Source organism: Oryx dammah, unplaced genomic scaffold, assembly GCF_014754425.2.
Source record: "Oryx dammah isolate SB20612 unplaced genomic scaffold, SCBI_Odam_1.1 HiC_scaffold_18, whole genome shotgun sequence".
Taxonomy (NCBI): domain Eukaryota; kingdom Metazoa; phylum Chordata; class Mammalia; order Artiodactyla; family Bovidae; genus Oryx; species Oryx dammah.
The window spans coordinates 114,916,838-115,060,418 of NW_024070202.1; the positions used below are offsets into that span (position 1 = coordinate 114,916,838).

Sequence of the window (143,581 nt, forward strand, 5' to 3'; positions counted from 1 at the left end):
CCAAAAGCCATCTAGCTACACACTATATGACGTAGGAGTTATATTTCAAGAAAGCCATTTAAAAAAATTCTGTAAGATTGTGACTTTAGAGAAACAAGAGTTATGAACGGACTAAGAGGGTATCGGAGAAGACTCTTGAGAGTCCCTTGGACTGCAAGGAGATCCAACCAGTCTATTCTAAAGGACATCAGTCCTGGGTGTTCTTTGGAAGGAATGATGCTAAAGCTGAAGCTCCAATACTTTGGCCACCTCATGCGAAGAGTTGACTCATTGGAAAATACTTTAATGCTGGGAGGGATTGGGGGCAGGAGGAGAAGGGGACGACCGAGGATGAGATGGCTGGATGGCATCACGGACTCAATGGACATGAGTTTGAGTGAACTCCTGGAGTTGGTGGTGGACAGGGAGGCCTGGCGTGCTGCGATTCATGGGGTCGCAAAGAGTCGGACACAACCGAGCGACTGAACTGAAGAGGATATTATCTTCCCTCTTCTTTTTTTAATTTGTTTGGCTGCACCGCTCTTAGTTGTGGCATGCAGGATCTAGTTCTCTGACTAGGGATCAGAGAGTCTTAACCACTGGACCACTAGGAACTCCCTTATTAACCTCTTTTTTTTTTTAAAGTAACATTTTAATTACTTTGACACAGAATTCTGTACACTTCAACTCATACCAGAAGAAATTTTTATTTCTCAGGAAAAGATTTTTACTCATGTATGTGTCTTTTCTGTGTTGTATAGGATGGGGCTTCCAATCCCCTTTAACAATTTCCTTTTCATTTATATTTATAGGTATATATGAATGAGTTGTTATAATAAAAACCTATGATAGATGAGGATGGAAATAGTGGATAGAATTTTCCCATCTTTGTGAGCTAAAAAATTATTCAAAGGGAGAGCTAAGATAACTAGACTGAATTTGAATAATCATTTTAGTATAACAGCTCTCAGAATTTTGGGGCTGAGGAACTCTTTACCTTCTTAAAAATTAAGGATCCCAGAGAGCTCTTGATTATGTGAATTATATATGTTGATATTTACTGTATTAAAAATTAAATTGAAGAAAGTTTTGAATGTGTATTTATTCAACCTGTTACATGTCAACATATTTTATTAAAAAAAAACTATTTTCTAAAATAAAAAATTAGAGAGGAGAATAGCATTGGTCCACATTTTTGCAAATCTCTATAATGGTTGGCTTAATCAAATGAGAGGTAGAATCTCATACTTGCTTCTTTTAAAAAATATCTATTTATTTGGTTGTCTCAGGTCTTAGTTTCCGACACGGGATCTTTCATTGTGGCACACAGACTCTCTAGTTGCTGTACTTGGGCTCAGTTGCTACACAGCACATAGGATCTTAGTTTCCTAACCAGGGATCAAACCCACATCCCCTGCATTGCAAGACAGATTCTTAACCACTGGACCACCAGGGCATTTCGCATACCTGCTTCTGGATTCAACCTGTTGTGATGTGAGCACAGTACCAGTACTGACGCCGCAGAAAAGGAAAATGTCGTTTTCAGTCCTTTTATGAACTAGTTTTGATCTCATGAACCCCTGGAAGATCTTGGGGCTCCCCAGGGCACTTAGATCATACTGTGAGCATCGGGGTTTTAGCCCTCACTAAATTCCTGATAGCAGTTCCTCTGACTAGGTTTCATATTTCATTTTAATAGGTTCATTACTTAATAATTACCTTTCAAAATATGTGCACAGATGCCCAGGTATATGTACAAAGATTAGGTAATAAAGCTTGTGCTTTAAAACTAAACATTTATTTCGCTCTATGAAAACATGGAAACCATTTTAATCGTGGAGGAGGGATGGCTGGCAGAAAAAGAAAACCAGTCTCAGTGACCTGATGGTTTGCAGTCAACAGCTCCAAACGCAAGGCTTGCTGCATTTCTATTCCACTTTGGGTATGCTTTCTGGGAAAAGCTCAGAAGGAGGCTAGATCCAGTGGTTTTGTGTAACCAATCCTTGGGTGACAGGTTGAAAACACAGCAGGGAAGAAGCAGATTTCAGTCCAGGCTAGTTCAGATGTTAGTAATATTGGAGCAGGAACGGCAGCAACATTCATTCCAGTATTTCAGGGACAAGATAGCAGGGACTGAATGAGTCGATTCTGCCAGAGCACGTGCTATGCTGTGTGTAGACCCTGGGCACTAAATAAAGGGAACTAATGCATGGGTAAGAAATGGACCTCATGAAGTCACTGAGAATGAAGCATATAAAATCCACGATTCAAATGAGGAAATCAGGGAGTACACTGTGCTCTAAAAAATCACCTATATTAAAAGAGAGGTGTGGCTCTGTACTCTTTGCTCAAAACTTACACACTTGTTGAGGATATAAACATTCTGGTAGAGAAGTGGTGGAAAGCATTTGGGAAAGCAGAATTGAGGAAGAGGGTGCAGGAGGCTTGCTGTAGGGAGACCACCAGACCACATAGAGAAAATGAGTCATGTTTTCCAAAATGGATGTAAAACCAGTGCAAGAAGCAGAGAGGATTGAATTGTCTCTTCACTGATGAAAATCTCACTCTGTTCGAAGCTGAATATCAGATATGTCCTTAACTGTTCAGATTTAAATGTTAAATGAGATGAACTGCCATATAGATCTTCGTTCTGACCATGTGGGAAGGCAGTAGTGGAAAATAACCACATTATCTCAGAGGGAATATTGGGTCCAGCCAGATATGTCCTAAACCTAAGAAGAGTACAATTTTCAAGGAGACAAAAAGCTATAACCCTGTGGGTAGACAATTTGAAAGAAAATAAGACCAAAGGAAGATGTCTCCAAAAATGAGTCCCTTATAATGAAATTATATCACAGAATCATCATAGACATAATACATTTTGATTAAACCAAGCATTTAGTGATTTGTGAATTAAATAGAGAAATGAAAATTGAGTGATGAAACAGGTTCACTCCTATCAAATCTTTATTTCTGAAAGGTTAAGAGGAGTGTGAACAATACCCCTAGACCTATTAATTCCCCTGTAAGAATCTGTCCTTGAAAATACCAGCTAAAGGACTTCCCTAGTGGTCCAGTGGCTAAGACTCTGCATTCTCATTGCTGGGGACCGGGGTTTGATCCCTGGTCAGGGAACTAGATCTCACGGGCTGCAACTATTAATAGATGGTAGTTGCTGCCAAATAAATAGGTTTTTTTAAACAACAACTTTTTTGAGTTTTCCTTTTTTATGTATTATTTTTTTACTTTTTGTTGTGTTATGTCTCCGTTGCTGAGTGAGCTTTTCTTCACTTGCAGCAAGCTGGGGCCACTCTTTGTTGGGGTGCATGATTTCTCACTGCCGTGGCCTCTCATTTCGGAGCCCAGGCTGCAGGTGCACAGGCCTCAGCAGTTGTGGCACGTGGGCTTAGTTGCTCCAAAACACATGGAATCTTCCTTGACCAGGGACTGAACCATGTCCCCTGCATTGGCAGGTGTATTCCTATCCACTGTACCATGAGGGAAGTCCTAAAAATCTTCTAAAAATAAAAATAAACAGCTAAGGTGCATCAATATTTGCAAAAATAAGTCCTAGAGCTTTGCTTGTGATAGGGGAAAGTAAAATAATACCAATGTCTGAAAACAGGTGGTTAGTTTAATAAATTATGGCTATTTCACTCACAGTGGTGGCCCTATGTATCGTTATGAAAAAGATATGAACACCATATTGTCCAGGAGAAAAGCAAGAGGCCAAGCATGGTGTGGTCAGAGGCGCTGAGCTCTGCAAGGGCAGCGGCTGTAACTGCAAAGGGAAAGCCTAGCAAGGAGGTGGAGGTGGAGCCTGGGGCAGACCCAGACCTGCTCAAGTAGAGAGAAACAGAGGAAGGGGGACTCTGGGTGGAATTATTTGAAGCACAGCAATCAGCTCACCTGATTCTAGACCTCAACGTTCCGTGACATAAACCAAACCGATTTAAGTTTGCTTTTCTTTTACTTGCGGATGGTTGGATGGCATTGTTGACTCTATGGACATGAGTTTGAGCAAATTCCGGGAGACAGTGAAGGATGTGGAAGCCTGGCGCGCTACAGTCCATGGGGCTGCAAAGAGTCAGACACAACTCAACGACTGAACATCCTCCCCCCTGACAAAAAAAAATTAACACGTACACATGCACACGCTACATTGGCTATGCCCCTTTTATTTGAGGGCTTCCCTTGTGGCTCCGCTGCTAAAGAATTCGCCTGCAGTGCAGGAGACCTGGGTTCAATCCCTGGGTTGGGAAGATCCCCTGGAGAAGGGAAAGGCTACCCACACCAGTATTCTGGCCTGGAGAATCCCATGGACTGCATAGTCCACAGGGTCACAAAGAGCTGGACATGACTGAGTGATAATGTAACCTCTTCTTTTAAATGTTTTAGTATGGCTGAAAGGGAGAGAAAGGATATGAGTTCTCAAGGGGCTTTAAGTCTTTGATTTTCATGTTCAGCTATGTGAAGTTAGGCCTTAGGAATAGTGCGTGTTTTTTTTTTTTTTTTTTTAAGTTTTTGGCCACACCACGGGGTATGTGGGATCTCAGTTTCCAGACCAGGGATTGAACCCGTACCTCCAGCAGCAGGAGCATGGAATGGTAGCCATTGGACCGCCAGGGAAGGCCTGAACCAGTGATTTCTTTGAAAGCCCATAGCCAGGGACACAGCTGGAGATCAGCACCCTCCTGTTCTATTCATGCATGGTGCACTGTTCTTCATTTACTGCGTCCGTGAAAACCTAGATTAAGGTTTCAAAACGCGTGTGTGACCTCCTGTTACGGCTCCTATTTCTCAAGTTCTTTTAAGTCGCCACTCTATCCTGACGACAAGAAAAATGCTGAGTAAATTGAAAACTGGTAACTTCTTCTAGATTCATGAAAGAACTAGAATATCAGGGGGAGGGATTTCTCTGGTGGTCCCGTGCAGGGGCCCTGTGACCCATTCCTGCTCAGGGAACTGGATCCCACATGCCACAACTGAGTTCACAGGCCGCGACTAAGACCTGGTGCAGCCAAATAAATCAATGGTAAAATATATGTATAACCCAATGTCCTCAAAGATTAAAAAAATAATAATAATTGGTGAAAGATGGGGCCAGATACACAGGAACTCTGTACTGTCTTCCCAATTTTTCTGTAAATGTGAAGTTTCTTAAAAAAAAAATCTATTAAAAAATGAATGTATACAAAAATGAGAAGTTCATGGATCAAAAGATGCTATTAAAGTGGCAATTAGGCAGTTTTATTACCTTTTAATTAAAACAGAAAATCACAATATTTACTAGTGGTATTAAAAAAATCCCCAATAACTCTCATGTTAAAAGACTAAAACGTTTGATATAAATGATAAGTTCTTCATAATGTAAAAATCTATTTTTAACTATTGGGGGCAAAGGAATTGCCTTGTTTAGATGAAGAATAAGGGGACTGGGAAGCTCATTTCTACCAACTTAAGACTCAAAAGTATTTTGTTCCTGCCAGTCTCCCAAAAGCTCCTGTTAAGCTGAAATATAGAACATTTTTTTCAGTTTTGATCTTAGCATTTGTAAGGGATAAATAATTGATCAGCACAGGAATTCTGGGAATATATTCAGCTTAGGCTCAGCACTAAACTGTTTTCAAATGTCCTTAGGCATCAACCCAAAATGTACATCAAAATGATGTCAATTGGAATTGGGAAGCGAAGTGACATTGTGGATTAGAATTACGAAACGTGAAATGCAACAAGAGGAAAGGCAGTTGTCAGTTTCACTGCTAGTTAAACAGTCAGTGTACCTTGCTTTTTTTTTTTTTTTAACTGTGTCTCTGGTAAGACTAAAGCCTCTTTGAGAATAGAATCTTCTCTTCTAATTTCAAAACAAATCTGGCTGAGAACAGAAACTTAAAAATGAATTGAAAAAGTAGAATTTAAAAAAATTATTTTTAAATTTTATTATGGTAGTGAGATTAACAGTGAGATCAAAGAACAAACAAATGTTGTGTACAAGGCAGTATTATTAGCTATAGGGACAATGCTGCCCAGCAGGTCTCTAGAATTTATTCATTTTGCAAACTCCGATTGTATATAACCATACACTCTTTCCCCCTTCCTATAGCTTCTGGCAACCACCATTCTATTCTCTGGTTCTATGAGTTCGACTATTTTGGATAGTGTAATGGGAGTGGAATCAGGCAGTTTGCCCTGTGACTGGCTTCTTACACTTAGCAGAACATCCTCAAGCTTTACCCTCCTTGTCACACTTCCAGAATTTTCATCTCTTTGAAGGCTGAATAATATTCCATTATATCATTCATTTTTGTTCATCACGGATATTCGGGTTGTTTACACATCTCGGCTGTTGAGAATGCCTCGATTCCGAATCTCTATAACGCCTGCACTACTCAGTTATTGGAGTCCTGGTATCTCTTCAAGGTCTTGCTTTCAATTCTTTTGGATAAATACCCAGAAGTAGATTTACTGGATCAGACCGTAGTTCTATTTTTAATTTTTTTGTAGCTCCTCCACAATGTTTTCCAGAGTGACTGCACCGTTTTGCATTCCCACTGACAGTGTACTAGAATTCCCTTCCTCCAACATTCATCTCTTTTCTTCTTTTTATTTTTGATAAAGGCCACTCTAACAGATGTGAGGTAATATCTCATTTTGGTTTCAATTTGCATTTTCCTGATGATGAGTGATATTGAGCATCTTTTCATCTACTTATCGGCCACTTGTTTGTCTTTAGAAATCGTCTACTCAACTCTTTAGCTTAATTTTTTTTTAAAGCCGTACAACATTAGTCTTGGCGATGCTTTATTGACGTGATAGCAAAGCACAGGCAACAAAGTGAAAATAGACCAATGGGATTCCATCAAACGAGAAAACTTCTTCACAGCAAAGGAAACAATCAATAAAAGGATAAGTCAATCTACAGGATGGGAGAAAATATTTGCAAGCCATGTATCAGATAAGGGATACATTTCCAAAGTATGTAAGGAATCCTACAACTCAATAGCATGAAAACTAATAACCTAATTAAAAAGGATAATCTTTAAAACTTGAATTTCTGTACCCTTATGAAAGAGTAATCTCTATCTGAAAATTTTTCATTCATAAAATTCATATTTTTTAGCCAGTGCGAAAGGTCCCAGGCCCCATTCAGGGTGCAACTGAAGCCACACCACAGACAGGAAGAGCCTCAGTTCCCACAAGCTTCAGAGATAATTCAGCACCTGTATCTCCCCAGCCCCACTCGCTCCCCAGGGAATCTCTAGGACCCAACAGGGTTGGGTTATGTCCTTCTGCTCGACTTTCTTCTGAGGGGTCTTGCCCTGGCCTTTGCTATTGGTGCTCTTGTGTTTTTTATCGTTATGTGCTTTGTATGTTTATTTAAAAATAATATAAATCAAACCCAGGACCAAACCTGGGCCCCCATGCATTGGGAGCGTGGAGTCTTAGCCACTGGAACACCAAGGAAACCCTGGTACCCTTGTTTTTGAGCATAGAGTTTGACTGAGTTCTGCAGTCCTCTGCAGCCGGCCACACCGAGTCCTCGGAGGATCAAGCGTGCAGACCACAGAGGGCGGGCCTCCCAGCTGGCTCAGTCCATCAGCTGCTCCTCAGAGGATCACAGCTCTCAATCAGAGCCTTTTGGGGAGCACATCTCTTCCTCTTTGGGGTCTAACCCTTAGTCAACAGTGATGAAGTGAAGTGAAGTCACTCAGTCATGTCCAACTCTTTGCAACCCCGTGGACTGTAGCCCACCAGGCTCCTCCATCCATGGGATTCTCCAGGCAAGAATACTGGAGTGGGTTGCCACTTCCTTCTCCAGGGGATCTTCCCAACCCAGGGATTGAACCCGGGTCTCCCCCATTGCAGGCAGACGCTTTAACCTCTGAGCTACCAAGGAAGCCCAGTGAGGGAGGGGTATAAATCAGGAGGTCAGGACTGACATAGACACACTAATATAAATAACACAGATTACTGGTAGGAACCCACTGAAGCCATGAAACTAAAAGATGCTTACTCCTTGGAAGGAAAACTATTGCAAACCTAGACAGTGTATTGAAAAGCAGAGACATTACCTTGCTGACAAAGGCCCATTAGTCAAAGTTATGATTTTTCCAGTAGTCAGGTACGGATTTGAGAGTTGGACCATAAAGAGTGCTGAGTGCTGAGGACTTGATACTTTTCAATTGTGGTGCTGGAGAAGACTCTTGAGAGTTTCTTGGACTGCAAGGAGATCCAGCCAGTCCATCCTAAAGGAAATCAGCCCCGAATATTCATTGTAAGGACTGATGCTGAAGCTGAAGTTCCAATATTTTGGCCACCTAACGTGAAGAGCCAACTCATTGGAAAAGACTCTGATGCTGGAAAAGACTAAAAACAAAAGAAGGAGGGGGAAGCAGAGGATTAGATGGTTAGCATCATTGACTCAATGGACATGAATTTGAGCAAACTCCAGGAGACAGTGAAGGACAGGGAAGCCTGGCGTGTTGCAGTCCATGGGGTCACAAAGAGTTGGACACAACTTAGCGTCTGAACAATAACACAGGGAACTCTACTCAAGACTCTGCATTGACCTATATGGCAAAAGAATCTAAAAAAAGAGTATACATACATATATGTATGACTGATTCACTTTGCTGTACACCTGAAACTGTCACAACATTGTAAATCAATTATATCCAATAAAAATAAACAAATATTGATGGGGACTTGTGCCTAGCCATCCTTACTATTTATCCTCCTCCTCTCCAATTCTCCCCAGCCTTCATCTCCCACTAGCCCAGGACCAAGGCCTCTGTTCATACCAATTCATGCCAATATGGCACTTGCAGGAATTCCCAGATGACTACTTCCATACTCTGAGCTCTAGCTTGAGCTTAGCTGGGACCTACCATGCATTCCTAAAACAAGTCTTACTTTCTATTTACGCTGGAGGAAGGGAGCCTAGATTAGCTCATATCAGTGACCTACACTCACCAGTCACGGAGTCTGTGCTGAGCCCGCCATATGTAGGATTTCACTGCAGGCACAGGGATGGGTATGAAGCGGGGAGGTCCCCGCACAAGGCTTTCACAGCTCTGTTTATCTCCTCAGTCTTCCAGTTCCTTCCTCAGGAGTTAGCCAATGCCCTGGGAGAACGGTAGGCCTGAAGGTGGATGCTCTACCCCGGGTTCAAGTCTTGTCTAGATCTCAGCCCCTAAGTACGGACTTAATTACTGTGAGGTAGCCGCCGCCTCTCATGACTTTAAGCCAAGTATTCATATATTTGGTGCAGCTTTTTAAAATGTTCTCAGCGAAAGAGTTGTTTCCCATGATCTATCTAGTCTGCCCTTTTCAGAAGATATCCAAATCAACCCTGAGTAAAATTTTATTCTTCTCGTATAACCTAATAGTAAAAAACAAGCAAGCCTTTTCTTTTTTTTTGAGTGTCGACTTCTGTTTCTTTCTAGTGCTTCTTCATTCCTCTGGCTGTGCTGAGACTTAGCTGCAGCACACAGGACCTCCGTGTACCGTGCAGGCTATTTCGTTGTGGTGCGTGGGCGCTCTGCTTGTGGCTTGCCGGCTCAGGAGTTGTGGTGCTCAGGCTTAGTCGCTCTGCAGCATGTGGGATTTTAATTCCCACACGAGGGATTGAACCCTCGTCACCCCCTGCATCTCAAGGTAGATTCTTAACCACTGGACCACCAAGGAAGTCCCCATTTTCTGTCTCTTTACTCATGGGTAGAGATGCTATTAAAGCACTTTCTGAATAACTGAGAAGCAGAAGGCAGATGGCCAAACAAGATAAAGGGCAAGATCTGCTCATCACAGACTGTAGAGTTCGCCTGAACAATGGAGATAGAAAGAAAGGGTCCCCCCATGAGGCTGAACAGACATCCTCCTTTTTCAAAAGCAAGCTCATTTTCAGTGTTTATGTGTAATTTTTTTCCCTTGAAGCAAATTTCTGTTTAGGCAAAGGAAAAAGGAATCAGGTACTTCGTCAAGAGGGACCAAACTTGTTTTTCACTTCCTTGATGACCTGAGGTTGTGCAACAACATATATTGCACACGGCATCAGGCTGAAGGTGCAAGCCAGGCAGGTGACCTCATCAGAAAGACTGTGGCCAAGTCAGGGATCAGCACGAAATCCATCGGACCAACAGGGCCAGGGCCAGCCCATCAGAGTGGACGTGAGCTAGGGATGCTCAGTGGCCTTGGCAGTCAGCAGGGCCCAAGGGGAAGCCAGCAGACCTGGAGCAGGCCGTGGCAGCTGGAAGGATCCGCTGAGACCTTTTAACTGGGGCAGCGGGTTTCATTTCCTCCTTGTCCAGACCCAGCCTCGTTCTCAACAGGACCAGCCCCCAGAGGAGGGCAGGGAAGAGAATTTCACACTGGTGTCTGCAGGCAGAGAGGGAAGTGGAATTGTATCCCTCTCCTGACAGAGGCAATTACAGCCTCCAGAGGCAAAGCCCAGGTGGCCTCTCCCCAGAGTTGATCCTATTTCTCTCCCTGGGTTGACAACTACCTCAGGACAGGGATAATGGTTGTTGATAATATCTGCCACTGTGCTGATTTGAAACTAAAAGAGGGATTAAATGTTTAAGCAAAAAGCCATAAGGAAAAAATCAACACGGGCTTGCAGGCTCCTGTCTGCCTCTCACAACCACCGCTGAGTCTGGGCTGTTGGGCATCCGAGAGCCTCACACCCCTTCCCTCCTGGAACCTGGAAGGAAATGGGGTCGATCAGGGCTCCCCGCTTTCCCTGGTTCCCGCTCCCTGCCTCATCGACCTCATTCATAGCGTCCATAAATTCAAAGGCGCAGCACTGATTCTGACATGAGCTGGGCCTTACCCTAAGCAGGAATTCCTTTTTTTTTTTTTTAATTTTTTTAATTTTATTTTTACTTTATTTTACTTTACAATACTGTATTGGTTTTGCCATACATTGACATGAATCCACCACGGGTGTATACGCGCTCGCAATCCTGAATCCCCCTCCCACCTCCCACTCCATATCATCTCTCTGGATCATCCCCAGGCACCAGCCCCAGGCATCCTGTATCCTATATTGAACATAGACTGGCACTTTGTTTCTTACATGATAGTATACATGTTTCAATGCCATTCTCCCAAATCATCCCACCCTCTCCCTCTCCCTCAGAGTCCAAAAGTCCGTTCTATACATCTGTGTCTCTTTTGCTGTCTCGCATACAGGGTCATCATTACCATCTTTCTAAATTCCATATATATGTGTCAGTATACTGTATTGGTGTTTTTCTTTCTGGCAAGCCAGAAAGAGTGGAGTGAAGGAATTCCTTTTAAAGCGTTCTCATCATCTCATTGACACGACTTAGCTTAAGCACCATCAGTGTCAGAAGAACTATTGTGTTAATGTCAGAAACACTATTAAACTGTGCTAAAACACATTCCAGGATTCCCTGGCTGTCCAGTGGTTAGGAGTCTGCATTTTCACTGCCGGGGCTGCTGCTGCTGGTAAGTCGCTTCAGTCATGTCTGACTCTGTGCGACCCCGTAGATGGCCACCGATCGGGAACTAAGATCCCGCAAGCCACGCAGCGCAGCTAAAACAAATAGCAACACAAACACGCGCAAACAAAAGCGTTTGCAGAGCAGGTAACTCTCCACCCTCCCTCAGTCTCCTCCCTGTGGAACTGTTGCTGTCTTGTCCCAGGAGGGCTTTGTACGTGTGTTCACACGCATGCAGCACCCTTCCTTCAACCAGCACCACCACGCCTTTATTTTTTTATGCAAATGACAACGTAATTCTATATTAAGTTGCATTTTTGAGCACTGTAATTGACAGCAAGTTGTACCTAAAATTGAAGAGGAATTTCTGCAGATTTCAAATGGTCAAGTCCTTGCCTGGATTTCTAGGACTTGAAAAAAAAAAAAAATGAAGTCGCTCAGTCGTGTCCGACTCTTTGAGACCCCATGGACGTTCCTCTGTCCATGGGATTTTCCAGGCAAGAGTACTGGAGTGGGCTGCCATTTCCTTCTCCAGAGGATCTTCCTGAACCAGGGATCGAACCCGGGTTTCCCGCATTGCAGGCAGACTCTTTACCGCCTGAGCCACCAGGGAAAACCTAGGACTTTAAAGGATGAGCTGAACTCTTGCACGAAGGATGGTTCTGCAAGAATTTCAAGACAGCGAAATTCTCTTATTTATCTTCTCAAACCCTCTGTAAGCAGCTCCTTTGCCCCTTTTCTGTTTGTTTATCTCTGCTGTTTTCCTTAGACCTTCATCATAAAGATGAGATCATTAGGCAACATTTAACTTAGCTCCTGGTGTCAGCTTTTCCGCATTGCATGCTATGCTGAGTCGCTTCAGTCATGTCCAACTCTTCGCAAACCTATGGATCATAGCCCACCAGGCTCCTCTGTCCATAGGATTCCCCAGGCAAGAACACTAGTGTGGGTTGCCATTTCCTTCTCCAGGGGATCTTCCCGACCCAGGGATCAAACTCGAGCCTCTTGCGGCTCCTGCATTGGCAGGCGGGTTCTTTACCACTAGCGCCACGACTCATACAGAACACCTTACCTAACCTGTTGATTCCTTTCCTGGATTAGAAGGAATAAGAATAAAGAATCCAGTAGTTAAAGAATGACTGACTCTCAACCCCTAGATTTCCCTTAGGAAATTTGCAGGCAGACCACGTGGACACAGATGGACCACGTGGGCAAAGAACAGCCAGTCACAGGTGGGCCAGGCAGGCTAGAGAGATTCCCAAGGAACATCAAGAGAAGTGAGCAGGCCTGCACGCAGTGGAAAAATGATGAAGAATCTGGCCTCCAGCCTTAACGACTAACTGAGATTCTTTTCCTTTGAAAGACTATCATGGCTGGGACTTCCCTGGCAGCCCAGTGATTAAGATTCCACGCTTCCAATGCAGGATCGACCCCTGGTCAGGGAACTAAGATCTCACAAGCCGTGTGGTGTGGCCGGAAAACAACACAGCAACAATAACACCTGGAAAATTGGCCCAGCTGAGCAGAATCTTAGGAGTTGGCCTCTGGACGTAAGTCCGCCTTCTCCCCAGATCGCTGGCTTTTCCGAATAAAGCACCTTTCTTCTCTAACGAAGCTTGCCTCTTGACGTATTGGTTGTGGAGTGGCGAGCTGAGGAACCTGTGTTTGGTTACACTTCTGCCTTTCCCCTCAACCGCCCCTTTACCGCCTGATTCATCTCAGATCACAGTATTTTGAGTTTCTTTAGTCCTCATGGGGCATTGTAGAACTAAAATAACTGTATACATTTCGTGCCAGAGAAAAACTTTCAGAGAAGTAAGCTTGCTCGAAGTTACATAAAATGAGTTAATCACTTTTGTGGAAGATTTCTATCTTAACTTTTTTCTATCATAACTTTATTGTGCCATTACATTGCATGTATTATAATATAATGTATGCTCAGTTGTTCAGTCGTGTCTGACTCTGCGAGCCCATGGACTGTAGCCCACCAGGCTCCCCTGCCCATACGATTATCCAGGCAAGAATACTGGATTGGGTTGCCATGCCCTCCTCCAAGGGATCTTCCTGATCCAGGGATTGAACTGGAGTCTCTTAAGTTTCCTACATTGGCAGGTGGGTTCTTTACCACTAGGCCACTTTATAGATACTATCAAGTTTTCTTATTGAAATGCCAATAAATGGATTCAATTGAAAAACAATTTAAAGCCCCAGCTATATAAAATCTCTATGAACTGGAAATCATTTAACTGCAGGAACTAATTCAACTTTCTTCCTTACAATTTTGAAAAACGAGCTTCAACAGGATCTATATTTATGAAAGAATGTGTGCTTTGACATAAAGATCAAAACACAAGATTGCAGGAGATATTTTAGGACTTTCCCAAATTCTTAAAATGTGTGAGCAGGGAAGAAAAACACTGGATCTGAGTCAGAAGACTTTGGTTTGTGTCCCAGGTTTACCTCTTGTTAGTTTTTTTTTTTTTTTCAATCTATTTGAGCTGCAGTTTCCTCACAATACAATGATCTGTATTGTATCATTATAGCTTAGTATTTAGTGAGCACTTAGGATACGCCAGCCCTGTACTAAGTGCCTTACACAGAAGATCTAGGTAATCTACACATCAACATTGTGAGGATCATATCTTATTAACCTGTGCTACAAATGAGCAACACGCTCAGAGGGGTTAATTAGCTTGCCCAAGGTCACACAGCCCAAAGTGAGGAAATGGGCAAATAGTCTGAGCTGTATTTGGGAGGTAATTTTTTTAAAGTGCTTTCTTGCTTGTATTTCCTTCATTCTATTTTACGCATCCTCCTATAAGACAGTTATTAAATCATTATTTAAAAAAAAATCAGGCTGTGCTGGGTCTTAATTATGGCATGCGGTATGTGGTTCCCTGACCAGGGAAGAAACCTGGGTCCCCGGCATCGGGAGCATGGAGTCTCAACCATATCGGAGAAGTCCCTCAAATTGTTCTTTTCTGAAAATCTCAGCTGGCCCTTGATCCGCATCGTTAAACTCTGTATTTCTAACCTGGCGTTCGGCATCTTCATGATAGCGCTCCCACCCATCTCTAGGGGCTTCCCAGGTGGCTCAGGGGTAGAGAGCCTGCCTGCCGGTGCAGGAGGCTCAGTTTCCACCCTTGGGTCGGGAAGATCCCTTGGAGAAGAAAATGGCAACCCACTCCCGTGTTCTTGCCTGGAGAATCCCGTGGACAGAGGAGCCTGGTGGGCTGCCGTCCACGGGGTCGCCAAGAGTCGGTCAGGACTGAGCCCCTGAACCCGCGCGCGCCCGCCTCTCTAGACTGTTTCTCTGAGACGCTCCCAGGCGCTGTCCTTGGGCCTGAGCTGTGCTTCATCTGCTGCTCTTTCCTCTGACCCAGAGGCCTTTCTTCCTCAAGGGCCAAGCCTTTGCGAAACCAGATGATTCCTGTCTGGAGGGATTTCTTGCTACTTCATCTGGAAATTGTGCGGTAAGGACTGTGTAATTTATATTATTTCCTTAAAGACGCTATCATGTATAGTTATTTGTGTACAGGAGTTATCGCCTGATAGGAAAATATCCTGGAAGATGGACGAAAGCAGTGCACGGCTCTTTCTATACCCCACCTGGGAACTTGATGAGTGTTCCCACGAGAGGTCTTGCGGGCTTTTTCGGGAAGTGGGACCGGGAGGGATCTGTGGTCCCAGTGGGGGTGAATGAACAGCCTTGGAAGTATCACTTTCAGTTTTTTTTTTTCTTTTTAATTCATTTTTTTATTGAAGGATAATTGCTTTACAGAATTTTGTTGTTTTCTGTCAAACCTCAACATGAATCAACCATAGGTATACATGTAGCCCCTCCCTTTGGGGCTTCTCTCCCATCTCCCATCATTTCTATTTAATTTTGCCAACAAAGATGTTTAGCCTCAGGCCATGAGAATCATGAAGCCCTTCCAAGTTTACCCGTGGGGGGTGGGGGTGGGGTAGAAAGCCTGTGCCCTTCGGCCGGTGGCTCAGATGGTAGAGTCTGCCTGCGGTCCAGGAGACCTGGGTTCCATCTCTGGGTCGGGCAGATCCCTGGAGAAAGAAATGGCAGCCCACTCCAGGACTCTTGCCTGGAGAACCCCATGGACAGGGGAGCAGGGCAGGCTACAGTCCATGAGGTCGCAAAGAGTCGGGCAGGACTGCACAGCTCACTTTCACTTTCTTCAGTTCCAGAATCTCTTTCAGCCTGTCTTGAAATCAGCAGTTGACCCTGTGGCTTTTGGTTGAACTGTTTACATAGTGGAGTAAACAACAGCACCTGGCCCGCAAAGATGTCTTTGCATTTGTGCTTTTTGGCAGAGTCCCTCATAAAGCTAATATATTTAAACCACTGTGAAGTAGACAACTGAATGTCCGTCCACAATAAGGGTTCAAAATCCTTTAGCAAGTGGAACCTGAGACGGGGGAAAAAAAAAAAAAAAATCCCTTGAAATGTGGCCTCACACGACAACTAGACGACACTGCCTCCTAGTGTCTAACATAGGTACTGCTTCACATCCGAGAACAGAACCGTGGTGACCCGGAGACGGAGGTTTTGGGGTTGGTTTGAGTATGTACTTACCCATACTTTAATCACAAACTGGATCTCAAACAAGGAACTTTTGAATGTTCACAACCAAGATTCAGACCAGGTCTTCAAATTCACATCCCTTCCTGAGCCTGGCAGGTAGGGTTCACAGAGCTGTGGCGCATTCCCTTTTCTCAGCGTTTACAGTACCATTCGTGTGTGTGTGTGTGTGTGTGTGTGCGTGCATGCGTGCTCAGCCCTGTCTAACTGTTTTGAACCCTATGGAATGTAGCCCACCAGGCTCCTCTGTCCATGGTATTTTCCAGGCAAGAATACCGGAGCGGGTTGCCGTTTCCTCCTCCAGGGGATAACCCAGAAATGGAACCTGCGGCTCCTGTGTTGCAGGCAGATTCTTTACCGATGAGCCCCCTGAGAAGCCCTTAAAGTATCAGGGGACCCTCTGCGCCCCCTCCCCCGCCCTCAAACACTTCAGAGGCCCACCTCAGACACTGAGCCACCTGTCTGCACTCGAAGGATTCTGTAAGATGCGATGGAACAACCCCAAAGAATATTTTGGTCAACCCATCCATGGGAGAAAAGGTTGGAGTTTCTTTTTTTAAGAGTTTCCTGGAGCCAGTGAACCGAGCTCCAGGGTTTGCAAATACAGGCTACTTGTTTACCCAGTCCCCAGGTACCGCAGACATATGGCAGGGTGGTCTTGTAAAGAGGATGACGGCTGGTACCCACAGGGCTCCATGCTGAGGATGGTCCCACGCTGGGTTCAACATGCTGATGCTAGCTTGAACTTCTTAACACTTTCTGAACCATGGTCCCCACCTTTTCGTTTTGCACTGAGACCTGCAAATCATGTACTTGGTTCTGCTTTTAATAGAATTTGCTACCTTTCTCTTTTCTCCCCACTTCCTGCCTTGACTCTCTGTTCTCAGCACCGTGCTGTGCCCTAAGCCTAGCCTGGAAAAAGAGAAGAGTCTCGGTGATAATAGCCTGGACCCATCTTTTACTCCCCAACCCCAACCTCTAAGACGAGGAGTGTGTGTTTTCCTCTGAAGTGTACCTGCCACGGTCACATGACGACACAGACACGGTTTGGACCCATCGTCTCTTACTGGACCCCGTCTGGCTACCATGTTTATTCTTGCTCCCCGACTGTATCTTTAAACAGTCAGTGACCCTGCTGGCAAACCTAGGTATTAGGTAAAGAAGCATATGCGGTTGAACACCCTTCAGCTCAGGCTACTATTCTAACATATCTGCTTTTTTTTTTTTTTTTGTATTTTATTGAAGTATAATTGACTTTCAATGTTGTGTTAAGTACTGCTGTACAGCAAAGTTGATTTCTTTAGACATATTCTTTCTCATATTCTTTTCTATTACAGTTTACCACAGGATAGAATTCCCTGTGGTATGCAATAGGGCCTGGTTTATCCATCCTGTATGTAATAGTTGCATCTGTGCGTCCCAAAATGCTAGTCCATTCCTTCCCCTTGCCTTGACCCCTTAGGAACCCTGTCTGTTTTCCACGGACATATCTCCTGTTTTCCCCACATCTCCTTTTGATCACAGACTTCCTTGTACCACTTGTCACCTCCTCTCTCCCTGCCCATGTCTGGCAGGTTTCTGCTCTCCTACATGACCATCTACTTACCTACCAACCACTTCTGTCTTCCTCCTACCTACCTGCCCGTCAGATCACATACTGAACACCACCTATATGCCAGACACTATTAATAGGTTACACACATACCCTTCATATTCAAGATCAGTAGGTTTTTTCCTTCACTTTCCTCTTGAGAAAACTGAAGCTTAGAGAGGTTAGCTAACTTGATGGGGTTGGAAACTGACCTCAAATCCTTCTAAACGTAAAGCTTCTGCTTCTTCCTGTACACTAGTGGTTTTCAAAGTGTGGTCCCCAGATCAGCACCCGGAAACTGGTTAGAAATGTAATTTTTAGACCCACCACCCCAGACCTGTTGAATCTGAAACTCTGGGAGGTGGGCCCAGCAATCCCTCAGAACACACCCTTGGGGTGATTCTGATGGGTGCTCAGGTTTGAGCCACTGCTTCCCGCCACGTTTTATCCCGTTGCTGGCTGCCTTCTCTGCATCCAGGAATTGGTAGCCCAGGTTTTGGGCCCTCGCCACTCCTGCCCCCCGCCCGCTCCGAGTCTGAGCATCGCAGCAGTGGGCAGGTTGCATTCTGGCTCTAGGTCCTTGCCTTTCCGTCTTCTCTCTTCCTGGGTGTCTGCACCTTTTCAGACAGCATTTCCAGAAACCCAAGTCATCTTTTCCCCTCCTCAGAATGCCTCCTCCCTCGCTTCTTCATTTTGGTTTCTGATTTCACTTCTTTCCCATATACTCAAACTGAAATTTGAAGTTCTTAATTTTTTATTGCTTTTCCTACTCTATCTACGGGGGCTTCCGCAGTGACTTAGTAGGTAAAGAGTCCTCGTGCAGTGCAGGAGAGTCAGGTTCGAGCTCCAGGTCAGGAAGATCCCCTGGAGAAGGAAATGGTTACCCACTCCACTCTTCTTGCCTGGAGAATCCCGTGGACAGAGGAGCCTGGCAGGCTACAGCCCATGGGGTTGCAAAAAGTTGGACACGACTAAATGACTAAACCACCACCCCCTACCTATATCATCTTATAAAATCTCTTCCAGCCCTCATACCAATTTTCTCAGTCTTATGTCATCTAGCCTTTTGACTCTTCCCCTTGTCCCTATTTCAGCTTGTCTTACGAGTGTCTGTGAGAGCTGTTGTGAAGAGCAGGTCCTGACCCACCATTCAGAGATGAAGAGTCTCGATCCTCAGGTCTCACCTCCCCACAGCCCTTTATATGCCTTTTAGGGCACCTCGCTTGAATTGCAATAATGTGTGTGCTTGTCTGATGCAATGGCACAGTAAGAAAAGGAGACAGGTTTCCAGAAACCATTCAATATAATCAGCTTTAGTGTTTTTTTTTTTTTAATGTCATCACATCAACTGGCTGATTAGACACCAGCCATTTAAAGAGAATTTGGTGGACATCACCAACATTTTTACAGAGCCATAACGAACATTCCCAGTGACCCAGAACAAACTCCCAGTAACCCAGAATTTTCAGGGACTGCAATAAGAAAAGCTCTACCCCTGAAAGCAGAAAGCTTTTTAAATGACCACAGAATCACCTTTGGAAGAGTGGCCTTAGGGCCGATAGGAGAGGTAGACAGATTCCTAATATTAGTGCTCTAATGACACAATTACCACCACCCTCCTCATTTAGCCTGATTCATTAAGCCCTTGGTTTCCATTAGCTAAATCCAGTCCTTTTGTTGCCGGTGGAGGTAATAAATAGTGAATGGCACCTTTCTCCAGCCACCCATCTGATTAGCTTAAAATGACCTCATGCTAGTTTCACACACTAGCGTGACTCACACTGATGTCATCAAATCCTGTTAAACGATTGTTGATTCCCCACGGCCATCAGCACCTTCCCAAAGGCTTCCACAGGGACGATTACTGAAAGCCTTTTGTACTAACTTTTTTTTTTTTGATGTTGTACAATAAGCTTTACCCGTGAGTTAATTGTCTCTGTTGACATATTAAGTCTTTACTTTTGAGTGCCTTGCATGCAAACAACTTGTTGAGAATGAGCCACCCTTACATTTCCAGGTTTTAGTGAAGGCCATGTTGTAATAAGACTAAATGGAATTAAAAAAAAAAAAAATCCAAGACCAGTTTTCTCTGGTTAGAGAATATTAGAGTTTCTGTTCATGAATTATTCATCAGAGCACCTGACGTTTGTGTTACTCTTCTCATTTCATCCAAACGTCTATGTATTATCTCGCTTGCCCTCCCAATCATCCCTTCAGGTAGACAGGGAGACAGTTAGCCCCCTCTGCTGATAGCAAGGATGTGTGAATTGACCCGGGTCGCTGAAATCCTGCAAGGTCAAGTAAGTAGCAGAAGAGCCCCAGCCTTCTGTCTGCTTCTGGTAGAGGCTGATGCTAAAATTCTCTCTTAATTATCGTAAGCAATTGCTTAAAAAAAATTCTTTTTTACATTGGACCCTAAGAACTAGAGGTAATAGGAGGTAAGGACAGGAAGAATGAGGTGCAGAGGAAAGATGACAAGGGAAGAGGAAGAAATTTTCTTTGAATGGACATCAAATCTCAAGCAGTTTCGAATTTACAGCTTCTTCTTTTTACGGAAAAATTTGGTTTAAATATTACCATAGAGGAGAGCTAGAATTTTAATGGTGATTGGCTTTAAAAAGTTAAGAACTGGGAAATCAAAGAAGCAAAAGCCTTGATATAAGAAAAAATCTCTCTGGTCAACAGCTAGAGTCAAGCTGACCTTAATGGAAAAAGATTCCACTGCTAAATGAGGTCCCTCCCATGGCCCCTACATGACTGCCAGTTGCTCCTGTCTCTTCTCTACTGATGTTAGCTGCTATCAGTGGAAAGAATAGCCTTCCACCCACACTTCAGCAGCAGCTTGTTTCTCTCTGACTTAATCCTGCCCATTTTGGCCCATGACCCAGTTGAATAGATGCATCTTGTGTTTGACTCTCCTGTGAAGACTCGTTGCAAGGTTGACTTGGAAATTTAAACAAAATCGGCAACTTGGTACTGGTGTTGACAGTAAAATGTTTAAAAGTAAGTTGTACTGAATTTGTGTCTTGCTAGGGCTTCCTGAAGCAGCTTGGCTGGCTGGCCAGTAATAACCAATCCATTATTCAACTGTTGATTGAGCACTGATTTTGTTTTCTGCACAGTGATAGGCACCAGTTACAAAAGCTTAAAATTTGACAAGTGCATCACTGGTTTCTAAAGCATGTTCATGGCTGCCGGGAGGGAGGGGGAGATAAATTAGGAGTTTGGGATTAATATATATACTATATTATATATATATTATTATATATATTATACATTATATTATTATAGAATATATATTATGTATATATAAAGAATCAGACATGACTGAAGTGATTTATCACACACTACCTGCACTTAAGTTTTCTATTCAGTTAGAAGGTATCATTTACAAGTTTTATTTATTTACTTGGCTGGTCTGGGTCTTAGTTGTAGCATGGGGTATCTAGTTCCCTGAGCAGAAATTGAACCTGGTTCCCCTGCATTGGGAGGGCAGAGTCCTAGCCACTGGACCACCAGGGAAGTCCCCAGGTATCATTTTTTTCACTCATTAAATTTCCTAAACACTTAATTTAAAGCAGAAATTGATGGTGCCTCTTCAATTAAGGAAACACTGTGCTATTTTAGTTGAATTTTACTTATACCCTTGTAAGTAAAGGAGTCATGTTAACGAATCAAATCTTCTAATTTTCCACGTATCCACCTAAGACATTGACCGGCAGGAGAGTGATATCAATGGCTGACAGCAATCAATCAATCAATTATAAAGCAGGATCATGAGAAGAAGACTTGTCAGTCCTTTTTAACTTTCTTCTCCAATGGAGTGACTGTTTTAATTGCTAGATGTAGTGAAGAAAAAGACATGCAATATTTTGATTTTCATGAAGCATTTAAGTTTTATATTTTGAGTAACATAGTCATCACCAGATATGAATATAAAATATATAAAATTCTAATACATATAGTATATATATTTGTGTATTATATATATGTACATATATGTAACGCCTCTGGGTACGTATCTGTTCTAGATGTCACAGCAACATAAGGTAAGGGGAGGGGGGGATAAATGACCCCTACATGGTTACACATCTTGATTAAGGCTTTTCCTTTCTCTTCTTCTGAAGAGCCAGTGGGGTGAGAGTTTAAAATCATTAAGATTTTCATTTGAAGGGGACCTGAGAAAATACAGTGAAAATAATGGATAATTAACCTAGTTCATCCTGCTGCCTTCTAATATTTGTGAGACCAGATTGTTGTAACAAATGGTCAGTTAAAATACATGGGTCTCCCCCTTCCTGGGTCAGGAAGATCCCCTGGAAAAGGGGGTGGCAACCCACTCCAGTATTCTTGCCTGGAGAATCCCGTGGACAGAGGAGCCTGAAAGGCTACAGTCCATGGGCTTGCAAAGAGTAGGACATGACTTCGTGACTAAACAATAACAAATATAGCTTTATATACTTTATATCTGCCTTAAGATAACTTAAAAAAATTAAGTAGGCTGGTCTATAATCTCTAGACATACTTTGCCCTCATTTTCTATACACAGGCAGTATATTTATCAGCTCCAGCTCGCCCCGTTTTTGATTCCTAATAACTAATGTCTTCAGCATCTTAACATTCTCCAAGTTTCTAGCATGACATTAATGCAAACTGCCTTCAGAAATTCAATATGTCAACAGCAATCTCACTCAGATGGAGCAAAACCAACCTGAAGTAACTGTGGACAGAGATAAACAAGAAGTATCTTATCCTCTTCTTCTGGACGAAGCTGTCCCATAATTTCTGCTTTCATTACTGCCTGCCAATAGTGAGCCAAGGAATAGCAGGTCTTGGCTCAAACGTTCCCTTCTACCAGGATTGTGTTCAGACATGTACAACCTTAACGCTCACTTTCATTATGAACAAGGGATGGGGGCGTGTGTGCGTGGAAAGACGCTCAGTCGAGTCCCACTCTTTTCGACCCCCATTCAATATGTGGACTAGAGCCCGCCAGGCTCCTCTGTCCATGGGGATTCTCCAGGCAAGAATACTGGAGTGGGTTGCCACACCCTTCTCCAGGGGATCTTCCCGACCCAGGAATTAAACCTGTGTCTCTTGCGTCTTCTGCGTTAGCAGGCGCATTCTTGACCGTTATGCCACCTGGGAAGCCTCAGTCTACTTAGTTCTAATTCTGAAAATGTTCAGAAAGCCAGAGGCAAAGATCTCAAATGCTGATTTTGTAAAAGACACTCTTTGTCAGGCCAACTTGAATTTTCTTCGACAATAGAGGTTAACTACGAGAAGAGCTTAGAACGAGTATGGGGCATTTCAATTTTAGTGAGTTTTTGGCCTTTAAATTCTGAATAATGCAAGTGGGTCCTGGTAGCTTGAGGAACATTTGGGTTTTACTAATAGGTTGATTTACATCACACCCACACACACAATGATTACATAGGGGTTAGTAAGAGTGAGGACACACCTTGGGGCTGGATCCCCTGGGGCAGTTCTGAAGTTCAAAAGGGCTCTGAAAACAGAAGGGCTTTTGTTTGGTATGTGGCAAAATTTTTGGCCGTAAAACCCTACCTGAACCAATGTGAAACTATTTTTAGTCTGTATCCTACTTAGAGTGAGCACTCCTGTGTTTTGCTGCAGAAGCGCTAACGCGACTGATTACAGTGCTGCTCTGGCCCCTGCTGCTGTTACCGATGGGCTACACTCGCGCCGTTTCCTTTCTAAAACCCCAAATCCTAAGTTCTGAAAGGCAGCTGGGACTAAAGTCAGTGGATAAAAGATTGTAGAAAAGTATTAAATAGTTTCTCTTAGCTTAAAAAAAAAAAAAGGATTAAGAAGATGCAAATAAAATGTATGAAAGATACTACATTCCCAGAGATAATTTGCATTGGACTCTTTTTTAAAAACTTAAAAAAAAATTTATTTGATCTTATCTGTTGCATGCAGGATCTTTTTTGTTTGTTTGTTTTTTTAAGTTGTGGCATTCGGTATCTCTTTTAGTTACAGCATGTGAACTCTTAGTTGCCTGCATGTGGGATCTAGTTCCCTGACCAGGGTTGGAACCCTGGGACCCTGGAGTCTTTGCCACTGGACCACCAGGGAAGTCCTTGGCCTCGTTTTTCATTTCATACAATTAAGATTTTTTTGAGAAGATCACCTGGTCTAATCCCTTCATCTCACTAATGAGGTAGTGATCTCTGGAGGCTATGTGCTTTGCTTAAGGTCCCATATTTCAAAAACCAAGAGAGGACATTGAAAATGATTTTCTCCATCACTTATTACTGCAAAGTGAAAGTGAAATTTGCTCAGTTGTGTCCGACTCTTTGTGACCCCACGGACTCCATGGAATTCTCCAGGCCAGAATACTGGAGTGGGTAGCCATTCCCTTCTCCAGGGGATCTTCCCAACCCAGGGATCACACCCAGGTCTCCAGCATTGCAGGCAGATTCTTTACCAGCTGAGCCACCAGGGAAGCCCCACTACTGCAAGGCACTCCCTATAAAATGGCCAGGTCCAACTGCAGAATCAAACATCTGTAGCCTTTTAGTTTGGTTCTGTGCTACCCCTGAGTTAATGAGAAAACAACACAAAGCAAAATAAAACATCACTGGGATCCCCTCTTCCTCAGTGGGTGGGGCGAGGGCTTGGCTTAGTTGCCATCACACCTGCAACCTGGGGCCAGGGGCGGAGACCTGGGGCTCTGCGGTCAGGGCTTGGGGTTTGGCACCTGCTCAGGGGCACCTGCTGGGTGACAAGCCCGAGGCTTGGTGCAGGGGCCCTTCGCAGCGCATGGAGGGCTTGTCACCTCCCTGGAGCTCGGACAGCCAAGCTGGGTATATGTAAGAAAGTTCATGAGGCTGCAGGGAAAGCAGAATTCTGATCGGATCTGTTAACATTTTATATAAAAAGACGCAAGCAAAGCTTTGCTCATATCTGAGAGCCTGGTGGACACAGGTCAGCACTGCAGCTGCTCATGACCACCCCAAGGTGCTGACACAGCCTCCTCGTGGCTCCTTGCTCTCGGCACTGGGTGAAGACGGCAGGTTACCTGCACGGGCTTAAGTGGCTTCATACATTGTATTATTGTTTTACAATTTATTAACATTTTAATCATTTTTTATTGAGGTATGGTTAATGTTCAATGTCGTGTTAGTTTCAAGTGTACAGCAAAGGGACTCAGTTATACACACCCACACACATAAAAATTCTTTTTCATAGACTTTTACATTACAGTTTATTATACGAGGTTGAGTACCCTTCCCTGTGCTATACTGCACGTCTTTGTTCATCTGTTTTATGTCCCGTCACGTGTATACGTTAATCCCAAACTCTTAGTTTATCTCTCTCTCTACCCTTTGCTCTCCCCTCTGGTAACCATGTTTATCTCCTATGTCTGTGAGTCTATCTCTCTTTTGTAAATAAGTTTAGTTGTATCATTAAAAAATTTTTTTTCACAAATAAGTGATATCATATAATATTTGTCTTTATCTGTTTGGCTTTTTTCACTTAGTATGAAAATCTCTAGCTCCATCCAGTTTGCTGTAAATGACATTATTTTTGTTGGTTTTTTTTTAATAACTGAGTAATATCTCATTACATATATATATATATAATGCACATACACACACACACCATGTATTATCTTAAGTTGTTCGATCTTCACAGAAGTTTTGTAATGAGATGGGGAATGACCCTTAAATGTATTGTACCACACTTCATTTCATTGGTTATTTCATCCCAGAGTACTTCAAAGAATCCTTGAGTTTAAAGAGCGGCTAGCTGTTCAGGGGAATTCCCTGGTGGTCCAGGGTGAGGACTTGGCTTTTCACAAGGGTCCAGGGACCCCTGCTGGGGGAACTAAGATCCTGCAAGCCATGTGGCTTGGAAATCACTGCCCCCCACCCATACACACACCAGCAAATAAAGAGGAGCTATTCATTTCTCAGCTTTCGTGAAGTATCTTTTTCAGCAAGAGAGGCAAGGTTTAGTAGTGAAATGAACACAGAAGGAAACCAAATGTGATAACAGACTTTGAATGACTGCATTAGTGTCAGATCAAGATCTTGTGAAATCCAGAATCACAAAGCATAGTCACAAAGTAAAGTGTGTTTTGTTCCATTAATAGATGAATGAGAATTCTTTAAAAATATGACTTATTTTATTCATTTATGTTTGAGAATAATATTAATGCAGTAGCATATACACAGAACTATGTGTATGTGCGTGTATACACACGCACACACAGAAACACATATACACAGGGAAAGCCCAGCTTCCTCAGAGCAGCGTATAACCGAGCATTTGGAGACCAGTTCCCCTGGACTGGCTTCTGCTCTGTACCCTCAGCTGACTCTGAGTCTCTATAGCTGGAGTTAACCTTTCCTTATTAATGCCAAATACCAATCTGGAAAAAATGCAAAAATACATTTGCTAAGATGTACCAGGCTTGTGCAGAGTGTGATGGGAGGGACCTCTTCAAATTCCTACTGTGTTGTTCGCCAGCCTTGTGCTCTTGGACAAATTCGTTTTCTTTTTTAAATTGTGGAAGTATGAAAACACATTGACAGGAAACTAGGAAGATACAGAACAAAGTTACATATAGTTCCACTATATATTACAATTACATTTTAAGTAGATAAAGATTTTTAACTGGAGTTTCAGTATCAAAGCCTCAAAAGTCAATAGAATGGAAATACAGAGTTGTAGAACGATAAAGTAGAACTGAAAAGCACTATGAACCAATTCAACATAATTAAGATTAATACAGTTTTCACACAGTAGTAGGACAGAAATTCTATTCAAGTTCCCATAAACTATAGACTAGGAGGCACTGGAACATATCCAGGGACACAAAGCAAGGGCAAAAACGTCATGGTCTAAAGGTTTTGAAACCGTACCAAATCTGTTCTCTTATCACTGCAGAATTACGTTAGAAATCAGTAGATATTTGAAAGTGACTTGAAAATAATCCATGTACTTTCAATTGCAACATAACATTTACCAAGAGAGATCTTGATTTAGCCACTGAAAGCTTCAATGAAGTTAGAAGACTGAAAAACAAAAACAAAAACAAAACACAGAGGGTGATAGCAGAGAAGAAAGCATTTAAATGAGAGACTAATAGCAAAATGAGAAAATTAGCATCAAAGGTCCTGCAGAAACCTCAGGTATTTGAAAATTAAACGGCTCTTAGACAGCTTCTTTCCCCCTCTGGAACTTGGCTCCCTCCTCGGTAAAGTGATGACAATGCATCTTCAGAGGGCTCTTGAAGTTTAGGTTCAAACAAGGTAGACTTGAAGCGTCTCCAGCATCGTTAACACTCTCACATCTCTCCATTGATCCCACTCCTGAGAAACGTCCTTCCCCAGTTTTCTTTAGGGGAGACTAATAAACTCTCTGCCGAAGGGTCCTGTTGCTTTCCGTTCATCGCCCCGTCCCTGGAGCCCAGTGCGTCTGTGCGGAGGAACAGTGGAAGGAGCTATTAAATGCTGGCTGGCCATGTAACTTTTCCATCTGTGTAAAGAGGGCATTTCCATATTCCAAAGTTGCAGACGAGGAAACTGAAACCAGAAGTTAAGGAATTTGTCCAAGACAGCAGAGCTGGTCAGTGGTGGAGCAGGGCTTGTCAACTGAGCGATTTAGGACGGGCACACACAAGCACGGGCTTCCCTGGTGGCTCAGCTGGGAAAGAGTCCGCCTACAGTGTAGGAGACCACCTGCAATACAGAAGACCCAGGTTCAACCCCTGGGTCGCGAAGATCCCCTGGAGAAGGAAATGGCAACCCACTCCAGTGTTCTTGCCCGATATATCCCATGGACAGAGGAGCCTGGGCAACTAAACCACGTGCGTAACCATAAAAATCCATGGAAAGGTCTCTGGAATATCTTGTTATCTTTTGTGTTTCCTCCCTTATTTTCCAGGGCCTTCTATCCCATGGACAAAATAGCAAAGGCATGAGACTTTCCTGGCAGTTCAGTGGTTAAGACTCTGCTTCCACTGTAGCGGGGAATGGGTTCAATCCCTGGTGGGGGAACTAAGATCTTGCATGCCCCCTGGCGGTCAAAATAGCAAATGCAACTACAAGACTTTTTTTTTTTTTTTTTTTTTAAACCTTCTGATGGATCTCAGCCCAACCAATTGAGCTTGAGAATTTACATCAGTTTTCTCTCCTGTCAACTGTAGGGTTACGAATAAAACTGCATCGCTATGAGGGTGGCTACTGCTATGCGATCACGCACAGTTGTGTTCAACGTTTTGTGACCCCCATGGACTGTAGCCCACCAGGCCCCACTGTCCATGGGATTTCCCAGGCAAGAATAGTGGAGTGGGTTTCCATTTCCTCCTCCAGGGGATCTTCCTGACCCAAGGATTGAACCCGCGTCTCCCACATCTCCTGCATTGCAAGTGGATTTTTTTTTTCAAACCAGTGAGAAACCAGAGAAGTTAGTAAAGACTGTGTAAAAATGCTTCTGATCTTTTGTCTGCTTGTATATTACTTGGTGGAGGAGGGGGTTCTAAGAACCAGGAGGCATGAGCTGACTCCAGCTTCAGTGAAACCCTTGCAGTTTCTTCGTAGATGCTGCGTGTTTGCAGGTACCGCCGCGCTTACACACCTCCCGCCAAAGCAGGGGTGCCGTCAGCCTTTCCTGAGTGCTTACGAAGTTCCAGGTCCTGTCTCGCCAGCTGATTAAGCCTTCCCACTGTCTCTGTACGGCTGACTTGTTCCCCCCTGTTTTATAGATGGAGGCATTAAGTTTCAGAGAGAATGCGAAACTTGTCCAGTGTAACTCAGATTGTAAGGGGCAGAATCTGAACTTGATCCCAAGTCCACTTGGCTCAAGATCTCCGTCTTTAATTGCTCCTCACACAGCCTCCTGTGAAGATAATGCCCAGAACTGCCCTGGTGATGGACAAGTTTTTCTCCTTTCCGGAATGAAAGCCAGTGACGGTCACTGACCACTAGTGTCTTGCTTGAGGAGCACGTGGTTTTGGAGTCTGATTGCTGCCTCTGAACCCTGGCTCTACCACTTAGTTCTAAGCCTGCTTTCCTGCCTATAAAATGAGCTAATAACAATAACACCAACCTCCTGGACCTATCCTAGAGATTAAATAAAATTACCCATGTAAAGCATTTAGCACAGTGACTAGTAAGTTTTAAAAAAATGTCAGCTATTTTTCAATATTGAATGCCCTGTGATAAAATATAATGGAAAAGAATGTGAAAAGGAAAGCATATATGTGTGTGTGTGTGCATGTATGTATGTAACTGAATCACTTTGCTGTACATTATAAATTAACACAATATTGAAAATGAATTATACTTCAATGAAATACAATTTAAAAATACTAGCTATTTTATTTATTAGGCAACTCCCAGTGTCAACGTGGATGGAGTTCCCAAAGTGCATCTCACATTCAGTTGTTTGGACTCAGGACATATAAAGAACAGTAGATCTTCTGTTTGTGTGTGTGCGCGCTCAGTCCCTCAGGTGTGTCTGACTCTTTTCGACCCCCTGGACTGTAGCCCACCAGGCTCCTCTGTCCATGGAATTCTCCAGGCAAGAATACTGGAGTGGGTTGCCATTTCCTCCTCCAGGGGATCTTCCTGACCCAGGGACTGAACCTGCATCTCTTACATTGGCAGGTGGATTCTTTACCACTGCCCCATCTGGGAAACCCAGAGGTTCTATTTGATTCCCCTGTAAAGTGCTATTATTGTGTTGCTGGCAATGTATGCTCTTAGATTTGCATCCCAGAGTGGAGGCTTTGCAGATGAGGACGGAGCCTGGCACAATCTGCTCTACTGCGGGGTTGTTCTCCCTGGGTCAGGGGGCGGGGAGGGTAGGGGGACAAGTCCAAGAGCTCTCAGGCTGCCTTAAGCCCTTGCTCCACAGTTCTGTGAGGTTTTCTGCTTCAGTACTACTCTCTTCCTGCGGTAGTCATGAACTAGTCAGCGCCTCTGGCAGCTGTCCAAACCTTAAAAAAACCAACAGTCCTCTTCCCCTCTGCACCCTTGCCTTCTGCACCCTGTGTCGAATATCCCATTTCCTCAATAGCTGGCTCAGGAAAACAGCCACTAATTTATGATGATCTGTGAGCCCTTAACCTTCCCAGAGCTGTTTACCGTTTTGAAGAAATGGAATCTAGATTTTCAGGCAATGAGTCAGAGAGCATTGCAAGCACTGAGATATTAATGATGCCCTTCTTACAACGCCGTTTTGAGAATGACGGGGCTGATTGGTGCCCCATCTGATTTCCTACCTAATACTTTTATGACGGAAGATACTTTGAGGCAGGCCAACTTCATTTGGAAGTTTGACCTGGGATCGTCCCGATGCTGAAGCTGAAGCTCCAATACCGTGGCCACCTGATGCAAAGAGCCAACTGATTGGAAAAGACCCTGGTGCTGGGAAAGACTGAAGGCAGGAGGAGAAGGGGACAACAGAGGACGAGATGGTTGGATGGCATCACTGACGCGATGGACATGAGTTCGAGCAAACTCTGCGAGATAGTGGAGGACTGGAAGCCTGGCATGCTGCAGTCCATGGGGTTGCAGAGTCGGACACAACTGAGGGGCTGAACGACAACATCTCTCTTAAACTGATCTTGTTGTCTTCATCACCTCTTCCTTCTTCCATTCCTTAAGCCAGTTTTTTTTTTTTTTCTAAGAGCCCCTGGATTAAAAAAAAAAAGATAGTTGTAAGGTAGACTGACTCTGGTAAAAACTGGGACCTCTGATAAGGTATGTGCTTGTTCAGTGACCAAGTCAGGGATTGTTGATGTATTTGTGTGGAACACAAGCAATACACGCAGGCCAGTGACAGGGTGTGTGGGTGACGGACCACTGATGACTCAAGTTCTCACCTTGTCCAAGCCAAAATTCAGGACACGTGATCTGACAAGTACAAATAAATTTATGAGACAATGGAACCAAAGACTTGAAACTGGGATGCGTGCCAGAGATATGACAGTGAAAGAGCCAGACAGATAGCCAGAGAGAGGAGGCTTGCGGGGCAGCAGGAAGAGTCTTGACATTTCTATTTCTATATTCCTGTGTCATGGGCAGAGACCAAGATGAATAGCCCAACGACCCATGGCGCCCCTTCCAAACAGAACAGGGAATTAGTGATGCCCTTTCTACAGTACTGGAGCAAAAAAGACTGCATACCCGCTCCGCTCCGCTCCCGACCAGCACTTCTAACTGCTTCTCGAGCATCTTTTCCTGGATGTCAGGAAGTGCCTCAAAGGGAACTTTGAGCTTTGGTCTCAGTTCACGGCTTCATGATGCACAGAACCATCCAAACTAAATATAGTGATTTTTTTGTCTTCCTCTTCCTCACTGAAAAATCCAGCTGGCCCCTGAGGGCTTTTGTTTCTACCACCGCAATGTCTTTTCTATCCCTACTGCCGTCATGATCCTGTTTTAATTGCTTCGTTGGTTCCCTAGTTGATATCCTTGCATTCCATCTCCTCCTCCCTATTTTTCCCAGACACGTACACCAGACACACACACACACACACACACACACACACACTGTCCTCCCAAAACACTTTGCATATTATATTGTCTAGAATAAACTACAATGCCCCGTAATAGTGCTGAAGGTTTTCCTCAGTTTAATTTCAAACTCTTCTTTCCAGCTTCATCTCAGTCCCTGCATCCCGCATTGACTCATACTGGACTAGTCATTTCCTGAAATAAGCCTCTGTGCCTTTGCAAATGCTGTTCCTCCTTTCCCTCTTTTCTCTGTTTCATTGTTAAATGTCTCTTTCTCGGTGGAGCTTGTACTGGCTCTCCTGATCAGAATGCATCATTCTCTCCTGGGTGCTCCCTACATTGTACCCACTCGATTCTAGCATGTTCAAAGACTAACATGTCTACACCCCCTCCTCACAGGTGTTCATCTTTAGACCCCAATCACTTAGCCCGCTGTCAGCATCTAAAAGGTACAAGTACAAGTGTTAGTTGCTCAGTTGTGTCCAACTCTTTGAGACGCCATGCACTGTAGGCCGCCAGGCTCCTCTGTCCATGGGATCCTCCAGGCAAGAATACTGGGGTGGGTTGCCATGCCCTCCTCCAGGGGATCTTCCCCACCCAGGGATCAAACCCAGGTCTCCTACACTGCGGGCGGGTTCTTTACTGACTGAACCACCAGGAACTTGCTAATAAATGCATAAAATCAGAGCTGAAATCCACACTGAGGGAGTTTGGCTTCAAAGTCTGTACTTCTCACCATTGAAGACTATTTAGCTTTGAATCATAAAATCTTTAGCACCATGACAATGAAGTGTCCTTGGTCACAAGGGAGAGCTGTTAGGAGACATGAATGAGTCAACAAAGCTCATCTCCACTAATGGACAATGTCTCAAATCTTAAGCATTACTGAGGGCAGGTCAGTCCTTTTTATCCCTTAGTTATAGCCCAAATAGCTGGACTGGAGCTGTGTGATGTGGCCACAAGAGTCTAAGTTTAAGAGAATTACTAATCAAGGGAAAGAAGCCTCTGAGAATCAGGAGAGGAATGATACTGAACACTTTCCATGTTATAATGCCTGGTATTTTTATAAGCTAACTTGAAAACTCAGAAAAACCCCTCCTTACAGATAGGGCAATGAAAGCTTAGAGACATTAAGTAACCTGTGCAGAAACATATTTAAGTTCCTGAGATGAGATTTAGACACAGTTCTGAAAGACCTCAAAATTTAGACTCTTTACATACGTCAATAAACAAGCAAAATTAATTTTATACATTTTCTGTTGGCACAAACTATTACAACCAAAAATATCTGGATTAAGAATATGATGTAATTTTTATTTTAACTGATAGCTATTTGTTATCAGTTATAATTACTGGGAACACAGAGAGCAAATGTTTTTCTGCAAACTACTCCTGCCTTGAATTCATCTTGCAGCTTGATAAGTAAGAAGCACAAAAACCAGTGAGATAAGACTGGAAACACTGTGATGCTGTGTCCAGTTTTCAGGTACACATTGTGCAACCAGAGTTTCGGCCAGATGAAAAGACAAATTCAGCAGGCACGTGTTCTCACTTTGCACCTTCTTATCTGTTACTGCTCAGATAGAAACTCTTTTTGTTTAAAATTTATTTTTAGGCTTCCCTGCATGAGGGATCTTAGTTCCCTGACCAGGGATTGAACCCGTGCCTCCTGCAATGGAAGCATGGATTCTTTTTAAATTTTTAAAAAATTAGTTTATTTTTGTTTATTTATTTTGGCTGCACTGAGTCATTATCACTTTGTGCGGACTTTCTCTAGTTGCACCAAGCAGGACCTATTCTCCAGTTTTGGTGTTTGGGCTTCTCTTTATGGTGGCTTCCCTTGTGCAGCACAGGCTCTAGGAGAATGGGCTCAGCAGTGGCGGTGCACGGGCTTAGTTGTTCCCTGGCATGTGGAATCATCCCGGACCAGGGATCAAACCCAGGAAGCATGGATTCTTAACCACTGGACTGCCGGCTCAGTGCCAAAGAATCGGTGCTTTTGAACTGTGGAGTTGGAGAAGGACTCTTGAGAGTCCCTTGGACTGCAAGGAGATCCAACCAGTCCATCCTAAAGGAGATCAGTCCTGAATATTTGTTGGAAGGACTGATGCTGAAGCTGAAACTCCAATAGTTTGGCCACCTGATATGAAGAGCTGACTTATTTGAAAAGATCCTGATGCTCAGAAAGATTGAAGGCAGGGGAGAAGGGGACAACAGAGGCCGAGACAGCTGGATGGCATCACCAACTCAATGGACAGGAGTTTGAGCAAGCTCTGGGAGTTGGTGATGGACACGGAGGCCTGTGGTGCTGCAGTCCATGGGGTCACAAAGAGTTGGACACGACCAAGCGACTGAACTGGACTGGACTGGACTGGGCTGCCAGGGAAGCCCCTCAGGTGGAAATTCTATAAGTTTCCCTGCACATCTTCTCCTGCCCAAAGGGACCAAGTCAATATCCAGTGAAGATAAGTTGAAATGGTACAGTCTTGCTGCCTTTATTCTCTTATATTAATAAGTGTGTGCTGTGATGCTTCTAAAAACTGTGTGTGTGCTGTGATGCTTCTAAAATATCTTCTAGAATGAACATCAGTAAGGAAAGGGGAGGCCCTGGGAAGGCAACTCCTCCAAAACCTGTTGCTTGTGAGATTGCACAATGGCAAGAAGCATTTGGGCCAAGCTCTTGGCAGAACGTCCTGTCCAGATTGCCTGGCGTCCAGTTCTACTACTCAGCAGTTTCATTCCCATTGGCAGAAGAATTCGATTTTTATTGGATGCTACTCAGGCTCGAGAACATATAGTGATTGCCTAATGGGAGTCCTTGGGCATTTGTTACTGGAAATAGAAGACCTTCAAGGTGAAGAGCTCAAAAAATTTCAAAATGGATTTGAAATTCTCAAAGAACAGAGTTGTTCTGAAGGACTGAATGTTGAGATTCCTTCTGGCTCTAACATACACTGAACCTCCGCTTACCAGATGCTGGCTTTGAACACTTTAGCATCTCCCTATTTTCTCGAGAGGGCCTAAAGAAAGTGCCCAGAACAAAATTAAACTTTTACTGGCTTCTCTGGTGGCTCAGTTGGTAAAGAATCTGCCTGCAATGCAGGAGACCTGGATTTGATCCCTGGGTCGGGAAGATTCCCTGGAGGAGGGCATGGCAACCCACTCCAGTATTCTTGCCTGGAGAATCCCCATGAACAGAGGAGCCTAGTGGGCTACACTCAATGGGGTCGCAAAGAGTTGGACAGGACTGAGTGACTAAGCACATATCTTAATTGAAAAGTACAAGCCTTGGTTTCCTTATTTGATTAAGAGAGGTTTTCATAATACCTCCCTCTTGGGATTATGACTGAAAATGCTTTTGTGAGCTATTGCAGTCATCCAGTCTTCTCCCTAAGAAGTAGCTGGGAAATAGTTCCAGATAAAACCATAATACTGTTTGGCAGAACAGAAGACCTCATTAGAGTGCATCTCTCCAGACCTCAGCTGTAGAGGCTGACAGAATAGGTGCTTGATTCTGATGAGAGGCACGAAGATGCACCTGTCCTGAATGAGAAGATAAAGTGGATTTGCGCTGAAATTGGAAGGATGAGTGAGCTCTGAACAGAATCAGCAAGGGTGGAGAGCATGGGGTAGGCAAAGAAGAATGTTCTAGACTGCAGAGCCTGCGTGAAGACCAGACGATAGAGAGGGTTTGGTCTGTCGTCCGTTGCGCCCAGATGTGTCAAGGATGTCTCGTGAGATGAGACTAGAAAGGTGACTTGGGGGACTTCTCTGCTGGCCCATTGGCTAAGACTCCCAGTGACAGCGGCCTGGGTTCAATTCCTGGTCAGGAAACTAGATCCCACATGCTGCAGCTAAGAGTTCGAATGCTACAACTCAAAGATCCTGCCTGACGTCACAGAGATCCCCAGTGCCACAGCTAAGACCGTGCAGCCAAGCTGAAAAAAACAAAGCAGGTGACTTGGGAGCAGATCATGGAGGACCTCGAATGCCACCTGAGGGCTGGGATCAGCGTCTCCAATAAGAGGGAGTCGCGGAAGATTGTGGGGAAAGGAGACAGACGTGAGGGACAGAGGTCCTGGGTTTCACCAGGTTGCTTCTCCTAGCAGCACAACTCACCTCAGAGATGTCTTGGCTGGGGAAAGCATGGAGATAGGTTGGCCAGTGGGTAGCTACGGAGTAGTTTAGCAAGAGTGATACAGGAGAAAAGCAGAGGGGTAGGTATCAGGGGTGTGAAGAGACTGAATGGACAGTGCAAGAGAGGAGGCGGTGGAGGACCAGTCTTCCGGTCGAAGTCACTGCCATGGGTGCAGGCAGAAGCGGCAGAAGTGATCTGAATAGAGTCAGTGTTAGTCGCTCAGTTGTGTCCGAATCTTTGCGACCTCATGGGCTATAACCCACCAGGCTCCTCTGTCCATGGGATTCTCCAGGCAAAAACACAGCAGTAGGTTGCCATGCCCTTCTCCAGGGGCTCTTCCCAACCCAGGGATCAAACCAGAGTCTCCTGCATCGCAGGCAGATTCTTTACCATTGGAGCCTCCAGGGAAGCTCCTGGTGATTTCCTTCCCAGTCTTGTGGTTTTAGGTCGGTTATCAACTCAGCGCACTCCCGCCAATCAGCTCCAGCTTGGACCATTTTCTCCCACTGTTGCCAAGCCCTCTGGGAGGTCCATTGAGTGCAATGACAGGCCCTTCCTCTTAAAGGAGGGTGCCAGCTACTTTCAAAGGAGTGGGCCCTACTTTTGGGGCACTCCTTTCTCTATTTGCATCCTCATGGCAACAGAGAACACACTGATCGCTTCTGCCCACAGCTTTGCAACTTAAGATTCACAGAGCCACTGGCTGGGCAGCTTTTCAGGATAGCCTTTCGTTTTTGTGTTCTTTTTCCTTCTTGGCCCAGCAAGACTAGTTAAATGCAGGAAATGAAGATCACATTGTCTGAGTGTGCCCTGACTAAATTCCATTAGATTGACAAGCTCTGTTAGTCCTAATTATTTTAAGTTGTCTTCGTATGCATAAAAATGCATTGTAACCAGCATCAAACATGTTTATTAAAGATTCATTGGAGAGTGATGCTGGCTTATCCAGACCTCAGGAGAGTAGTTACGAGACAGTCTTGTCGTCTGCCATGGGAGAGATGCTGAATTCTATACAGGAAGACTTCCTGTTCCCACGTTTCTGGCCCTTTAGGAGTTGGGGGATGGAGGAGTAGGAGGTCATTGTTGGGTAGAAACATAGTAAAGAGAAGCCTCTTTCTGCCATGGAAAGTCAACTAAAAAGTCCTCTCACTATAAGGAGAGAGTAGAATTTTGCAAAGTATATTGGAAGGAGCAAACCTTAGCAAACCTGCAATTAACAGAGATTGTACTTGAAGTGCCTCTTATAGAATGGGAGGTTTGTTTCTCTGTGGGTGTTTCGGCCTTTGTCAAAAGGGATGCTTTCTGTCTCTGATCCACAGGAGTTTATGACCTCAGAAGAATAACAGAGAATATGCTTTGATATATAGAAAAAAACAGTGAAAACACTAACACAGAAATCACATGGAAGATTCGCTTTTATTTGCTTTTGATGATGACAAGAAAGCAAGTAAAAACAAATGTTATGTGTAATTGAGACGCTTAACAACTGCTGATGACTTCCATTTATTTAAGAACCTTTCACTGAGTGGCCACAAAATGTCAGGAGTGCCTGATAACCCAAAGACATAAAATGATCGGAGACATACTTCTACTCTCAGACTGGTGTACCAGGGTCGATGGAAGCACAACCGTTGTGATGCCATCAGATAAGCGAACACGTGGATGGATGTAGGAGGCTCTCAGTCCAAAGGAGAGTGCGACGATTCTTTCTGGAAGCCGAGGGAGAGCTTCAGAGATGGGGCAGAGCTCCAGCTGGATCAGCAAGGAAGAGGCTAGAGGAGTGAAAAGACACGGAATGAGCAGCCATATGTGGTTTTATCAGGAGAATTACGAGTGAGGCGGAAACCGTTGTCATTCCCCACGTGCGGGCTAAGAGTTGCTTCAGTTGCGTCCGACCCTTTGTGGACTACTCTACTGTAGACCTGGAGAAGGAAACTGCAACCCACTCCAGTACTCTTGCCTGGAGAATCCCATGGACAGAGGAGCCTGGTGGGCTATAGTCCGTGGGGTCGCAAAGAGTCGGACGTGACTGAGTGACTAACACTTTCACTACTGTAGACTGTAGCCCACCAGGCTCCTCTGTTCACGGGATGCTTCAGGCAAGAATAATGAAGTCGGTTGCCATGCCCCCTTCCAGGGGATCTTCCCGACCCACAGATCGAATCTGCATCTCTTTTGTCTCTTGCATTAGCAGGTGGGTTCTTTACCACTAGCGCCACCTGGAAAGTCATTCCCCTTATGCTTGTCAAACCCCATTCGTCTCAGGTATGGGTACCAGATGCTTCTGAAGACATGATGAGGCTCCTCACCAGCCCAGGGTGTGGTTTTAATTGTCTAAGCCAATCAAATGCATCAATCCCCCTCACCAGTGACTGCTTTTGGTATAAGCTGGTGTTATTACGAGCTAAACTGTCTCCCTCAAAGACATGCTGGAGTAGTTACCCCAGTACCTGTAAAAGGGATCTTATTTGAAAACAAGGCCTTTGCAGATGAGATCAAGGTAAGATGAGGTCATTAGGGCAGGTCTTAATCCAATGTGACTGGTCCTTATAAGAAGAGAACACCAGGGACTTTCCTGGTGGTGCACTGGTTAAGATTCTACGCTCCCAGTGCCGGGGGCCCTGGTTCGATTCCTCATCAGGGAGCTAGATCTCGCACGCAGGGACTAAGCCTCTGTGCAGCCAAACGCATGCGCGCTGTCACCTCTGACTCCCCGCCACCCTACGGACTAGAGCCCACAAGCCTCCTCGGAATTACCCAGGCAAGAATAGTGGAGGGGGTTGCCATTGCCTCCTCTGGGGGATTTTCCTGACCCAGGAACCGAACCCGCATCTCCCGCATCTTCTGGATTGGGGGGTGGATTCTTTACCACTGAGCCACCTGGGAAGCCTGGCGCAGCCACATGAATAAATATTAAAAAGGAAGAGAACGCCACGTGATGGGGCAGAAGCAGAGGGAGAGCGTGGCGTTGAGACAGAGGCAGAGACTGGAGTGATGCATAAGCCGAGAGCACCAGGGATTTATGGGAACACCAGGGCTCCTCCTCGAGGCTTCGGCGAGGACTGGTCCTGCTGACATCTCGATTTTGACCTTCTGTCCTATCGTGAGACAATAAATATCTGTTGTTTTAGGCCATCGAGTTTCTAGTACTTTCACAGTGATGTCATCCAACGGTTGAATTACCCTGGAATTTCTGGATTTTCTTTATATAGAATAATAAAAGTTGCTCCTCTGCCCCCTTAAGAGAGAGATCTCTGTTCCCCACATGCGAAAACACCTTCACTCAAAAGTCAAGGGTTAGTGGGGTCGAGAGGACACATTTGAAGTCAGGAAGTCTTTTGCTTGCTACGAGCTGCTGGTCTTGGTCGCCATTTCCAGAAGTCCTTTGCAAAAGGGACACTCCCTGAAAAGGGACCGCCTTTATTACTAGCCAGTTCCAAATCCCACTAAGGCTTCTTCCCCGGTGAAGGTGACAGGGTCGTCTATGAGTCTTGAGGTCCTCTGGCCTCCTTGTCCCAGAAACCCTCTCCCGCCCCACCCTCTCCACCATCGAGTGTTTCTCTATCCACCCTCTGGGTTTCAGCTTAGGCACCGTTGCTCTGAGAAGGCTTCACTGACTCCTAAGACAGGTGTAGGTGCCCTGTTTGGCTTTAAAAAAAAAATTATTTATTTTTGGCCACGCCGTGCTTTCTTTGCTGTGAGGGCTTTTCTCTAGTGGAGGGCAAGGGTTACTCTCTAGCTGTGGTACTCAGACTTCCGCTATCTCTCACAAGACTCTAAAGTCTTGTGGGCAGAGGGACTTCCCTGGTCCCAGGGTCTAAAACTCTGTGCAGCTAAAGATCCTGCGTGCTACAATGAAGACCTGGTGCAGCCAAGTAAATAAATAAATAAATATTAAAAAAAAAAAAGTCTTAGGGGCAAAGACTATGAATGTCCCGCTTACTGTTTCATGCCCCGTCTAATGCAAGGCCTGTCCCATAGTAGGCACTTGATAAATATGTGCTAAGGGAATGAAAGAGGTGGCAGTGCTGACTGTCTGCAACCTAGAGTTTATCCCCAGAATTCTGATGAGGGCCACGGAACAGCGGGGTTGGCCAGGGCTTCGGCAAAAGACAAAGGAGGCAAGTGAGCCTTTGCCCCCAGCCTCAGAGTCCTGTGCTTCCCTGGTGGCTCAGAGGTTAAAGCGTTTGCCTGAAATGTGTGAGAACTGGGTTCCGATCCCTGGGTCAGGAAGATCCCCTACAGAAGGAAATGGCAACCCACTCCAGTATTCTTGCCTGGAGAATCCCATGGATGCAGGAGGCTTGTGGGCTACAGTCCACGGGGTTGCAAAGAGTCGGACACGACTGAGCAGCTTCACTTGCTTATTTCGGGGCCCTATACAGGCTTTCCTCCACACTCCTCACCTTTCTTTTCTTCCCACCTTCTACTTTTCTTTCTAGGTTCCTCAAAAATTTCCTAGATGTGGGCCTTATTTGACCTGAATGAAAGTGAAGTGGCTCAGTCTTGTCCGACCGTCTATGGGGTCGCACAGAGTCGGACACGACTGACGCGACTTAGCAGCAGCAGCAGCATGAATGCACCAAATACTGTGCTGCGCATCCTTGCCATCAGTGGGCAGACATTCAGGAGCCGTATCTAGCGGAGCCTATAGCCTGCTATAGGAGTACAAATAAATATATATACACGGTATAAATTTGCTCCAAATGTTGTGAAGCAAAGCAATAGATTGTTGAGATAGTGAGTAAGGTGCGGGGGGGAGGGGGCACCTAGCAGATGAGCAGGGACAGCTTCCCTGAGAAGGTGACATCTCAGCAGAGACTTAAAAGGATGAGGAGTCAGGATTCGGGGTCAAGTCCACGGTAAGTCAGAAGAGCTCACGGTCTCTCCCGCAGCAAGGTGGGACGTACGGGCAACGAGGCCCCGCTGCCAGCACTAAAGATGGCGAGCGGCCGGGGGCGGGGTCAGGGCGTGTCTTCGTAGTGATTGGTCAGGCGGGGGTGGGCGGGGCGTCACGTGGGCCGGCGGCGAGCATCCGGGCTCCCGGCGGCGGTGCTGCGGAGGCTCCCGGGAGCCCGGCGGCGGCGCGTGGCGGCGAGCGGGCCGGCGATCGGGGGAGCTTCCCGGGCCGGCCGCGTGGGCCGAGCATGGCGGGCTCCCTGCCTCCCTGCGTGGTGGACTGCGGCACCGGGTAAGAGCCGCGGGCGCCCGCTCCGGCCCCGGCGCGCCTGCCCCTGCCTGCCCCGCGGTCCGGCCCCCCTGGTCTCACCTGGGGTGCCCTGGGCCCGGGTCGCGGCCCTCACCTGTCCAGGGCCCCCCTGACTCACTCACCTTGCTGGGGAGGGAGCCGAGGGGAGATGTGGCCTCCCCGCCTCCTCCCGCGCTCGGCCGGGGCTCCCCGGGACCCGTCCGGCTCCCAGGGGTGCGGGCTGCGCACCCTGCTGCCGTTCCCTCGCCTTCCGCCTGCCTCACGGCGCCCCTGCCTTCTCTTCAAAAGTGGCCCTCGTTCTGGCTCCCCAAGCGCATGCCATTTCACCTCCCTGATAGGGCTTCTTTATCACTTACTTGTGGGAGGTTTTTACAACCGTCTCCCAAGTTGACATCTTAAAAAAAAAATGTGTGCGTGTGTGTTTTGCAGCCCACTCTGTCCTCTTCCAGTATTGAATGGTTCAGTCAGGCTAAGGTCTTGCTTTAGTTTGCCTAGAGTTGCCTTTGCACTTAAAAATGTTAAAAAAGGCTCCATTTTGAAAAACAAAAATCTAAAATGTGGGAAAGGCTGTTGGTGGTAATATAGTTTCTATGTCTTCCCCCAGCCCCCAGCCCGTTACTTGTGGGCCGTGATTGCTTCTTTTGATGTTGAGATATGCCAAAGAGACCCTTCGGAAATCTCCCGGTCCTTTCCAGGGGCCCAGGCTCGGCTCATTTTTAGGAAGGTGCTCGCTGAATCCATTTAGGTTTTGGTTTAGAAAGTCAAGCTTGCCTGCTTGCACTGTAGGTGAAGTGCTTAATAAAATAGCCTAGAAGTAAGTTTAGCCTCTTAAAAAGATTTTTCAAGAGGGGATTTTAGTCATTTTTTGCCACAGAATATTCCATGGCACGTCCACCGTAGCCTTGATTCTTCTCTGTAGAGAAACGCACTTGGTTTAGTTTCCTTGACAACCTTGTGGGGGTGTCTTCCTTAATTTGCTACAGTCCATCTCCTACGGATTGTTCTTTCCTTTTGCTGCAGAAAAAGGAGTGGTTACAAGCTGGAAAAAACTGCCTCTTTGCATGTATTAATTTTCCTTTCAGAGATACACATTGTACCAGAAGTTTGGGGCTCTTTATTTCAGTAGTTGTTTTGCTACCCAGAACCCGAGGCAAAAGCAGTGTTGATAGGAACACCCCCCCGCCTCACCCCCAGGAACTGGCTTCCTTATGCGTCTCCTTCTCCCACCATCTAGTGTTCACCCCACACCCACCTGAGGTCTGGTTGTGTCAGGAGAGAAGGCAGCTGGTCAAAGAATCTTTCCTCCCCACATTTGCACGTGAGGTTTTTGTGGTTTTGGTCTTATAAAACTGTTGAAATACAAAGTATTTCTTGGTAGAAGCAATAAAATGTGCCCACAGGGTTTGTCATACCTTTAATATTAGTAAGCTGGGAGCCTTACTCATCATTCTTGCTCTAAATATCAAAAGTGTGGTGCTCAGTTATGACCGTCTGAGGTAGGTGGTATCTCACGTGGCGGTATAACTTCAGGATATCTTTGTCTTCTGGCCCCAAGTTATGTTATCGTCTTCAGGCTCTGTAGGCGTTGTGTCAGGACTAGAAATAGTGGCCAGGGATCCTGCCAGTGGTTTTCACATGGACATAGTCTTTTGTGGGAACGGTGATGGCCAGTCAGGAATTTCCAGTGTCCAGTGTGTGGCCAGGAGGAGGAGCCTGCAAGAGCCCAAGTTTATTTAAGCATATTTCTGCTGCTTGTATTTCCTGCAGAGCCAAGTGATTTTGGATTGACCGTTAACTCAAAATAGGATAAAAAGGGATAAAATGCAGATAAATATAACTACGACCGAAGAAGAGAACAGGCCTGGAAAATCACCTTAAACTGCAGGCCTGTAGTGCAGCTGGTTTGGTCTCAAGCTTGGCCTTCCTGTACGACAAGATTATGAGAGACTCATCGTCAGTTATGTAATTCCTGTCATCAGGGAAGAAGAGAAATACCTGTTTCGCAGGTGAAAGAGCTTTTTCTAGTACTAAATTCTAAAAGAAAGATTCACACTGATAGTGGGCATTTATGATTGAGTAGACAGTATACTAAATGGTGCTTTTTAAAAATAGCAAATAAATTTCATCCTGGGAGCCTGGCCTCATCTAGTAAACCGTGAGACCAGCTTGGTGAGCACGCGTGCTCTAGGGGCTGGGATGACATGGACCGCGGCTCTGCCTGCTCCACAGACGAAGCTTCGTCCACTTAAGTGAGTTACTGGGCTGCTGAGTGTTCAGAGAATAGCCTCACTTTTCTTAACTGAACTTGTAGTTCTGAAGATTTTTGTATTCTTTAAACTTATTTTGAGAAATTTCAAATCTGAAAAGCTGCAAGAAGAGTACCATAAAAATGCTATATAGTCTCCATTCAGCATTCTAACTACTAACATTTGCTTTATTGTTCTCTGTATACTTTATACGTTATTATCTTTCTGAACTGTTTGTGAGTTGCAGCCATCCTGCTGTTTACACCAGGGTACTTCAGTATATCCTTTATGAGAACATACAATCACAGACCAGTGATCAGAACCAGAAAACGTAATGTTTATGCCGGAGTGTTACCTGCTCTGCAGTGTGGATGCCATGAATGGTCTCTGTGTCTCTGGACGCTCAGCTCTCCGCCCTCATCCAGCACCGCCCTCATCCAGCACCGTACACCATGTTTGCTTGTCACCATGTCTTTTTAGTCTCGTTTCCCTGGGCCAGCTCCTTAGCCTTTTTCTAGTCTTTCAGGACGTTGGTATTTTTGGCAGCCAGTCGTTATGGGTAATGCTGCTCAGTTTACACTTGTCTGGTGTTTTCTTACAGTAGACGCAGGGTGTGCATTTGTTAGGGGTGCCAGAGAACTTATGCCAGAGCTGCTTAGTGCATCAAATCAGAAGCTCCCCGCCCCCTCCCCACAGCCAGCTTTACTGAGAAGTAATTGACATATTACATTGCATAAGTTTAAGGTTACAACGTGTTGATTTGGTGTGTTTGTATAGTGCGGAAAGATTGTCATATTGCATTACTAACACCTCCATCCTGTCATTGTAAATACCCTTTTCTTGTAATCTGAGATCCACTTGTCTTGGCAACTTTCAAGTACATAACAGTACAGTGTTGCTCATATCATCTCTGTGCAGTCCGCCATCTCCCTAGAACTTAACTCCTCTTATCAGGGGGCTTAAGGAAGTTGATGAAGTTCACTTGGATCATTGGATACAGTGCCGTCCACTAGATTTCTCACTCTGTGATCACGTTTTCCCCTTTGTAATTCACGTCTTTTGTGGAGAGAGGTTACAAGATTGTGTAAATACCTAGTTCTGCCTTAAAACCCATTAGTTTTAGTGTCCATTGGTGGTATTCTTGTTCTAGCTGATGATTACAGCGATGGTTACAAAACTGTGTGTGTTTTAAACTCGCGTATTATCTACATTTTTTAGTTAACATTTTACAAAAAAGGGTGCCCTTTCCAGTAACTCCCTTTTACTTATCATCTCTATGGGTTATGATTTTCAGAGTTCCTAATGTGGTTCTTACTACATTCGATGGTTCATGACTTCTCACTGCCATCCCTTGTTTCCGTGCTTCAGCTGTCCAGGAGTAGAAGCCCCATTCAGGCTGTTTCTGGTCATCTTGAGACATGGCCCCATCAATTTTTGAGCATTTTGTTTTTATCAAAAGACTGCAGTGGAGTCAGTGCTGTGCATTTGTCTTTTTTCACTTTTTTTTCCTGGAGCATCTCTGAGACAGGTTTCTAGAAGTGGGACTTCTGAGTCATAAGGTACTTCTGCCGGATCGTGTCAGATCCCACCCTGGAGTGTGTGTCTTCCCCAGCGACATGCGACAGTGCTTACATCTTCTTACAGACTCATCTCTGTAATTGCCGAGTTAAAGAAGTTTTTTTTTTTTTATTTTTTTAACCAATCTGGAAGGTGGGAAATGATATCGTTTTAATTTGAATTTCTTATTATGTGGGAAGATGAGCGTCCTTTCGCGTGATGAAGTGGCACCTGCATTTCCGTTTCTTGTCTTCATTTCTCTAGCCCCTTTTTCTGCAGGCCTTCGGCCTTTTGCTGCTTTAGTTTTGGAAGCTCTTTGTGGATTAGGGTGTGTTGAGGGTCTCACAGGCCACTGCCAGGTCCAGAGATTCGCTGAGAACAATCCCAGGATGACAGTGAAAAGGTAAGCGCAAAAACAGCCAAGGAGAAAGGCGCGTGGGGCAGAGTCTGAGGGAGCCAGCCGTGGGCATCCCGAGTCCTTGCTCAGTGGAGTCTCTGACAGCCAGTGTGACGTGTGTGAGACCCTGTTCACTGGGGAAGCTCCTTAGACGCTCAGTGCCCAGAGTTTCTCTTGGGGGGCTGGTTGTGGCACCTTCCGCCTGGCACAAACCAAAATTCCAGCCCCAGAGGAAAGCAGGTGTTCAGCATCCACTGTATTTGGGGCATGGTGGGAACTCTTCTGAAATCTTAAGTTCCCAGATGCCAGCCCGAGGCCAAGTTCAGTTCAGTCGCTCAGTCGTGTCCGACTCTGCAGCCCCATGAATTGGAGCACACCAGGCCTCCCTGTCCATCACCAACTCCCTGAGTTCACTCAAACTCATGTCCATCAAGTCGGTGATGCCATCCAGCCATCTCATCCTCTGTCATCCCCTTCTCCTCCTGCCCCCAGTCCCTCCCAGCATCAGAGTCTTTTCCAATGAGTCAACTCTTCCCATGAGTTGGCCAAAGTATTGGAGTTTCAGCTTTAGCATCAGTCCTTCCAGTGAACACCCAGTCCTGACTGGTCTCCTTTAGGATGGACTGATTGGATCTCCTTGCAGTCCAAGGGACCCTCAAGAGTCTTCTCCAACACCACAGTTCAAACGCATCAATTTTTCGGCGCTCAGCCTTCTTCACAGTCCAACTCTCACATCCATACATGACCGCTGGAAAAACCATAGCCTTGACTAGACGGACCTTTGTTGGCAAAGTAATGTCTCTGCTTTTGAATATGCTATCTAGGTTGCTCATAACTTTTCTTCCAAGGAGTAAGCGTCTTTTAATTTCATGGCTGCAGTCACCATCTGCAGTGATTTTGGAGCCCCCCAAAATAGTCTGACACTGTTTCCACTGTTGCCCCATCTATTTCCCATGAAGTGATGGAACCAGATGCCATGATCTTTGTTTTCTGAATGTTGAGCTTTAAGCCAACTTTTTCACTCTCCTCTTTCACTTTCATCAAGAGGCTTTTTAGAAGCCAAACTTACAAGCAAACCTTCACCTTCACCTTGGTAGGGAGAGCAGTCTGAGGCCTTTTTCCTGCATACAGAGGCATCAGCCCTTTGTGATACAAGTTGCAAATACATTTTCCCTATGTATCATTTGTCTTTTGCCATACAAAGATTTTTTTTTTAAAGCAGTAGGTTTATTTATCTTTCCCTTATTGTTGCTGGATTTTGAATCATAGTTAAGATGAGTGTTCCCCCTCCCCATTCCCAGATTTTATATAAATCTCTGTTCCACTTGAAATTTATCTTGGGTTGGGGTATGAGGAATGGACCTCGTCGGAGCCAATTCTGTCTTCTTTCCTTTTGGCTGCCCCGTTTCTCTCAGCCTCATTTATGAAAAACAAAAAGCATAACAAAACACTACTTGAAGATACTGCTTTCATTGCGTACTGCATTTGTCTATGTGGTTGTTTTTTTCTGGGTTCGTTTTGGGTGCCTGAATCTGTCTGCTTATACGGCAGCATCACTGAGTTTAACTCCTGAGGCTTTATGACTTCATATCTGATGAGGTTGGTGTCCCAGCCACCTCATTTTTAAGAGTATAAATGACTCTTCCTTTATTTGATAGTGAGTCATCCAGAAAAATAAATCACTGTGTTCACTGTAAAAAATTATTATTGTCAGATAATATCGTTTGGACTTTTTAGTCTTTTTTTTTTTTTTTGAACTTTTTATTTTGTGTTGAGGTATAGCCAGTTAACAGTGTTGCTATAGTTTCAGGTGAACAGCGAAAGGACTCAACTGTACATATACATGTATCCACCTCATATAAAAAAAAATTATTTATTTGGCCGTGCTGGGTCTTTGTGGCTTCAGCTGGGGTCAGTTGGAGCATGTGGGCTGGTCGCTGAACAGGAATCAAACCCAGGCCCCCAGATGTGGGAGCACACAGCCTTAAGCACTGGAGCACCAGGGAAGTTTCTCCACCTCATTTTGTAAAAAGTGTTTTCCAGTCTAGTCTTCCTTATTATTTCTCCAAATGGACTTTACATGCAGTTTCTTCTTTTCGTTCCGGGGGAAACTGCTGATGGTATTTTGACTTGGATTGCGTTACACTCATATGTTAGTGAGGGCTATTTTATTTCTGACACTGTCTTCCCATCAGAGAATATGGTGTATTCTTTCCGTCAGTGCGAGTCTGTTTTGTGCCTTGTAGGAATATTGTGTTTACCTCAGGTAGCTTTCCTGTTAGTCACCCAGTTATGTGATTTTCTTTTTGGTTATTGTAAATGACATTTTCTCTTCCATTCTGTTTTCTGTTTTGCATCACTATATTAAAGGCATTTATTTTATCTGCTTCTTTACTAAATTACTAAATGATTTTTATTGTTTGAGTTAATTTTTCCCCTTCATCTTGAGGGTTTTCCAGATAGAGAATTTTGTCACGGGCAAAGAGCGATTGTTTTTCCTTTCCATTTTTAGGAGCTCTGCTCACTCTGACACGCTGCAGTGGTCGTTGCCTCCAATAGTGTTAACTAGGAGTGGAGTTCAGTTCAGTTCAGTTCAGTCGCTCAGTCGTGTCTGACTCTTTGCGACCCCATGAATCGCAGCACGCCAGGCCTCCCTGTCCATCACCATCTCCTGGAGTTCACTCAGACTCACGTCCATCGAGTCAGTGATGCCATCCAGCCATCTCATCCTGGGTCGTCCCCTTCTCCTCCTGCCCCCAATCCCTCCCAGCATCAGAGTCTTTTCCAATGAGTCAACTCTTCGCATGAGGTGGCCAAAGTACTGGAGTTTCAGCTTTAGCATCATTCCTTCCAAAGAAATCCCAGGGTTGATCTCCTTCAGAATGGACTGGTTGGATCTCCTTGCATTCCAAGGGACCCTCAAGAGTCTTCTCCAACACCACAGTTCAAACGCATCAATTCTTCAGTGCTCAGCCTTCTTCACAGTCCAACTCTCACATCCATACATGACCACAGGAAAAACCATAGCCTTGACTAGACAGACCTTAGTCAGCAAAGTAATGTCTCTGCTTTTGAATATGCTGTCTAGGTTGGTCATAACTTTTCTTCCAAGGAGTAAGCATCTTTTAATTTCATGGCTGCAGTCACCATCTGTAGTGATTTTGGAGCCCCCAAAAATAAAGTCTGACACTGTTTCCACTGTTTCCCCATTTATTTCCCATGAAGTGATGGGACCAGATGCCATGATCTTCGTTTTCTGAATGTTGAGCTTTAAGCCAACTTTTTCACTCTCCTCTTCCACATTCATCAAGAGGCTTTTTAGCTCCTCTTCACTTTCTGCCATAAGGGTGGTTCATTTGCATATCTGAGGTTATTGATATTTCTCCTGGCAATCTTGATTCCAGCTTGTGTTTCTTCCAGTCCAGCATTTCTCATGATGTACTCTGCATAGAAGTTAAATAAGCAGGGTGACAATATACAGCCTTGACGTACTCCTTTTCCTATTTGGAACCAGTCTGTTGTTCCATGTCCAGTTCTAACTGTTGCTTCCTGACCTGCATACAGATTTCTCAAGAGGCAGGTTAGGTGGTCTGGTATTCCCATCTCTTTCAGAATTTTCCACAGTTTATTGTGATCCACACAGTCAAAGGCTTTGGCATAGTCAATAAAACAGAAATAGATGTGTTTCTGGAACTCTCTTGCTTTTTCCATGATCCAACGGATGTTGGCAATTTGATCTCTGGTTCCTCTGCCTTTTCTAAAACCAGCTTGAACATCAGGGAGTTCACGGTTCACGTATTGCTGAAGCCTGGCTTGGAGAATTTTGAGCATTACTTTACTAGCATGTGAGATGAGTGCAATTGTGCGGTAGTTTGAGCATTCTTTGGCATTGCCTTTCTTTGGGATTGGAATGAAAACGGACCTTTTCCAGTCCTGTGGCCACTGCTGAGTTTTCCAAACTTGCTGGCATATTGAGTGCAGCACTTTCACAGCATCATCTTTCAGGATTTGAAACAGCTCAATTGGAATTCCATCACCTCCACTAGCTTTGTTCGTAGTGATGCTTTCTAAGGCCCACTTGACTTCACATTCCAAGATGTCTGGCTCTAGATTAGTGATCACATCATCATGATTATTTGGATCGTGAAGATCTTTTTTCTATAGTTCTTCTGTGTATTCTTGCCACCTCTTCTTAATATCTTCTGCTTCTGTTACGTCCATACCATTTCTGTCCTTTATCGAGCCCATCTTTGCATGAAATGTTCCCTTGGTATCTCTGATTTTCTTGAAGAGATCTCTAGTCTTTCCCATTCTGTTGTTTTCCTCTATTTCTTTGCATTGATCGCTGTAGAAGGCTTTCTTATCTCTTCTTGCTATTCTTTGGAACTCTGCATTCGGATGCTTATATCTTTCCTTTTCTCCTTTGCTTTTCACTTCTCTTCTTTTCACAGCTATTTGTAAGCCCTCCTCAGACAGCCATTTTGCTTTTTTGCATTTCTTTTCCATGGGGATGGTCTTGATCCCTGTCTCCTATACAGTGTCACGAACCTCATTCCATAGTTCATCAGGCACTCTATCTATCAGATCTAGACCTTTAAATCTATTTCTCACTTCCACTGTATAATCATAAGGGATTTGATTTAGGTCATACCTGAAAGGTCTAGTGGTTTTCCCTACTTTCTTCAGTTTAAGTCTGAATTTGGCAATAAGGAGTTCATAATCTGAGCCACAGTCAGCTCCCGGTCTTGTTTTTGTTGACTGTATAGAGCTTCTCCATCTTTGGCTGCAAAGAATATAATCCATCTGATTTTGGTGTTGACCATCTGGTGATGTCCATTTGTAGAGTCTTGTCTTGTGTTGTTGGAAGAGGGTGTTTGCTATGACCAGTGCATTTTCTTGGCAAAACTCTATTCGTCTTTGCCCTGCTTCATTCCGCATTCCAAGGCCAAATTTGCCTGTTACTCCAGGTGTTTCTTGACTTCCTACTTTTGCATTCCAGTCCCCTATAATGAAATGGACATCTTTTTTGGGTGTTAGTTCTAAAAGATCTTGTAGGTCTTCATAAAACCGTTCAACTTCAGTTTCTTCAGCGTTACTGGTTGGGGCATAGACTTGGATAACTGTGATATTGAATGGTTTGCCTTGGAGGCGAACAGAGACCACAGCCTTGTCTAACTTAATGAAACCAAGCCATGCCTGCGGGGCCACCCAAGACGGGCGGGTGGAGAGGCCTGACAGAATGTGGTCCACTGGAGAAGGGAATGGCAAGCCACTTCAGTATTCTTGCCTTGAGAACCCCATGAACAGTAGGAAAAGGCAAAATGATAGGATACCAAAAGAGGAACTCCCCAGGTCATTAGGTGCCCAATATGCTACTGGAGATCAGTGGAGAAATAACTCCAGAAAGAATGAAAGGATGGAGCCAAAGCAAAAACAATACCCAGTTGTGGATGTGACTGGTGATAGAAGCAAGATCCGACACTGTAAAGAGCAGTATTGCATAGGAACCTGGAATGTCAGGTCCATGAATCAAGGCAAATTTGAAGTGGTCAAACAAGAGATGGCAAGGGTGAACGTCGACATTCTAGGAATCAGCGAACTAAAATGGACTGGAATGGGTGAATTTAACTCAGATGACCATTACATCTACTACTGCAGGCAGGAATCCCTCAGAAGAAATGGAGTAGCCATCATGGTCAACAAAAGAGTCCAAGGAGTGGAGTTACTGCACATTATCCTTTTGTTCTTATTTTAGTGGAATAGTTTCTGGTGTTTGTACAATAAGTAAGATGCAGGCTTTTGGGCTGCTTTTTGTGTGTATATGTACACCTGTACAAATACATGTTAAGAAAGCTATCCAAATATGTTAGGAAGTGTCTCTCAACTGCTGTGTTTTGGAATGTTAAAGCATGAATGCGTGTTGCATGTTACACGATGTCTTTATCATAAACGGGACGTGTGGTTTTCTTTCTTAGTTCACATAGTGGATTTCCTGATGTTGAAGCACTTCTGCGTTTCGTAATAATCCCTCCTTGACCATGATGCCTTATTTTTTGATGTGTAGATAGATTCTGTTAATACTTTATTTAGGTTTCCCTTTGGAACTTAGCATGCATTATAGTTTAGTTTTCTGGTGAGTTCTTTGTCAGAGTGTGGGATCAGTGTTACACTGTTTTCCTGAAACAAAGGAAGAAGTTTTCTTTCTTTTTCTGTGCCCTGGGGTGGTGTAAGTAGTTTTGGGGTTATCTGAGTTTTAAGCTCTTGGTAGAATTTCACTGCTCCTCTTTGTAGTTCTTCTGAGGCTGGTTAGATGACCCATCTCGAGTTGAATCAATTTTGGTTATGTTGTATTTGTCTAAAAACAATTCTGTTTTATCTAAAATTTTCAAATTTATGTATAGAGTAGCCATGATTTTCAAAAATCTTTGTTTTTATGGTTATGTTTTCCCCTTGTCACTAAAATTTATCTGTCTTGCCTTCATCCTTTTTTCTTCAGGGCTTAGCTAATATATGGCTGTGTTGTGGATCTTTTTTTTAAAGGATAAGCTTTCGGGTTCACAGATTCTATTATTTTTCTGTTTTTCTGATTCATTTATTTCTACTTTCATCTCCTCTGCTTTCCTTTTCTTTTTTTTGAGTTGGATATTAAATTCACTTTAACTTTCCCTGTGTATTGAACAGGCATTTGATGCTGTGAAGATTGGGCTGTTAAGTCTTTTAAGATTTATTTTGGATGTGAACCATTTTTTAAAGTGTTGAATTTGTTACAGTATTGTGTCTGTTTCTTGTTTTGGTGTTTTGGCTGGGAGGTTTGTAGGATCTTAGCTTCCTGACCAGGCATGGAACCCACACCCCCTGCATTAGAAGGCAAACCATTAACACTGGACTGCCAGGAGAGTCCCCAGCTCTGATGTCTTTAACTGTATGTATCCCTTACTGGGATTTGGGTATAGTTTATCGTTACCATTTTCAAGAAATTTCTGTGTTTTTCTTTTGAATTTCCCTCTTAACTCAGTATTTCTATACTAGTACGTTTGAAAATTTTCAAGTAAAAGGGCCTTTTCAAATTTTGTTTTTGATTCTAGTTTAATTACATTATGGTCAGAGTGCTGTTTATATTCTGTTCTTTAGACTTCACTGAGCCTAAGATATGGGCAGTTTTGTGACTGTTCTCTATGTACTTCAGAAGAGGTATACTCCCTGTTGGTGTGTTCTGAGTTCTGAGTGTATCTGTATGAGCTATCTTATTAAAGATGTTATTGAGGCCTTCTGCTTATTTTTGTCCACCTCAGTTCAATTGCTCAGTTGTGTCCGACTCTTTGCGACCCCATGGACTGCAGCACGCCAGGCCTCCCTGTCCGTCACAACTCCCGGATCTTGCTCCAACCTAAGTCCATAGAGTCTGTGATGCCATCCAGCCATCTCATCCTCTGCCGTCCCCTTCTCCTCCCGCCTTCGCTTTTCCACAGCATCAGGGTCCACTTACTCGTCTTTAACTGAGAATGATGTCTTAGGTGTTTCCGTCTTTAGTGTGTTTCTTGTTTATTTCTTCTTGTTCTGTGAAAGTTACTGCTGCCTTATTTTTTTTATTAATTAAAAGTTTGTGTATTTAATTTTGGTTGTGCTGCTCTGGGGGCTGCTCTCTGGTTGCGGTGTGAGGGCTTCTTGTGGCAGTGGCGTCTCTTGTTGCAGAGCACCGGCTCTCAGCACTGAGTGCGTGTGCTTGGTAGTCACAGCACACAGGTTTTAGTTGCTCACAGCTTGTGGGATCTTCCTGGACCAGGTATCGAACCCGTGTCCCCCGCGTCGTGGGCAGGTTCTTATCCACTGCACCACCGGGGAATCCCTGCCTTATGGCATAGATCAGGTCTGTAGGTTTGGCGGGTGATACAGGTGGCTTCCCTCATAGCTCAGTAAAGCGTCTGCCTTTCCAATTCAGGAGACTCGAGTTCGATCCCTGGGTTGAGAAGATCCCCTGGAGAAGGAAATGGCAGCCCACTCCAGCCTTCTTGCCTGGAGAATCCCAAGGTCAGAGGAGCCTGGTGGGCTGCAGTCCATGGGGTCGCAAGAGTTGGACACAACTTGGCTACTAAGCCGCCACCCCCACCACCACAGGTGGATTGTTGTTGGAATAGCTTCTGTCTTAATGGTCTTCGGGTCTTTCCTCTTGAGCTGGTCGGTTTCCCCAGAGAGTGCACCGCTGACCCGCTGCCTGGAGGGCCGGGTCTGTGTTCTGAGAGCCGGGTTGGGGGCAGGGAGCACGTCTCAGCTGTCAGGGTTTTCTGTGTTCAGTCGGGTAATTCTCAGAGCGGTTCCCGGACTCGTCTTGCTTCATGCGCCGAGTCTCGCTTTGTATGCCCAGAGTCAGCTTGTGGGGACTCGGGGGTCGGGGAAGAGCAGCCCCCAGCTGGTGCGGGGTGGGGGGCACGCTCATCTTGGCCCGTGTTTTGGGCCCTTCAGTCCTGGATTCACAGGGCCCTATGCAGTCGCCTGTCGTGGGGCCTTTCTTCAGGGTCCCCAGGGTGTGGGGCCAGTTTTCGGACGTCCCCAGGGCAGTTAGGGCTGATCCTCAGCTGTCCAGGGCCCGATTCCTGCAGTTGCCGCCTCTTCTTTTCTCCCTGTTGTTGTGGTTTCTTCGTCTTAGAAAGAATCATTTTGTTTTGCTTTTAGTGGGGCTTCGGGACAGAGTGAAATTAGATCACGTGTTTAGTCTACCATTTTTCCCTGGAAGTCAGAATTCACTTGATAATGCCCCAAACCCATAAAGAGGCCACAGGTCATGACATTACATTTACCAGATATGGAGCAAAGGTGGTGCTTGTGGTAAAGAACCCGCCTGCCGACGCGGGAGACGTGAGAGATGTGGGTTCCATCCCTGGGTGGGGAAGATCCCCTGGAGGAGGGCACAGCAACCCACTGCAGTGTTCCTGCCTGGAGAGTCCCATGGATGGAGGAGCCTGGCGGGTACAGTCCCTGGGGTCACAAAGAGTCGGACACGACTGAAGCGGCTTAGCACGTAGAAGAAGTGGGCGTATATATTGGGTAATGTAAAATTTACAGACCAAATAGAGAAAAAGAAAAACAAAGACTATTGGATTTAGATAAAATAATCGATTTGAACTTACATATTTAACTGTGTCCTGTAAACAGAAACTACCATTTTCTATACGACAACCCAAGGAATGTTTGAAGAACTTGATGACGATTATACGTTAATTTTTGCAGTATACAGTGTGTGGAGTGAGTATTATCTAGAACACTATCGTTAATATCTGGGAGCAATTTTAGTTTTATCAAAGTCATGCTCTGAGGCAACGTAGTCACTTTTTTTTTAAACAGAACATCTTAGGAGTGGGTAGGGCTATTCTGGTTGAATTAGGAGTTTGAGACTGGACCTCATAAGGGGTCTCACACAAAAGAACCTCTGTCCTGGATACAGTTTTAAAAACACTGTTTTAAGATGTGACATTTCTGCTTTCAAACATAAATTGGTTGAGCTGACACTCACCTTCTGCTCCTAACACAGGGCTGTAGGAGGAATGTATGTAAGTGTGTCGAGTTGACACTAGACAGATCAGCCCTCCTCACTGCAGGCAGTTACTGCTGTGCGGAGAGGGGCCTTTAACACGGGGAGAGGAAGAAGCTTTGCACAAGGACCTTTTAAAATGTTCGGGGCGAATAAGGATGTGTTGTGTTTGCAGACAGGGACATTGGAGGCTACACGAGAATAGAATGGAAGGCGAAATGGGTGGGTGGGTGTCGAGTGGGAGCGAGACTTCTCAAGGCACCTTGTGAGCGTGTTTGGAAGTTTGAAGTGCAAGAACATACTGGGTTAGCAGGTGGAGTTGTCACTCTTGGTCCTGCCTTATGCAGCCCTTGGTTCTGTTTCTGTATCTTCGGTCTGTTCAGGTTTCCAAATGAGAAGAGGCTTCGGGTCCGGGATGCTCGAAGGTGGCGCTGTGTTTGGGAAGACTGCTGTCTGTTAGCAGGGTTTATGTGTTTTGAGATTGATGCTTGGCTGCTTCCTTTGGGAAGATAATTTTCAGATAAACATTAAACAAAGCCTTTTAATGTGAAAGTTGTCAATCTTAATTCTTCATGTACACATGCTTGGGAAAATCTGACTGCTCTATCTCTTCATGTATGGGTATATCAGATGTTCATAGAACTGGAAGGGAGATGAGTGTAGGGAGAGACTTTCAAAGTAGAAACTGCAAAGGAAATTGTTCAGGAAAATAATTGTTAGATTTGATCATCTAAATTGTTTAAATGATTATCTTTCAGAAAATGTATAATTGCAGGTAAACCACAAATTCAGAAAAATTAGTAATATATGTGAGCAAACATTATAGCCTCAGTGTGTAAAGTGAAGTCGCTCAGTCGTGTCCGACTCTTTGTGACCGCTTGGCCTGTAACCCACCAGGCTCCTCTGTCCATGGGATTCTCCAGGCAAGAATACTAGAGTGGGTTGCCATTCCCTTTCTCCAGGGGATCTTCCCACCCAGGGATTGAACCCAAGTCTTCCACATTGCAGGCAGACAGTTTACCATCTGAGCCACCAGGGAGCCCTCAGTGTGTAAAAGTTTACACAAATTGATGATACCAAAAGTCCAGTAGAAAACTTATCTACGGGCAGTTCATGGAAGAAATACAGTTGGTGATTCTATGTCAAATAATTCGGCAGTTGAATGAAATTATTGACTATGAGATCCTTTTACTTTTTGGATTAGGAGATATTTTCTAGAAATGGTCAGTCATATTTAGCGTTGAGGTAGGGATTGATATTGGGCTTCCCTGGTGGCTCAGTGGTAAAGAATCCACCTGCAGTGCAGGAGATGCCGGTTCAATCCCTGAGTCAGGATGATCCGTGGAGAAGGCAGTGGCTACCGGCTCCAGTATTCCTGCCTGGGAAATCCCATGGGCAGAGAGCCTGGTGGGCTACAGGGTATGGGGTCACGGAGAGTCAGACGTGACTGAGCAACTAAACGGCAATAATGGGGCTTGTTAGTACCTTGTACTAATGAAAAAGCGGAAGCTGGAGGGATTCCTTCACTCCCTGAAGTCCCAGAGCTAGGGCTGCGCTTTGAACCCGGCACTGCGGGCCCTGTTCAACTCCCGGCAGCGTGCGTGCGTGCTGCCTTGCAGCTTTCTCACTATGAACCTGCCCCTAAGAACTGCTTTTGCTGCACCCCACACGTTGCGGGTGACTCTGCTTTCCTTGTCATTTGTCTCAAGGATTTTTAAATTTCCTCTTCGATTTCTCTGTTGACCGATTCGTTTTTTGGGTCAACTATTTTCAAAGTATATTTATATATGACCAGTAACATGTCTGCTTCATTTTTGATGATTGTGTAGCATTTTATTGAATGATTGCAATATATTTATTTAGTTTATCCTCTATTGATGGCATTTGAGTGTTTCCAGTTGTTGTTGTTGTTGTTGTTTTCCTGTTATACTGCTGTAGAGAACATTTTTTGTGCATTTCTTTTTATACATGTAAAAGTGCTTCAGTGGGGTAAATTCCTAGAAATGTGCTATTTGGACATTAGGGTATATGCATTTAAAACTATTTGGATAAAATGGTGTATGCATTTACAGTATTGATAAATACGATGAAACTTCTCCTTATAATGAGACTTCAACTTTTTAATTGTAAAGTTAAGTGTAATTTTCAGTGTAAAATTTACTACCACCTTCTTCGTATTGGCCCAGATTTTGAAGGTTTCACATTAACTTTATAGGTGAGTTTAGTGGTAATATGTGATGCTCCTTTTAAACCTGTGACTCTCCTTATGTGAGTGAGTATGCCTCTGTCTCCTGGTAGATGGAGTGTTCTTCCGGTCACGTCTTATTCTCAGGGGTAATGTTACTCTGTGTTGTTGCTGTTTGGAATAGCATCTTTCCATCCAGCGTACAGTCTTACTTGTTACTGGTAGGAAAGTTGCTGATTCTTGTCTCTTTTTTTGCTAGGACGTGAGCATGAGGCTGGGGAGCTTGCATTTATAAAAATTCAGAGATGACTGCGTGTAATAATATATAGTTGAGTCAGTGATTCCTGCCTTGGTCGTTCTTCAGAAGCGTGGCTGAGGGTAGTGGGGAGAAAGGATGGGATGTTTAAAGTACAAAAGTCCAGGTGCCTTCTCTGTGGCTCTGGGACAGGCCCTGGGAATCTGCATTTTTTTTTATACTTTTTTTAAGCCATATGAAATCATGCAAGCATGGAATCTGCATTTTTGAGAAGCTTCTCAGGTGATGCGGTCAGTCGGGGTTGGTACTTTCTCTCCAGAAGCCTTCCCAGATAATCTGAAGCTTACCTGCCACATAATGTAGGCCCTGCTGCTGTGAGAGGCACAGTCAAAATCGTGTTTCTGACAGGTGACCTTTTTTTTAAAAACCTAATTCTCATCGTTTATTGCATGGTTTTTTAAAAATTTATATATTTTTACATGACGTTTTTCTTTTTTAAAATTGAAATATAGGGCTTCTCAGGTGGCGCTAGTGGTAAAGAACCTGCCTGCCGGAGCAGGAGATGCGAGAGACTTGGGTTCGATCCCTGGGTCAGGAAGATCCCCTGGAGAAGGAAATGGCAACCCACTGCAGTATTCCTGCCTGGAGAGTCCCACGGACAGAGGAGCCTGGGGGGCTACAGTCCACGGGGTCGCAGAGCCGGAGGCGACTGAGCATGCGGAGCATAGTTGATTTACAATGTTGTGTTAGTTTCTGGTGTACAGCAAGTGGTCCAGTTACACAAATGCTGTTTTTCAGATTCTGTTCTCTGGTAGATTATTACAAGATGCTGGACACAGTTGCCTATGCTACACAGCAGGGCCTTGTTGTTGCTCTGTTTTGTGCATAGAAGTGTGTACCTGCGAATGCCAAGCTCCTGATTTAGCCTCCTTTCCCTTTCCCCTTTGACCATCGTAAGTGTGTTTTCTGTGTCTGCGTCTAACGGGTGAGCGTTTTGGGGAGCATTTTGAGGACCAGGACCGTGCTTCCCTCCCCGGCCCCTGCCATATCCTCATATGTGCCTACTGCATAGCTTCTAGCTAGCAGGCTGGTTGGAATGTATCTTTGCATAATGGTGTCTAGAACACCTTCCCTGTTTGAAGAGTTGGGTTTTGCTCGATGATTTTTGTGAAGCTGAGCTGTTGTCAGATCGCCTGTAACGGGGCATGCCAGTCCGACACTGGGTTGTCCTTCTAGGAGAGAACTGTACGAGGACCACTTGTTAGTTACATGTACAGACATTCTATTGAATAGGGTCTCATTGAGGTTCCACATGGACCTGCGTTGATGAAGATTTTGTTGAAATTTAAAATGTGAAGGTCTCTTTAAAAAATCTTATAAGATGTTCCTTACATTGTGAGTATTCAAAGTAAGAAAACCTCAACTGTGTTTGATGCTGTGTCAAAATTAGCACAGGAGAGTTTATAAAGATGTTGAATTACCATAAAGAGATCTGAGTAATTTGTGCTCTTGCCAGTGTTGTTTTTTTTAAATAAAGGTTTTTGTTTTGCCGGGAAGGTGAGGAGGGAAGACCTCATAGTGGTTAGTTCCTGCACCTGTTAACGGTCTCTTCATGTTGGTTTTGGAGATCATTGCTTGCAGCATGTTACTGCCGCCCGGTACCCATGTGACTCTGTGACAGAGGCCTCCTGTGAGGGCTGTGCCATCTCAGCGTGGTGACTTCAGACCCCGAGCACCCTGGCAACTGTTGGCGGGCGGCACGCGGTGGCGGCATCATCCACAGAGGGTGGAATGTTAGAGCTGTGGGCTCCAAAAGGGCCGTGTCCATTTGTCCAGCCCGACCTTTGGCCATGGTGGGCTGCTGTTCATGATTTCAGGACACACAGCTTGGAGATGGGGATGAGACACAGCTGTTGAAGGACACCTGGCATGGTTCGTGTCACCGGTGGTGCATTTTATCTCCTCCACTTCACACTGGAGCGTGTCTGTGGTGTTCAGAGTGGGCACAGCAGAAAGACTGAGCGGTGTGGTTTGGGACACATGAACGTAATGGCTTTGGAAACTTTTTTTTTTTAATTTAAATTAGGAAGTATTTCAGTCCATCCTAAAGGAAATCAATCCTGAATATTCATTGGAGGGACTGTTGCTGAAGCGAAAACTCCAATACTGTGGCCACCTGATGTGAAGAACTGACTCATTTGAAAAGACCCTGATGCTGGGAAAGATTGAAGGCAGGAGGAGAAGGGGAGGACAGATGATGAGATGGTTGGATGGCATCACCGACTCGATGGACAAGAGTTTGAGAGTTGGTGATGGACAGGAAGGCCTGGCGTGCTACAGTCCATGGGGTCGCAAAGAGTCAGGCACGACTGAGCGATGAACGGAACTGAACTGAGTCACACATAGAAGTAGTGGTAGGCAGATGAAAAATACAGAGAGCCCTGCTGTCACGCGTGTTCTCTTTCTGTTTACACTTTTAATGGATTGGGCTTCCCTGGTGGCTCAGAGGTTAAAGCGTCTGCCTGCAATGCAGGAGACCCGGGTTCGATCCCTGGGTTGAGAAGATCCCCTGGAGAAGGAAATGGCAACCCACTCCAGTATTCTTGCCTGGGGAATCCCATGGATGGAGGAGCTTGGTGTGCTGCAGTCCATGGGGTCTCAAAGAGTCGGGACGACTGAGCGATGAACGGAACTGAACTGAGTCACACACAGAAGTAGTGGTAGGCAGATGAAAAATATAGAGAGCCCTGCTGTCACGCGTGTTCTCTTTCTGTTTACACTTTTAATGGATTAGCTCACCTCCGCTAGGAAGTGGTGGGCTGTGTTATGGCCCCGCTTTTACAGGTGGAGAAACTGAGGCACAGAGGGACTCGTTTGGCAAATGAGAGAGCTGGGGTTTGAGCTCAGGCAGTCTGGTGCCAGAGCGCTTGGCCTCAACCAGTCCAGTACACTCTGTTGCCTTTCAGAAATATAAAAAGTAATATAACAGACATGAGTGATACTTAGCACCTAATTTTAATAAATGTTAGCATTTTTCTGTACAGCTGACCCTTGGACAACACAGCGGTTAGGGGCACCGACCCCAGCACAGTTGTAAATTTACATGTAACTTTTGACTCTCCCCAAACTTAACTACTAATAGTCTTCCGTTGACCAGAAGCCTTCAGTTCAGTTACATCCGACTCTTTGTGACCCCATGGACTGCAGCACACCAAGCTTCCCTGTCCATCGCCAAACCCCGGAGCTTGCTCAAACTCATGCCTGTCGAGTCGGTGATGCCATCCAACCATCTCATCCTCTGTCATCCACTTCTCCTCCTACCTTCAGTCTTTCCCAGCATCAGGGTCTTTTCCAGTGAGTCAGTTCTTCCCATCAGATGGCCAAAGGATTGGAGTTTCAGGTTCAGTCCTTCCAATGAATTTTCAGGACTGATTTCCTTTAGGATGGACTGGTTGGATCTCCTTCCTGCCCAAGGGACTCTCAAGAGTCTTCTCCAGCCCCGCAATTTGAAAGCATTAATTCTTTGGTGCTCAGCTTTCTTTATAGTCAGCCGTGTACTGTATTTATCGATACTGCTAAGTTTGTATCATCTGTACGTAAGATGAATCATCTGTCAGTCCCTACATCAATATTATATTACTTAAAACGCTATTGTTAACAGTAGACATTAAAAATGAAAAGGTAATGAAACGTAAAGAAATTCAGATTTATTTACAGTGCAGTTCATGCATTGATAACATGGAGGCAGAGTGTGATGGAAGCCAGGTATAATTGCTGTTACAGTTTCTTGGTAGCCCAGCCTCTACACTGGGGAATGATTCGTTACAGAATTTTTATGGCAAGCAGTATTACAGCCCTATTCCTGTAGAGTTGGAAACACTGTTGCATTTTAAACACCACCGCTCGCCTGTAGTGATCGCCCCATCTGCAAGTTCTCCAGTTACTGGGGGGTGGAGGAGCACTCATGCTGTACGATAATGTGACTCCTTGGAGTAACACAAGGAGCAAGAAAACTAACACATTATTAAATTTATATTAAATTTCAGTCATCTTACGCTTGTGTAAGGATAGGCTCTCCACTTGAACGCAGGTCTTGCACACGATCTTCTATGTATATTTATTGAAAATAAATCCACCTGTAAGTGGACCTGCCCAGTTCAAACCTGTGTTTATGAGAGTCAGCTGTATTTGTTTCAAGGTTGGTTTGTTTCTGAAATGACCCTGTTACAAACACACAAGTGTAAAGGAGAGATTAAACAATGTCTTTGTCTTCTTTAAACGATGTCTAATGTATTAAGCAATGTCTTTGGTCTTCTTTGCATATAAGTTAAATAAACAGGGTGACAATATACAGCCTTGATGTACTCCTTTCCCAATTTGCAACCAGTCTGCTGTTCCATGTCCGGTTCTACCTGTACCTGCATACAGATTTCTCAAGAGGCAGGGAAGGTGGTCTGATATGCCCATCTCTTTTAAGAATTTCCCAGTTTGTTGTGATCCACACAGTCAAAGATGTTAGTGTAGTCCGTAAAGCAGAAGTAGATGTTTTTCTGGAATTCTCTTGCTTTTTCTGTGATCCAACATATGTTGGCAATTTGATCTCTGTTTCCTCTGCCTTTTCTAAATCCAGCTTGCACATGGAAGTTCTCGGTTCATGTACTGTTGAAGCCTTGCTTGGAGAATTTTGTGCATTTCTTTCCTAGCATGTGAGATGAGTGCAACTGTGTAGTAGTTTGAACATTGGGATTGGAATGAAAGCTAACCTTTTCCAATCCTGTGGCCACTGCTGAGTTTTTCAAATTTACTGGCATACTGAGTGCAGCACTTTCACAGCATCATCTTTTAGGGTTTGAAATAGCTCAACTGGAATTCCATCACCTCCACTAGCTTTGTTCGCAGTGATGCTTCCTAAAGCCCACTTGACTTCGAATTCCAGGATGTCTGGCTCTAGGTGAGTGATCACACCGTCATGGTTATCTGGGTTATGAAGATCATTTTTGTATATTTCTTCTGGGTATTCTTGCCACCTCTTCTTAATATCTTCTGCTTCTGTTAGGTCCATAGTGTTTCTGTCCTTTATTGAGCCTATCTTTGCATGAAATGTTCCCTTGGTACCTAATTTTCTTGAAGAGATCTCTAGACTTTACATTCTTTTGTTTTCCTCTATTTCTTTGCATTAATCACTGAGGAAGGCTTTCTTATCTTTCCTTGCTATTCTTTGGAACTCTGCATTAAAATAGGTGTATCTTTCCTCTTTTCCTTTGCCTTTCGCGTCTCTTCTTTTTTCAGCTATTTGTAAGGCCTCCTCAGACAGCCATTTTGCTTTTTGGCTTTTCTTTTTCTTGGGAATGGTTTTGATCACTGCCTCCTGTACAGTGTTATCTAGCTCTGTCCATAGTTTTTCAGGCACTCTATCAGATGTAGTCCCTTAAATCTGTTTCTCACTTCCAGTGTGTAATCATAAGGGATTTGATTTAGGTCATACCTGAATGGCCTAGTGGTTTTCCCTAGTTTCTTCAATTTAAGTCTGAATTTGGCAATAAGGAGTTCATGATCTGAGCCCCAGTCAGCTCCCGGTCTTGGTTTTGCTGACTGTACAGAGCTTCTCTGTCTTTGGTTGCAAAGAATAAAATCAGTCTGATTTCGGTATTGACTATCTGGTGATGTCCATATGTAGAGTTGTCTCTTGTGTTGTTGGAAGAGGGTGTTTGCTATGACCAATGTATTTTCTTGGCAAAACTCTGTTAGCCTTTGCCTTGCTTAATATTGTACACCAAGGCCAAATTTGCCTGTTACTCTAGGTATCTCTTGACTTATCTACCATCATGTATGGATATGAGAATTGGACCATAAAGAAAACTGATTGCTGATGAATTGATGCTTTTGAACTGTGGTGTTGGAGAAGACTCTTGAGAGTCCCTTGGATTGCAAGGAGATCCAACCAGTCCATTCTATAGGAAATCAGTCCTGAATATTCATTGGAAGGACTCATGTTAAAGCTGAAACTCCACTACTTTGGCCACCTAATGTGAAGAGTTGACTCATTGGAAAAGACCCTGATGCTGGGAAAGATTGAAGGCAGGAGGAGAACGGGACAACAGAGGATGAGATGGTTGGATGGCATCACCAACTCAATGGACATGAGTTTGAGTAAACTCCGGGAGTTGGTGATGGACAGGGAGGCCTGGCGTGCTGCAGTCCATGGGGTCACAAAGAGTCAGACAAGACTGAGCGACTGCACTGAACTTGGTCTTCTCTGGTTCCATCAGAATGTTTTTCTGACTGTTAGCACCGCCCCCCACCCTGCCATTTCAAATGCTGGTTTCTTCCCCAGCAGTTTGACAGTGGCTGCCTCTTACACTTGGTGAGAAGTCATTCAGCAGATGTTTATGGAGTATCTGCTACTTGTCAGGGCTATACCAGGGGTGGGAGACAGTCCAGAAAAAGGACCCTGTCCTGGTCATCCTGCAACTCACACTCTAATCCATGTGGGAAGGCAGACTTATTTATGTACAAGGTGTGTAATTTTGGGAAGACCTGGGGGCAGTGGGCCATGTGACCTGTTAAAAGCACAGACTTGGGTGTAGGGATTTCAGTGATTCCTGGCCTGCTTGTTAGCTTCTCGAGGCCTTCTTTAGCCTTGGGTCAATCATTTAGTTTATTTATATTTGTTAGTTGGAATATACTTCTAGAAAAATGGTTCAGTTGAGATGGCCTGGGATTTTTGAAGCTCAGTATATATTGCCTTCCTTTCAGTAAGTCCTTGCCCCCTGGGTTGGCTCTGGACGTCCCTTGTGGGTCTGGCAAGCCCTGGAGTGGAGGTCTTGCATGCCCACTTGTTTTGTGTCCTTGAATAGAACCTGGGAGTGCCTGCAGATGGGTCTTGCCTTTTAGGAACTGACCTGATGGGTCTCAGGGCCAGGCCTTGCCCCACCTCCTGGTGATACCAGGACCTTAGATCCTTGGAGACTGAGCAGTCAGGAGTGATTTAAATGGCGTTGACTTACTTTTTGTTTGTTTGTTTTTTGTCTTCATAAACCTTGTTCATTTACTGTGTGCTCAAAAAAAGTAAAATTAGCAGATGGTTAATCTATGTTTAAAAATCATAACATTAGTTTATTAAGATGTGGAGTGATTTAATCACATAGAAAATTTAGGACTTCCCTGGTGGGACAGTGGATGAGAATCTGCCTGCCAGTGCAGAGGACGCAGGTTTGATCCCTGGTCCGGGAAGACCCCACAGGCTGCAGGGCAGCTAAGCGTGAGGGCTGCAGCGGCTGAGGCCGTGCTCTGCAGCAGAGAAGCCGCCGCAGCAGAAGCCCGCGTCATGGCAGAGAGGGCCGCCTCTGCTCACTGCAGCTAGAGGGCCCTCCCGCAGCACCGAAGACCCGGCGCAGCCCAAACAGCCTGCTAACCGGATGAACGCTTCCCCGGTGGCTCGCACGGTCAAGAGTCTGTCTCCAGCGCAGGAGACTCAGGTTCGGTGCCTGGGTCGGGAAGATCCCCTGGAGAAGGGAATGGCTACCCACTCCAGTGTTCTTGCCTGGAGAACTCCATGGACCGAGGAGCCTGGCGGGCTATGCAGTCCATGGCGTTGCACAGAGTCAGACATGACTGAGCGACTGACACTTTTCAAATAAATAAATGAATAAAAGTACATTAAAAAATTGGGTATCAAGCATCTTGAAATAATTCATAAAATAAGATGAATTAATAAAGTGACTTTCAGCGTGGCTAGGAAGTATTTCTGTTTGTTGTAAGCATTACTGCAGAATGAAGCCTCCTTTCTGGACCTGACCCCTCGGGGCTGGGGACCTGCTGAGAAGGGGGCGCTCAGGAGTGTTTCCAGGGTTGCATTTCCAGCAGATGGTTCCGAGTGGTGGTCCCCCTCCCCACTTTGTTTTTTTTTCTTTTTTTTAATATGTTTAGGAGATTAGCAAGTGCTTTTGGAACAGATAGTAGTATTTTGGCATTCATTTTCGTTAAGACTTTTGGAATCCATCATACAGAGCATCTTGACAGAAAGTGGGCTCGCTCTGCACCGAGATGATAAAGAGACGCTTCTGTCAGATATTCTCAGGAGGTGGCAGTAGCTTTTCTAGACATATGCCATGACATTTTAAGAAAATTATATAATTTCCTGAGCCCCCTAAAAGTTCACGAAGTTTGTGAAGTAAGTACACTTTGCTGAGAGGCAGCTCTAGAATTAGAGCCCGCATGTTGAGATGTGGGTTCTCTTTTCCTTCCATTCACTGGCTGTTTGGCTTTGGGCAGCTCAGTTAACTTCCCAGTGCCTCGCATTTTCTCACCTACCAAACGGGGACAATATTTACGTCTTTTGTAGGATTCTTGTAAAGGTTAAAAGAGTATGAAAGCACCTTAAAAATCATTAGGGATACACAGATGTAACGTATGTATGAATATATGTGTGCAACAGTTTTTCCAGTAGAGACAAGCATGTTTTTTACCTTTTTGTTAACTGCTTGCATACCTGAACTTGGTGTTTGATTCTTAGTCACCATAAGATTTTTATTTTTAATTTCATGGGGGTATTTTGAGTCTTGATATTTTAAACTTGGAGAGCTCATAATAAAAGACATTTATGGAACGCAGAGGAGAGTATTATTATCTAAACCTGTGTTGATGACTTTGTGCTTTTAGGTATACCAAGCTTGGCTACGCAGGCAACACAGAGCCACAGTTCATTATCCCTTCATGTAAGTAAAGCTCCGCCCTTGGTTTATAAAGGGTTGTGTTTCTCATAACTGTTGTAAGCATTCTGATTCTGGTTTTCAAGGTGTGTTAATTTCCTTGCCATCTCCTTGTAGAAGGTCGTTCTGGTTCCTGGGGAGTTACTCATCTGGCTGCCGAGAGTTGCTGTTGGCCATGGCTGGCACCTAGTTCTCATGCCACCCACCCACCCCCAGCATACACCCCAGCCCTCTGATTTTCTTGTGATACAGTCCTTTGTCACAGTCAGTGGCGTTTCAGCTTGGGTGGGCTTCCCTGGTGGCGCAGACGGTAAAGAGCCTGCCTGCAGTGCGGGAGACCCAGGCTTGATCCCTGGGTCAGGAAGATCCCCTGGAGAAGGGGATGGCCACCCACTCCAGTATTCATGCCGGGAGAATCCCATGGATGGAGGAGTCTAGTGGGCTACGCAGTCCATAGCGTTGCAAAAAGTCGGTCACGACTGAGCAACTTCATTTTCTTTTCACTTTTCAGCTTGGGTGGTTGGCTCCTAAATGTAGCCCTTACGACCTTGTTGCCCTCATTTGGCCTGTGTTACTTCCTGAGACAGCTTGTCTCCAAATAGAGTCACACAGTCGGTTAGGTCATACATGTCTGAGCTGCTTGCAAGAGGTGTGCCTGTTCCTTAAGGTTAATTTGTAATTTTAAGTAAGTATAGTTTTACTAATTTAGCACTTTGGTGGATTATCTGTTGTGTTACACTGTTCCCTTTATTGAAGGACTTTTTTTTTTTTTAACTGAGAGGCTCAGTGACTGTTTTACTGTGTTTGGAAGCATCCTGTTCTGTTTTAGTCGGTAGAGCACGCTAGGGAAAGAAACGTCCTTACCTTTTGGCCAGCATGCCCCTGCCCACTCTTTACGCACGGTCGTCGTCTCCAGGGCAGAATTCTTCTCTGAAACTGTGTAACTGCTGGGTTATTGTTTGGAGACTGTTGACCGTCAGGTTATGTCAGGCAGGAGTGAGGTTCTGCCTCCTAAATGTAGCCCCTCGTCAGGTAAGTTGTGCTCTTAGAAATGGTCAGCGGTTGTGGGCTCAGGATGTTTGAGTCGCAGGCTCTGGCGCTAGCGTGGACAGCCCTGCAGAGCCGAGGGGAAGGGGCTTCGTCACGAGTATTGTTCAAGGGAGACTAAAGCCTTTCTGGCAGAGATGAGTATTCACGCCACCAGAAAGTGCTCCCAGATTCCTTGAGAAGGCCTAACTCACCTCACTCCAGGTCCGTCCTTGCTGGGTTACCTATCACGAGTTTGGTTTTCTAGGTCTCTGTGATGGGGCGTCCCTGACAATTGGCATCATGGGTCTGCGGCATCCTCATCTAAATTCATGATTTGGTGTATTCGTTTGCCGGGGCTACCGTAACGGAACACCACAGACTGGATGTCTTGACAACAGAAATTAAACGGATTGCACAGGGGCGGCTCTGAAGTCCCAGATCTGGGTGCGTCTGGGTTGGTCTCCCGTGAGGCCGCTCTCCTCCGCTTGCGGGTGGTGCCTCTGACCGTGTCCTCATGTGGCCGTTTTTTTTCTGCAAATGGCTGAGAGGGAGACCTCTGGTGTCTCTTCCTTTCACATAAGGACACCGGTCCCATGGAATTGAGGCCCCACCCTTGTGACCTTATTTACCCTGTGTTACTTCCTGAGACATCCTGTCTCCAGATACAGTCACACTGGGGTTGGGGCTTCCACATAGGAATTTTGAGGGGACACAGTTCAGTTAAGGGTTTCCCTGGTGGCTCAGTGCTAAAGACTCCGCCTGCGATGCAGGAGACTCGGGTTTGATCCCTGGGTCGGGAAGATCCCCTGGAGGAGGAAATGGCAACCCACTCCAGTATTCTTGTCTGGAGAATCCCATGGACAGAGGAGCCTAGAAAGTTCCAGTCTGTGGGGTCGTGAAGAGCGGGACAGGACCGAGTGACTGAGCAACAGCAGAAGTGGACCATTGCATGCTGGATTGCTCCGCTGGAACGGGGCTTGCTGATGTTTCAGAGCAGCTTAGCTTTTACCTTAAGTGCTGCAGCTCAGAGGCTGCCCTTGCGCCTTTTGCTTTAATAAGGTTGTCAGCAGCATGCAGTTGGCCGCCTCACTGACCTGTCATCACCAATAGAGAGGGGAATTGAAGTCAGCTATTAGCAGCATTTCAGTCCAGAAGCTCTTAGGTCGGTGCTGTCAGAACAGCAGTGGCAGGAGCTAGAGAGAAAACTGTCAAGGAGATGGACAGCAAGGAAGAGTTACATCACTGGCAGAATTTGTTGCAAGAGGTAGAGAAGCTGGGAGGCAGCGTGAGGTGTTTGGGTTGCAGGGAGCATGGTGGGACAGGTGGAGAGCGGGCCTCAGGTACCTTGGGGAGCTGGCGGGCTGCTTCTCCCAGCCCAGGGAACTGAACTGTGTTCCTGGTTACAGAGGCTTTGCTCCCACGGTGGAAGTTCAAGGTGCAGGGTGCCTTCCAGGGAGATAAGGTGGAGCTCGTATACGTGCATGGCTGTGTAGAGATGCCAGAGCAGGGCTTCCTGGCTCTGTGGGCACAGAGGGGATGCAAGCCCTGATGTGTGGTCATCACACCCCAGGCAGAGGGTGGCCGGAGAGCTGGCCGGGAACCTGGAGAATTGAGCTGTGATTTTATTTTGCATCCCAGGAATCTTCACTTTCCAGGGGCCTTGTCCCAGCCTAGAGAGAGAGGCAGGTTGCCCTGTTCCGTTTTACCAGGGTGGCCTGCTTGAATCTCATTTATCAGTGTTTGAGCTTCTGTGCAGAATTCACTTGATTGTTTGAAGAAAGGAAGGTTTCTCTACCTGTTTTTTTCCCCCACATTGTTGGGAAATGGGAAGCCTGATTGAAAAGTTTCAGGCAGACGAGTGTGTGTGTGCTGATCCCACCCGTGGAAGGAGGGCGTGAGAGGGGCGGGAGGGGTCAGGAGACACGGAACACACTTCAGACAGTCCCGTGTGTGGAAGGTCAGGCGTACAGGTCCCGTAAGCAGCTGGGAAAAGGCATGATGCTGTGGGGGAAGGTCTAGACTGGAGACAGAGCCAAGAGATGTGTTCGTGGTTTGAATGTCTTTAAAACCTTTATTTTGGTCAAAAAAAAAAAAAAGGAAGAAAAAAAGATTATATAACAAAGACCCATTTACCCACCACCCAGAAAGAACAGATGTGAGCACAGTTGCGTCCTGTAAATACATAAACGCAAACGCGCATCAGAGCGAGTGCCAGCCCCCCGCCCCCCAAGGCCTCCCGCTGTCCCTCCTCTGCTGGGTGTTTGCTGTATCCAGCCCAGGCTTCATCCTCATGTCTCAGATGCAGGATGCAATGACAGTTTCTCATATTGTTTTGTGAGTTTAAATATTTCCAAAATGATACCATGGGGCAGATAACTTCACTGAATTTTTCTGGGGAAAATAAACCCCTCAGCACTCTGTATTTTAAGATGTATCAGTGTTGCTCTGTGCAGAGCTAGGTGAGAATTCTTAATCCGTGAATCTACAGCAGCGTGGCATTTTCTGGTTTTCTCTGGTATACACAATGCTGCAGTGAGCACGTGGTGGTTTCCCAGGAGTCATAATGAGAACTGGGGTCGTGTCATCACTCAGGCGCACACCTCCTCGGCCTTGTCGCTTATTGCCAGGTGGGTGGCTCTTCTGTACTGACTGGAAGCCTGTGCTGACCTCCGCGCCCATCGGCAGCAGACGGCGGTTTCTGGTTCTGCACATCCTAACCTTTGTATGCCAATTTCTTGCAAATATCTTCTCCTATTTTATGACATCTTTTTAAAATTATTTTTTAATTTTTTTTAAGATACACTTTTAAAGGCTTTATTGAGAAATTTGAGACACTGTTTTAAGCATGGTAATTTCCTATGTATCATGTTATTGCAAAATTGATTACCTCAAAGTATTTTCCTATGTTATTACCATATGTTTTTACTATAACATTTATTCAAAGGGAATTTATAATGCAGCGCATGTGATTTAAACACATACAGTCAAATCAAATTTGATTTAAATAAGAATTTTGAACACGGTGGCTCAGCGGTAAGGAAGACACCTGCCAATGGTAGGAGACATTGGATCCCTGGGTCGGGAAGATCCTCTGGAGAAGGAAATTGCACCCCACTGCAGTACCCTTGTCTGGAGAATCCCATGGACAGAGCCTGGTGGGCTACAATCCATAGCGTCGCAAAGAGTTGGGCACGACTTAGCAACTAAACAACATGTAACTTGATATATTCATGTTCACAACTAGCACTTTAAAAAATTTCATGCAGTACAGTTTTTCAGTCTTTTTATAATCTGTTTCTATTAAAAATGCATTTGGGCTCCAATGTCGTAAAGATTTTGTGTGTTTTCTTCTGAGGGAATCTTAGGTTTCTAAAAGAATGCGGTGTGGGAGAGAGGGGTGGTTTTCCAAATGGACGGCCAGTTGTCCCACTGCCACTTGTTGCAGGGTGCCCCTTCAGTCGTATTGAGGCACCTTGTATGGTGGGGAACACTTCTGGTATTCTTTTGTTTCGTTCGTGCATTTGTTTATCTCTGGTCCAAATTCATTTATAAATTGTTGTAAATACTGTTACTTTGGCCTGTCTCTTTATATCTGGTAGGTCTGGTTCCTCCTTTTTCTTTCGTAAATACCCTCGGCTGTTCTTAGACCCTTACTCTTTATCTGGCTTCCCTGGTGGCTCAGCTGGTAAAGAATCTACCTGCAATGCAGGAGACCTGGGTTCAGTTTCTGGTTTGGGAAGATCCCCTGGAGAAGGGAAAGGCTACCCGCTCCAGTATTCTGGCCTGGAGAATCCCATGGACTGTGTAGTCCAAGGGGTCGCAAGGAGTCAGTCGGACACGACGGAGCGACTTTCACTTTATCAATATATTTTAGAATCAGTTTAAGTCCATGAAAAATTATGATGGGATTTTGATTAGAGACACATTAAGTTTGTAGATTAATTTGGAGGAAAACTTGGTATCTCAGTGCATTGAATTTTCCTGTCCATGAATATGGTATATGTGTCTTATTATTTATCTCTGTCTCCTGTGCTTTTTAGTATTCATTAAAAAGCCCATATGTAGCTTTTGCTGCATTTATTTTTAGGTACCTTTCTTTATGTTTTCACTGTGAATGTTTTTTGAAATTAAAATTTCTAATCATTGCCAGCATAGTAGGAGTGCTGCTGGATCTTTCCAGTCGTTTTTTTAATCCGACAGTCTTGCTGTCCTGTCTTATTTGTTCTGATTGCCTGCAGGTTCTTTTTAAGTTTTCTATGTAAGCTATTGTATTAACTGCAAATAATGGTTATTTTGTCTCTTCCAATCCGAGTACTTCATTTTTTTTTTTTTCCCTTGGTCTGGCTCCACTGGCTTGAACTCCTGTCAGTGACTAGAACTGGGGATGGCAGGTACTTTTGTCTTTTTGAATTTAAAAAGAATGGTTTTGGTGTTTCATGAGCGATTGCTGCAGGCTTTTGTGGAAATGCCTTTTCAGGTTAATACGGTGTTCTTGTATTCCTGGTTTACTAAAGAGGTTTTTAAAATTAAAGAAAAAATTATGAATGGATGTTGACCTTAAGGCTTTTTGTGTATCTGTTGAGACGATTATGTGGTTTTGACATTTAAACTTCTAATATGATGTATTACATTGATATACTTTAAAATGTTGAACAGTATTTTATCATTCTTGAAATAAAGCCTACATGGTTATGAGATATCAAGTACATGAATTGTATCTGCAAATATTTATTTGGGATTTTTGTATCAGTGTTTCAAAGTGAGATTAGGCTATAATTCTCCTTTTTTGTACTAGTTTTGTCTAGTTTGTGTATCAAAATTATACTGGCTTTATAAAATGAGTTTGTTAGCTTTCTTTTCTGTCCTTCAGAACAGTTTATGTAAGTTAGGAATTATTCTTTGAAGGTTTAGTAAAATATATGACATTCTTTTGGGAAATACACTGACTATTTTTATTTTTTAAAATTACTGTTGTCTGTTAACTGCTGTAGCAAAGTTTGAAAATGCTGGGAGAATTGCCAAAATGTGACATAGAGACATGAAGTGAGGAAGTGTGGTTGGAAGGGTGGCGCTGGTGGACTCGCTGGACTCAGGGTTGCCCCAACCCTTCAACTGGTGGAAAACGAAACAAAGCAAAGTGCAGTGAAACCAGGTGCTGCTGCTGCTGCTGCTGCTGAGCCGCTCCAGTCGTGTCCGACTCTGTGCGACCCCATGGACGGCAGCCCACCAGGCTCCTTCGTCCGTGGGATTCTCCAGGCAAGAGTACTGGAGTGGGGTGCCATTGCCCTCTCTGAAACCAGGTGTACCTGTGTATTATTATGGTTGAAAAGAGCTGTAGGCAGCAGAGAGCTCCGGTCTTTTTTTTTTTTTAATCCCCTGGACTGGTAACTGTCTTTTAGCTGGTGTGTTTAAACACCTTACATTTATATGAATTCCCTGGAGGTCCAGTGGTTAGGACTCCATGCTCTCACCGCCAAGGGCCTGGGTTTGATCTCTGGTCAGGGAACTAGGATCCCACAAGCTGTGCAGTGCGACCAAAAAAAAGAAAGAAAGAAAAAAAAAAGAACCACTTACATGTACTGTGGTTACTGATGAGTGCTTTTCCTGTTCTGTTCTTTCTGTTCTTCATTTCTTTGTTTCGTTTTACCTAACTTTGTGTGGATTACTTTGAGTGTGTTTTAGAATTTCATTCTGACTTATCTGGGGTGTTTTTGAGTGCTTCTCTGTGTGTGTGTGTGTTTTTAAGTGGTTGCTCTACCTCTTATATGGGCTTCCCTCATAGCTCAGTTGGTAAATCATCTGCCTGCAATGCAGGAGACCCAAGTTTGCTCTCTGGGTTGGGAAAATCCCCTGGAGGAGGAAATGGCACCCCACTCCAGTACTCTTGCCTGGAGAATCCCATGGACAGAGGAGCCTGATAGGCTGCAGTCCACGGAATCGCAAGAGTTAGATGCGACTTAGCGACGAAGCCAGCACCTAGCTCTTACGTATACACGGCTTTTCTTAGTCTGATTGTGTTGACATTTACCAGCTTTAGTGACATGTAGAAACCTTATCTGCTATAAAGATAGGTCTCTTTACCCTCCCTACTTTCTGTTCTATTAAGATTTTACATTGAGAAACACATCAGCGTTAACAGTTTTTGCTGCAACTGCCTAACATTGTCTAGCAAACAAAAGAGGAGAAGGAAAGAATCGTAATTGCCCGTATTTTCGCTCTCTTCATTTTTCCTGCCTTCTTGATGTCCCAGAATTCTTTCTTTTATCATTTCTCCTCTGTGTAGATCTTTCTTTAGCCATTCTTTTAGAGTAGATATGTTAGTGACAGATTCTGTTAGTTTCTGTTCATCTGAGAATGTCTTGATTTGTTCTTCATCTTTGAAGGAGATTTTTGCTGAATGTAGAATTCTTAGCAGACATTTCTCTCAGCGGTTGGAAATATGCAGTTTCCTTTTGAGCTCCCTGATTTCTGATGGCAGATTTGCTGGAGGTCTTCAGAGTTTTCTGTTTGGTCCTTAGTTTTTAGATGTTTGACTATAATGTTTTCTTGGTGTGGATTTCTCCTCTTTGGAGTTTACTCAGCCTTGAATCTATAGGTTTCTTTCGGCTCCTTTTTTTTTTTTTTTGGTCAGATTTGACAAATTTTTAATGATCATTTCTCTGGATACTTTTTCAGCCCTCCTCCCTCTCTGCTGCTGTCTGGAACTCGGGGTATATGAATGTTGCATCTGCCTGTGTCCAGCCCACATGTCCCGAAGGCCCCGTTCATTTGTTTTTCAGTGTGTTTTCTCTCCGTTGTTCAGATTGAGCCATTTCTGTCATTACGCCTTCCAGTTCATCGATCTGTTCCCCGTCCTTTTCTTCTTCTGGGCCAGTACTGAGGTTTTATTTCAGGTATTGTGTTTTTTGGCTCTAAAATTTCTGTCTGGTTCTGTCTTTACATCTTCTGTCTGTGCCGTGAGCTTCTTCTCTTCCACTTGTTTCAGGTGTGTCTGTAGTTGCTCCCTGGAACGTTCCGTGGTGGCCCCTAAAGTCTTGTTTGCTGATTCTATTATGTGTGTCATCTCAGTGTTGGCGTTATGGGTCATCTTTTCTTTTTTCACTTGAGATATTCCTGGTTCCTGCTATGGTGAGAAATTTTTTTCTTTTTTTAAACCTGGACATTTTGGTTATTATGAGATTCTAAATCTTACTTAACTCTTAGCTTTTAGCAAGTCATTTCTGGTGGTGCTTCAAGCAGGAAAAGGGGGATACCCCTTGTTAATGCTAGTTTGGGGCTCAAGTTCAGGTTTTCCTCTTGGCCTTTGTTGACAATCATTTGGGGAGGGGTTGCATGCTACTGCTGAATGAGGGCAGGAGTTTGGCATTCCCCCCACCCCAGGCCTCTGCAGGTACCATGCCCTGGGAGGGTGGGGGATGGCAGTGTTGACTTCCACTGGGCCTTCTCTGATGGAACCCCAGTGTGAGCCGGAGGGGTGGGCTGAGTCCTGCCTCCCGTGTGGTGTCTACACTGTATGTGGGGGTTTGTTTTTCTGTTGTGTTTGACTGGAGTCAGGGAGTGGTATGTTGCCAAGGCCCCTTTCATCTTCTTGGGCTTGAGGTAGCAGGCTTTTGGGGACCAGTTCTGTTTGCTTCCATTGGTGTCTCTGGGTCGTTGGCTTCCCTGGCAGCCAGTGTGTCTGTGCGACAAAGGAGACCCAGGAAGTCACCCCTGTCTTGGTCCTCGGGTCTTGGGGTCCCCAGGCAGTCTGCCGCTTCACCCCTCAGCATTTTTATGTTTCTTTCAAACATAAAGTCCAGTCATTCCAGCAGTGCTTAGAGAGAGGAGTAGGGAAAAGTATGTTTATTCCATCTTTCCAGAAGCAGAACTCCAAGTTTAATGAATTTTGGATGCTTTTGAACTGTGGTGTTGAAGAACAGTCTTGAGAGTCCCTTGGACTGCAAGGAGATCAAACCAGTGAATCCTAAAGGAAATCAGTCCTGAATATTCATTGGAAGGACTGATGCTGAAGCTGAAACTCCAATACTTTGGCCACGTGATGCGAAGAACTGACTCCCCTGAAGAGACCCCAATGCTGGGAAAGATTGAGGGCGGGAAGAAAAGGGGACGACAGAGGATGAGATGGTTGGATAGCATCACCGACTTGATGGACATGAGTTTGAGCAAGCTCCGGGAGTTGGTGATGGACAGGGAAGCCTGGCGTGCTGCAGTCCACGGGGTCACAAAGAGTCAGACAGGACTGAGCGACTGAACTGAACTGAACTGGATAGGCAGTACAGTCAGGTGACATACACGTTAAATGGTATAAAAATGTCCAGTGAAAATTCACTGTCTTCTGCCCAGTGCCCTCTTAGATGGGCAGCTAATGATTCTGGTTTCTTGTGCTTCCTTCCCAAGTTAACCCTACGTGTACCAGCAAATATTAATATTCAAAGACATGTTTGTACCCAAGTGGTGGCATTCCACAGACACCATTTTGGACCTTACTTTTTCTTTTTTTTCTCATGACCCTCCACCTTAGTGAACCTTGTGGATTAACACATGGAGGACCGTTTGGCTCTTCTTCACAACCTCATGGTATTTCGTCGCATGGAGATGCCACATGCACATAACCAGCTGGAAGGTCTAGGTGTTGACCCTGTTATCTGTTACATTTATTGTCCTACATCTCAGTGTTTGCTGCACACTTCTTGTCTCTCTGTTTACACCCGAGTCAGGGTCCTGTAGTGAGCTTTGGTGTGCTGGAGAAAGCTGTGGGTTACTTAGATCTGTGTTCTGCGATGAGTCACGTATATATACTCCAAGAACACGCAGAGGTTCTCACTGATAGCCACTCTTCCAGACGCTTTTCTCCATCATGTTCACAAGGACTGTTTGGACCATCTTGCTTAGCATAGGGATGAACAAAAGATTTTGAACATAAGCTCTGTGTACCCACCTTTCCTCTCTTTCATGATTTCGGTTACTTCTGTATCACAGTTAGAAGCACACTTTATGGTTTTGTGTTGTTGCAAAGGGCCACTAAAACATTGGTCCTTTGTAATTTGGGGTCAGAGTACTTGCCAGTAGCTTTGGGGAGGGATAAGACGTACTATGTTGTGTAAATTTTTGAGTGCGGTGGCTTCATTGTCACTAAATTTAGCATGTTTTTCTTTAAGGTGGTGGTTTTCCTTCCGTTAGATAGATTGCCCATGGTGTCATGATTGGAGAGTCTTTGTGCCTTTGTGTGTCTGCAGTCTCTGATGCTGACTTGGTGGTGGGATTCTAGGTTCAGGCCTGGTTAAGTTTGTCGCTGGCAGCGCCACCCGGTCAGGAGCTCTGAGGTCTCCAGCAGGGCGCTCGCGGGGCCCTCTGAGATGCTGCGGGTGCCTGGATGACGGCGTGTCCGTGTGCTGTGTGGTGGTGCATGGTGTTCACAGGTGGGCTGTGCTTGTTTCTGCAGGCGCCTTCATGAGCATTGGCCCTCCGGACTCTTCTGGCCCCTTTCTCAGCCTCGGGGCCCCGACAGGCTCACTGCTTCTCACCTGAATGCCTTCTCTAGCTCAGTCCCCAGCGTGTCCTGCAGGAAATTCTGGTCCTTCAGATGTGTGCCACCCTTCATAACTTGGAAACTTCGAGGCTCAATGTGGCAGTAGGTTGGAGTGAGAAAAGGAGACGGGCACAGTGACTTCTGTCCTCTTTTTTTCTGCTTTTGAGGCTGTTACTTGAAGATGCCTTTCTGAGGAAAAGGATTAAAATTCACTCCCATAGCTTTGTTGCTGTTCTTCATTTGTAAATAAATTGGGGATTTCAGATAGTCTACCTTTAAAAAGTACTGTATGTGTTTACTAATTTGTTTTGGAATAAAGTTGATGAGGAGTTTATAGGAATTGAGAATGTAACCAGGGGCCAGGAATTGAAATGGAAAATTGAATCTTTATAAGGCTTTCCACATTAGATGTTAAATTTTGGAGTTAAGTTTTATATGATTATTTACTATTAAGTATATTTCTAAATATCAAGGTTAAGCTCTTATTAAAATTTTTCCAAAAAGTCATTAATATTTTTACATAATACAGTTGTCTGATTATTGTACTTTTCTTTTGTTAGATATTAGCAAACTGTTGGTTTTTCTTTTAATGAGAAGTCAGGTTTTTTTGTAACAATACTAAAAATGTATTTTAAATCTGAGATAGAGCTTTATGAATATGACTTGAGAGCATATAGTCATTTTTCAGTTTACTCCTTAAAATATTTAAAATTTTGTCTCTTTCTATATTTTAAATTTTGGCACCTATTTGATAACTCCATGGGTATTTCATTTACTATCTTGAGGGATTTTTTTTCAGATGAAACTAAGAAATTTAGTAATACAGCTTTTGTCAGCTTTGAAAGTAAACTAGCTAAGTTCCTTTGTGCCTTGCTGAAAATAATACTGGGACCTAACAGCTTGTTTCTATATTACTTTATGTACTCCTCTATGAGCACGCTTGACTCCAAATAGAACCCTAACGTTGAAATTTTGCTTGTACATGCATAGGGACTATGTCATCCTTTCTTGATGGTTTGAAATGAGCGTGTGTGGTGATGGACGCTTTGTGCTCTCTTCCCTCAGGTATCGCCATCAGAGAGTCGGCGAAGGTGGTCGACCAAGCCCAGAGGAGGGTACTGAGGGGCGTTGACGACCTGGACTTCTTCATAGGCGACGAAGCCATAGATAAACCCACGTATGCCACCAAGGTAAACCCCGCTGTGAGTGCACAGACGCCGCCAGGGTAAACCCCCCTGTAAGAGCACAGCCAGGAAGGGGCAGTGGGACAGGCGATACAGAGGGCTGCTCTGTGTGGGGACGGTGCCCGTGAGCTGCGGAGTGCGTTTTACTCTTCTGTTGGAAAACAGGTTTTTGTTGTTGGTTTGACTCGGATGTTTTTGATGTGGGAGAGCAGGTGAACTCACACAGCCCCAGGATGCAGAACTGACCCGGGATGCTGGACCACGTAGGAAGCCAAGGTCTGCCCCTGTGGGATATTGCAGGTGGACTAAATACCCGGCCAGAGGTGGAAAGTTGTAGATTGATCAGTTGAAAAAGAAGCACTAAAATCATTTAACTAGACATTTATTCTAAAAAAGAAACCGTACAAACTCCACAGATGAAATGGTGGGGCAGGCTAGCTGTACTTCCCCATCTGTTACCTGTCCCATGGCTCAGACGACTCTCTGTGCTTAGAAATGGCTGGAGTAGAATATAAGCAATGATCTAATACAGTCTTTCTGGTAAAATGCCTGTTACTTCTTTATGTAAGTTAACATTCTCTCCTTGCAAAGGTCCTGTTTTCTCTAATAACTGGGTCTCTTCCATCTCTCCTGGGCCAGTGCAGTTGTTAAACTGTTACTCTTACTGATATGAATGTGGTTTGGTTTCTCTTGCTTTAGTGGCCAATAAGACATGGAATAATTGAAGACTGGGATCTGATGGAAAGGTTCATGGAACAAGTGATTTTTAAATATCTTCGAGCTGAACCTGAGGATCATTATTTTTTAATGGTGAGTGACTGGAACTAAGAAGAATATATCCCTGTAAATTCCAAGTAGCTTGGATTTTAAGTCCAAGTTTTATTCTTCCCTGGGGAGCTTTAAATTCCTGCTGAAACTGTTTGTATGAATCAGGGTACTTTTTGGGTAAATGACAGAAGGCTCAGCAAAAATGTCTAGAACCAAAAGGGGCTTATTGTCTCACAAAATGGGAAGGCCAGATTCAGGCCGCTCCAGGGCTGATTATTTCAGCAGCTTAGAGATGGGAGGCGACGGCCAGCCTAAGGCAGTAGTTTGGCCTCTCCTTTTGGTTCCCCTCCGGCCGGGATGGCGGCCCAAGTTCCCATACCACCCTTTGGTGTGTTGTCTTTCAGACGTAGAAGTGCTTCCTAAGAATTAAGAATCCCTTCCCAGAAACCTTCCTGGTAGATTTGCGCCATCCATCCATGCCTAAACCTGGTCCCTTGCAAGGGGAGTGCAGTGACCTTCACAGGTGTGGGTTAACCAAGATTCTCCCTGGGGCTATTGAGGGGATCATGTCAGACACCTGGCCCAGGAGGGCAGGTACATAAATGCCTCCAGTGGCACCGAAAATGGGGGAGGAATGGATTTGGGTGGGAAGCCAGCTGTGTACTCAGCTGTGATGTCTTCCTGAAGTACGCGTATGACTCTGATTTTGCTTCTTATAGCAGAGGAAACTGAGTCAAGATGTTACTTTGCCAGGATTTAAATCTTACTCTGAAATAAAATTGAGCTGAATTATGGGCCCTGATAGTGTGGTACTTAATTAATCTTGTTCAAACAAGGTAAAACTTGACAGAAAAATGAAAAGAAATCTCTCGTTATGGAATCTTTCCCAATTGTTCTCCTCAACATCACATGTTCCCTTCCATGAAATGTTCTTTTTAAGTTAAAATTAATTGCACATAGAAAACACTTGTGTTATGGAGAGCAATCACACGCAACATAAGTTGCACATTAAAACCTACATAATTTAGCTTTGGATTTTTTCCATGCAAGTACATTGTCAAACGGTCCCTGGTCCAATTATATAGTTCTCTCTAATGTTAAATATGGAGTGTTCTTTAGAATTATCTGGCTTAAAATATGTTAACCACAAAGACTATTACGGTGGTCGATGGAATCTGTAGATTTAATATCTATTAGAGCAAGTGCTTGAAGGTGCTCTGATGTTTTTTTCCTGGCTATCATCACAACCAGGAATTACCGAGGGTGAGTGCCATGTCTTACTGGCCACGTGTGTGTTCTCTCCGGTGCCTCTACAGTGGTTTATGTAAAACAGTTGGAGCTGGGAGGCTGACGGTGTGTCTGAGTGGCGTTATCTTTACAGCCAGAGCAAACCACAGACTCCCACCTGTCACATTTTGTTTCCCCTTCTCTTGCACATTACGTAAGTACCTGCCTACTGGACAGGAGTTCAGGGGAGGTGCCGCGCAGCGGCTTCTTTCTGTCTGCCCCAGCTTCCCTGCCAGAGCTTTCTTCTCCCTCCACTCAGGGGATGCCTGCTCTCAGCCTGTGGGGCAGGTGCACACCGCTAGGACACAGCCCACAGGCAACGTTTCCTCCAAGAAATTTTTTTCTGCTTGAGCCTGCATTAGCCTGGGAAGCACTAGTGGTAAAGAACCTGCCCACCAGTGAGGAGACACAGGACACGTGAGGTCGATCCCAGATTCAGGATCCCCTGGAGAAGAAAATGGTGACCTGGCAACCCACTCCAGTATTCTTGCCTGGGAAATGCCATAAACAGAGGACCCTGGTGGGCTGTGGTCCATGGGGTCCCAAGGAGTCGGACACGACTGAGCACACACACACGCACAAGATAAACACGTTCTTGAAAGAGATGGGGCGTGTTTCATACGAACATGGAAAAGTTCATTGGCTGAAAATGAGTACCTACATTGAACCCTCAAAAATAATCCAGTTGATTAAAGGTCAGAAGATACTGTGTTCCATGTATTGTGCTTTGGCCTTTCCAGATGAGTTCGTTGCACAGCGTGACCGAGGAGGTGACGAGAAGGCACGGATCTCTCAGGTTCATGCCTGCAGTCCCCTGTTAATGGGGAAGTTCCGGGGGGTGAAGCTGGTGTAGAGAGAGGGATGGTCAAGTCTGAAAGTCAGCTGAAGACATTTATGAAACTCTGGCATCAGATGAGGGCTTCTTGGGATAAGAGAAGCCAGTGGGGTTAAATTAAAGGTCCTCAGTCATTCCCCAAACTGTTCTTTATGGCTGCGGTGACCAGGTGCCTGGACAGCGTGAGAATGATTCATCATGGCTCGTGTTTTTCAAGACGTTTCAGAGACTCACCTCCTCTCGGTCATGTGGATTGAGCAGATAGCAAATGGGAATCCTGCCCTTTTCTCCCAACACTGATTTGCCCAGAGCTCAACACAGAATCGCGTGTGTTAGAACCTTGGGGTGCTCTTGAGTGGGAATTGAGTTGTCTCGTTGGAGAGATTTGCAGACTTTTGAATATGAGTCAAGGAGGAGCAAGCAGCATGCATGCCCGAGAACCAGGAGCATCAGGAGAGATGGACATGCTGGCTCAGAGAGAACCACCCTTCGCTCGTGTGTTTCTGCCACGGGGTCCTCAGTGGCCCGGGTGATGCCCACCCACGTGGGTGAGGGCCTGTCTGTCTACTCAATCCTGACTGCTTATCTCTCCCTGAGACACCTCACAGATGCACCCAGAAGCGATGCTATACCCGCTCTCCAGCGTCCCTCATGTTGCCTGTGACTCTGTGTGTTCCCTTCCTGACTCTTGAGAGTGATGTGGACCCACTCTGTCCAGCGTGGTGGTCACCGGCCGGAGTGGAGGTGGACGGCCCTGGGTTCACGCGGTCCCACTCCTGACCACGTGCTTTCTGCCTTCCAGCGCCTTGTCATCTCCTCTCCTGTTCTCCCCGCCTTGAGGCTTTATCCTTCTAGGAAGGTTTCTTCACTGCAGTTACAGAGAGTCTTGGGGGTGGAGCGCTATTAGGCCCACATGCATCCGGAAATGTGGTTTGGCTTTATGGTGCTGATTAATTCATTCATTTCCAATTAATGCCAGATGATGTGGCACCATTATTAATGAATAAAAATGTGTGTGTAACTTGTGTTCATGTGACGTTTTAATCATGTTTCAGTATGAAAAAAATAAGAATTTGATATCTCTAGTTTAAATCTCGCACTAAATAAGGGTTTGGGAAAGCTTCATTTAGATTGGTGTCCTAAAGGAACAGTTATGAGCGGGAAACAAAGGAAAGGGAGGATTGAGAAAAAACGGGTTTATGATTATGGTTCTCAGAACCCATGAGAATTTGCCCTTAGTAATGCTGAATTTAATTTGGGAACCAGGAGAACCTAATTATATTGAAAACATTCCCTTAAATGGAAGTATACAGATTTTAAGGTAGATTCTTCCCAGATGGTGAATTGTTTGGTAGCAAGTAATTAAAGTGTAAAGTGCAGTGGTTTAAGCAAGTTAAGGGTTCTGTTTTTCTTAAATACATTTGTAGTAAGCAGGGCAGCTTCCTTGTGTCATTGGAGATCTGTGTAGCACATGGCTTCCATTCAAAGTTTACCTTATGACCACAGATTGACTGCTGCAGCTCCAATCATCACCTCTGCATTCCAGGAAGGTGTTAAGAGCAGCAGAAGGGAGTCTACTACTTGAGTCTCCCTTCACCCTTGTAAGGAGCTCTCCTAGAAGCCACATCCACCAGCTTTTAGCTTCTTGTTGGCCAGAACTTACTCACTTAGCCGTCCCTGTCCTTCAGGAAGTCTGGGAAATGCTTTTCCTGTGGGCCCATGATTGATCAGTGGTCTGTCATTAAAGCAGAAGGGAGACTAGGTGCTGGGTAGGGAACTCGCATTGCCTGCCGTAATGATGTGACTGTGGGTATGAAGACAGTGGCAAGACAAGATCCCATTCAACGTCTTCACACTCTGGCCGGCTGTGGCGAGGTCGCCTGTGCTGGGAGCCAGCAGGCCGCTTCCCCCTCTGCTCACTGCCCTGCCTCTGTGAGTCTCTCCATCTGGATAAATACATCAGACAGCTGTACTGGGCATTTCTGTGGAACTTTGCACACAAGCTGTAACCCCAGATTTCACAACATTTGTAAAGATTTTTTAGTATAGAACTGTAAATGTGAATTAGAAAATTTGGAAGATATCTGGGGGACTTTTCACACCCCTATGCCATTAACATACATTTTAATATTTAGCATATCTTCACTTAATCTTTTCACTGTGTTTTTATATGTTTTTGCATCAATATTGTGTTTTCCATCCCTCTCCCCCCATGAGGGGAGAGGTTTTCATAATCCTCATTTTAGTGGCTATATAATCCTCTATCCAGTGAATATTTCCCGTCTGTTTAGCACTTCCACTATTTTTAGATGTTTACTTTCACTTCCAATTTCTTGGTTTTATAAGAAGTAATATGAAGTAATCTTTGCATAGTTTTTTCTATACTTAGAATACTTTTTATGTTAAAAATATAAAAGTTATATATTAATATGATTTGGGGGTCCAGAAGTATTAATAACTTTGAATCTTTAGCATACCATTTCATACTGAAATCTTCAGTGTACAAGAGACCACATCGTTTGAACTCTTGTCAGAATTGGATTAATATTTTTGATTATTTGACATTAATCTCCATTTTTAATAACTTGGGCCTTAAGCCTTTTTCGTATGTTGGTTGTCCGTCCTCTTTTGTGAATTGCCTGTTCATGTTCTGTGCTGTGTTTACATATCAGTGTTCTATTGCTTTTCCTACAGCTGTGATTTCTATGAATTTTTTTTAACCTAGAAGTTTTTTTTAATGTGTTAGTCACTCAGTTGCATCCAACTCTTTGTGACCCCATGTACCAGCCCACCAGGCTCTTCCATCCATGCGATTCTCCAGGCAAGAGAGTACCGGAGTGGGTAGCCATTCGCTTCTCCGGGGGTCTGCCCAACCCAGGGATTGAACCCGGGTCCCCTGCACTGCAGGCGATTCTTTACTGTCTGAACCACCAGGGAAGAAAGATTTTGGCATCTGGTCCTATTTGTGACGAATAAATGGAAAAAGTGGAAACAGTAACAGGTTTTATTTCTTGGGTTCCGCAATCGCCGTGGACAGTGACTGCTGCCATGAAATTAAAGGACGCTTGCTCCTTGAAAGAAAAGCTGTGACAAACCTAGAGAGCATATTTTGCTGACAAAGGTCCATCTAAGCTCTGGTTTTTCCAGTAGTCATGTACACATGTGAGGGGAGGAGCATAAAGATGGCCGAACACTGAAGAATTGGTGCTTCTGAACTGTAGTGTTGGAGAAGACTCTTGAGAGTCCCTTGAAATGCAAGGAGATCCAACCAGTCCATCCTAAAAGAAATCAACCCTGATTATTCATTGGAAGGACTGATGCTGAAGCTGAAGCTCTAATACTTTGGCCTCCTGATGCAACTCATTGGAAAAGACTGATGCTGGGAAAGCTCGAAGGCAAGAGAAGGGGATGACAGAGTATGAGATGGTTGATGGCATCACTGACTCGGTGGACATGAGTTTGAGCAAATTCCAGGAGATGGTGAGGGACAGGGAAGCCTGACTTGCTGCAGTTCATGGAGTCACAAAGATTCGGATGTGACTGATAGACTGAACAACACAAATTTCTTTTGTGGTAAAATGTACATACTGTAAAATTTACCACTTTAACCATTTTTGATCGTCCGGTTTGGTGAATGGAATACATTCACATTGTTGTGCAGCTCTTACCACCATCCATCTCCAGGACTGGTTCATCTTCCAGACTGGCCCTCTGACCCTGTGAAAGAACAACTCCCCCCCGCCCCGCCCCCTGCTCCCCCGCCTTTGTGTCTCTGTGCCTGCAGCTGTTCCAGGCCCTCATATAAGCCGACTTGAACAGTATTTGCCCTTTCGTGACTGGCTTGCTTCACTTAGTATAATGTCTTCAGGCTTCAGCCACATTGTGGCATAGCAGAATTTCCGTCCTTTTTAGGGCTGATAAATGTTCTTATTGTTTGTATGTACCACATTTTGTTTATACTGTGAACTCTAACGTATAATAGGTAGCAACCTTTTGTCCGGAGCACATACTTGTTTTCGTCATTTCCACCCCCCCCCCTTTGCACATTATGTTTTGAACTTCTATACCTGTGAATTTTTATGTAGTAAGCCTATTGTCCTTTGATGTTGACACGTGATTTTCATCCATCTGGGATTTATTTGGAGCACCAGTTGACACTGAACTCAAATCCAGGAAGAATCCAGGAGCCTGGCTTCATCTGTTTTCTTGCTGGGAACGTCTTCCATAGGCTCAGTTTTTGCTTCACACCAAACAGGCAGCTCTTGGCCTGGAGACGAGAAACACTCCCTGTTAGCATGCACACTTTTCATGCTGTTTTCATCTTCTCCTGATCCTTTCCCCCCCCTCTGCTTAGTTTAGATGCTTTGTTTATAAAGTGTACTTATTAAGGTGCTTGCGTTCCTCTTCAAGGTGAGAAAAGATTTTGTAGATCTCTGTAGTTAATATATATAATTTCTTCTGATGTGAGTTAGGTTATTGATAGTAGAGCTGACATTTACCCAGCCCCTGCTCTGTGCCCTGCCCCTCCCCCACTCATCATTTGCATGTATTTGCCCAGTTATTTAACCCCACCAAAAGCCTTTGTTTTTCAAGTTGATAGGAAGTCCTTTAAGGAGGTATTTGGTAGCCAGTACTGTTGAAACCTGCAGCTATTACTCATGTGCTTTAAATGAAAGAAATCTAAAATAGAAGTCGTAGCACTGTGCTATGTGCTGGGTTTTTTTTTTTTTTTTAAGGGAGTAACAGGTTTAATCTCAACACCTTGAGGTTGGCACGTTAAAATAAGTTACATGTTGCTGGGTGACTTTTAGATCCCTTATTTACAGTCTGCTTTTGATGACTCTATTATTTCTTCCTTAAGATTGTGTTCTCTCTCCCATCCGGGGAATATATTGATTCTAATTACAGTGATTAAAACTTGCTTGGGGCACTGTGTTTGAGCTTTGCCTTGGTTGCTAGACAGGAGTCTGAACTAAAGCCCCCCATCGACAGCCAGACTGACTTGTTTGAAGAGACAGCACACAGCATGGAGTTAGAAGGAGCAGAGGACTTCCAGTCTGTGGGGGTCTCCTCTCGGCTCTGCGCTGCCTCCTAGGTTTGTGTCCTGAGAGGACACGTTCCTGAGAGGACCCCGCCTTTCCTGGGTCTTAACCAGAGAGCTTAGGGTGCAGGCATGGGGACTGCACATGGGCTTGTTTGTACCGTGGTAACGAGATACACCGGAGAAGGCAATGGCACCCCACTCCAGTACTCTTGCCTGGAAACTCCCATGGACGGAGGAGCCTGGTGGGCTGCAGTCCATGGGGTCACAAAGAGTCGGACACGACTCAGTGACTTCACTTTCACTTTTCACTTTTATGCATTGGAGAAGGAAATGGCAACCCACTCCAGTGTTCTTGCCTGGAGAATCCCAGGGACGGGGAGCCTGGTGGGCTGCCGTCTATGGGGTCGCACAGAGTCAGACACGACTGAAGCGACTTAGCAGCAGCAGCGAGATACACACACTGCTGTACATCTCGGGCTTTAAATTTTATTTTAGACTCAATGGTGATGAAAAGCATTGTGTGAAATGTACCCCTTTAAGCGTATGTTAGTGTTTAGTCCAGCGGTTTGCCTGTGTTCACCCTGTGCTGTGACAGGTCTCTGGAACGTCCCCATCTCACGATCTGGCACTCTGCCCTTCAAGCAGCTCCTAACCCTCTCCCCGCACACCTTCTTTTATTTTTTGAAGTTGTTGACACAGAAGAACATTTAGGAGTGTTCATTTAACAGCTTATTCGAGAGAGTGCTCCGTATCAGCACCCATGGAGCCCACCCTTTTCAGTTGCTGCGGAAGGCTGTGTTTATGGACGTGGTGTCTTTGGTGCGTCAGTTCCCGGTGACGGGCATTTAGGCTTTTGCTGATCTTAGGAACAGCGCCTCTCTGAGGCACTTCTTGTTTTTGGCCTGGACAGGGTAATGTGATTTTGTTTCGTGGTCTCAGCCGAGAGACTGTGTCGTTCTTAGACGTGTTTCTCCCTGCTCCTTGCTGATGCTCTTGGTAACAATAACTCACCACATGCCAGGTGCTCCTGTGAGGTCAGCGCTAATTGTGCATAGAGAGAGGAAGTCACTTTCCAAACTTAGGAAAATCGAAGGCGGGGCGTGGACCACAGAGCTCTCCTCTTGGCTGGGCTGGTGTGGCTCGGCTCAACTGTTTTTCTGCCTGCTGTGGTGTCTGGTTTTGATGTGTTTTGTTTGTGTGTTCGTGTTTGAAAACTCAGGTTTGATTTTTCTCTTTGATTTCTATTGGGTGAGTTCTTCCTGAGAATTCAGTACTTAAAAAAAATGGTTTTAGTTACTTTTATTTGTACAGTTTAAAATATATTGAAAGAATGTTAGACTTCAGAAAGTTTTAAAAAAAATCTTTACAGATTACTTCCATATACTCTTCCTCCAGCTCCCTCTGTTAACATCTTTCATAACCACAGTGTAATTATCAAAACTAGAAAATCAAAATTGATGTGATGCTGCTAACTCAGCCACAATCCAGATTTGGATTTTTCTGGTATTTCCCGTTTTTTGTCCCAAGACTCGGTATTTAAAAAAAAAATTAGCGTAGCTATACTTTTGCATATTTACGTGTATTTGTAGGGGTGACTACTTCTTCCTGTGCTTAGGGACTACGTTGTTACATTTCTGCATTTTTCTTGCCTTCTCTTTCCTCTGTCACCTGCTTTGGACTGACTGTTACTAAACACTGGGCTTCCCTGGTGGCTCAGAGGGTAAGGGATCGCCTGCAATACAGGAGACCGGGGTTCGATCCCTGGGTCAGGAAGATCCGCTGGAGAAGGGAATGGCTACCCACTCCACTATTCCTGCCTGGAGAATTCCACAGATGGAGGAGCCTGGCTGTAGTCCATGGGGTTGCGAAGAGTTGGGCATGACTAACACTTTCACTAAACAGTCTAATATTTGCGTCTATAACATTATGTATACTAAGGTATGTGATACTCTGTCAATAAAACAATTATTTTTTGATTCCATGATACAAGGGTATCAATTTCTTTTTATTCTTTCCTCCTTTCCATGTATACCTCTCAACTCAGTACTGGTCCTGCTGATTTAATTTACAGTGTTTACATTCTGTTCTATAGCTATAATTCTCAGAAAAGAAAAATCTTTATTTCTACTTAAATGGATTAATTGCTCACTGTGAGTCATTGGCTGTACTTTCTGCATTTTTACTGTTTGGCTAAAGCTTATCTCCTAATATAGGAATGAGATTCTCCCAGGTTCTTACATGTTTAAAAGTGAAAAGTGAAAGTCGCTCAGTTGTGTCTGACTCTTTGCGACCCCGTGGACTATACAGTCCATGGGACTCTCCAGGCCAGATTACTGGAACCACTCCCTTCCCCAGGGGATCTTGCCAACCCAGGAGTCGAACCCAGGTCTCCCACACTGCAGGCAGATCTTTACCAGCTGAGCTCTCAGGGAAGATTTGTTTTTGCAACACAATTGGTGAGCAGTGTGGCCTCACCTTCCTGCCCTGAAGACCCTGTAAGTGACCCAGTGGCACACACGTGTCTGTGTTGATGGCTGAGACTGGCTGTACTTTCCGTGCTTTAAGGGTGTTCTAGTGTGCTTGAACATTTGTTGTTGTTGAGTCGCTAAGTCGTGTCTGACTCTTTGTGACCCCGTGGACTGCAGCTCGCCAGGCTTCCCTGTCCTTCAGTATCTCCTGGAGTTTGCTTAAACTCGTGTCTGTAGAGTTGGTGATGCCATCCAACCATCTCATCCTCTGTCATCCCCTTCTCCTCTTGCCCTCAAGCTTTCCCAGCATCAGGGTCTTTCCCACTGAGTTGGCTCTTCTCATCAGGTGGCCAGAGTATCTGGAGCTATTTCTCCACTCTTCCCCTGTAGCATATTGGATACCTTTTGACCTGGGGCGGGGGGGCGGGCGGTCCATCTTCTGATGTCATATCTTTTTGCCTTTTCATACTATTCATGAGGTTCTTCTGGCAGGAATAGTGGAGTAGGTTGCCATTTTCTCTTCCAAAGAACCACGTTTTGTTAGAACTCTCCATTATGACCCATCCATCTTGGATCGCCCTGCAGGGCATGACTCATCACTTCATTGAGTTATGCAAACCCCTTCGCCATGACAGATCTGTGATCCATGAAGGGGCTGCTTTTCCAGACTAAGCGTGGTAAAATCCCACAGTGTTTTCTCAGAGTTCTGGAGGCTTCAGGTCTGCAGTCAGGGTGCCATCAGGGCTGGTGTATGGTGAGACCTTTCTTCCTGACGTCTTCATGTCCTCCACAGCCTTCCCTCTGTGCTGGTGTGAAAGAGAGCTCTCCCGTGTGTCTTCCTTCTCTTGCAAAGACATTAATCCTGTGGAGTTAGGGCTCCCCTATGACCTCATGTACCCCTCTTCCCTCCCTAGAGGCTTTGTCTCCAGATGCATTCACACAGGGTTGGGGCTTCAGCGTAGGAATTCTGGGAGACGCAGCTCAGTCTATAACAACGGGTAACGTGGAATTTTGCCTAAAGGCCCAGAGAATTTTTATTTATTTATTTTTTCTTTTCTTTTTTTGCAGCTTAAATATATGATGTATATCCATATTTATTGACATGGAAAAGTGTTCACAACATACTGCTGAATGACAAAAAGCAGGTTTATTTATTCTTTTTCTCTTTCTGTAATTCTGTTTACTTCCTCCTCTTTGATAACAGTGGCTACTTTAAAACAGATGCTTCAGTTTTCTGAAACGTTGTCACCATGATTTTCGCCTGCTTCGTGTTTTCTGTTTTTCTGGGTAAATGTTTTTGGTCTGCCGTTTGTTTTTCCTGCTAGTTTTCTGTCTTCCCTCCCTTTCTCTTGCGGTGTTTTTACACAGCCTTTGGCTGGTTTCTTTGAGTTCTTTCCTCATCTTGGAATGAAGGGAGTTCTTCTGGACAGCTCTGCGTGTGAGTTTGGGCCGGGCGCGGGTGAAGTGGGTCTGGGCGAATCTGCTTCTGCGTGGGTCTTTCTGCCTCGCAGCTGATGGCAAAGCTGCCTCATCTGACCTTGTGGCCTGTGCTCTCAAAGCAGCTGGGGCTCCGGGGAGGGAGGCTTCTCAGCTCTTCTCTGCTCAGACTGGTCTGCTCCACGCGGGGGCGCCCTGCTTCAGCTCTTCTCTGGAGACCCGCGTGGCTGGCCTGCCATCTGGAGTCACCGGTCCTTCCCCTTCTTGGCGTCCTCTCTTGTCTCAGGGGGTGGGAGTGGGGTTACTGCCCTGGGCAACTCGCCACAGGTCTCCTCAGCTTCAGGGTGTGTGGGTGTTGCATTATCGAAGATAGAGTTTCCTTTTCTGTGTCTGGTTCTTGTTTGGGGGTGGCTAGTAAGAGCAGAAGTGTTTAGAGAGGTTTTTGCTCTGCTGTGTCAAAGCTCCTAAGACATTAGGAGCTGTAAGACCTGTTTCTTAAAGTACAGATTTCTTTAGAGCATTCCCTGGGTGTGCCTTACCTGTGAAATTAGGAAATGGTACAGCAGCCTAGTTATCATGCTTTTAGGGTAACGTTTTTACGATTCTGTTGTAGTGACATGAAATTTGAGTGAATGCTACATATAGTGAATGTTTTCTTACAGACAGAACCACCACTGAATACACCAGAAAATCGAGAGTATCTCGCAGAAATTATGTTTGAATCGTTTAATGTCCCAGGACTCTACATTGCAGTTCAGGTAAAAGCAGAGTGATTTTTATGATTCTTAAATATCCTTGGCTGTCTCATAGTGGAAGGTGATCCTAAAGGCCCCAGTTGTGAGACTGCTGTGTGCTCTTCCTTTTCTGTACCCTACACACACACACACACACCCCAACATACTAAAACACACACATACAGACACACACACAGTATTTGGGTTTGAACTCAAATGCTGTACAAACATGTTTTGGGATCTATGTTTTTATGGAGTTGTCCAGCTTTTGTCTTTTCACATACGTTAGCATCTAAGGTATGTGGGTGACAAGCTTGAGACAATGGTTCTTTTTTGGTTTCTTTCACTTCTGATCATAAAAAGGAAAAGATGCTATAGAATTTGTTGAAAAACAAAACAAGGGTCTCTAAAGGGTCCCCCCTTTGGGATTTGGGCTCCATGAGCTTGTAGAAGCTAATTGTTCTTAATGTGGGTTTTTTGTTGGTTTTGGTTGTTGTTGTTTATCTGCTATTCTATATAAAGAAACTGAGATTTTTGGGAATAAATTTTTAAAAAGTATCTCCCAAAATATTTTCTGCATACTCTGGTCCTTCACTTCTAAGAAAAAGGAGGAGGAGGAGTTAACATGGAAAATTAATCTGGGAGACAGCACATGCCACGACCTCTGGTGGTTCTCACCAGCTTTTCTTAGCAAGGCTCTGCTTTATTTTGCGGAAGCCTTGACTCCTCAGGTGAAGCCTACAGAATTTGCATGTTAGTCTCCCATGGGACTGGGATCTGAATTCTGGGGGGAGGATGGAGGATGGGGAAGGGAGGAGTTACTCAGACTTGCTGAGTAGGAGAAGGCTTGGCTGAGCCTGAGAACCCTCAGGTGAAGGCCTTGGGAAGAGTCTCCTTGAAGGCTCACGGTCTTTGTGTCTCCCGTGCAGGCAGTGCTGGCTCTGGCCGCCTCATGGACGTCGCGCCAGGTGGGCGAACGCACGTTAACGGGGATCGTCATCGACAGCGGGGACGGGGTCACCCACGCCATCCCAGTGGTAAGCGGCGTCTTCAGGGCTTCACTCTGTGGGCCTCACCCGATTGGAGGTGAGGGAAGAGATGAAGGGAAAACCCTTCTGGAGTTTAGACACCACTTGAGAAGACATGGCTGCACTCAGCAAAGGTAGCAGGAGTTTTACACCCCGGAATGTGAGAAGGAACACAGTGCCCCGTGCCCGTGGCGCTGGCAGTGTGGGCTCTGCAGTGGGAGGTTCTGCAGTCAGAATGTCAGCAGTGGTTTGGGGTCTCCTGGGCTCTGCGTGATCCCGTGGTGCATCACCAGGGGGTCTTCCTGGCTCACGTTCTGAGCTGTCTGCTTGGGTATCACTAGCTCAGGATGACCTCTTTGCTGTGTGACAAGAGGTGGGTAGCTTGACCCAGCTCCTGCTTTAGAGGAATTGCTTCTTGCTTCTTATTTAAGAGCCAAGAAAGGGAGATTCTCTGGTGGCTCAGATGGTAAAGAATCTGCCTGCAGTGCAGGAGACCGAGGTTCTATCCCTGGGTTGGAAAGATTCCCTGGAGAATGGAACTGCACCGCACTCCAGTATTCTTGCTTGGAGAATCCCACGGACAGAGGAGCTACAGTCCATAGAGTTACAGAGTTGGACATGACTGATTTTCACTTTCAAGGGACGATTGTTCATTTTGGCCTGCAGAATACCCTGTAATGTCACTTTTTGGTTTTAAATTTCAAAGTATTACAGAAGTGATTTCTTAATTCAGGCTTTAAGAGAACACTATCTGTTTTTTCTTTCAGTCCAGTGGATTATTTAAATTAATTATTTGAAAGTGAAAGTCACTCAGTCGTGTCCAACTGTTTGTGACCCCATGGATTATACATTCCATAGAATTCTCCAGGCCAGAGTACTGGAGCGGGTATCTGTTCCCTTCTCCAAGGGGGATCTTCCCGACCCAGGGATTGAGCCCAGGTCTCCTGCATTGCAGGCGGATTCTTTACCAGCTGAGCCACCAGGGAAGCAAATTATTTGGTTTGCTCTTTTAAAGATGAATTGAAGCTGCCTGCAGGGGGTGCACAGTGGACAGTTAGACCCGCTCTGATTCCTCATCTACCTCCTCCAGACTCAGATTCAACCCTGTTACTAGTTATCAATGGATACTGCACGTGTGTTTTCTGCATATATGGGTGCGTGTGTGTGTGTAACTTTTAAAAGTGCAAACTGGGTGTTTTTTTTTTTTTAAAGTAATTCATTTACTTTGATTGAAAAAATAGTCACCATTTCATTTCAGGCATTTGAGAAGTGATATACTAATATGCTAAAGCTTTAATTCCTGGAAGGCCAGCGTTCACTGCAGGGGAAGATTCCTGCGTCCACAGTCAGGAGGATACAGCCACATTCCTCCTGCCTGCCCCCCTGCCAGCGTGCCCCAGCCCCGGAGGTGGGGGATGAGGAGAGATGAGGCAGAGCTGGGCCCTGAGCCCTCCCTGCTCTTGATGGCCATGACTGGCGTTGGAGACCCTCGAGGTTACCACTGAGGGCTGGCTTCCGTGCTGAGGTCATGCCCTCAGAGACAGGGCAGACCTGGGTCTGGACGGCACCTTGCTCTTTGCCTCCCTCTGGCATCTGGTTGAGGAGAAGAAAAGAAAACTTCTACATGGTGTTCAGGCCCACAGAGAAAGCTGTTGTTCAGCTTTTTATCTGTTTTATATTTCCATTATTTTCCTGATTATAAAAATTACATTTGTTGAACAAAATCTGGAGAAATAGAGAAGGGAAAAAAAGACCTGTAATACCCACCAAGAGGACTGCATTATGCTTTTGGTTACATCTTTCTAAGCTTCTAAACACACGTGCATGTATATTAAGCAGAATAAGAATATTTTGTGTCTGATTTTGTATTCTGATTGTGCAGTGTAATCCTAAATTTATATTTTGCATATTGGTTTATCCCTAAAAATGTATGGTTAAATATTCTGTGGAAAAAATAGTCACTACATAATAGCCCATCCTCTGGGTATAGCATCACTCATTTATTTTCCTGTTGTTGGTTTTGTGGGGCGTTTTAATATATTTAATGCTGTGATGAAGCTGATTGAACTTTGGTTGAATTCATTTTAGAAAATGTCATATATAAAGCATAGATGGTAAAGAACCTGCCTGCAGTGCGGGAGACCTGGGTTTGATCCCTGGGTCAGGAAGATCTGCTGGAGAAGGGAACAGCGACCCACTCCAGTGCTCTTATCTGGGGAATTCCATGCACAGAGGAGCCTGGTGGGCTACAGAGACTGAGTAACTAACACAAGGCATAGAATATAAAAATTGTGAGTGGTTTGTGTCAGAGTGTTTATGTTGATCTTTATTACTTTAGTAATTTGTTTATATCTTTTCTCTTGATCTTAAAATATTTAATAAATGGCTTGGACTCTTTGGAAAGGCCACAGCTTCTCTGCTAGATGGAGTTACGTCAGAAGAAACCCCAAGAGGAACTCAGGGACTTGTTCCTGCAACTTAATTTGTGATGGTGTCTGTGCTTACAGTTGTTAGGACTGACACGCCGTAACATGGAGCCGCCTCTGTCTGCTCTGTCCCAGGGGCTCGTGGCCCAGGAGACAGGGCTTCACGGGAGACTCTGAGGGTCGCTTCTTCACTCGAGGAAGCTGGGGTCGGGCTCCTCGCTGACCGTCAGCTCCATGGAGTGAGCTGGAGGCGCCTAGCCTGGCTTCTGTGGCAGCTGTGCCCCGCAGGACAGTGGGCGGGGGCGCCGGGCTGCAGCTCCTTGCTGGCACTGCCGGAGGACAGCCCAGTCCCTCCCAGCGTGGTCCCCCATGCGGAGCGCTCAGGTGGGCTAACCAGTCCTCATCCCTGAGCAGTGCCGCTCACTCTGCGGTGGAGGGGACTGCTTATTGGGCGCTTACTACCTGCCCGGGACAGGCTGGGTGCTGGACTTACCCATGAAGGCTGTATCACCAACATCCACCCCATTTGCCCCACATTATGGATGAGGGCGCCGAGGCTGAAACGTGTTACCAGCATCCACGGTCCCGCAGCCCACGCCTGTGAACCGGACTGAGTCCAGGTTGTTGGAATCTGCGTCCTGCCTGCTAACCAGATCGCTGACTTTTTACTACAGGTCCATTTCTAGTTGCTGTAACACTTATAAATAAAACTTTTTCCTTTTTGTTAGAGGAACAAAAGGAGGATGATGCCGTTGGTTCTGACTGGCAGCCGTGCATTTTGGAAATGAACAGTTTTACAGGGTTTTCTCTTAACAGTCTTGATGAAAACGTCAGGTTCTACTAACGGAACCGCACTCGGCTCCAGGCCCGAGCGAGCCCTCCGCAGACAGTGTGTGTGGCCGCGGGAAACGCCGTGGTGCTGGGCGGGCAGGGCTGACTCAGCGCCGGGAGCCCGTGCCTCCTGGACTTGCTCACAGGCCTCCCCCTCGTCTTTTCCCCTCCTTCCCTAGGCAGAAGGCTACGTGATTGGAAGCTGCATCAAGCACATCCCGATCGCAGGGCGGGACATCACCTATTTCATCCAGCAGCTGCTGCGGGAGCGGGAGGCGGGGATCCCCCCGGAGCAGTCGCTGGAGACCGCCAAAGCCATCAAGGTAGAGACAGGCGGGGGCAGGCCTGTCTGGGGGCGAGAGAAATGGTGTTTGGAGGGTTCCCTTGCTGCCACTGCCCCCAGCCCCGCTCCAGCCCCGCCCCAGCCCCGCCCCCAGCTTCATCTTCCTTCCTCCTCCCTCCCCGAGAGAACGTGTGTCTCCAACCATTTATGATTGTGGGGGTTCCTGCTGTTAATGAAGACAGTTTGGTGGCCGGGGTTGAGCCCCAGACCCAGGCCAGCATCATTTCAAGGAGCCTAATTAGGTTAGAACTTCAGTTAGCTGAGCGTGTCTGCTTCCCCTCTCTCCAAGTTCATCTGTAACTTAGAGAGCAGCAGCAGTGACGTCAGGAGTCTGGTGAAGTCAGCCAGCGTTCAGACGCATTTCCAGCACCTGTAGAGTGTGATTCTGAGCCCTGTGAATTACAGCTCAGAGTAATGCTGTTCCAGGGTGGGGTCATAGATCGGCGCCCCCCACCCTACCCCCTGTCGTTTCTAGACTGTAATGACCATGCTGGAAAGGTTTCAGAGGGCTTTAAAGATCAAATCAGTAAGATGAGAAGAAAAACGTCCTACCGAGTCTTTCTAAAAGTGCCCACTTGACCGGGCTCATCAGTCTGGTCTTTGTGTTTCTCTGTATGTAGCAGCTGACAAACCCTTTTTAAAGGAGCTTTCTTTCCAGGTTGAAAATCAGGACAAATTACTGTTTTTTATTATAGCCAAAATGCAAGAGAGTCTTCATAACACAAGGGTGATTATCATACAGATGAAGAGCAAGGGTTTTGTTTACAGAGAGTATTTAAGTCGCTGGTCTCCAGCGACTGCTCCGTGGGGGCGACAGGGGGCCTTGGGCGTCTCCCCTTCTCATAGAGCACACAGCGTCTGAACCTCAGGGAGTTCAGCCTCCCCTGCCTGTCCCCCACTAAGCACCCAGTAGGGGGCTTGAAGGAAAGGGAGCAAGGGGGCACTCTCTTGTTTCCCCGCCCTCGGTGAGCACAGGTGTTCTGGGGCTGGGGCTCCTGCGAGGAGGGGCCCTTGCTGCCCTGGGTGTCCAGGACAGGAGCTTCCAGGGAGGGGCTTCTCAGAGCCGAACTCGCAGCCCCGGCCCAACCCCAGATCCGCCCTCTCCCCCTGGGAAGCTCCCGGAAGCATCCTTTTAGACTGAAACCTACCCCATTTGCCCTCCATTCCTCGCCTTTCTTCTCGTCCCCTCCCTGCCCCCTCCCTGCCCCCTCCCTGCCCCCTCTGTCTCGCACGTGACCAGCCCTCGGGGCGGATGTCGAGGAGCAGAGCCCTGAGCGGTGACTGAGGGGCTGCTTTCCAGGTTCCTGTGGTGGCCTTTCCTTTGTCGCGGGCCTTCTGGGGCCCTGTGCTGACCCTGACCCTGGATCTGGTGTGTTCAGGCCACACAGTGTGTGGCTCAGCTGTGAGGTGGGGGCTGAGAGACCCTTGTCCCTCCAGCCAGCTGCCAGGCCTGTGGTTAGTCCTCTGCTCACTCCTCCCTGAGACTGCGGCGAGGGCGTCCTGGAAAGGTGGTAGGGCCCCTGCACCCCATAGGGGTGGTCTCCGCAGGCCTGAGGCTGGTGGGCCTGGCACTCACGAGCCTGGCAGTGGGGGTCCAGAGCTTAGTGCAGACACGGCCGCGCCCCGTCCAGCGTCACTGAGGTGTTCGTGCCATCACTTGGAGCAGCTGAGGTGCCCTGAGAAGCTGAGCAGGCCTCCAGGGCAGCAGCATGTTTCTGCAGTCTGCAGACTGGCAGTCGCATGGACTCACTGTGATATTAATGAGCACAGTGTTGTGGAGCTCATAATTTGACAGAGTATATCAAGGATGGCATTAGGGTCTGTCTCAGGGATTCTAGGACACTTCAAACTTACTATCGTGAAACCACCTTCAGAGGCCCTAAAATGTGCGGTGGGCATGAGCTCTGCGCCTGGTGGTGAACACAGCCCACGTTGCCCACAGGCAGCTTTATTTCAGGATCTGGTACTCAAGAGCCACCTGCTGCTCTGCTGAGGTCAGTTCTCAGGACAGGTGATTGACCAGAGATCCCCAGGGGGGCACCACCAGACGCCAGGGAGACACTGGGCACGTCTCAGGCTGGTGCTGGTGTCCGGGTGAAAACCAGGAGCAGTTCTCAGGCCGCAGCGCGCGGCCGCTCCGTCCTGCCCATCGGCCTCTTCTTTCATCCGTGGCACCTGGCACCTTGTAAGGTGCCGTATGGTCTGCTTATTCGCCATGGTCGTTGCTTACTCTCCTGACTCTGCGCTAGAGTGTGTGCTCCAGTGGGCAGGGGTGTGTGTGTGTTTTGTTGTGAGTCCAGTGTGTCCATGTTGTGGAGTTGGTGGCCCTGCCGTGTCAGACTGCACAGCAGGTTCACGACCCGGGATCAGCCGTGTTCGGCATCGGGGTGAAGTCGGCTGTGTTCAGTGTGGGGCTGCAGCGCAGGTCTGCTGGTCCAGGTGGACGGCCGTGAGTGCCCGGGCAGGTGCTGTGTGGGGCCCACGAGGAATAAGGAGACAGGAGATGGAGACAAGATACTTAGTACATGCCATCAGACAGTACTTCAGCTGATCAGCAGCAGAATATGAGGGAAAGGCTAAGATGAGTAGCTGAGCTGCAAAGCAAGCAGGTTCACTCACAGTCCGGAGCAGAGTCATGAAAATTCTGTGAGGCCTGACTGCGTCCACATTGGAGTTGTGATGAGCAGGCAGGACTGGTTTCGGGGTGTCCAGGGCTGGGGGTTACTGGGTCTTGGTCAGATGCAGACTCTGGTGACTTCTGTGTGTGTGTGTGTCTGCAGGAGAAATACTGCTACATCTGCCCTGATATAGTAAAGGAGTTCGCCAAGTACGACGTGGATCCTCGGAAGTGGATCAAACAGTACACGGGGATCAACGCCATCAACCAGAAGAAGTTCGTCATAGATGTCGGCTACGAAAGGTTCCTAGGCCCTGAGATTTTCTTTCACCCAGAGGTAAAGAGGCGGGCTTTCTGAGAGCGAAGTCCGCGTGTGTGGTGGAGTGATGCTGCCCCCTGGTGTCTGTAGGCAGCAGTCCTCGGGCCGCCTTCCCGTGAGCACCGCCGGGTGCCCGCCCTACCCTCTGCAACTGTTACAGCACCCTGTGTGATCACCTGCTTGACTGTTGCCCTCTTTAGACCTGGCTCTCTGTTGAAAAAATAGATAACAAGTGATTAGGAAGATGCTTAATTAGAAGATTAAGAGCAATAGAAGATAATGGAAATGGAGTTGCTCTCACAGTAACCAGAAAATTGGTTAATCCTGACATTAATACTCATCAGTGTGGGTGTAGGAGGGCACGTGACCTTTCCATTCTTTGTGAAGGTCCGCCCCAACTCCAGTTTTGAACCCCAGACGGTGAGTCCTGCTGTGTTTCCTGCTGCAAATTAAAGTTAGAGCTCCTGTCTGAGCAGCAGCCTTTCCAGTAGTTAGACGGGCTTTAGGAATTACAGGCCTCGCTGTGTTAACTATAGTCACAGAGAGTTATTATTAACTCTTGCAGATACAGTAATGGAGAGACAGCATTTTAAGATGTAATAAAATGGGTTGTATTCGTATTTTGGTTTATTTTTCTAATTCAGTTTGCTTTTGCTAGGTCGGTTACACGCTGCTGCCTGTTTCCAGGTGTGTGTGACCTTTTGTGCAGGGAGATGGCTCACAGTATTGCCTCACCACAATCTTAACCCTCATTCGTGCCTTTTGATATTATAGATTTAAAACAGGCATGAAACTGACCATGGCCAGTGAACAGCTGGAGAGCACCCCGTGTTACCTTCCTGAGTTCACTAAAGGTGTCCTTGATTTTTAAAGCATAGTTCAAATTTTTAAAATTGAATTCTTTTACACTTTACCTTATTTGACTTACAGAACTGAATTGAAGACTGTTTACGCAGTGATGTGACCGTTACCATAGTTCCATTAAAAAGCCACCCCTTCAAACCGTCCCCCTTGTGCCTCTGCCAGGCTTCTGGCTCAGGTTTACAGTGTGACTGTTCACTGGCTGTGTTTTCTCTTGTATCCTGGGCTAATTGTTAGATGACATTAATACTCATAAGTGATACACTTGTTCTGTACTTACAGTGTTTCCATAACATCACACACGTCACACACATGTGACTTACAGTCTCGGGCAGCAGGATTCCTGGTGTCCCCTGATGCAGGGCCGGGCGCTCTTGGCTCCTGTGTGATGTTTTCCCCTCACTGAGCCCACACGTGTCGCCGGGACATGTCACCGTCAGTCACCCCATGCACACTCACTTGGGTTTGTTTGACATACCAATATTTGACGTGGTCATTGCAGCCTGACGGTTTTAAAAGTTACAGTACATTCTGTGTTTATTAAAGTCACTTTAAAAAAAAGTTATTGAGAGAAGTATGTAATATTTCTTTTATGTTTGGACAAAATTCAGTTTGCCAACCCAGATTTCATGGAGTCCATCTCGGAGGTTGTTGATGAAGTCATACAGAACTGCCCCATCGACGTTCGCCGTCCGCTGTATAAGGTATCAGCCGCCTGGGGGAGGCGCTCGGGTTTCATCTCACAGCCTAAGGCCCAGCATTCTTAGAAGAATAGGTTCTTAACATCAGTGTGCAGACGTTCCTGTCTCACCATGGTCTTGTAGGATTTGTTAAAGGCCAACATACTGGTGAAATATTATTCTTGGAGTGGCGATGATGTAAATGTTTGGAAATAGGACTCAGTTAACCGGAAGTTTTTAATTTAAGTCTTCTTGTATCTTTATTCTTATCTGGCCAGCTGTATTTTAAATTGGACAGTTTTAACCCTGGATAGTGACCGAAAGATAAAAGCAGCCCTTCCCCGCCTGTTTTCCATGAATTTGCTGGCTTTGCTTCACTCGTGCTTAGGTTTGTCCCACATGCGCTGTTGCCAGAAAGAAGTCAGATCCCGACTGAAGCATCGGGTGGGAATGCCCATGTGATAACGTTGTCGAGGATTCTGTGTGACCAGGGAGCTTTGAAACCTGAAATGAGAAAAGGCTAGTCTCTGTAATTACAGGATAAAAGGAGGTGTTGCTGACAGCTGGATATTGAGAGCAGGAAGTGTCGGTCAGCTGGCCCTTCTTCACCTGTGGTTGCCCTCTGGCTCATGCTCTGGGCCTGCAGCCTCTGCAGTCTTACCTCCTCAGCTCGGGGGGCTGAGCTTAGAGGAGGCCATCAGGCCCAGGAGCGAGGGCGTACACAGTAGAGTACTGTGCAGTCTTCAAAAAGAATGAGGCCAATCAATGTAAATGCAAATGAAAAGACGTTATAGTATCTGTTAAGTGAGAAGGCAAATTGTAAAATTTATATATACTATGATTTGATTTAAAATGTAGTTTGTGTATGTATATATACATACATACATACATACATACATATATATTTGAAAAGGTTTTGAATGATATATGCCAGACTCAAAATAAAATATCTTTGGGGTTGGGAGATGGATTTTTACTTTCTACTTTTTTGTGTTTTAAAATTGTTTGAAATTTTATAGTTAAGAAATATTATTTTTATTATTTCCTATGTAGGAACATTTTCTACATAGGAACATTTTCCTATGTAGACAGCTTTTTATGGGTGAAAACAAATTATAATTTGATTCTTATTGTTCAGTTCAGTTGCTCAGTCATGTCCAACTATTTTCGACCCCATGGACTGCAGCACACCAGGCCTCCCTGTCCATTACCAACTCCCAAAGCTTGCTCAAACTCATGTCCATTGAGTCGGTGATGCCATCCAACCATCTCATCCTCTGTTGTCCCCTTCTCCTTCTGCCTTCAATCTTTCCCAGCATTAGGGTCTTTTCCAGTGAGTCAGTTCTTCGCATCAGGTGGCCAAAGTATTGGAGCTTCAGCTTCAGTCCTTCCAATGAATATTCAGGACTGATTTCCTTTAGGACTGACTGGTTTGATCTTGCAGTCTAAGGGACCGTCAAGAGTCTTCTCCACTTTCTTTATGGTCCACCTCTTACATCCACGCGTGACTATTGGAAAAACTAGCTTTGACTAGACAGACGTTTGTCAGCAAAGTAGTATCTCTGTTTTTAATATTCTGTCTAGGTTGATCATAGCTTTTCTTCCGAGGAGCAAGCATCTTTTAATTTCATGACTGCAGTCACCATCCGCAGTAATTTTGCAAGAAAATAAAGAAAATAAAGTCGGCAAGAAAACAAAGTCTCTCACTGTTTCCATTGTTTCCCCATCTATTTGCTGTGAAGTGATGGGACCATATATCATGATGTTCATTTTTTGAATGTTGAACTTTAAGCCAGCTTTTTCACTCTCCTCTTTCACTTTCATTAAGAGGCTCTTTAGTTCCTCTTCACTTTTTGCCATAAGGGTGATGTCATCTGCATATCTGAGGTTATTGATATTTCTCCCGGCAATCTTGATTTCAGCTTGTGCTTCATCCAGCCCAGCATTTCACATGATGTACAAGGTGACAGTTTACAGCCTTGACATACTCCTTTCCCAACTTGGAACCAGTCCACTGTTCCATGTCTAGTTCTAACTGTTGCTTCTTGACCTGCATACCCATTTCTCAGGAGGCAGAACAATTATACCAAAGAAATTCTCGCACTGTTAAGAAAGTTCTAGGACCCACAAAAGATTTCCCAACCTGGGGATCTGGCAAAGGGACTGAGAACCCCAGGGAATTTGACTTTGGAGGCCAGTGGGATTTGATTTTTATTGTTACATGTGCTTAATTAAACATCTCTCTCCTCCAATAAAATGTGTAAGAAAGGGAAACTAGAGACAGAGGAGAGTATTAAAATTTAGTAAAATTCATGCCTTGTTCTCTTTACTTCTTAGATCTCACCTGGCATTAGCTGTGTCTTCATGTCCATGAAAGCATGCAACAGTTGTGCTCTCTTTAGTCTTCATTTCACTGTAATGGAAGTGAAACTTGTGCCAGTGATTACGAAGGTTCATGATGGGGTGAGATTTTTCTCTTTAGACAGTTGAGTTCACTTTCAGTAGAATTCTAGGAAGTAGAGATGGCCTGGTAGCCTGAGCTCCTTCCTTACTTAATAGAGGACGACCCTGAGCCCCAGAACTACATGGACCTAGGTTAAATGGAGCAAATTGATCTTGGACTTGTAGTTATTATAAAATACTGGCTATATTTCCTGAGTTGTACAGTATCTTTGTAGCTTATTTATTTTATGCAGAATATTTTGTATCTCTCAATCCCCTGCCCCTGTCTTGCCTCTTCCCCTGATCCTACTGGTAACCACTGATTGTTCTCTATGAAAAGTGAAAGTGAAAGTTGCTTGGTTGTGTCCGACTCTTTGGGACCCCATGCATTATACAGTCCATGGACTTCTCCAGGTCAGAATACTGGAGTGGGTAGCTGTTCCCTTCTCCAGGGGATCTTCCCAACCCAGGGATTGAACCCAGGTGTCCCGCATTGCAGGCAGATTCTTTACCAGCTGAGCCACCAGGGAAGCAGATTATTTCTATAGCTGTGTCTTATTTCTTATGTTCATTAGTTTTATTTTTTATATTCCATATGTGTGATACCATACAGTATTTTTTTTCTGCCTTATCCCTCTAGCCTATTGCCCTCCAAGTCCATCCATGTTGCTGCAAATGGCATTATTTCATTCATTTTATGGCTCAGTAACATTTCATTGTATATACGTACCACATCTTTATCCATTCATCTGTTGATGGACACTTAGATGGCTTCCACGTCTTGGCAATTGTAAATAAAGTCGCTGTGAACATAGGCGTGCTTGTATCTTTTGAGTTAGTGTGGTTGTCAGGCTTCTCTATCCCCGAGACCTGTGGCCCCCACCGGCCGCTGCTCTGCCCGTCGTCTCCGGAGGCTGTCACCCCGGGCTATAGGCTCTCGGGTAGGCAGCCTTGTTCTTCGGATTCACTCTGTACTTGGGGTCCCGCTTCCTATTGTCAGCTCCTCCTTGTGGGCGTGGACATGAGCTTGCTGTGGACAGAACCTTCCACCATGACGTCTGTGTTCATGAAATGCATGGATGTACGGTTGGTGGGATTTTATGAGTAACTCTAAAGCCCTTTTCTGGTTAGAGACATGCTACATACAAGTGCTTCTGCAGAACACACGGGCATCATGCTCTGGAGAGCTGAGTGAGCATGTCTTTGGGATCATATCTTTCCTCTCCAGTCTTCCTGTCATTTCCTTCTCTGTTGCTGATGCTTCTTTCTGCTTGCTGGGCCCACTCTCGTCAGTGTCCCAGGCACCTGCCATGGGGCTGCCAAGTGCTCAGTAAACCACCCAGGAAGCAGGAAGCAGGTTTGCACCAACACACACTCATGACTGCTGTCTGCTGAGCCCTGTTGGGTTACCCACGCAGGCACCAGGCCCTGCAGGAGGCTGGGCTCCTGACTTCTGCTTTCGTGCCTGGTTCCTCCAGTCCCCACAGGCTCAGACGGTCAGCTCTGGTGGTGGAGAGGGCCATAGGGGAACCTGTGGGGAAGGCTCTGAGGCAGCTCCCTGGGGCCCTGAGGCCTGCCCTTGGCTTCAGAGGAGGGTGTCTCCACTTTGCCTCACCTGCTCCCAAGGCACCACCCGGACCAGTAGAGCCAGGATTTCTTGTGTTTCCCAGGCCCAGTCACAGAAACTGTAGGTGAAGTGAGCAGAAGGCTTATTATAGGCCCTACTGAAAACACCTGAGATCTCCTCGGGCCTTGAGTTAACATGTTCCTAAGGCTAGTAGGCAAGAAAAAGAAGTTGGTGGAGAATACAATGTACCTTTGAAAACTGAGAATCTTCCAAAAAAGCCAAACAATTGTTTTAGACAAAAGGAGTAGTCGTAATCTAATTTTTATTTCAGTCTGGCCTGTAGATAAGGAGGTTATTCATGGGACTTTCCTGATGGCCCAGTGGGTAAGAATCTGCCTGCCAATGCAAGGGACATGGGTTCAATCCCTGGTCCAAGAAGATTCCACATGCCACAGAGCAACTAAGCCCACACACCACAATTACTGAGCCTGCGAGCCTCAACTACTGAACCCTTGCTCCACAAGGGAAGCCACCACGGTGAGAAGCCCACACACTGCAATGAAGACTAGCCCCTACTGGCTGCAACTAGAGAAAGCCTGTGCAAAAAAGAAAAATTTAAAAATTAATTAATTTTTAAAAGGGGTATTCACACGCCCCCTTTTTCTGTTTAGTCTCTAAGTGTGATGGAAGTTAGGTCTGGAGAGGACTAGCATGTGAGAGCTCTTGGCCTGTGACTTCCCCACGAGGCCAAGTCATTCCAGGCAGCAGATGCTGCTGGAAACAAGATGTTTTTGGCCCTGTCTGTCTGTGGGCATCATTCCAGGAGCAGTAAAGTACACAGATGTCTGGGTCTCACCCTGAGAGTCTGATATAATTTTCTGGGCATCTGGATTTTAAAAGCTTCCTAGATGATTTTGATGTGCAGCTGAATTGAGAACTACTGTTAGCAGCTAGTCACTCTGAGGTTTTCCCAGCCTGTAGGGAGCAGTTGGCATGGAGATCTCTTCAGGGACGAGTGAAGAAGTGAAAGTTGCTCAGTCATGTCCAACTCTTTGTGACTCCATGGACTGTATAGTCTGTGGAATTCTCCAGGCCACAAAACTGGAGTGGATAGCCTTTCCCTTCTCCAGGGGATCTTCCCAACCCAGGGATCGAACCCACATCTCCCGCATTGCAGGCGGATTCTTTACCAGCTGAGCCAAGAGGAACCCAAATACTGCGATCCCAACAAAACATGCAGCTATTTTGTGTCTGCAGTTTAGAGGAAGCCGGCTGAGGTACACAGGATGGTGGGCAGGGGGCGCTGCAAATCTGTCAAGCTGGATGAAGAATAAGGATAGAGCCTCTAGCACAAAATAGACTTAATGTTACAGGAGTGGAACTTTTGTTATTTTTAATCCCATATAAGGTATTCAGTGGACTTTACTATTAATACAGACTTTGTGTTTCTACTTAAAAAGGTCTGGGTAGGGTATATGATGACGTTGGGCAGGATGTTTTTTACTGGCATAAAGACAGGGCCTGTCCTTCTATAGACTTTTTATTTCACATCACGGAATGGCCATTTATGTAGCAAAGTAAGGACCTGTTGAAAAGTCCGTCCACTACAGGGGTCTCAACAGCAGATGAGTGAAAGGTGTGCTATGCAGATTGGGGCCCGTGGCCTTTCAGCAAGTCAGCGGACAGCACTGTGAAAGCACAGGAAAACCTAGACTCTGTGGATGAGCAGAGATGACTATTTCCAGATTAAAATACATTTAGAAAGTTTGAGAAGTAGCAAAATTTTTAATAAAGCAGTAATCACTGTGTATCAGTTATCACTTAGTCTTTCTCCTTTTCTTGAAATATAGGTAGGTAGGTAAATATATCATGCTGTGTTTATATTTAGTATCTTGTATAGTAACCTAGCATTGTGTTGTGAACATTGTCTTAAGGAATTAACGTTTTTCAGAAGCATCATTTTTTTAATGGTATAATACTCTACCCTTCATCTGCCTCAGTGTCCAGCTTCTTTTCCTGCGTTTTAAGTTTTTGGTATTTTTCTAGCTCAGGTCAAGCTTTCCTTCTCTCCCGGGACACACCTGGTGGTATGTTGACTAGTGATGCTTCTTGATGGGCGGGTTCTGGTCTGAGGATTTGCTGACGGGATGGAGCCGACGCCTTCCGACAGGCTGAGATACTCGTGTGGGTCAGCCGGCTCTGAGCTCGTCAGGGTCTCCAGGCAGGATCCCACGGGAGTGGTGGGAGGGGGTAACTGGGTGTTGCGGGAACGTCGTTCCTGAGGAGGGCGGACTGCGAGAAACCCGCACCCTGGAAACTTACCCACCGCTCTTGTTCCGTGTGATAAAAGATCACCTGATCTTTTACATTTTCTTTAGAATGAATCACATTGAACTTAGACTTTTGTGGAAAGTTTCTCGAGGAGTGTCACTTTTTGTATCGTAACATGTAAGAGTGTAGGCTCCGGAGCCAGACCGCGGGGTTTCTTCCTGCTGCCTGAGGCGTCAGGCGGTGTCAGTTTGGTGCAGGGACGGTTCGCGCTCTCAGAGCCGGCGCCTGCCCTGGAGCATGGTGGGTACGATCAGCGAAACGGTCCCTCAGAACTCTCGCGAGGATTTGCTTAGAGAACGCATGCGCAGGGTAGAGCTCGGGCCTGGGTGTAGGCAGTACTGTGTGAATGTTAACTACCGCCATTTTATTAGGGTCTCTAAACGTCATGGCCACAAGCTCGGGCTGTGTGGTCAGGCGTGCAGCTTACTTGCTGTGTGGCTCCGGGCTGTGATTTGACTGCCGGTCCTGCTCTTTCATCTGTGAAATGGTGTGGCAACGCCTGCTTCATAACGCCTTGTGAGGCTTACTTACGGGGGACAGCGACCATCCCCCGGCACCTGTTAAATAAGCTTTTGGTCACCGTTAGGACTGTTCATAGTGAGGCCAGGAATTTGAAATGACACCATAATGTTATGGTTTAGTTCAGAGAAAATGCTGCAGTGTTTTAAAAAATTTTATCCCAATAAAGTGTTGAAATATGCATTTTTGTTATTTGACTCAGTTAAGGGAAGGCAGGAATTCTTTAATTTAGTAAATGAGTAATCAGTCTTGCTAAGACTTCCAGCAAGTTAGTGCATTTTGAGTTTTTACTTCTTCAGATAAGATCAGTCTCTCAGTCGTGTCCGACTCTGCGACCCCATGGACTGCAGCACGCCAGACTTCCCTGTCCGTCACCGTCTCCCAGAGCTTGCTCAAACTCATGTCCGTCAAGTCGGTGATGCTACCCACCATCTCATCCTCTGTCGTCCACTTTTCCTCCTGCGTTCGGTCCTTCCCAGCATCAGGGTCTTTTTTCCAGTGAGTCAGTTCTTTGCATCAGGTGGCCAAAGTATTGGAGTTTCAGCTTCAGCAGCATCATCAGTCCTTGCAGTAAATATTCAGGACTGATTTCCTTTAGGATGGACTGGTTGGATCTCCTTGCAGTCCAAGGGAGGTTCAAGAGTCTTCTCCAACACCAAAGTTCAAAAGTATTAATTCTTTGGCACCCAGCTTTCTTTATGGTCCAACTCTCACATCTGTACATGACTACTTTAAGAACCAAAGCTTTGACTAGATGGATCTTTGTTGGCAAAGTAATGTCTTGGCTTTTTAATATGCTGTTTAGGTGGGTCATAGCTTTTCTTCCAAGGAGCAAGCATCTTTTAATTTCATGGCTGCAGTCACCATCTGCAGTGATTTTGGAGCTCAAGAAAATGAAGTCTCTCACTGTTTCCATTGTTTCCCCATCTATTTGCCATGAAGTGATGGAACTGGATGCCATGATCTTAGTTTTTAAAGGTTGAGTTTTATCCCAGCTTTTTCACTCTTCTATTTCACTTTCATTAAGAGGCTTTTTAGTTCCTCTTTGCTTTCTGCCATAAGGGTGGTGTCATCTGCATATCTGAGGTTATTGATATTTCTCCCGACAGTCTTGATTCCAGCTTGTGCTTTGTCCAGCCCAGCATTTCGTATGATGTACTCTGCATATAAGTTAAATAAGCAGGGTGACAATATACAGCCTTGACCTATTCCTTTCCCAATTTGGAACCAGTCTGTTGTTCCATGTCTGGTTCTAACTTGACCTGCATACAGATTTCTCAAGAGGCAGGTTAGGTGGTCTGGTATTCCCATCTCTTTGAGAATTTTCCACAGTTTGTTGTGATCCATACAGTCAAAGGCTTTGGCATAGTCAGTGAAGCAGAAGTGGATGTTTTCCTGGAATTCTCTTGCTTTTTCTATGATCCAGCGGATGTTGGCAATTTGATCTCTGGTTCCTCTGCCTTTCCTAAGTCCGTCTTGAACATCTGAAAGTTCATGTACTGTTGAAGCCTGGCTTGGAAAATTTTGTGTATTACTTTGCTCACCTGTGAAATGAGTGTAATTGTGCGGTAGTTTGAACATTCTTTGGCATTGCCTTTCTTTGGGATTGGAATGAAAACATCTTTTCCAGTCCTGTGGCCACTGCTGAGTTTTGATTTAGTTCAGAAAATGCTACATTTTAAAAACATTTTATTCAGATAAAGTAGTTGTTGAAGTATGCATTTTTTATTATTTGAATTGACTCAGTTAAGGAAAAGGGAGGAATTATGTAATTTAGTAAATCAGTAATCAGACTTGCTAAGACTTTCAGCAGGTGAATACATTTTGAGATTTTACTTTTTATGAGACCTTCATAAAGACTCTGCATGATGGCAGTACAGGAGAGAGGGTCCCCTTCAGCTGAAGTTGATTCCCAGAAGGTCCAGGTAGAGGTGGACGGGTGAAGGACAGGGTGGCTGAGGCCAAGAAGACCTGTGTGCAGACACGGGCAGGTGAACATGGCGTCTGAGTGGGCATGGCAAGGTCTAGCAAACCTACTCATTTATTCAGTGTGCAGTAAATTCCATTGATATCCCTGCCACCCCAAAACCTTTCAGAAATGGAAAGGCCATGCCTACCACATCGTCCAGGTCGTACTAGAGGAGTCAGTGGCACAGATTGGTGCCTGGAGGGAGGTGCCAGCCCCTGACCTGAGTGCTCAGCAGGCCTGGAGTTGTGCAGTGAGCAGCCCATGCAGCGGCCCCGGGCCATGGAGGCTAATGGCAGGGCTTCAGCTCCCAGTGCGAGAGCGCCGAGAAGCTGTCCAGGGGGTTGAGGGCAGGAGTAGTGACTGGGTGACAAGCTTTATCGTGGTCACCAAGGTGCTGTGCTGGGAGTCGCCTAGGGGAGATAAGACAGGACTGGGGAGCCCACTGGGAAGTCATGTCAGGGTCCAGCAGGACGGTCACGGAGGTCGTGTCCACCTCTCCGCACCCCAGCCTCCCTTGTTTCTCTCCTGGCCGCTTCACAGACACACTGAGCACATTTCTGCCCCAGGGCCCTTGCACCTGCCGCCCCTGTCAGGGAGCTCTTCCAGGCGCATCCCTGACCCACTTCTTCTATGCCTTCACGTCCTTGCTGGGTTGTCAGCTTCCAGTGAGGCTTCCCGGGCAGCCTGATCCAGGTCCACCTCAGCCTCCCTCATGCTCCGTTCCCCCTTCCTGCTTCAGGGCTTCCTCCCTGGCGTGTGTCACCTGCCAGGCTGACACCGCTGTCCCTCATTCATTTGGGTGTATGGGCTGCGTCTCCCCTCTTGTGCTGGGTCAGGTTCTGTGCCTGCAACAGCCGGCTCTCAGGCCGTGTGGGGCCGTGTGAATGGGTAAGCGTGCGGAGTGCCTCATGAGTCCCTGACTCCTGACTGCTCACACTCAGGGAAGGTGGGGCCCCTCGATCGGAGGGCAGGGACCCAGGACCTTTGAGACACAGTGACGTCCCGTGGGGAGAGCAGTGCCTGAAAGAACCTGGTGAGACCAGGGAGGAGGTGGGAACGTGGGCTGGGGTGAGATGGGAAGGGCGTGTGTATGGATTAGAGCATAAGACGGGAACCTTAGTGAAGTGAGTATTTCCAAAGGGAGCCTCAGTACACATTTACTCAGCTGTTAAATGCTGAGTTACAAAATCTTATTTTAAGAGTTCACGTTGGCCTGTGCTGTACAAACAGTGAAGTAAGGTGGGGGGTTACAGTGTTCTCTCGCGACTTCAAAGACGGTATTAGTTAAGGAGGGCATTAGAAATGCTTTCTCTGAGCTGGGCTTTCTGCTGAGAGCTCTCTGTACACACGTCTTGTGGTGTCTGCCTTAGGAGGCTGTTTCCTTCCTGTGAGTGAGGGGCTTAAATTACAGTATTAAAGTTTTACTATTTGTGATATTGTATTGAAAGACTTCCCTTAGAAGAATATCTGCTTACTTTTCTGTGTGGAAATTGATTAAGAATCCTGTGAGGCTAAATGTTCCCATTTCTAAGGTGCCAAATCATTAAGCACTGTTGCTTCCCTTGAAATGAGATGGACAGCATCCATGTATTGGTAATTTCACTTATTTCTCTATTTTTGTTTTTTTCCACCACTCTGTAAGTGGAACGAGCATAGGTGATAATAGACCAAAGCCAACACTGCCTATCAGCTAAATTTAAACTCTCAGGATAACTCTGAACAGCTACTTGAGTTGAAAATAATAAAGTTCATGTAACATTCTTATGATCATAAAACATTAGTTAGCGAACCAGTCTTATTTCCATGAAACCAGCCAGTTACCACTGGAGAAGGTACGCTGAAAACAGCCAGCAGAGCACGTCCTCTCCTCTGCCTGTGTCATAGTTAGGAAAACTTTAAGGAAGTATTTCTTCTAGAAATTCTGTACGTTTTAGCCCTTAAATATATGATCCGTATTGATTCAGTTGTGTGTGTGAAGTAAGGTAGTTAGTAAATGTTCATTTCCCCTCCATGGATATTAATTATTCACCATCATTTGTTGAAAAAGACTATTCTTTTCCTATTGAAGCATCTTGGCAACTTTGTCCAGAATCATTTAACCATGTATACACAGCACTGTTTTGTGTAAATGAATGAATGAATCTTACATGTTATGCCTTTGCAAGCAACTGAAGATCTTGTAATGCTTCTGAAATATAATGAACATTTGTTTTTCATACTCTAATGAATTAATTTGTAAATTTAAAAAATCCATTACAGAGATATGACCGGTAATTGCAGTAACTGGCCCACGACTATCCTGGACTGGAGTTAAAAATGCTAGAAAGTGCTAATGGAACAGGTGACAGAATTGCAGTAACAGTAATAGGTGAAAGTTATTGTATTAGTATAAATTTATGAGGTTGAGAATTGTACTGTGAGGCTTACTCTACAAGCCAATGCCCAAAATAACCAAGAATGCTTTTAAACTGTGATTCTTAGTAGCTCACAGGTACGCAGTTTGTGTGAAGGTGTTAGCAGGAGTCTCTTCAAGCAGATGACAGGGTGGGATGGGGAGGAAAGCTCACGAGGGAGGGGGTATATGTATACTTACAGCTGATTTACAGGGTCGTACGGCACCAACCAACACAACATTGCAGAGCAATTATCTTCCAATTAAAAATTTTAAAAAAAGATGAGGATCAGAAGACCCTTCTTTTACTCTATTAAGGTTGCCGTCTGACCCATTCTAGACTTGGTTCTGGTGCTCTCAGCTCCCAGCTGTGTTGAGGGTGGTGGCGGCAGTGATGAGGGGTGACCCCTGGATGCAGCATTGGTGGGTGGCCTCCTGACTTGTGGCAGGAGCAAAGCCCCCTCCTGTTGTTTCTGAGCGATTTTGCCACAGATGACAGGGTGTGGCAGTGATTATCAGTGACATGTCGGGGCAGGATGTTGTCAGAAAGATGCAGATTTGCGATTTGTCAAGAGAAGACAGTCCTGTGTGGGGAGGGGTGTGGTAGAAGTTGCCCCCTTGAGAAGTAGAACAGGCAGCATGATTTCACTTGGTTATGGTGGAGGAAAAGCACCAAGAGAATTTGTGACGCAGGAGAAAAACTCAGTTTGTACTTTAAAAAATATGTTTATGCATTTATTTGGCTGTGTTGGGTCTTAGTTGCAACATGCGGGGTCTTTGTTGCAAGCCCGTGGGATCTTTGGTCCTGGCCCACTGACTCACTAGTTGTGGCATGGACTTAGTTGCCCCAAGGCACTAGGGCTCTTCCTTCCGCCACCAGGGATTGAACCTGTGTCCCTTGCATGGCAAGGTGGATTCTTAACCACTGGACCACCAGGGAAGTCCCGATTCATACTTCTTCCTTGATAGTGCTGACTTTGCCTCAGTGATTAGCTTCTCATATAGCTTGAAGTGTATTACTCAGACGACTGAAGGGTGGGTGGGGAGTGTGTTGTGGGCAGGTGATTTCATGTAAGGAAACCTCTGTTTTGTGTCTTTTAGAATGTCGTTCTTTCGGGAGGCTCGACAATGTTCAGGGATTTCGGACGTCGCCTGCAGAGAGACTTAAAGAGGGTGGTGGACGCCAGGCTGAAGCTCAGTGAGGAGCTCAGCGGCGGCAGGATAAAGGTGAGGCCTCCGGGCAGCCAGGCAGGGCTGGATGCCGCGCTGGTCTGGGCCGTGAGGGGTAAACTTGAGTGGGTGCCGCTTTCTTAGCCACACTGTGAAGTTACAGTCAGAGGTCTGTTGCCCGGAGTCCCTCCCGCTGTGCAGTTAGGACAGGTGCGGACCTCCCAATGCAGCAACACAACTCTCCCCCAGCCCCGCCACCCCCCGCTGGCCCCTGCGCCTGCCAGCAGTTTCTTCCCTGTTGTCAGAGATCAGGCGTGTCCTGTGATGACCAGTACCCCAAGGAGGTGGATCACTTGTCAGTGAGGAACTCTAATGTCCTTTGGAACTTTCTGATTAGGCTCTCATCACTGGTGTGAGCATGGCACTCCAGTGTGTTCCTCAAGAGCATAACCCTTAACCAGCTGGTGGGTTTACAGGGTTGGGTTCGGTGTGGGGCCCATGGGAGCAAACCCGCGTGTCCTCACCTCCTGGGATCACCCCATGGTGGTATCATTTCTTAGAGTGTTTTGGGGACACCTACATGTTACTGCCCCATGGTCTCCCTGATGGCTCAGCTGGTAAAGAGTCCGCCTGCAATGCAGAGACCCCGGTTTGATTCCTGGGTTGGGAAGATGCCGTGGAGAAGGGAAAGGCTACCCACTCCAGTATTCTGGTCTAGAGAATTCCATGGACTCTATAGTCCATGGGCTCGCAAAGAGTCGGACACGGCTAAGTGACTTTCACTTTCAGTTGGGCTTCTCATGTAGCTCAGTTGGTAAAGAATCTGTGTGCAATGTTGGAGACCTGGTTCGATCCCTGGGTTGGGAAGATGCCCTGGAGAAGGAAATGGCAACCCACTCCAGTATTCTTGCCTGGGGAATCCCATGGATAGAGGAGCTTGGCGGGCAACAGTCCGTGGCATCATAAGAGTTGGACACCACTTAGCACTATCTTTCTTAAGTGTTTCTTAGAATTATCTCTAGATGTGAAAACATCTAATTTGCTTAGTTTAAAAAAATAAGCTGGGTTAGTTGCATGGAATGTTTACTTCTTGAAAACGCCTTTAAATTGAGATAAGCTGCCCTTGCTTTGTGTTCTTTGCTCTCTGCACCACCTGGGCTGGGACTGGGGCTGGGGGTCGTTGGACTTGGCCATGGGAGGGCTGAGCACCTTCCTTTCAGGGAGGAGGTGGGGCCTGCGGGGTGGGAGGAGGGCCCCCGGTGGGAAGGTGCCAGGGTGCCCTCTGCACAGGACAGTGGGCTGGCGTCACTTCCCTTGCAGCCCAAGCCCGTGGAGGTCCAGGTGATAACGCACCACATGCAGCGCTACGCCGTGTGGTTTGGAGGCTCCATGCTGGCTTCGACCGTGAGTCCTTTCCTGGATTGTGCTGTCTTTCCAGCTCTGGTCTCTGTTGAGTTTGAATTAATATTCTCTTACCGGAGATGAAATGCTGTGTGCTCTAATTGTGTGTGGCTCTAAACAGCCCCACATGTAATTCTGAGATAGAAAAAATACTTTAATGACCACTAGTGGTGCAAATTAGTACCACTAATTCATAAATATCCTTACAAATTAGCGGTTATAGATATTGTAGATAAGTGAATCTGAAAATAACCTACAATGTCGCATTAATCATTAATTCCAGAAATTTTTCTGAGTAATTACTGCTTTTCCTCCTCAAATTTGTGACTAGCTAACAAATTGCTAATTTAAGGCGAACAAGCATAGTTGTTCCTAAATAGAAGCTAAATAAGTTTTCTTGTCTGAAAAATCCCATGGACAGAGGAGCCTGGCGGGCGACAGTCCATGGGGTTGCCAAGAGGCAGACGCGATTGAGCGCCTGAGCACGCGGGCAAGTTTTTTAAAAAACGAAATAAAACTCCCGTTTGGCAGTTCAGGCTCACAAAAAGTCCGCGGCGGAGGCAGGAGAGAGGTGGCGGTTTGGGTGGGGGTGTGTCTCCTCTGCTTGGTCATCTGTCTGATGCTATTCCCTTGCCGGCGCGTGTACACGCTCCTCTCGCAGCCGGAGTTCTTGCAGGTCTGTCACACCAAGAAGGACTACGAGGAGTGCGGCCCGAGCATCTGCCGTCACAACCCCGTCTTCGGGGTCATGTCTTAGTGGCGGCTTGGGCACCGCTCCCGCAGTGGTGTCATCGGAGCGCAAGTGTCCTTCAGACCCGGAGACGACGGGCCCTGTACATAGAGCGCCAGCGTGGTGTCCCATTGCATGCGGCGCCGCCCGCCGGACAGCTTGCAAAGCCATCTGCGCGCCCGCCCCCCCCCCCGCCCCCCCCCCGCCCCCCCCCCCCCCCCCCGCCCCCACCCCTTGCCCCGCCCCCCCCCGCCCCTCACAGAGCTCTGCTCCCCCTCACCCTGCCCTTCAGCCCGCCCCCTCGCCCTCCTCTCCACCCGAGCTTCTAGTCCACAGTTGGGTTCTCGAGTTCAGCTCCGACTCTTTAAGAGTAACAGGTAGGGAAAACCCTAGACGTGATGATAGCTACCCCCCACCCCCCTGCCCAGGCAGAATATGGGACTGTAAAGCCTTTTCCTCCCAGACTATTTTTGTAAATAAAATGTTATAAACTTGAAATACAAAATTGATGTTTATATTTCCTATCATTTTGTATTTTATGGTTCTTTGGTACAACTGGCTTGACCGCGAGCACGTGTAGATGTTGGGTGTCAGGGAGTGTCGTCATAAAGCGTTTCTAATCATGAGGCATGTTCTGACGTGTTTGTAGGCGAGCAGAATAAAGCAGAGCAAAACGTTTTTGCCACATGTTTGGTACAAAACGACTACACTTGATTGAGCCACATGAAGTTTAACCACTAAGCAGTATATTGTATGTGAGAATCATTACAGACAATGTATCTTTTCCTTTTCCTGTGTGAACTTTCTGAAACTGTTTTATAGAAGACGCCAGTGTGCTGTTGGTGAGCGTTGGATGAAATACTACCTTGCACTATTGTAATAAAAGCACTTAGACTCTTTATAAAGATTTCCTGTGGTGCTGTGGTGGTCTTTGGGTTTTCCTCCTGGTGCCTGTGCTTCTTTCAAAGAGTATCGAAATTTGTTTCACAACAGTGGAGGCTTTGATGATGACACGATGTTTGGGGAGGAAGTTTCCTGAAACGGTGTGGAATGCCTGTGATGCAGGGACCACTCTGTCATTCAAAGTGGTGTGGATGGTGCTGGATGAACTTGTGCGAGTGTGGGGGCTTGGGGGATCCTGATGGTTTCCACCATCCCTTCCCAGGAATTCAGAATTCATGGCTTTAAAACTGGAGCAACTACTCTGACATCTGCTGAGTAGATTGCTAAGTTAAGGGATTTAGTTTTAACCCATTCTTCATATAATACTTATGTTCCAGTTTAAGCTGTTATTTTATGGCATTTCTTCTAGGTCACGAGGTTTTTTTTTTTTCTCTCTCTAAAGATCTGAATCTGTAAGGAAACATTTGGTTTTATTGTTTAAGGTTAAGATGACGTTGGGGATAATAAAGGAATCTTTGTGCTCAGTATGGTAAAATCTGGGTTTCCTGGGCTGTAGGCAGTCCCTGCCACTTGTTCCTGATGGTCAGTGACCCAGGCCCTTCAGGGGAGGGTCTCAGGCCACTTGGTTCTTCCTTTGTCCAGACGGTTTCTCCACTTTCCCTCTGGGGTTTGCTCTGCTCAGGGTCCCAGGGCTGCTGTTTGAATCTTCCAGCCACCACTTTGTCACAGTCCAGGTGGGTGTGTCTCCTTCAGCAGCGGCCCCGCCGTGTACCACACAGCATACTGGCAGGATCACCTCCCCTGACACCACTTCTTCTGCTCAGAAACCACGGGACCCGGGGGGCCCCTCCCCTGTCCCATCTCCATTTCACTTGGCGTCTTCACATGTGGGCCCTTTGCCTCCCCAGCCTCCCGGTCTCTGCGCTTCTCACCATGAACACGCCACGTCTCCTCCCTCCTTCCATTCCCACCTTGCCTTGACTTGGCCAGGCGCCAAGTAGATTGGAGTTTTATCATTTCTTGTTTCTTCAATCAACCTGCCAGATGCCATATGTCAAGGTGAAAGCCAGTCGTGTCCGAACCTTTGCGACCCCGTGGACTATACCACAGTCCATGGAATTCTCCAGGCCAGAGTACTAGAGTGGGTAGCCGTTCCCTTCCCCAACCCAGGGATCACCCAGGTCTCCTGCATTGCAGGTGGATTCTTTACCAGCTGAGCCACCTGCAGTGTGCATTGGTCATTCTATAAGGAGGATAAATGCTTAGAGTTATGGTGGTAATTTTAAGAAAGTCTATAAGTACCCTTTCAGATTGAATTAGTACAAGATCATAATATCGTGAGTTAGGGATTACTGGTTGATGGGTAAAATCAGCCTTCTATGATGAAAATGCCTTGTAGCTCTCAGTGAACAGTTTTCTATAAAAAAAAATTCAATGAATTCACACTTTCACAGAACATATTCTAAAATGTCAATAGTTTTTTTTTTTTTTAACAACTATTAAGCTTTTAAATGGCATAAGAAATCATTTTACCCTATTTGACAGATGTGGACATAATCTCAACTTTGCGATGATAAGCATATTATTGGGATGCTTTACTTAAAATTTGGTAAGTGATGTGCGAGCATTTCCCTCTCTAATCCAAACCCCTTGGTATGTAATGTGTGCTAGGGAGTTGCTGATCCAGGATGTCTAGATGTTAAATTATTGTCATTTTCGTTCATAAGGCTTTGTGAATGTGTGTTTTATCATGTGCATTGACTGGATTGTATAAGGCAAGTAAGATAAAAGAGAGCAACAATGGGACCATGATAAGTGTTCAGTAAATCTTAGCCTTTGTTATTGTTAGAAAGCAATTATTGTGTCTTGAGACGTCATATTGTTGTTCAGTTGCTGAGTTGTGTCTGACTGTTTTCGACCCCGTGGACTGAAGCACACCAGACTCCTCTGTCCTCTGCTGTCTCCTGGAGTTTGCTCAAATTCATGTCCATTGAGTCAGTGATGCTATCTAACCATCCATCCTCTGCCCCCTTCTCCTTTTGTTTCAGCCTTTCCCAGCATCAGGGTCTTTTCCAATGAGTCAGTTCTTCCCATCAGGTGACCAAAGTATTGACACTTCAGCTTCAGTCCTTCCAGTCAATATTCAGAGTTGATTTCCTTTAGGATTGACTAATTTGATCTCCATGCTGTCCAAGATACTCTCAAGAGTCTTCTCCAGCATCACAATTTGAAAGCATCAGTTCTTTGGCACTAAATCTTCTTTATGGTCCACCTCTCACATCCACACATGACTACGGGAAAAACCATAGCTTTGACTATATGGACCTTTGCGGGCAAAGTGATGTCTCTGCATTTTGCATCATAATTGTAATAAAATTGTATTAAATTTTTTTTAAAATTGTAATTGTTTGAGTAGGGGAAAATAAAATTTTAGGATCATGAACTAAACGGCCTTTAGGACTTTGAATAAGAAGGTACTTTTTAAAGATATTACAGGACTTCCCTGGTGGTCCAGTGGTTAAGAATCCAGCTTGCAATGCAGGAAACACAGATTCGATCCCTGGTTGGAGAACTAAAACCCCACATGCCTCAGACCAGCTAATAAGCCTGCTCGGCACAACTACTGAGCCACGTGCCACAACTAGAAGGAAGCCAGCCTGCAGCAACTAAGATCCAACACAGCTGAATATTTTTTAAAAAGGCATTTCCTTTAAAAAAGGTATTAGTATATAGTTGTAGCATCTAAACACCACTGGGTCCTTTCTTTTAATCACGATGCTGATATCACTGAATCATTTTCGTCATCCATGTGATAAAGCTATCCTGTTCCTTCACAGCGGCTGTCTCCTCCCCTGGTTCTGGGAGCTGTCTCTCTCTGACACCACGAGGATCCTCAGAGTTGGCTGTACATGCTCCATAGACATGCTTCAGTTGAACATGCTGGGATTTGACAGTTACTCTTTGGCGTTGTTTCAGCAGCAGGTTGGTGCACAGCATCCTGAAGGGATCCTCCCAGAAGGGGCTTCTTTCTGAGCGCCCTTGCCCTCAGCTGCAGCATCACCGGTGTGGGAGGCCTTCTCTAACACTCCCCACCAAGTCAGTCTCTAGTTACCCAGACACCAGTTGTGCCCACTCTCCCTCACTGGACTGAGGTTCCTGAAAACGGGACTGATGTTTGTGCCCCCAGGACCCTCGCTATGCCTGGCACATGGTGGGTACTCAGTAAATATTGAATGAAGTTTCTTTTCAAGTGAAGACTCCATCCTTTTTTCCAGGCTGGGTGTGAGAAGCATTGTGTGTTTGGGTAACCTTAGATGAAAGCTGGGTTTTGGAAGTGTGGGGTGTTAACCATTGTTATTTTAAGGTTTTTTAACAATATAAAATTTAGCTTGTGAGTGGATAAAGAAGATGTGGTACATATACAATGAAATATTACTCAGCCATAAAAAAGAATGAAGTTTGCTATTTGCAGCAATATGGATGGACCTAGAGATTGTCGTACTCAGTGAAGTAAAACAGAGACAAATGCTCTGATATCCTTTACATGTGGAATCTAAAGCAGAAGTACAAATGAACCTAGTGACAACACAGAGACAGAATGGCAGATGTGGAAAACAGAATTCTGGTTACCAGGGGGTAAGGGGGTGTAAACCGGGAGGTTGGATTGTCCTGTGCACACTGCTGTGTATAATACAGGTAACTAGGAAGGACTGACTGTGTAGTGCAGGGAGCTTACGCAGTGCTCTGCAATGACCTGCGTGAAGTGAAAGTCGCTCAGTCGTGTCTGACTCTGCAACCCCATGGACTATACAGCCCATGGGATTCTCCAGGCCAGAATACTGGAGTGGGTAGCCTTTTCCTTCTCCAGGGGATCTTCCCAACTCAGGGATCGAACCCAGATCTCCCACATTGCAGGCAGATTCTTTACCAGCTGAGCCACAAGGGAAGTCCGCAATGACCTATGTGAGAAAAGAATCTAAAAAAGAGTGGACATATGTATAACTGATTCACTTTGTTGTATACTTGAAACTAACTGAATGTTGTATGAATAAATCCACTCCAATAATTTTTTTTTTTAAGAGAAAATAAGATTGTCTACAATAACTCCATCCACCCAATCTAGCTCTTCTATCAAATAGACCAGTGATTGCTTGGGAGAGGACTGTGGGCAGAGGTAGGAAGGTTGGGAGGGAATGTAACTACCAATAGGAATGGGGTTTCTTTCTGGGATGAGGGAACCCTCCAAGGGAGCTTCCCAGGTGGCTCAGTGGTAAAGAATCTGCCCACCAATGCAGGAGACACAAGAGACTCAGGTATGATCCCTGGGTTGGGAAGATTCCCTAGAGATGGCAACCCACTTCATCATTCTCGCCTGGAGAATCCCATGGATGGAGGAGCCTGACAGGCTACAGTCCATGGGGTTGCAAAGAGTCGGACATGACTGAGCGACTAAACGCACACGCAGTGTCCAAGCTTGACTGAAGTGAGGGTGGCACAGCTGTGAATACAGTAAAAGCCACTGAATTATTAATACATGCGTTAAGTGGGCGAATTCTATAGCATGCGGATTATATCTCAGTAAAGCTGTTAAAAACTTAAAAGAAAATCCAGCTCTTAAAGTGTAACTCCAGTAAATATGCTGTAAACCTGAGAGGCAGGTGTGCAGTGGAGTGGAACACGTGTGTGCAGTGCAGTGGAACACGCGTGTGAGTGGACCTCCTTCCGCTGTGTCACTGTCTGCAGTGTGGTCAGGGAGAGAGCCCAGCAGAAGAAATGACCCCCCAGGAATCTTGAGAACATAAGCAGATTTTATGGAAGTGATAACCAATTCATTCTCCAAGGTAACTAGTCTGAATCATGAGCTCGTCTCTAATGGATGCACTCAGAGTTTCGTGATTTCATTATTTACGATCCCTCCATTTTATCTCATTTGTAAAAAGCACCATTGTGCCAAACAAGCCTGTGAGGTTAATTGAGCATGTTGCTTATTTAAAACCACAAGAGCCTCATTAAGAATATTTATCTGTTAAATAATTCTTTACTTAGTTGAAATATATTTCATAATGTTTCTTTTAAAAGTAACTGTCAGGATTCTTAAATGGCAAAATAATTGTGTGGGGTTCTGATTGGCAATTACATCGATTTCACTTAGTTGGAGGGAAATAAATCTCGTTAATTAAAAAGAGGAAAAGTGCTGTAGTTTGATATTGGTATCATGGAAGGATTTTTATAATGTTAAAATATGAACTCCTTCTACCCTGTATTATGTCTCAAAAGTAAGCAGCTGTTCATTCTTTGAAGACTGATTTCTCAGGTTTTATCCGTTTGAAAAAAGTTATTTATTTTTGGCTGTGCCGCTGAGGCTTTTCTCTAGCGGAGAGCGGGGCTACTCTCTGGTTGCAGAGTGCGGGCCTCTCTTGTTGCGGGGCACGGGCCCCAGGGGGTGTGGGCTTCAGCAGTTGTGGCTTCCGGCCCCCAGAGCACATGCAGTGGTTGTGGTTCACAGGTCCAGTTGCCTCGAGGCATGTGGGGTCTTCCTGGATCAGAGCTCGAACCCGTGTCTCCTGCATTTGTTCAGTTCAGTCAGTTCAGTTGAGTTGCTCAGTCGTGTCCAACTCTTTGGGACCCCGTAGACTGCAGCATGTCAGGCCTCCCTGTCCATCACCAGCTCCCGGAGTTTACTCAGACTCATGTCCCTTGAGTTGGTGATGCCATCCAACCATCTCACCCTCTGTCGTCCCCTTCTCCTGCCTTCAATCTTTCCCAGCATCAGGGTCTTTTCCAATGAGTCAGTTCTTCGCATCAGGTGGCCAAAGTATTGGAGTTTCAGCTTCAGCATCAGTCCTTCCAATGAATATTCAGAACTGATTTCCTTTAGGATGGACTGGTTGGACCTCCTTGCAGTCCAAGGGTCTCTCAAGAGTCTTCGCAAACACCACAGATCAAAAGCATCAGTTCTTTGGCGCTCAGCCTTCCAGCTCTCAAATCCATATATTCTTTACCACTGAGCCACCAGGGAAGGCCTAGTCATTGTGTCATTGTTTTTAGCCTGGGATGCTACAGGGTTATTTCTGCTTATGAGGGTGTATGTAGGTGGCACTAGTGGTAAAGAATTCACCCGCCAACTCAGGAGACACAGGAGACCCGGCTTCCAGCCCTGGGTCTGGAAGATCCATTGGGGGAGGAAATGGCTGCCCACTCCAGTATTCTTGCCTGGAAAATTCCATGGTCAGAGGAGCCCAGTGGTCCATGGGGTCCCAAAGAGTCGGACACAACTGAGCAACTGAGCGTGCGCACACACACACATGATCATATATATATATTCCTCCTGGTGAGGGACAGGGAGGCTTGGGGTGCTGCAGTCCATGGGGTCACAAAGAGTCAGACACGACTGGGCCACTGAACAACAACATTTACGTATGTGTGTGTGTGTGTGTGTGTGTGTATGTTAATAGTATTTGCCATAAAGATTCCAAAAATTTTTAATTGATAAAAGGGAAATACAGTTATAAATTATTAACAAATAAATAATCACCAACTCAAGAGTTTATGGTGTCCAATAAAATTTAAATGATATGCCATTGGTTATATTTTCAATATTAAGGGGTCAGATCAGCTGCAGTAATTGATCAGATCTCCATTTAATTCAGTCATGGCTACACTAGCACTTACTGCAGATAAATTTTTAATGGCTTCCCATCAGGCACACTTTGGCCTCGAGTAGTCTTTCTTTGTGCTTCTAGCTTGTCTGGCCGTGGTGATCAGATGAGAAGGGGATCTGAGGGAAGGCTCTTGGTGCTCCTTTTCAGGACAGTGTGGCTGAACGTGGGGATGGAGCAGAGAACCAGCCGCCTGAAATCCTGACTCTCGACTCTGGCATCGCTGTTGGCTTGCTGCTGGTCCTTGTTAACATCAGTTCATTTCTGTCTCCTCCTCACCTTCTGAGAAGTGGTGATGTGGGCCAGAGGAGTCAATGACCACAGGATCCCACTGGATGACTCTAGTGATGAGAGTTTCTGGAAAAATGAGATGAGGACGTTGTCAAGGAAAGAACAGCAGGCTGTGGTCCAGCTCTCTGTGCACCTCTCAGATTGTGCAGTTGCCTCAGGTTTTTGTTTTTTTAAACTAGGAAAAGCCATCATTTGTTGCGGGCTTGCTGGGCTCTGGGTACTGTGCTAAGCCCTCATTCTGTCATCACACGTTTTCTAAGTGCCCATGAGCCAGGCTTCCATGATAGCTCAGTTGGCAAAGGATCCGCCTGCAGTGCAGGAGACCCTGGTTAGATTCCTGGGTTGGGAAGATCCGCTGGAGAAGGGATAGGCTACCCACTCCAGTATTGTGGCCTGGAGAATTCCATGGACTATATGGCCATATTCCATGGCGTCACAAAGAGTCGGACACGACTGAGCAGTTTTCACTTTCAAGATACAAACCTGGTGTGGATGGAGTAACGGCCCTCAAGGTGGGGCTGGGTGCAGGAGTTTGGTCTTTCTCTTCAGAACAAAGCCCTCTGTTTACACATCACAAGACTGTAAACAGAAGACCCCGTGATCAGATTGGTGCAGGCGTGCCTGGAAGTTGCAGCCGAGGGCTGTAGCTTGCAACTTCTCTGGAGACTGAGCAGAGGAGGAAGAAAAGAGGGGGGCAGCCGGACGTGAGGGCTGCTCAGGAGTCTTCTCTTGGGAAAGCTGACTCGAGACCAGAGTCTGGCAGAGGCTGCCGGCTAAGAGCTGCAGGATGGTCATGCCTCGCCCTGTAGACCAGCGAGTGGGCGGAGGGGCTCAGAGCTGTCAGACGACGGTTGGGGACAGACTCTTGGTGGTCTAGGGAGGTAGGCCGCACAGCTGTGTGGATGCAGTTAGTTTTCGGTCTTTTAAAAGATGTTTGTCTATTTCTTTACTCTGGCCGTCCTGGGTCCTCATTGCTGTGCAAGCTTTTCTCTAGTGGAGAGCAGGGTCTACTCTCTACTTGAGGTGCGGGGGCCTCTCACTGCGGTGGCCTCTCTTGTTGCGGAGCATGGCCTCCAGGGCGCTCAGGCTTTAGCAGCTGCAGCTCCTGGGCTCTAGAGCTCAGGCTCAGTGGCTGTGGCATGCGGGCTCAGTTGCTCCGCAGCATGTGGGATCTTCCCGGATCAGGGATCGAACCCGCATCTCCTGCATTGGCGGGCCGATTCCTTGCCGCTTAGCCACCAGGGAGGCCCAGTTTTCAGGGCTGATTCCTTGCCGCTTAGCCACCAGGGAGGCCCAGTTTTCAAATTTTAAATTTAAAATTCACACTTAAAAATGTTTAAAACTAAAAATGTTCTCCTGCTGAATTAAAAAGTGGTAGATGTTTTTCACGAGTATTGTATATTAACGCACGTATATGGGATGTGTTTTCTATTATATTAATAGAAAAATGGTACAGATTAACCTATTTCCAAGGCATGGATAGAGACACGGACGACATAGAGAATGGATGTGTGGACCCCGAGGGGGAGGGGAGGGAAAATTGAGAGAGTAGCATTGACACGTACAGACTACCATGTGGAAAATAGCGGGAAGTTGCGGCCCAGCACAGTCAGCTCCATGCTCTGGGGTGACCTCCAGGGGTGGGATGAGGGCGTGGGAGGGAGGCTCAAGGAGGGAGGGGATATATGTACAGGTACAGCTGATTCACATTGTTCTACAGCAGAAACTAACACGACATTGTAGAGCAATTATCCTCCAATTGAAAAAAAAGTAACAGGTGTTCATCACTCTTCTTAGCGTTGTGCTTTCTTTCTTTTGCAGAAAAAGAGCTTCTATGATTTGTCCACAATCAGTGGTATTTGAGAGCTCTTACAGAAGGATTTATGATACAACACAGCATAGGTGAGGTGCTCTAACTAGTCATTAAACATAAACTATCAAGAGAAATAAGTTCGTGAGCTATAAAGGTACAAACGACTGGTGTTTTCCACTGACATGTCTCCTCTTAATAAGGATAGTGTACTGAACTTGCATTTTGATTGGGCAGTCATTTTCTCAAGCTGAATCAGTGTGTTTTAACATTCATCCATTAGCTATTATGTCTATGATAAATTAAACTTTATAGGTAATCAGAACATTATTGCCTGATATCATTACAGAGCTCTGAATTACAGTTTAAGAATGCTCTTACGATAGTATATGTAACTTAAATGTCCCTGCTGCAAAGATGAAGAGTATTATGAACTTTCCGGTAATATGCCCTTCACATCTGGGTTGATTCACAGTTGAGTAACTTTTGAAGAGCTGACGGCCCTTGTGCTGAGCTGTTATGAGCAGTGATCTTTCCAAGAGGGAGCGTCCTCCGTGACTGGGTGGTGAGTCCTAAGCCTCTGAGAGTAACGCAGCTGCCAAGTTAGTTGCGTTGGTGCCCTGAGAGGTTGTTGCATTCATGACATAGGAAAGTAGGTGCCCTGCTTCACAGCGTCACGTTAGGAAGTTAGCTACATGAACATGGAATCACCCACGATGTCCACAGGACTTAATAACCACACCCTGGAACAGTTTTTCAGAGTTTTGTTTATAGATAGCTGGTGGGAGAAGGGGACGACAGAGGATGAGATGGTTGGATGGCATCACCGACTCGATGGACGTGAGTTGGAGCAAGCTTTGGGAGTTGGTGGTGGACAGGGAGGCCTGGCGTGCTGCCGTCCATGGGGAGGCAAAGAGTTGGACACAACTGAGGGACTGAACTGAGTGGGAAGCTGCATAGCACAGGGAGCTCAGCTTGGTGGTCTGGGATGATCTTGAGCTGTTGAATGGGTGGTGGGTGGGAGGGAGGTCCCAGAGGGAGGGAATACACGTCTATGCATATGGCTGATTCACTTCATTGTATAGCAGAAAAGAACACAGCGTTGTAAAGCAATTATACTCCAGTGAAGACATCACTGACACAAAGAGCTGTACATTTTTGAGCATATGTATTTTTTCTTAAATCTTAAGCTCTACCATTCCTAGATTGCTGTAGGAAGCCTTGGGCTGTACGTACTGGAATTATACCTATTCAGTTCCTTACCCGGGGAAGGCGTGTTGCCAGCATGAACAGCATGGTCAGTGGACCTCAGCATCAGAGATGGGTTTGTGGGGATGACAGAGTGACAGGCCTTTAGACCAACTAGCTCGTCTCTCCCCACCCTCCTCACTGCCAGATCCTCTTGTTAACACAGGATGAAAAGTGATAGGTGTGATCAAAATTCCAGCCTGTGTCCACCGCACAGCATCAGCCTTACTGGACTGCACAGGACTCGAACCAGAGACCCCGTGGAGACCAACAGAAACTACTCAGGACTTTTCATAAGTGACCTGTGGCTTCCCGAGGTGCTTGTTATAACAGAGAAATGAAAAACAAGTTCCAAGCTCAAGTATATTTAGGAAGCCTTGTGTTAGAGGAGGCATGTTTCTTTCTTTTCTTTCCTTCCTTCTTTCTTTCTAGAAAGCATATTTTGGACTTCCCTCACGGTCCAGTGGTTAAGAACATGCCGGCCAGTGCAGGGGACGCGGGTTCGACCCCTGGTCTGTGAAGATCCCACATGCCGCAGGGAAGCTAAGCCAGTGCACCACGACCAGCAGGCCGTGCCCCGCGGCAAGAGCAGCCACGGCAGTGAGAAGCCCACGCGCCACAAGGAAGAGTTGCACCCGCTCATGGCAACTGGAGAAAGCCCGTGTGTGCAGCAGTGGAGGCCCAGCGCAGACAGAGCAAACCCCAAATCCAAGCCTGCTGCTCTACTCAGTGGAAGTGTACAAGTTGCTCAGTCGTGTCTGACTCTTTGTGACCCCATGGACTATACAGTCCATGGGATTCTCCAGGCCAGAATACTGGAGTGGGTAGCCGTTCCCTTCTCCAAGGGGTCTTCCCGACCCAGGAGATGAGAGCATTTAACATGCTGGGATGTGTGGTGTCCTGAGCAGGATACCGTTTACTGCATTCCGTTCGGTGTCTATCCCTGAAATAGGAATGCCTCTGAGCGCCACTGGTCCGGAGGACAGAGTCTGGGGAACCCATCCTACTGGGATCCCCTGGGGAGAGCTGTTTTCAGAGGGCGTTGTCCATGGAGGGCCGTCTCTCATCTTGCTCTTGGTAGACCTGGTGAGAGAAATTGAGGTTTCTAAAAAGGATTTCTTTTTTTTTTTAACTTTGGAATCATGTTTTTTTCACTATGAACTGAAGAGAAGTGAAAATTGTGCTTCTGATGGTCATTGGTGATAAAAAAAAATTAAGGAAAATGGAAGTTACGGAGGGTATTTTGCAGAAAGACTGTAAGTCACAGAATGGGCTGTTTGGCATTCCTTCCTGTGGGTTTTCATTTCTCACGCTTCTATCTGAAGAGGGTGTTACCCTCTCCATGCTGCGTTTGTGCAGTTTTCCCATGAGGACATGATTTCCATTTATTGGCATTTGCTTTCAAATATGAGCAAAACTCCTGGAGGGAAAGGCCCTAGAGGTGTTAGTGGTTCCTGCTGTGCTAACTGGCTGGGGACTGACAGTATGGTGCTCACAGTGTGGTGCTCACTGCTACATCAATTTCCGGTTTTTAGGGGAAACAAACTCCTTTTACGAGTATGATTGAAAATAAGAGCGATGTGATGCTGTGCTCACTTGTCTTTTGTTCTCGCATGAGGAATCGCCAGTTTTCTTATTTTTTGTTTATTTAAAAATTTTATTTGACTTTTGGCTCCTGGGTCTTCCTTGCTGCTTGTGGGCTTTCACTAGTTGCCCAGAGCAGGGTCTGCAGGCAGGGGCTTCTCAATGGGGGGGCTTCTTTTTTGGGGGAGCGTGGGCTCCAGGGTGTGCGGGCTTCAGTAGCTGTGGGGCTTAGTTTCCCCAAAGCATGTGGGATCTTCGTTCCTGGACTGGGATCGAACCCATGTTCCCTGCATTGGTGGGCGGATTCTTAACCACTGGACCTCCAGGGGAGTCCCAGTTTTCCTTATTTTAATCTCTAGTCACAGTTGTGTGCTTTGGAGAATATTCTTTTTTGTTGTTGTTGCGGAGAGGGGGAGGTAGATATTCTTAAAGAGGATAATCTTTTTTTTTCAATTTAATAGTTGTAGTGAGCATCGCATTTGTGATTAGTGCAAAGAGTTTCTAAAGGTCATTTACTTGTGGATGTTTTCTTGATTCAGGACTTTGGAGAGCGTGATCAGTTCTCCATTACGTAGGCGCTTCCTGTTATATGAGGGTGGGGGTGTCTCTGATTGTCCCCTGGCCCTGCCCTCTGGCTGTTGTTCTTCTGGAGAAGGTAAAGGAAAATTAAAGATGGAAACTGCTTTCATTTTAGTTTTGGGAAAAATAATTGGTAGTACAGAAGACAAAATTTTGTTATATGGAAATAAATGAAGACCCAAGTAAGTAAGAGGCTGCTTACTCAGAGCTGTGGGAGCTTGAGGGTCGCCACCATCCTGTGTGCTTGGCAGGGCAGTTCCATAGTGGGGAAGGGGGCTCTGGGGTGGAGGCTGTGGGTGCGGGCGACCTGGGACAGCTGACTTCCCTATGTGACTTGTTAGGGGAGTGTATTACGCTTTCCCCAGTTGGTCCTAAGTTGGAAGTCAGGGCAGAGATTAGAGAAGCTGTTACTGATGGAGTCCTAGCCAGTTGGGGCTGGTTGCTGAGCTTCCCAGGGGGCTCAGATGGTAAAGAATCTGTCTGCAATGCAGGAGACCCAGGTTTGATTTCTGGGCCAAGAAGATCCCCTGGAGAAGGAAATGGCAACCCACTCCAGTATTCTTGCCTGGGAAATCCCACGGACAGAGGAGCCTGGTGGGCTACAGTCCACAGGGTTGAAGAGTCAGACATGACTTCGCAACTAAACCACACAGCCACAAGCTGTCCCTGAGGTTTGGCCTCCTGGGCTAACACGTGATGAAAAATGAATCAATCGATCTAAGGAAGAGTTGGAACATTTTATTCAAGCCATATTTGAAGATTATAACCTGGGAAGTGTGTCTCAGAAAGCTCTGAGAACTGTTCCACCCTTTAGAAGTCAAGACACAGTTTACAGAAGTTTTTTGAGAGAGAGGGCTGTATATCAAACAACATGTTATTGACAGTTTACATAATCCAGATTTGAGCACCATCAGGGTGGGTCATGTGGCCACTTTACAAGATCAAAAAAGTGAATGTAAAGTTGCTCAGTCATGTCCAACTCAGCAGTGTCTGACTCTTTGCGACCCTATGGGCTATAGCCCACCAGGCTCCTCCATCCATGGGATTTTCCAGGCAAGAATACTGGAGTGGGGTGCCATTTCCTTCTCCAGGGGATCTTCCCAACCCAGGGGTTGAACTTGGGTCTCCCACGTTGCAGGCAGACTCTACCATCTGAGCCACCAGGGAATCCCTTACAGGATCAAGGAGGAGTGCTACCTTTAAGGAGTTGTCTTGCTGATGCTGGGAGAATGTTGCTCTTTTTGTCCTGGGCTTTCGTTACTGTCGTTGCTTTAGCTGTACGAGGTCTTGGTTGCGGTGCCCAGGATCTTTTCAGTTGTGGCGTGTGGGATCGAGTTTTCTGCTCAGGGATGGAACCCAGGCCCCTCCATTAAGAGTGTGGAGTCTTAGCCACTGGACCACCAGGGAAGTCCCGGGGTTGCTCTTTTAGGCTGAGCAGGTTTCTGCCAATGGGAGAGATTTGATCCATACATAATGCATATACACGTGCACAGCAGTTGGGCGGTGGGGGGAGGGAAGAGGTCAAAGGGCAGACAAGAATGTTTATGTTTAGATTGTTCTTGTCTTGCTGTAAAATATGCGTTTTATTTCACCTGCTGCAGGTTGTGGGTCTGGGGCAGCCTGTCGCATCCGGTCTGATGGCCGTCAGGTCGTGTGTTTAGTTTTTCAATGGGAAGGTGAAATTTTGAGTAATGTGTGGATGGTCCAGTCTACATTCTTCCCTTCCCCAAAGCACGCACACTGGCTGCCCAATCTGGAGTCCATGCTGCTCTGCGTGCTGCTATCACTTTAAGGCAATGAAGCCTTTGAAGCGTTTCTACCACCGACAGCATTTTCCCATAGAAGACTTGGGTGATGGCAAAAAGACCCCCAGATGCAGCCGCTGCGCCAGAGTGCTTGTCCCTGCCCCGCTCCAGCTATGCTCTGTGGTCCCATGAGCATCGCCCATCCCTGGGCCGCCGGTGGCCTTGGGGGTGGGTATGATGAAGTCCCCGACTCTCTGGGGTCTTGTGATGACACAGTGAAACCCAGAAGACAGCTGGGGAGACCTGCATCCATTTCCCGGGGCTGTGCTGACAGGACTGAAAGCAGGGGTGCCGAAAGCAACAGAAATGCGCTGTCGTACCGTCTGGAGGCCGAGGGTCCAAGATCATGGTGTTGGCAGGGCTGGGCTGGGAGCCGCAGGACGCCTGGTCTCTGTGGCCTTCTCCCTCTGGCCTGGCGGGGCCCACCTTTCCTCTAAGGGTACCAGTCATCTCAGGTGAACGGCCCGCCCTGCTCCAACATGCCAGTTACATCATCAGAGCTACTTATCTCCTGGAAGTTCCCAGGTGGTCCGCTGGTTGGGACTTTGTGCTTTCACTTCAGGGGGCATGCGTTCCATCCCAAGTTGGGGGACTAAGATCCTGCATGCTGGTGAGCCAAAAAAAAAAAAAAAGAGAAAAACAAAAAACTGCTTATTTCCCAATAAGATCATGTTCCGAGGTACTGGAGGTTAGGAAATTGACATATGGATTTGTGGGGAGGCCATTTAATGCATAAGGAGACCCCTGAACACATGAGTCTTGGGTTCCTTAGGGCTGGTGGGTGTCTGTCTGCCATGCTCCTGGGGTCTCCGTGGGCAACTCTGCCACGTTACCCAGGCAGTCTCCCCACTTGTAAGAAGAGGGTAGTGAGGCAGACCTCACGTGCTTTAGGATTAAAAGAGGGAATAGGTGAAAGGGAAAGGGCTCAGCACAGTTTCTGGGATAGAAGAGCTGTTAAAAATGTGACCAGAAGCCCTCGGTCTGCAGGACTGCAAAGATCAGCATGCGCAAAGAGGAACAGCACGTCTCACTAAGGGACCGGGTGCCTGGGCTCAGGGGAGGAAGTGCTTCCTCTATGTCTGACGGCCCGGCCTGCATTCCCAGACACTTGCAGACGTGGATGGCCCAGCTCAGGCCTCACTTCTCCAGGAAGCAGTTGGCAATCAATGTTCTCAAGTTCATTTTAGGCCATGGACGTTGCTGCTCCTCGCCGTCTTCCTGGGGCTCTGTTCCTGAGGGCAGAGCCTCATGAAGAACCTTCCCTGTACACGGAACACTGTGCCTCATCACCAGGCCCCTCGTTGAGTGGTCACAGGACCACTGTGGGAAATCGGAGTGCGGACCCCTGTGCCAAAATGATTCAGAATTCAGGATGGCAGGAGCAAGCTGTTCAGGCTGAGCGCGGAGTCCCTGTGATCAAGCAGCCGCCAGTTTCCCAGGAAGAGGCGTCCAAAGGACCACCGACATCGGGAGAAGCAGCCGTGGGCAGGAGGGCAGAGATGCAGCTGGACGCAGCGTGGCCCGCCCACCTTGCAGGGGCTGATGGAGGGGCAGCCCCTCCTGGGGGGAGAGCACAGGCCCCTGGGAGGAATCTCAGTCCTTGGTAAGGATGCCCGTTACCACCAGGCTGCGTTCCTCCCCGGGGAGCAGGGGGCGAGACCGCCCAGGGGTGAGTCTGCCACAGGGCCTGGCTGTGCTCTTTACTGATTCTTGAGTCTTCCTGTAAAGCCGAGGACAGAAGGAACAGCCGTGGCCAGGAAACACATTCTGAGCTCTTGAGGGCACCCGGTAAACCCTCACACTGGGACAGTCAACTAGAGTGGCCTGGCAGGGCCTGCCGCTCTTCCCTCCGGCGTAGCTGGGCGGCCCCCAAGTTTGGGCTTTAGCGGGGAACTTGAGTGCGGGGCGGGGCAGACGTGTGGCTTGTGGCTCAGCCCTGGGACAGGGACACACCTGTTGATGGACCCGGTTTGCTTCTCTACCAAATCTTGTTCTCCTGGTCAAGCACAGATGATTATCCTGCTTAAACTTGTGTTTGTGTCAGACAAAAGCAAGTGAAGAATTGAAGCATTTGCGAGGGTGCGTCATGACTGTCGTACAGTCAGTACACTTGGCAGGAGCCCAGGGAACGGAGACAGAGGATGAGGCGGCTGGACGGCATCACCGACTCGATGGACAGGAGTCTGAGCAAGCTCTGGGAGTTGGTGATGGACAGGGAGGCCTGGCGTGCTGCAGTCCATGGGGTTGCAAAGATCCAGACATGACTGAGGGACTGAACTGAACTGAACTGAACACTTCCAAAGGGAGATTGTCCATGAACAAAAGCAAGCTCAGGATAGCAAGAGCCACCATGTCCATGGATTTCAGGCAAGAGCGTCTATAAACTATTGATCTATTCAAACAATATCTATCTACCTTTTACTTCCACAAGATTGTCTTTTTCTCCCCCATAAAGAATCTTCTATTCATAAATGTTGTGTGTGTGTGTGTGTGTGTGTGTGTGTGTATGCATGCACACTTAGTCGCTCAGTCATGTCTGACTTTTTTGCGACCCTTTGAACTGTAGCCTGCCAAGCTCCTCTGTCCGTGGGATTTTGTCAGGCAAGAAACTGGAATGGGTTGCCATTTCCTCCTCCAGGGGATCTTCCCGTCCCAGGGATTGATCCTGCATCTCTAGGGTTTCCTGCATTGCAGGCAGACTCTTTACCCTCTGAGCCATGAGTTTTACCAAATTGAGGTTGTCCTTCAGCACAGATTATTCTCATTTCCTGTTTGCAAAGCATGTGGTTTATCTCCAGATAGGATACAATGAAAACACAATAAGTTATTTCAGCAGAATTAGGTTGGGAGGGGATTTTAAGAAATACTTGCTTCAAAACTTGCTTCTGCTCTTGAGACTTTCAAATTTAAATAATATTCAGCAGCAGAAAGCTTGAAGAATAATATCGGATTGGCCAAAAAGTTCATTTGCGTTTTTCCTTATGATCTTATGGAAAAACTGGAACTAATTTTTTTGCCAATCCAATATACAGAATTTAGAATAGGGCCTTCCCTGGTGGCTCAGATGGTACAGAATCTGCCTGTAATGCAGGAGACCCAGGTTCAGTCTCTGAGTCGGGAAGATCCCCTGGAGAAGGGAATGGCAACCCACTCCAGTATTCTGGCCTGGAGAATCTCATGGACAGAGGGGCCTGGTGGGCTACATACAGTCCATGTGTCGCTAAGAGTCGGACATGACTAATACTTCCACTACTCTCTTTCATACTCCACTTAAAATTATTATAAAATAATGACTGTACCGAGTTAGATTCTACAAGAACGAGAGGGCTGATGGTTTCAGAAAACCCAGGAGGACCAGCGCATAGTCTGGAGGAGAAATGCCCAGAAACCAACCAGAATTGCCGAACCACCGGCCTGCCGAACCACCGGCCTGCCGAACCACCGACCTACCACACCACGCAGCTGCATCCTTGCTGCTACCGCCCGAAAAATAAACACAAGCCTGCACGTCTGTGCTGCCGAAGATGCCGTCTTGGTGTGGGGCTGCTCCTCCCCACTGCTGACTTCTGCCGGGGCAGACCTGGTCCCACGGGGAACGCCAGCTGCGAGACCACATGGGAAACGTGTCCTCCCGGGCAGGGGACTCATGCTGCGCTCTGCTGGAGAAGGCAGCTGAATTGCCCGGTTCACTTCAGGCTTCCTCAGACCCCAGCTCTTTTTCTGCCTGGCTTCCTCACCAGCCTAATCCTAAACATGGTGATTTATGTCCTTTGTCTCTGCATCTGAACTCTGGCTGTGAGGCAGTTAAAAGCAAATTGAGTTCCTCTCCGGAAGCAGTAGGTGGGAAGAGGCTGAACAAGGAAAGAGCTGAAAGAACCAGAGACACCATTATGTGGGAAGGAAAAAGCTGGAAAGCCAGCCCCCACCCCCCCCCAACACACACACTGCCCCCTTTGTCAGAAGAGACAGATATGCTAGTTTCAAATTTGGTTCAATTGTATTTTTAATAGGATCAGATTCTTTTAGCCATTTTAGAAATGGAAATGTTATCCAGTGACTAAGAGATATAAGCAGAAACTGCCCCGGTGATCTGAAGACAGAGGCTCAATTTTACTGTTAGACAGGCGTATCAGACATACTAAGGGTTAGAACAGTGAAAAAAATAGAAAGAAAGAATTTAAACTGCGCTAGTGGTAGTAGTTGTATGACTTCTTTAGGGTGAGTAATGATTCCTGTCAGGCAAGTAAGAAGATATTCCCATTTCATGAATCTAATTATCTACAAACAAGCTTTTCAGGAGTAGAGGAGGTTGGTTTAAAACACTTCATGTAGGAGCCTATTTTTTGCCCTCAATATATTTATTGGTCTAGTGAAAGAGTAGAGTTTTTATTTGTAAATAAAAGGATCTAGTTAGTTTGACTGCTTGTGACAAAAAACAAGTATCAAAAGTAGTTTCAATATATAAGGTTTTACTTTTTCCTGTAGGCGGGCTGTCCATAGCTGGCATTGCAGTTTACCTGAGTGCCCCTGGGACGTGCTTCTCCCAGTGTTCTGGCTACAATCCCTAGAGTGTGGGCATGGTCCTCATAGCCCAAAGTGGTGGCTGGAGCTCCAGCTAACACACCTCCTTTCCAGTCAGCAGGAGGAAGAAAGTGACAAGAAAAGGAGTGCCCCCTTTGCAGGGTACTACACAGAGGCACCACCCAACACTTTCTTGAGCTTGCTTGAACAAGGTGACAGCCAGCTACCAGGGATGCTGGTAAATGTAATCATTTGGCTGAGGGACAGTGGGCCTAGCTAAGAATCAGTGTTTCATGATTAAAAAGCAGGAGGGTGGACGTTGGGCAGTGATGAGCCGTCTCTGCCACAGCAGAATTGAAGGATCGATGACATCAAGGACAATAGGGCCTCCTGCCCTGGCCTGATTTCAGTTGCCCCCACCCTGCGGTGCTACATGTGCTGATATCAAGTTCTATTTCCCAACAGTCAGGCCGGTGGCTTAAACGCACACCAGTGGGTCTTTATGTTTCTTTTCTTTGATCTAAACTTAAGGAAATAGGACACTTTTCTGGAGGATGCTCTTTGCTGGCCTTGAATTCTCCATCAACACAGCTAACATTGTTTTATTTGGACTGTTGAGAGTAGGAATGAGGTGATAGAAATTACTAGAAGACTCTTCATTTTAATCTTAGGCTATTCCCCTAATCTTCCTTATTCCCCCTGCCCTCTCCCTGCTGTTTAAAGCAAACAAAACAAATGAAAACAAGGCTCCTGGGTGAGTCTGCTAGGCCTGCTGCCATCAGACTGTCACAAACCGGGCAGCTTAAACAACAGACATCTCTGCTGTTCAGTTCTGGAGGCCGCAAGTCCAAGGTCGCGGTGCCGGCAGGGCCAGGCTCCCCTTCTGGACTCTGGAGGCGGCCCCGGGTCCTCCGCCAACCTTGGTTGCAGCGGCATCACTCCAAACTCTGCCTCCATCACCCCTGCCGTGACGGGGGGCCGAGTGGCCGCCTGCCCTCTGGGGTCTGACTTCCCACGGCCTTCTCCCGTGTCTCTCCCCTTCTTCTCTTGGCTGTGCCGCACGGCTTGCAGGATCTTAGTTCCCCAACCAGGGATTGAACCTGGGGTGGAGAAAGTGCCAGGTCCTAAGCACTGGCCCGCCAGAGAGAGAATTCCCTCTTCTCCCCTTCTGATGAGGACACCCGCCATGTGGGACTAAGGCCCGCCCTTTTCCGAGATGTGTACTTGGTTGTTCAGGCGTGTCCGACTCTTTGAGACCCCAAGTCATCAGCCAGGCTCCTCTGTCCATGGGGATTCTCCAGGCAAGAATCCTGCAGTGGGTTGCTATTTCCTCCTCCAGAGGATCTTCCCAACCCAAGGATTGAACCTGAGTCTCCTGTGGCTCTTGCGCTACAGGCAGCTTCTTTGTCCACTGGGCCAAAACCAGCTGGAAGATGGCTTCACTGCGGCAGGGGTGTCGGGCGGAGCACTTGCCTCCATCGGCCTGACCAGGGTGGGCACGACAAGAGGTGCAGAACGGTTGTGGCTGTGGGTTGCACCCTGCAGTCTAGCTGGGCAGTGGGCAGGGGTGTGCCAGGCGGGGTGCCCCAGGACAGGGCCAGCAAGTCAAGGAGAAGCCCAAGAGGGCTTCCTCTATAACGCCTAGCTGACACCACCCCCACCACCAATTTGGTACCTGCTTTTTTTTTTTTCCCCCCAGCTTTATTGAGATGTAATGACATACAGCGGTACTTCCCTGGTGGCTCAGATGGTAAAGCGTCTGCCTGCAATGTGAGAGACCCGGGTTTGATCCCTGAGTCGGGAAGATCCCCTGGAGAAGGAAGTGGCAACCCCCTCCAGCATCCTTGCCTGGAGAATCCCATGGACAGAGGAGCCTGGCGGGCTACAGCCCATGGGGTCACAAAGAGTTGGACATGACTGAACAACTTTCACTTTCAATGACACACAGCAGTGTGTAAGCTTAAGGTGTACAACACTATTTTGGATGACAGTTTGATAGATTCAAGTTTTACATTTTATAACTAGAAATAACTCACTTGAAAGGCAAATGTTTTAATTATGGTTGCCAAAGCAAAAATGTGGTGGAAAGGGGTGGGGTAGATCAGGAGTTTGGGATGAACACACATATACATGCTACTGTACGTAAAGTAGAAAACCAATAAGGACCCACTGCGTGGCGCAGGGAACTCTGCCCAATGTCGCTGAATACCTGTATGAGAAAAGAATCTGAAAAAGAGTGGGTGTGTGTATATGCAGAACTGACTCACTTTGCTGTACACCTGAAACTAACACAACATTGTAACTCAACTATAATCAATAAAGTATTAAATAAAATTACATCATCACCCCCCCCCCCCGCCGGCCACACACACACATTTCTTATTGAGGCAGTTAGCTTCTTGAAACGGAGAAGGCAATGGCACCCCACTCCAGTACTCTTGCCTGGAAAATCCCATGGATGGAGGAGCCTGGTGGGCTGCAGTCCATGCAGTCACAAAGAATTGGATACGACTGAGCGACTTCACTTTCGCTTTTCACTTTCGCTTTTCACTTTCATGCATTGGAGAAGGAAATGGCAACCCACTCCAGTGTTCTTGCCTGGAGAATCCCAGGGATGGGGAAGCCTGGTGGGCTGCAGCCCATGGGGTTGCTAAGAGTAGGACAGGACTGAGTGACTTCACTTTCACTTTTCACTTTCATGCATTGGAGGAGGAAATGGCAACCCACTCCAGTGTTCTTGCCTGGAGAATCCCAGGGACGGGGGAGCCTGGTGGGCTGCCGTCTACGGGGTCGCACAGAGTCGGACATGACTGACGCGACTTAGTAGCAGCAGCAGCTTCTTGAAAGGGCTTCCCTGATGGCTCAGTTGGTAAAATATCCGCCTGTAATGCGGGAGACCCTGGTTAGACTGCTGGGTCGGGAAGATCCGCTGGAGAAGGGACAGGCTTCCCACGCCAGTATTCTTGGAATAGTGGACAGAAGTCAGAAGTGACAGTTGTCCTCTCCCCTGAGGGATAAGGAGAGCAAGACTGAGGGGGAAGACTGGGGGGGGGGGACACGTCTTAGCTGTCATCTGGTCTCTCCCAGATCTATGAAATGAAATGGAAGCTGCCACTGTTTTCATGCTGACCCCTCCCCACCCACCCAGAGCTCTGGAAATCAGGTCCTTGCTGCTTGGTAGGAAAGAGCAGAATTCAGATTCAGAAGGCTGGAGCTGATGGACAAGCTCTGTGCAGACCTTCATGATCCGCAGCTGAAGACACGAGATTCAGTTTCCCGTTGACAACATGAGAAATCAAGCCACATATGTTACAGGGACATATCATATGGGGAGAATCAAATAAGGTAATGTGTAGAAGTGCTCGGTATGCCATCTGCTCAATAGCTGCTGCTGTGATGGTGTCTAGAGTTCGGCAGATGTCTGTATATGTAAGAAGCATCATTCATGGAACATTTGCTGACCAAAATAATGGGCGGTAAGATATGACTGCTGTTCTAAACCTTTGTAATTCTGATGCAGAGATGAGATGTCCACAAGACATCCTAAATAACGTAAGTCATGTGTAAGTGGAGGCGGCTATGGCTCAGGGGCTCTGGGGTCAACACGAGATCACAGGGGCACCAGTGGTTGCTGTGTGCTAAGTCGTTCCAGTCATGTCTGACTCTTTGCCACCCCGTGGACTGTGGCCCGCCAGGCTCCTCTGTCCATGGGGATTCTCCAGGCACAAATGCTGGAGCGGGTTGCCATTTCCTTCTCCAGGGGATCTTCCTCACCCAGGAATCAAACCCGGGTCTCCAGCATTGGCAGGCAGGTTCTTTACTTACCGCTTGCACCACCAGGAGTCACTGGGGAAGCCTTCAGGGAGGAAGTGAGAGTCTGAGTTGGAGACACAAAGCTAAGCAAACAGAGGTGTCCTTACGGGCTCCCAACCACCCGTCAGCCCAGACTGGGCATCCGTGGCCATGTGCAAGGGGGGCCTAATCATACACTTCTGGTGGGAGGGCTGTCGGAGGACTCACCGGGATGGCTGGTTGCACAGATTTGATCAAGAAGATCAGAATGCGGTGGCGGGAGCAGGTGGCGTGTTTCCCTGAGATTCTAATCAGGGCTGGTGGTTGGGGTCTGTACTTTTTTCTTCTCTGCCATCTCAACAATACCAGTTAAGCCTTATTGCCTCCACACATCACCATGTGTACAGGTCATAAGCAGGCGGAGGCCTATTTAGCTTGTTGCCTTTTGGCTTCTAATGGAAAAATCAATTTATTCCAGCTTATTAAGCTATTAGTGCATATTGGATTTTACCTTCCATTTTTCCTATAAATCCTCCTTCTGCTTCCCCTTTCTCAGGCATTGGGGAGGAGTCTCTTCTGGGTTTAAAAATGGTGAATATGAGACTTCCAAGCTCAGGGGAACGAACCAGATGCTCACCAGACGTGTCTTGGACCCTCTAAGAACTTTCTTATGGAGTTATTAAATTCCTCAAGGCTTCTAAATTCTACAATCAAGCACTGACTGTATTAATTCCGTAGTTTGTTAAGAAGGGGTCCCAATGAGGAATATTACCCAGCCGTATAAAAGAATGAGATAATGCATCTGTAGCTCCATGGATGGACCTAGAGATTATTAAAACCTCAGCAGAGAAAGTCAGAAAGAGAAAGACAAATACTGTATGATCACCACTTATGTGTGGAATCTAAAATAAGGCACACATGAACCTATCTGTGAGACAGAAATAGACACAGAGACATCGAGACAGACTTGCGGTTTCCAAGGCCAGGTGATGGGGGAGGGAGAAGGAGGGACTGGAAGTCTAGGATTAGCAGATGCAGGCTACTATATATAGAAAAAAACAGCAACCCTACTGCAGAGCACAGGGATCTGTGTTCAGTATCCTGGGATAAACCATAATGGAAAAGAACATGAGAAAGAATGTGTATGTCATTATAACAGAATCATTTTGCTGTTAAATCAACTATACTTCAATCAAAAAAAAAGAAAACTAATGAAGAAGTCTGACTCAGAAGTGGCCCCATTGAGAATCTAACGGCCTCAGCCTTGTTCTAAGGGTACACGAAGTCAGTGACAGGTTAGATGAGCAGCCCTTTCTAAGCAGGGAAGGGAGATTCAGGGCACCTGCGACAGCACATTTCATGGGTCCTCTTGGCTGGGCGCTGGGGCCCAGCTGTCTGGCCGCACACTAGTCTAGACGTTACCAGGAAGGGGTGCCGTGGACATGAGTCACATCTGTGCACACTGACATCAAGGAGGTCACCCTCCATAATGTGGGCGGGCCACATCTCATCAGTCGAGGGCTCTAAGAGCAAAATGTGAGGGTTTCTGGGGAAGAAGGAATTCTGCCTCTAGACTGTAACACAGACACCCTGCCGAGAGGCCAGCTTGCCAAGCTGCCCTGCAGGCTTCAGAGTCGAGACTGTAGCACCATCTGCTCCTGACTTCACAGATGGTCAGCCAACCCTCTGAGTTTCAGATGTGCCAAGTCTCTCCAATCACATGAGCGGGTTCCTTAAAATAAATCCCCCGCGGAACCCTGCCCACATACACACGCTCGCCTCCTCTTGGACCTGCTTCTCTGCAGAGCCTTGACCCACACCTGACCTCCAGTCCTCTCTGTCTCTGTCGTCTCTTGGGCTCGGGGTATCCGGTGTAATTGCCAGCCGGGATCTTTCCTCCTGACCTGGACTCGGCCTCAGAAATCACCCCAAAGATGCAGGGCTGATTGTACCCAGTCGGCACCAGAGAGGGCACCTGTCTGCTTTTCTGACTCTAGGGGGCACTCCTTGTGGATGTCGGCAAGTGGAACAGATACCTGTCGTCATGGTAAGAGATGTGTGATTTTATGCCAGTGGCCACGGTCCCTCTGACCCTTGGAAGCAGGTTTCCAGCACCTGTCCCAGAAGTGGGCACCAGAGGGCGCCCCAGCACCACTGACCGCTCTGGTCCTGCTCGGGCTGGGGGGTTCTGGCTCCAGGCTGACCTCGGAGAGTGCGGGGTGGGGGAGTGGGGCTGGGGGTGGGCCCTATGTGGCTGCAAAGTGCTGACCTCATTGTCCATCCTCAGAGGTCACTTCCAAGCTGAAATCCAAGAGAACAGAGGACAAATTACATGCATTAACCCTTCCGGGTTATTGAAAAACCTTATCACAGCTGTTCAGTGGCTCAGTCGTGCCCCACTCTTTGTGACCCCCTGGACTGCACGCCAGGCTCCTCTGTCCTCCATTATCTCCTGGAGTTTGCTCACGGTCATGTCCGTTGAGTCAGTGATGCTATCTAACCATCCCATCTTCCGTTGCCCCTTCTTCTCCTGCCCTCCATCTTTCCCAGCATCAGGGTCTTTTCCAATGAGTTGGCTCTTCACATCAAGTGGCCAAAGGATTGGAGTTTCAGCTTCAGCATCAGTCCTTCCAATGAATATTCAGGGTTGACTTCCTTTAGGATCGACTTGTGACCTCCTGGTGTCCAAGGGACTTATCACCACAGAGAGTGGTAATGAGTCAGCTGGGCTTTGGGGGACAGAGAGAGTGTGCCCATATGATCCTTTTGACTCTTTGGGAATAAGAACTCAGCGCCAAGGGAAAGCCTGGGTCCAGGGCGCTCCGTCTCCCTGCTGGCCACACACCCAGCAGCCTCACTGTGCAGAATTTGCCTGGGGGTGGGGTGCCCAGGTGCTTGAACCCAGGAGAACTGGTGTGACCTCACCGAACCCTCGTGCTGGGGGGTCTGGGGGCTTCCTTCTCTCAGAGTTACAATTTCTCTCTGTCTCTCTCACACACACACACACACATTACCCAGCATCTTGCCCACCAGAAGCCACAAATCAGAGTGGGGGAAGGGGCTGCCCTCCAACGGTAGGACTGAGCCCGATGGTGAGCAAGAGGTCAGCTCAGCACGGGACTTGGTGTACACGATGGCGATTCTGAGCCGGGAAGACGAAAGAGGATCCGTTTGCACTGAGCAGAGTCAAAGGCGTGTCGGCAGTTTAAGAAAGTTTCTAGCTTAAAACGGTAGCCCACAGGCTCCTCTGTCCATGCGATTCTCCAGGCAAGAATACTGGAGTGGTTGCCATTTCCTCCTCCAGGGGATCTTTCCGACCCAGAGATCGGACCTGTGTCTTTTGTGTCCCCTGCATTGGCAGGCATCTTCTTTATCACTAGCGCCAGCTGGAAACTAATGGAGTCACCTGGAATTTTCACGTAAGGGCCCATCACCGAGGAGCTGTGTGTTGATTTGTAAAGACGAGGGTCCTCTGCACCTTGCTGTGGTGCCCCTGGTTATCATGGGGTGGGCACAGGTGGTGGGTGGGGATGGAGAGAGGGCAGGAGGGCCCATCCCCTCCGCCTGCCAGCAATGCCTCCTTGTCCGCTCCCTTCTCCATCTCTCCCCTCTTCCCTCCTTCCTTCCCTTCTTTCCTGTGCTGTGCACCTTGCCGAGTCTTCGTTCTCTGACCAGGGATTGAACCCACGCCCTGGCAGGGAAAGTGCCGTGTCCTAACCGTGTTTCTGACACCTGCTTTGCACTGTGGCATGTGAGCCCGGATCGCAGAAAGCCTGTCCTTCCCTTGCTACACCCCAGGGCACCCACCACCGCCCTGACCAATTGTAGCTGCCTTCCCATCTTCCCTTGAACACACAGGTGCCCCGAAGGTGGTGTTCAGTGCTTTCTGGACCCTTGAGATTTTGCAGACTGTGTATGTAAATATGTAACCAAGGCTAAGCCTCTGATCTGTCTGCAAATGGCTGCAGCATTTCAGATGAGACCTGAGTGGAAAGATGGTATTTGGCTGGGCGCTCACTGTCGGGTGGAACATTTTGGAGGGGTGCCCAGGTGGGGTGCTGGGGCTGGCGTTCTTCTCGGTTGGAGGGATTGAGGGCAAGCTGCAACGTGCCCAGCCCACCAGCAGGATGATGTAGACAGACTTCCTTTACACGAGGCACTCTTTAAATCTGGTTCATACCCGTGGCTGGTGCTTTGACTCGTTTGGCTGTGCTAGGTCTTCATTGCCACGTGGCCTGCTCTCTAGCTGTGGCAGGCGGGCTTCACGTCCTGGTGCCTTCTCTTGCTGCTGAGCACGGGCTCTAGGGGGTGACGGCTTCAGTAGTTGTGGTTCCCGGGCTCGAGAGCACAGGCTCAGGAGTTGTGGCGCTCGGGCTTCGCTGCTGCAGCACGCGGGATCTTCCAGGACCAGGGATCGAATCCTGCATTCACAGGCAGATTCTTTACCACTGAGCCATCAGGGAAGTCGCAAGAAGCACTTCTCATCTGAAGGGAGAGCTGAGAACACAAACTCCACCTTCCTCTAGAGAACAGCCCAGGGCACCAAGGTATAGGACTGTGACCCCACCTGTCTTTTTCATTTGTCTTCACTGGAGTCCCAGATTGACCAGCAGCTTTAACCGGAGTTCTTCCCAAAGAGCATCTAATCCACACCAGGTTTTAAATACCAAAGCCAGAAAATTTAGTGGGCCATGTTCTTTAGATTTACGTGTCACACACACATCTGAGGCACAGAGCTGTGGCTTTTGAAGTACACACAGCTCTGCCTGATTTATGCCTTTGGGGGTTGCAGTTTTGTCCTTGGCAATCTAGAGCTATTTGAAAATTCTTCATCACCGCTGGCTAGAGGGTGTGCCAGTGGTGATCAGTTCAGTTTAGTTCAGTTGCTCAGTCATGTCCGACTCTTTGTGACCCCATGGACTGCAGCACGCCAGGCCTCCCTGTCCATCACCAACTCCTGGAGCTTGCTCAAACTCATGTCCATTGAGTCAGTGATGCCACCCAACCATGTCATCCTCTGTCGTCCCCTTTCTCCTCCTGCCTGCAATCTTCACCAGCATCAAGGTCTTTTCCAGTGAGTCAGTTCTTGGCATCAGGTGGCCAAAGTATTGGAGCTTCAGCTTCAGCATCAGTCCTTCCAATGACTCTTCAGGACTGATTTCCTTTAGGACTGACTGGTTGGATCTGCTTGCTGTCCAAGGGACTTTCAAGAGTCTTCAACACCACAGTTCAAAAGCATCAATTCTTCAGTGCTCAGCTTTTTTTATAGTCCAACTCTTACATCCATACATGACCGCTGGAAAAACCATAGCCTTGACTAGATGGAAATGGCAACCCACTCCAGTATTCTTGCTTGGAGAATCCCACGGACAGAGGAGCTTGGTGGGCTACAGTCCACAGATCACAAAGAGTCGGACACGACTGAGCGACTTCACTTCACTTGATTAGACGGACCTTTGTTGGCAAAGTAATGTCTCTGCTTTTTAATATGCTGTCTCAGTTGGTCATAACTTTTCTTCCAAGGAGCAAGCGTCTTTTAATTTCATAGCTGCAGTCACCATCTCCAGTGGTGATACGGTGAGCCATATCTGAAGCTGCCTCTGCTCTCTGGAGCAGGTCATACCCTTTCTTTTAATCACAAAAGAGAGAGAGAAATTTTCAGACACCAAGGTGTATGTCTTGGAGCTGGCTCATGTGTCTGGAGGGCCCTCTGTGCTCTGTCATGGGCAGTGCTTCAAAGTGTCCAGCCTGTTCTGAGTCTTGGCCCTGCTTCCAGGTGGGGACCCAGAGGGTGGGGACCCAGTGTCGTCTGAACAGTGCTGTCCCCAGGGTGCACCCGGAACAACAACAGAGTGCCTCAGACAGAGGCCTGGCCCCTTGTCAACACGCCACATCGGGGGGGGGGGTCTCTCCATTTCTCTCGTGTTTCAGCAACTAGAGACTTGACGTGAAAACCAAGGACAACCTCTCTGCCTTATCCAGAACACCAAGGGTTCATTTCTCCCTAATCTGTGACTTTTCTCAGAGCAGCGATGGTCGATGTTGGAGAAATCCAGATACCGCTTTCTTTTCTCCAGTCTACACGTATCAGAGAGAACACGCAGGCAGGGTCTCCTTTCTCGGGGCCGGGAACTGGGAGATAAGCAGGCGTTCCTGTCTTGGACGAAGGCTGGCACCTGGTGGACCTTGCTGCCAGCTTGTTGGTGTCACTGGCTCTGGAGGGAGGAAAAAGGATGACACAGCAGCTGCGGTCGTCTGTCCCTTTTGGGGTTTTCCCAGTTGCTACCACTATGTGGTTTATTTCCTCTTCAGATTTTATTGAGAACTTATTATCCTCCAAGGCATCAATCTGCTGGGCCCCTCATTAAAAACCAGCGCAGACCGGGTGGCTCAGATGACCTGGATGAGTTATCTCCAGGTTCTGGGGCAGGAAGTCCCAGATCAAGGTGGAGGTGTGTGGGTTCCTTCTGAGGCCTCTCTCCTCGGCTCGCAGACCTGGGTCTTCATCTTCCCCGAAATGTGAGTCTGCGTGTCTTGTGTGCGTGTCTGACTGTGTTCAAATTTCCCCCTTTGATAAGGATGCCAGCCATCTCGGAGGAGGGCTCCCCGCTGAGCTCATTTTATCTTGATTTGTGAAGAACCTATTTCCAGATAAGGTCACATGGTAAGGTCCTGGGGGTCAGGCTCCATTTGGGGGAGGACCCAGTTTGATCCCCAGCAGCTGGTGAGGGGAGGAGGTCCCTCTCTCCTTTTTTCCCGATGTGTCTCAGTGTCTTGGTCTATGTTTATTCATTTATTAAAAAAAAATAAATAATTTAAAAAAATTAAAAATTTTTTTTGATGTGAGCCATGTTTAAAGTCTTTTTATTGAAATTTTTTTACAATATATTTGTTTTGTTTTTGTTTTGTTTTTGTTTTTTGGCCATGTGGGATCTTAGTTCCCTGACCAGGGATCGAACTCACACCCCTTGCATCAGAAGGAGGATTGTTAACCACTGGACCACCAGAGAAGTCCCTTGATTTATATTTATGCATGTTTATGTGCATGTGCTAAGTCTCTTGAGTCAGTCCTGCTCTTTGCAACCCTGTGAACTATAGCCCACC

General features: G+C 46.3%; 1 protein-coding gene across 4 annotated transcripts; it reads left to right on the forward strand.

The window, feature by feature from the left end:
• The first annotated feature begins 40,318 nt into the window (after positions 1-40,318).
• Positions 40,319-114,192, forward strand: ACTR3B (actin related protein 3B). 4 transcript variants are annotated; one of them, XM_040260529.1, is made up of 12 exons: positions 40,323-40,448; positions 65,295-65,350; positions 76,968-77,092; positions 77,786-77,896; positions 89,588-89,683; positions 90,589-90,696; positions 94,124-94,267; positions 97,068-97,241; positions 98,696-98,788; positions 111,086-111,211; positions 112,475-112,558; positions 113,217-114,192. In XM_040260529.1, the coding sequence occupies exons 1-12, from the start codon at positions 40,405-40,407 to the stop codon at positions 113,310-113,312; spliced, it is 1,257 nt and encodes a 418-aa protein (XP_040116463.1). In that variant the 5' UTR covers positions 40,323-40,404; the 3' UTR covers positions 113,313-114,192. The 4 variants fall into 4 exon arrangements, with proteins under 4 accessions (XP_040116465.1, XP_040116463.1, XP_040116464.1 ...); XM_040260531.1 differs by lacking the exon at positions 65,295-65,350 and having other exon boundaries at positions 40,319-40,448; XM_040260530.1 differs by lacking the exon at positions 111,086-111,211.
• The last annotated feature ends 29,389 nt before the right edge of the window (positions 114,193-143,581 follow it).

Bases quoted from the DNA above. Each gene is read 5' to 3' on its own strand.
- ACTR3B (XM_040260529.1), top strand. From the start codon at position 40,405: ATGGCGGGCTCCCTGCCTCCCTGCGTGGTGGACTGCGGCACCGG. The intron at 111,212-112,474 runs GTGAGGCCTCCG...CTTCCCTTGCAG, and splicing joins TCAGCGGCGGCAGGATAAAG to CCCAAGCCCGTGGAGGTCCA. The intron at 112,559-113,216 runs GTGAGTCCTTTC...CTCCTCTCGCAG, and splicing joins GCTCCATGCTGGCTTCGACC to CCGGAGTTCTTGCAGGTCTG.